The 144179-nt window shown below is 35.6% G+C and overlaps 10 protein-coding genes across 14 annotated transcripts in view; 6 read left to right on the forward strand and 4 right to left on the reverse strand.

The window, feature by feature from the left end:
* Positions 1-3954: 3954 nt before the first annotated feature.
* LOC120327608 (putative enoyl-CoA hydratase/isomerase YngF) lies at positions 3955-7052 on the forward strand. The gene is made up of 2 exons (XM_039393939.2): positions 3955-4084; positions 4597-7052. Exon 2 carries the CDS (start codon positions 5466-5468, stop codon positions 6324-6326), a length of 861 nt encoding a protein of 286 aa, XP_039249873.1. The 5' UTR covers positions 3955-4084; positions 4597-5465; the 3' UTR covers positions 6327-7052.
* Positions 7053-10109: 3057 nt separating this feature from the next.
* Positions 10110-19906, forward strand: LOC120327609 (uncharacterized). 4 transcript variants are annotated; one of them, XM_078114359.1, is made up of 6 exons: positions 12809-12908; positions 13007-15605; positions 15976-16161; positions 17276-17410; positions 17750-17862; positions 18282-19906. In XM_078114359.1, the coding sequence occupies exons 2-6, from the start codon at positions 15548-15550 to the stop codon at positions 18309-18311; spliced, it is 522 nt and encodes a 173-aa protein (XP_077970485.1). In that variant the 5' UTR covers positions 12809-12908; positions 13007-15547; the 3' UTR covers positions 18312-19906. The 4 variants fall into 4 exon arrangements, 3 of the variants coding, with proteins under 3 accessions (XP_077970486.1, XP_077970485.1, XP_077970487.1); XR_013477253.1 differs by lacking the exons at positions 15976-16161; positions 17276-17410; positions 17750-17862; positions 18282-19906 and adding exons at positions 10110-10226; positions 11938-12072; positions 12291-12403 and having other exon boundaries at positions 12804-12908; positions 13007-13411; XM_078114360.1 differs by lacking the exons at positions 12809-12908; positions 15976-16161; positions 17276-17410; positions 17750-17862; positions 18282-19906 and adding exons at positions 10110-10226; positions 11938-12072; positions 12291-12403 and having other exon boundaries at positions 13007-13411.
* A 6344-nt stretch (positions 19907-26250) lies between these two features.
* On the forward strand, positions 26251-29180 carry LOC120328155 (NXPE family member 4-like). The gene is made up of 2 exons (XM_039394572.2): positions 26251-27277; positions 27748-29180. The coding sequence occupies exons 1-2, from the start codon at positions 26295-26297 to the stop codon at positions 28751-28753; spliced, it is 1989 nt and encodes a 662-aa protein (XP_039250506.2). The 5' UTR covers positions 26251-26294; the 3' UTR covers positions 28754-29180.
* A 10626-nt stretch (positions 29181-39806) lies between these two features.
* Positions 39807-42642, forward strand: LOC120328451 (NXPE family member 4-like). Of its 2 annotated transcripts, none has more exons than XM_039394941.2 (3): positions 39807-39911; positions 39984-41002; positions 41383-42642. In XM_039394941.2, the coding sequence occupies exons 2-3, from the start codon at positions 40029-40031 to the stop codon at positions 42383-42385; spliced, it is 1977 nt and encodes a 658-aa protein (XP_039250875.2). In that variant the 5' UTR covers positions 39807-39911; positions 39984-40028; the 3' UTR covers positions 42386-42642. The 2 variants fall into 2 exon arrangements, with proteins under 2 accessions (XP_039250875.2, XP_039250877.2); XM_039394943.2 differs by having other exon boundaries at positions 39823-39911; positions 40108-41002.
* A 6405-nt stretch (positions 42643-49047) lies between these two features.
* Positions 49048-62245, forward strand: LOC120328563 (transmembrane protein 209-like). Its single transcript, XM_039395088.2, has 14 exons — positions 49048-49318; positions 49440-49624; positions 51196-51352; positions 53741-53864; positions 54562-54676; positions 55084-55176; positions 56753-56853; positions 56946-57023; positions 57670-57822; positions 57933-58065; positions 58803-58956; positions 59488-59644; positions 61071-61144; positions 61543-62245. Exons 1-14 carry the CDS (start codon positions 49158-49160, stop codon positions 61616-61618), a joined length of 1761 nt encoding a protein of 586 aa, XP_039251022.1. The 5' UTR covers positions 49048-49157; the 3' UTR covers positions 61619-62245.
* Positions 62246-63453: 1208 nt separating this feature from the next.
* Positions 63454-80518, reverse strand: LOC120328251 (uncharacterized). Its single transcript, XM_039394687.2, has 8 exons — positions 80403-80518; positions 79099-79941; positions 78869-78942; positions 69170-69337; positions 67117-67324; positions 66730-66809; positions 66150-66332; positions 63454-64300 (listed from the first exon to the last, which is right to left on the reverse strand). The coding sequence occupies exons 1-8, from the start codon at positions 80446-80448 to the stop codon at positions 64004-64006; spliced, it is 1899 nt and encodes a 632-aa protein (XP_039250621.2). The 5' UTR covers positions 80449-80518; the 3' UTR covers positions 63454-64003.
* A 5732-nt stretch (positions 80519-86250) lies between these two features.
* Positions 86251-88977, reverse strand: LOC120328052 (uncharacterized). The gene is made up of 4 exons (XM_039394438.2): positions 88771-88977; positions 88298-88416; positions 88020-88097; positions 86251-86986 (listed from the first exon to the last, which is right to left on the reverse strand). The coding sequence occupies exons 1-4, from the start codon at positions 88892-88894 to the stop codon at positions 86882-86884; spliced, it is 426 nt and encodes a 141-aa protein (XP_039250372.2). The 5' UTR covers positions 88895-88977; the 3' UTR covers positions 86251-86881.
* Positions 88978-105872: 16895 nt separating this feature from the next.
* LOC144425021 (interferon-related developmental regulator 2-like) lies at positions 105873-114994 on the forward strand. Its single transcript, XM_078114146.1, has 10 exons — positions 105873-106073; positions 106196-106297; positions 106790-107005; positions 107774-107931; positions 108788-109017; positions 109488-109599; positions 110823-110963; positions 111533-111661; positions 112084-112176; positions 112625-114994. Exons 1-10 carry the CDS (start codon positions 105980-105982, stop codon positions 112706-112708), a joined length of 1359 nt encoding a protein of 452 aa, XP_077970272.1. The 5' UTR covers positions 105873-105979; the 3' UTR covers positions 112709-114994.
* Positions 114995-116061: 1067 nt separating this feature from the next.
* Positions 116062-120177, reverse strand: LOC144425022 (serine/arginine-rich splicing factor 5-like). The gene is made up of 6 exons (XM_078114147.1): positions 119926-120177; positions 118692-118941; positions 117449-117588; positions 117060-117140; positions 116835-116936; positions 116062-116631 (listed from the first exon to the last, which is right to left on the reverse strand). The coding sequence occupies exons 1-6, from the start codon at positions 120141-120143 to the stop codon at positions 116517-116519; spliced, it is 906 nt and encodes a 301-aa protein (XP_077970273.1). The 5' UTR covers positions 120144-120177; the 3' UTR covers positions 116062-116516.
* A 17759-nt stretch (positions 120178-137936) lies between these two features.
* The window catches only part of LOC144425214 (antizyme inhibitor 2-like), a 7565-nt gene continuing 1322 nt past the window's right edge, over positions 137937-144179 (reverse strand). Inside the window, exons 3-11 of the mRNA XM_078114701.1 lie at positions 142328-142501; positions 141958-142130; positions 141564-141698; positions 141105-141264; positions 140709-140847; positions 140087-140199; positions 139528-139651; positions 139083-139170; positions 137937-138949 (exon numbers count right to left, since the gene is read on the reverse strand). Coding sequence (XP_077970827.1) covers positions 138850-138949; positions 139083-139170; positions 139528-139651; positions 140087-140199; positions 140709-140847; positions 141105-141264; positions 141564-141698; positions 141958-142130; positions 142328-142501 — 1206 coding nt within the window. The 3' untranslated portion in view covers positions 137937-138849. The remainder of the gene's footprint in view (positions 138950-139082; positions 139171-139527; positions 139652-140086; positions 140200-140708; positions 140848-141104; positions 141265-141563; positions 141699-141957; positions 142131-142327; positions 142502-144179) is intronic.

Here is a 144179-nt window from a genome sequence, read left to right on the forward strand (position 1 = left end):
TAGCCATCTCGCGAATTCCATATTTTTGAACAAGATGGCTTCATGCTGCCAAACCGAAGGTTTCATTCCCAATTGTTGTGGGACATAATGACAACGAATATGATATTTCTGGGGAGTATATATAAATAATACATAAATACCAAAATATATTGTACAGGTAATAGTCTCATTACCGGAAACTTAGTCATTGCGGGTATTCAATTAATTGCACTCTCACCAAGTTTCTAAGTGATTTCGGTTTCGATTCATCCGCTCTTACCCCAAAGCGACCGACGACTTATCGATCTTTTTTTAGTTTCTAATACACCGATATTAAAACGTTTAATACATTTAAAACAGGTATCTTTTTTTTTATTCAGGTTTTTATAGAATAAAACTATTGCAATAAATAATATTCATCAATAACAGTGATTCATCATAATAAATATACACATTGCATTAGTACAATGATTGTATTGCAAGAATTCTCAAATTTTTGTTATGTTGAGCAATTTTTCTCTTTTTCAATGCTAATTCTTTTTCGTTCTCTCAATTAATTTCAAAAAGTGTATAAACAATGGCCTTCTTTTACCAATTTTACAATTATAAAAATAAAATAGCCCTGCAAGTAGGACGCAATTATAAATCTGGTCAAAAAAATTTCTACAATAGCCTATTAAACATTCCATCTTGGTGAAGGAGAAATTAATACCACTTTTCGTAAACACCCACTGGTTCAACTGTTCTCAGAATATTGATGAATAATAACATTCAAAAAAAGATGATTGTTGTTCTCAACAGATACATTTCAAAAATCACATAAATTTGAAGGCACTTTAAAGCCATATAAAACATAATTTAGGACAATTGCCCTGTGAAATAGTTTAATGTGGAAGGACCGAAGTTTTGTCTCAATGGTGCAAAAATAAACATTAGAATAGCATTTATTCCAATTAATATTGGAATGTGCATTTAAATCAATAGTTCATTTTTTTTTCTACTTTTATTGGTGGGATAAACTGTTTTTCGTTCAACTGACGATATATTTCTTTGTTTCTATTTGCACAATATCACCTTTAAAAGAGTCTACCTCCAAATAATGAAAAGTCACATTACATATATTTTCTAACCAATCATCTGGAATACAACCTATAAGTTTATAGTATTCGGTGTATTCAGATGCACTGTATTCAATGTCATATTTTTCACACAATTCAAAATAAGTGAACAAACGAGAATATCGGTCGAAGACTTATCGATCGAAGGTTGGGAGATCCCCCAAAACAGCGCTATTACTCCATAGTGACACCGTGTGTCCCATCACCACTTAATTAATAACTCGCTAATTATACGGCATAATTCATCGAAAATCAATAGGCTTCTGATCCGAGCTATGATGAACGCACATGCGAAATTTGGAGCAGATTCAACCTCGCTTTCGTGAGATATCGCGTGCATCTAACAGACAGACAGGCAAACAAACAAACAGACAAATACCTATCAACATACTTACCGATCTCTCGATAAGTAATCATTGCCATTAACTAAATGTTTAAACAGTTCAACACCTTCATTATACCATGACTGTATAAAGAATGTCTTCCTTATGATTTATGACTTATAGATCTAGCGGCGTGTATCCTTCGCTCTGACAACAGCGACACCGCGTGTCTCATCATTAATTAATTAATAACTCGCTAGTTATACGACATAATTCATCCAAAATCAATAGGCTTCTGGTCCGAGATATGATGAATGCAGATTCAACCTCGCTTTCGTGAGATATCGCGTAACGTACGAAAGTGTCTAACAGACAAACAAAACAGACGAACAAAAAAATCAAGATCGATAAGTAATAAGTTATAGGTGACGTAACAATTGAAATTTGTGCAGCCATCTATCACTTTATCACGCAGACAAATTTTAAGGAATGACTGTAAACATCGGCGCATTTCCATACCATTTTTTGTCAGGTTGCAATAGACTAGCTTATACTTAGCTATCGATGTTGTTAATGGCAAAATGATGGTTGTGAACAATGAACATACGCGCCAGTTTGTAAAAACTGGGGTCAAGGTGGGACAGAATTTGCTGGACTATGTCTAAAAGTATAAGGTTATTTTGGCCATAATCAGCATGGCAGGTGATGAACTAAAAGGATACAAATACAATGGGTAAAATGTGATTATAGAATTTATTGATCCAATAAAACAACGGAGATATTTTGATGTTCTTGGGGAGGAAATGTGACTTTGCATTTGGTGTAGTTTCAGCAATATCGTTATTTAGTATTATTTATAGTACTAATTAATCAATACTAGTACTATTAGTATAATATTACTCACTTGAAAATATTTGGGAAATATTCAATTCATCCCAGCCGTTTAAGGATTGTCGAAATATAATCCACATTTCCAAAGTAGGAAACAGAAGTGAGCAATGTAAAAAGTCTATTGATGCCAAATGGAAATTTTTTTGAACATCGACTTCTTCTTAGCTATTAGTATTTTTGCGCGGCACCTTGCTAAATGTTTAGAATGAAAATGGGAGTTTTGAACATGTAAACCAGTTTGTAAGCGCCAAACGCAACACCCATAAGATATTACGCAATTGTATATTTCCCATGTCCATTTTGAAGTAGCCTAATCCCGTGAAATTAGAACTCTTATTCCTTGTCTGAACTCAATGTCTATAAATGAAAAAAAAAAATTTCGTGCTCACACCTTTGATAATCAATATATTACAATATCTACCCCTAAGTACCATACTGCCCTAATTTAATTATATTTTACTTTTAATACATTCAATAATAAATGTAATCTGGACTATAACTTGACTTTTATTTGATGGATGAAGTGGTCTACAACCTTCCTGCCGGTCCGCCAAATATATTCCAATACTAAACCCCATTGCTAAATGCAAAGCATTAATGGCCTGCCCATTTATTTTGTGAATTTTAACTTCTATTGATGCGTAAACCAAACTTCGCCACCAGAGGTCCTACGCCCATTTAAAAGAATATCCTGAGCTCATTGACTAGCCATTAAATTACTGCTGTTTTTGTAAAACTTGCCTATGGGATAAAAGCTTTTCGTCGTTATCTTGCATCGAAACCAAACATAGGTTCGCACCGGTCCATAAACTAAAAACCGTTTTCACTACTGGTGTCTAGATAAATAAACGTAAAAAAAACTAAAGAGCACACATACTAGGGGACAATCCAGTCAATGCTGAAATTGTAAACCCGTGTAGCCTATAAACTAACAAATTAAATTGCCAACTATTATTCTGCTATATTCTGTCAAATAATTTTTTTTAATATGTGATTTATCTGAAGTATCTCGCGTTTTCCTACTTTAATATATCACTGTGGTTGTGTGTGTGATTTATTTAATACCTTCAGCTACCACTTCTTTTAGCAAAACCCTCCAACTTAAGGTATGTTCCTAAAGTTTTGTTGCTCTCCTGATTCTATAATCAATTCATGTTTATATCTATTATTTTGTCGTCTGTAATGCTGATTATGGAGCCTAAATATACTTATAACCAAAGTGACTATAGTCACTTTGCTCATAACCATATGTGAACGCCTGCCTGACTCTGAGCAAAATGTGTATCCGAACCGTTTGAAAAAATTCAGTGTTACCGGGTACACTACCGTTCTTCGCATAATAAAGTCGTCTTACTAACTTTCCTTTCCAGGGTGGACTCAATATGATAATCATATTTCAAATTTCTTCTACATTGAATCATAGTTTATCATAACAGATAATACCACGTTTTTCAAAATGCGAATTTTACATGCAATCATAACAAAACTTCGTGATATTCGTGAGTCAAAAAACAGGAAAAGGTTGAACGAAAGTGATCGTCCCATTGCCCTATCAATTGGGTGCGGACAGTTAAAAATAACTACCGGTATGGGTATGATTGTATTGCTAACAGCGGTGTTCCGATACCGCATTCATTTGCCCGGTTGTTGAGTTCATCGCAATTACTGAGTGCCGAATTTGGTGGTGGTTTGAGCAATGTACCGGTAGTCGGATTGCAGCATTGAGCTGCATTCATCGTCCAGCTCTACACTACACAGATATCGACATGAAAGGTAGGTAACAAAACAGGCGCACAATATCCATATCGCAATAGAACAGGTAAACACAGTTCCATAATTAGCACCGTACCATAAGCGTACCGCATCTTCGAATCGTAACTCATTCTTTACAACTCTATGTAAATACCGGTACGTGATATTTAGTTCTAATATTTCAATTCCAAATACTGGAATGTATACGGTTTAGACTAGTCTGGTAACGTTTATTCTGTAGTAGTCCACTCTGCAAATGCCAAAACAGCAAAATCAGAAAATACGGTACCGGTACCACATGTAGCATCATTAAATTCTGAAAACTGACAACCGTTCCGTACCCTAATTTCTCCACATGCTGACATGAAATACATAATTAGCCTACACAATATTCCGTATCGTACTGATATATGATAATTATTAAATTAAAACATCTATGCACTTGATTTTGTGGTTGTAGATTTCAAAACTTGCACCTACTACCGTAATATTTGTTCATCTTGTAGACTACAGTATTTCTGTATTTATTTCAGGGTTTCCCAAACTTTTTTAAGCTGCGGACCCCTGTTTATTAATCTTAGTTTTGACGGACGGTCACGGACCCCCATCATATGTCGTATCAATTTCTGTGCGTAACTAACGAGGAAGAATAATGTTTCATCAACACAAAGGCCATTAATGTGATAATGCTGTAATGACTGAATGAGGTTGCTTTTCACTGCACAATTCATCAATTCTCGGAGCTTGTAGGTCCGACTCTCAGACTCTACCGTTAGCGCCGACCTGAATTTTTTTATCATATCGGTGAGCTGAAATTGCTGCCTAACACATGATGTAGGTCATTTCAAGGGACAATAAAATTGCAATTACCTTTTCTGACAACAATGGATATTTGATTGAAATCGATCATTTAAAGATCGCCTAGACTAACTCTCTTCATATGTTGCAGACCCATGTGCAGTCATCACATTCACATACCCCCAGGGGTCCACGGGCCCCAGTTTGGAATACCCTGATGTAGTTGATTAATTAATTTGATTTTTATACTAAGATAATTAAATTCTCTCTCATTATAGGCTACTATGTTATTTCTACTACTACTTGTCAGTTTTCATGAATATGAGGATGCTATTATATTAATATATTCAGACATGTTTGATTGTTTTTTTCGATTTGACAATGCTGCAATGTGCTTTTGCAATATGATCATTTGAGTTATCAGTGCATAACTATTTTTGCAGCTGATGAGTTTGTTCATTGATTCAATCTAGATAAATTCTGTATTCTTTGCAGAACCAGATCATAATTGATAATAGTTCACATACCACAAACCTTAATTTTTTTTAATTTAAAATTGGTGTAGAATTTGAAACTTAGTTTAAGTTTTGATATTTTTGTCAAAATGCTGACTTCTGTTAAATCTGTATTCCAAAGTCTTCGGTCACATCGAGCAACAATAGCATTATGTCAAAGATGTTTGACGACATCGAGTTCTGAACCTGCTATTGATCCCGTCACATATGATAAAAGAGAAGATGTGACCATTATCGGACTCAACCGTCCTCACTGTAAAAATGCCATGAACTCTATTATGGCCCAGCAGTTGAACATTGTTTTGAAGTCATTTGAAGAAGATCATTCTAGTAATGTTGCTATTTTACATGGAAATGGTACAGACTTCTGTGCAGGATATGACCTAAAAGAAGCGTCTCAAGGAGGGTTAAGTGAAGAAGCAAAAGAAGTGTTGAAAGAGCATGGACCTATGGGAATAACACGTGAAGCATTCAAGAAGCCTGTTATTGCTGCTTTGAGTGGTTATGTCATTGGTGGTGGACTGGAACTAGCATTAGCATGTGATCTTCGAATAGCATCTAGTGATACTATCCTCGGGGGTTTTAACAGAAAGCATGGTGTCCCATTCATAGATGGATGCACAGTTCGGCTACCTGCATTGATTGGTTTATCTCGAGCTCTCGATCTTATACTCACTGGTCGACCAGTCGATGCCAATGAAGCATTTTCAATGGGACTTGTTAATAGGATCTCAGATGGTGATTTAATTAATGAAGCTTTTAGGCTTGCCAAGCAAATTTCTGATCATCCACAGTTTTGTCTTCTCACTGATAGGCATAATACCTATTATTCAACTTACAATGCAAAATCACTCCAAGATGCCCTGAATCATGAATTTGATAATGGCTGGAAAGTTGTTAATGTGGAGAGTGTTAAAGGAGCTCAAAAATTTGTTAATAGGAAAAGATGAATAACACTTCAAATAACATGGGATTTATTGGTTTTGAAAAATTGTCTTCTTTATACCTAAGCATATACTGAAAGTTCAAATTTATTATATCTGTTAGTTATTTTTCACTACGGTTTAATACTATTGCTTCAATTTCCACTTCAACATTAATTATGGTTGGAATACTTTAATATCGAGCTGTAGTAAGTAGTCACATATCTCATACATAGAAATGTTTATAAATAACCAAATAATACTTGATTTTGTGAATATTTCAATGTCATCATTTTCATAACATATAGTACATAACTCAAAAAATTGCAAATTTTTTTTGATGTAGGAAGACCATGAACATTTGCCCAACCACTAATATTCTAAAACCAATGAAGAGTATTTTGTTCCTATACTCAGTGAATATTTTATAACAAAGAACTTCAAAATTTTGTACAGTTTCACTGTGGTCAATGAACTCTGATCACTGGATATTAATTATACTAAATTTTGAAAAGTTGCCGAAACAATATCAATTTCCTGAGATTACATATTTTTGCTGACAATTTACACTAAGCTACTCGTTGAATGAAGGGTAATCGCCTATCAATATAGTTCTTATAAGTTTCATTTCTGTATTTATTTTTGATTTGAGTGTAGAGATAAATCATCAAGCCATGCCATATTTTTGTTGCAGTAAAGTCAATGTGCTATTAAAAAAGTTGCAATAAAAAATTATTTGTTGTTTGAGCTCAATTCATGTTTTGAGTGCAGGTGTGTTCCCACATGAGGTAAATCGCTTTTGGTGGCCCTTAAGTCAGCAGTTAGTTATGGTACCTTGGCATCAAAATTCTTAAGTCAAAAAATTGTTAGAAATTTTCCTCTATTTAGTTAAGGGGTCAGCCACAAAAAGAATTGTGGAGGTTGATACTGTAAATGAATTCGATTTATGATGTCATCTCCGTGATAAGTGAGATATTAATAAAGAATTGTCATTTGTGGCAGCACCGAATGAATGTATCTTAAAAAATATCATAACAAAATAGTTATTCTTGGACGTTGGAAAACCATCAATAGTGATTGTCGAGTTCGCGCGCGAAAAACAAGAATGTATAACTGTTGATTGTAATTCAATAAGAGAGGCGTAAAAGGAGAAATGTGTTATATATATGCTAATTTAAGACTTTCTGTTCAAACTGCAGACTAATCATTTTCATTAATACAAATCACGGCGCATTGAAAAGCAAAATCGAATTTAGAGTTACGAGTTAGAAATCACCTCCGTCTCTTGCTAACAGACAAAAACGATAAATGTGAGAAATCTTTGAGTTATGGTGTGTTTTGTGCGCGCCAACACTGCTTTTCGCATTTAAAAAGGTCAAAGCAGATAAAGTAAGACAGGTAAATAATGTATTCTATGAAAATTTTCAGAGGTTTTAGAAAAAATTATTATTTTGACCATATAGAAATGCCATTATTGCCGATTTTTTCAATAACTAATTCAACTCAAAACAACACTTGAGCGCGTCAATTATAACGATGCATGTAAATACTTATACTGAATAACAATAAAAAGTCAGCTCGATTAACATTAAATTACCACGAGTATAGTTTCACATTTCATGCACCTTTTATCGATGCAACCCGCTAGCTTGTTTTTGTGCATATAAATATTATAAACGATTGTAACGCCCATGACATCCGCGAGATCTACTTTTTACTCAAAATTAATTTTCACGATTTTTATCGTTTTGTTTCTCACTGAAAATTAGCTCATTTATGGAACAATAAAAAGCGAACAGCGCGACATGGTTACTGCTGATTACGCGACGATTTGCAATTATATACGGTACTTGACATAGGACGTGCTAAATGTTCGCCAAACGACGTCTGGCGAAGCGAGGCGAGCTACACGTGTAGCGAATGTGCATTGTGTAACTATGGATTATAATGTATTTGACCTTTTCATTTTAGTGTTTGTTCCATTTCACAAAATAGGTCATTTTATTGTCGCAACACTGATTACTGATTACATGTACTGCCTTTCTCGTATCGACCAATTTGATGACTTATCGTTCCGGCTTGCCGAGAGGGCAGCATAATATCGTGTTTTAATTCACTTCTGATTTACTGTGTTAAGAGTTAAGTGTGTTTCAATTTTATCTGTTTTCGGAATTTTGGATTGTGCATCTTTCAATAATATACAACAACGATTAGCATCGACACTGTGTGCTTATTATCGTCTGATGGAATCCAGATTGGAGTCACATTCCATAACGCGTGTCAAAACAATAACGCGGGAATCGAACTTAAATATATAGGGTTGATAGTCTTTATCCCTAAGACCCATCATCATCTCTTTCTCCCTATACACGAAACTCTGAAATTTATTCAACAGACTTTCGCTGACAATTTTGTGTTAACGCCTTACGGCATCGTGAATTGCACTTTCAGCGCACAATTTTAATTTCAACGTAACCCCTCGTTGGAAGAACCCTGGGTGAGGGCCGCCGTATGTATCCATGCATATGGAACAATTTCTTGGCTTACTATCCCCATAATGGAATGGTAGTAGAGTACCAGTATATTTTATCGATTTCCTCTGCTTGGTATGAATATAGAGGTTCTAGCGTCAGATTCTAGGCAGGTCTACTTAACTGAGAAAAGGACAGAGTTCATGAGCTAAATTTCGTACTTGGCAAAGTAAATTTCTTTTGACCTTGTCCTTGCTCGATAGCACAGTTGGTAAATGCATAGTGGTGGTGCTAGCGTCTGCAACAAATTCTGTAAAATATTTACTTCAAAACAATCAGAACGGATTGCATAATATAATATGGTGTCATTGTGAATGCATTACGAACATGACATTGCAGGACGAGTTCATCATAACAGCATTGCTCTTGTCAAAGCCGCAATGGCAACTCTGGCCCTGATGGAAGCCAAATTACGAAAGGCGCCAAAATATAAATAGTTTTGAAATAGTTTCATTCTTGTTTACATGACATTGAATGGGTGAGTGCAGTCGGGTTCGAGTTGGTGTTCTAGTGCAAAATAGGTGTCCGCATGTCAGTTTCATCAATGATTCATGCTCTAAGTCGAATATATCTCTCTCAAGCGTGGGAAACATGAAGTTCGTATCAGACTCAACACGGTAAATAAATAGCACTCTGCTTATCGTCGGATGATTTTGTCCCTGAGTAAAGAACAAAGTTCGGATCGACAATTGTGAAAGACAAACATACTTTATAACGCTCCCGAAGGCATGTCCCAAAACAATAAGTTGCATAATCTGCATTTTATTAGTCATAAAAAGTATATATATCGAACGCCCGATCCTCGTCATTCATATTGTGCATGCATTAGATATTGAAGTGGAGATAGTAGACTTTCGATGCCCATTGGCTAGCTGTGACCTAGGGGCTCTAAAATAAGTGAGGATTGGTAATTTAATTCCCGTCAGATAATTTACCACATATACTGTATTTAGATTTTTAACTTGTTTTGGCACCATTCATTTCGAAATAATTTTAGATATTTCATATTTATATTCGTGTGGCAACACACCACGCCTAGCCTACTTGGATATTAGAAATAGCCGTAAACGATCAGATTTTATTTGAAAGGCTCGAATGAAAGGATATAGCTAGGGATTTAAAAATTCTGCCGTACATAATCTCTTTTTAAGCCTTCTCTTTACTGCATACATAAACCAAACGCGGAGCCAAAATAATTGCGATGTAAATAATAATAATATATAAAATAAGTGGTATTTAATGGTGTAATATTCCTCATTTCTCTTTTTGTCTAAATCACAGGAATTACGAGCATATATTTTTATTAAAAGACAAAAACATTTATAAACTCAAATAATGAAGAAGACGATAATAGCATTAGCATTATTTGCTATGTTTGCAACTGTGAATAGCATATGTGAGTTGATTTGGAAACTTTATGTTTTTTAACTATTTCTAATTGTAATGTTTGTGGTACGAATTTTCTTGTTCGACTTCAGCTCTCTCTACTCTTTTACTTTTCTGGAATGAAATAGCTTTTAATTGAAGCAAATCAAAATTATTGCATGTGCTTTTGTAGCGAACTATCCTCAAAACATACGTAAAATCATGTGCATGGTGAACCAACCATGTGCAGTCGCATATATGACATTTGGAGTCTTTGGTTTGATTAGAGTCTAATAAATTAGCCTATCATTAGACTATTGAAGTAAAATTTGTAAGTGGTATTCTTAGCTGTGTGTAATTGTGATAAGACCAATTTTTAGGAAACGAAGCACAGTTTTTTAAGCCAGAATGGCTGAAAACAAACAAGCCCCTTCAGCAATTAGGAACACACCAATTTACTTAATTTACTGCAGTATTTCTCATCAACCCAACGGCTTTTTACTCTGATATGGTCGAATCATGATGATGTGCGCTGACCGAAAAGTAGTGTTCCTGCTCAGACAACGTTCCATAAGGTCAACAAAAATAATCAGAACGAGTCCTTCGTCCGGACTCGAGCTATGAAGAAAAACAGTCGATCCAACAGCGGTAATGGATGAGACTAGCCAAGTAGCCAAACATAAACCGACCCGTGTTTATTAGACTAACGCATCGATCTATATATTATGCCACTTTTTAAACATGTTTATCCAAGCTAGTAGGAAAGTTTATGTAGAAAATAATATCGATTATCATTTTTATCTAAACGTAATACGTTGCCAGACATGCGATCAAAGTTTTATTAACCCATCTAAAAAGGTGATTAATCAAATTACAACAAAAAGAATGATTTTTCAGTTAAAACACAATCTTTTATTCAGGGTTGCATATTTAATGGACATCGGTGAGAAATCTTCCTCCGAGAAATCTCCTGCGAGAACAAAAATAAAATGTTCTGAATAACTTGAATTAGGTTAAATGTCTATATATATCTTTGTCAGCCACTAAATTTGTGGGGCTGATTTAATCTCAGCTAATTTTACCACCGTGGTGGTTTTTGGCATGCTTGATCATGGTAGGTATTTTATCAAACATCCTTCTGGGTGAGGCTTTATAAATCAGTCAGCTATGAGTATGTTTTTAAATCTTGTGTAATATAAGCGGATATTTTGGTACTCCTGAAGTATGTGAACTAAGATGGCGGGCACCGGAACGTAGTAATGTGTACCGGGTTAGGCCATAATTTATGGTACAAATACTACAGAAGTCATTTGGCTAGTTCCTGAACTCGTAATAGAACTAAAATAAGGAAAATTTGAATAAAATTATGGCCTAACCCTGACCTGGTACGCATATTACCTTCGATGTCCGCCATCTTGGTTCACATACTTCGGCAGTAACTATATTTTTGGTAAATTATATCTTTTATTCATTACATTAAATGAATTTATAGGAATCTTGAAAAAGAATGTTATAAGTATGTATATATTATAAAAATAGATCAAAAATTGCATTCGGCCCTCTGCTCGATTATCGATAACATGTAATGCGGCTCCAGGAGCCTGTGAGTTTGACAGCAATACACCGACGTGTAGTCAGTCTAAGTATTGATCTTGGAACAACCAGTGTTCTTGCTTTGCGTGCAAATATGTTACCTTGCATTGTTTTTTAATACTTACAAATGTTCAAATGTGTTTCTAAAGTTCTCACGGGAAAATGCGTGATTCAATGCGAGAATGATGACACAACCCTTGGATGTCCTCCCTTTCAGGATATGTTGAAGAAAGGAGGTTTTCCAGGATGGCGCTGCATCTATTGTCTTTCTGGATATGAATGTCGTAAGTACATTGTGACACATTTTGATGTTGATATGGACATCTATGATAGATTTATAGTAACAGCATATATGCTCTATAAATTGTTAACCCCTTTTTCTAAACAAATTTTTTTTATATCTATTTCAATCGGTTCAAATAGTCACCGAACTCAATTTTCAAATTGAAAAAGCATGGCTTTGGTAAACACTTTAAATTATGTATATAACATATGATTATAGGTTTTGATTTGGGATGCTACCTGGCGAAGTGGGATCTCTGCACCGAGTGTGACCCCGAAGTATTGGATGGAGCTGAAGAGTGCGTAAAATGCGTTAAAAAATGCGAAAAAAAGGTAAGAATGTTCTGTTAAGGTTAGTATGTATTCACATCTTGAAGTTTTCACTTTTATGGCCACTCTTCTACGGTATCCAAAGTGCCCGCAGACGAACTGTCAAAAATAAATCTCAAGACTTTGCGGAATCGCCATCAACTATTTCAAGTCTATTATTCTGACATTTTATTAATCGAGAGATAATAACTATAAATTATGCAGATGCAATAGGATGTTCCTGAATAGTTTTTTACATGCTGGGAAAGGGGCCAATATCAGAGAAGCGTTTAGGATTTCTAATTGTCATTTAATATCCTAATTCGAAGAGCGCATATGGGCCAAATCTGATTTTGCGGCAGATTTACAAAATGTGTACGACAAACCATAGACAAAATATATTGAATATATTCTTATTATTCAGGTGTCTTCAGACTAATTGAAAAATATAGCTTGTCGTGGCCATACAAGACGCTGGATATACAAGATAATTATATCACCCCAAATCGCTGATTGACTATGTATTACGGTAATTAAAAATTCTCCATAAAAAAGGAAAGCTAAAAGAAGCGTAAAAGTGACACCAGTTTAAGGCAAATGTAATTTTGTTCAACTTTTTCACTTTAGAGAGAAGAAGATCAAGAAAATGAACACTAAGAAGACGATTTATAATTCTTCTCGACTTGTCTATATCATGTAATCACTATCTGACAAATATGATCGATATATACCCATCATAGTCTTCCTTTGCAATAATACAATAATTCATATTTAATTACGGTAATTGTAATTGCTTTCCTGATTTTTGTTATGTTAATAATTTAGTTTGTCATAAATAAGTAATCGGGCATCATTTAAAGTGTTTTCGAATGCCACGTAAAATTTCATGGAATTTCGGAATTTTTCAAGCATTTATTTCACGAATAAATATATTATGTCATTATTACCACAATCGAGTATGATCTTCAATCGAACTTTACTAACATGTTTTGAAATGTAATAAGCTTAATTATATCTTGTAAAGAACACGTACATTTGTAGTTCAGCGATTCTTATTTTTCCTACAGTACAGATGTTTCGTTGCGTATTGGGCATGGGCAATTTTCAACATTTTCGAAGTCACAAATATTAGTATTTAAAACATGAGTTTGATTTTTCAAAAATTCTGAGGAATTACTTGGGATTGGAGTTCTCAAGCCATAGCATTTGGAACAGTAATGGTTTGTGCCTGACAAAATTGTGGATGGATATCCAGAAAAAAACACGCATAACAAGACATAGAAATACAAATATCACAACATATCCAAATATTTGAAATTGGCTTTTTACATGAAGGACAATGTTCCAGAGAAGCCATTTTAAAACAGTTATATTATATCACCTACTTTGAAGACAGTTTGTTTATTCAATTTTTGAAGATCATCAAGCTTTATTGTACAGTAATTGGAATTCTAGAAGCATCTCTGTGTTTTTAATATGGTTGTTCCCATTTGTAGTCCAAAGTCGTTCATATTGATTGGTTTTCCTTGCCAAACGAGCATTATATATATAGTAGATTATTCCTAAAATCAGTTAACTTTTCATTGATGTACAGAAATTTCATTCCTGAGACTTCAAAGTTTTCAATGCTTGAAATGTTGCATTTTTTTTTTCCAAAAACTCGTTTCTTTTATTTCTGTTTATGAAGCGAACTATGATAGAAGGAGCCTTGTCTTGTCTCTCCACAAGAGTCTGTGAGAAAAAGAGATGTACAGTCTCTTCATTTTTATATTGAGAAGCTGGCCCATTTTCATGCTGATGTCATCAGTGACTCTCCTTCACTGTAGGGAATGCCGTGAAATTCCAAATTTTCTGGTCTTTTCAATTGCGATAAATCCTCAAAATCTTTATCGAATCTGATACCAAATTTTCAAGAGTTTTATGTGAGGCCGATAATTTCTCAAGTTTGTTGTGTAGTTCTGCGGAGTATCTTTTTTTAATTTAGGACTCCGCATTTATGAAGTCCTGACTGGCTTGCACCATTTCAACATTATGTTGTAGCGTAGGGTATTATTTGTAGCCTGCCACTTACTTCTTCCATAAGTTTATCAATCGCACCCATCAGATCTCCGATGTGCTTGAACATAACGTCGAGTCGTTCTGACATTTTTTGGGTATTATTAAGGACAGGTTCATTGATTTGGGGAGATATCGTTTGGTCGTGTTCATTGATGGAGTCCTCCAAAAGATCTTCGATGGTGTCTTCTACCATAGCGTTAAACTTGAATTTCAAACTTTTTGGTATTCTTTGTTCCATTAAATCTAGGGTTTTCTTGAGTTCGTCAAATTTTCTATCCGTTTTATCAAATTATTGCTTGGTGAATTACGGTAATTATTTTAGGTTTAGGTGTATCTGCGAACCTTAATAAACAGCGACTCAACGCGGTAAATAAATAGCACACCGCTGATAATCGGATGATTTTATCCCTGAGCAAAGAATAAAGGTCAAATCGATAATTGTAAAGACAAACATACTTTATAACGCGTCCGAAAGAATGTCCCACAACAATTGGTTGCATAATCTGCATTTTATTAGTTATAAAAAGAATATAGCAGATACCCGATCACCTTCGTCATCCATATTAAGCATGCATTAGGTATTGAAGTGAGTAGAATTTCGATGCCCAAAGGCTAGCTGTGACCTCGGGGCTCCAAAATAAGTGAGGATTGTTAATTTAATTCCCGTCAGATAGTTTACCATATATACATATATATATTAATTGTAAGTTTTAACTTGTTTTGACACCATTCATTTCAGAATAATTTCAGATCCTTCACATTTGAATATGTTCGTATTCAGGTACCGGTAATTAGTAAACACACCAGGCGTAGCCTACTTGGATATTAGAGATAGCCGTAAATATTATATTTCATTTGAAAGGCTCGATTAAAAGGATATAGTTAGGGACTTAAAAATCTTGTCGTACATAATCCCATTCTGAGCCTTATTTTTAATGCATACATAAAATAACCGCCGAGCCAAATCAATTGCGATGTCGCAAATATATATATATAAAATAAGTAGTAGTTTTTCATGGTTTAATATTCCCTGTTTCTCTTTTTTTCTAAGCACAGGAATTACGAGCTAATCTTTTTATTGAGAAACAAGATCCTTTATAAAAGCAAATAATGAAGAAGACTATAGCATTAGTATTATTTGCTATGTTTGCAACTGTGAATTGCATATGTGAGTTGCTGAATTGCTTATTTCTTTTATTATCAATTTTATTTATCGTTACCAACCACACTGTTGATTTGGGAACTTTATGTTTAAATATTTCTAATTGTAATCTTTGTGGTACGAGTTTTCATGTTTGACTTCAACTCTCTGTAGCAAATTATCCTCATAACTTACGTGAAATTATGTGCATGTTGAATCAACCATGCGAAGTGCGTATATGACATTTGGAGTCTGTGGTTCGATTAGCCTATCATTAGAGTATTTGACTATTACAGTAAAATATGTAGTATTCTTAGCTGTTTGTCATTGCGGTAAGACCAATATTTAGGGTCAATTAGCAATTAGGGATATCACCAATTTTCTTAATTTACTTCAGTATACCTCATCAATCCAACGGCTTTTCAACACATTTTTACTCTGATATGCTCGAAGCATGATGATGTACGCTGGTCGAAAAGTACTGCTCCTGCTCGGAAAACGTTCCATAAGGTCAGCAAAAATAATCAGAATGAGTTCCTCGTCCGGACCCAAGCTTTGAAGAAAAACAGTCGTTCCAACAGCGGTAATGGGTGAGACTAGCCAAACTAGGAGTAGCCAAACATAAACCGGCCCAAGTTCAATAGACTAACGCATCGATCCAAATATTATGCCACTTTTTAAACATGTTTATCCAAGATAGTAGGAAAAGCGATGTAGAAAATAATATCGATAACATTTTTATCTCAACGTAATACATTTTCAGGCATGTGATCAAACTTTTAACCCATCCAAAAAGTGATTAATCAAATTCCAACAAAATGATATTTCGGTAAAAACACAATATTTTATAAAAAGAGTAGCATATTTAATGGAGATCGTTGAGAAATCTCCCAGAGCCTATTTTTTACAACTCCTGCGAGAACAAAAAAAAATGTTCTAAATGCGGTAGCTTGATAATGATTCAGGTTAAATGATTATATCTTTGTCAGCCACTAAACTTTTGAGGCTGATTTAATCTCAGCTAATTTTAAGACCGTGGTGGTTTTTGGCATGATTGATCATGGTAGGTATTTTATCAAACATCCTTCTGGGTGAGACTTTGTAAACAAGTCAGCTTTGAGTATGTTTTTAAATCTTTTGTAATATAAGCGGATATTTTGATACTCCTGAAGTATGTGAACTAAGATGGCGGACACCGGAACGTAGTAATGTGTACCGGGTTAGGGTTAGGCCATAATTTAAGGGACAAATACTACAGAAGTCATTTGGCTGATTCCCGAACTCGTAATAGAACTGAAATAAGGAAAATTTGAATAAAATTATAGCCTAACCCTGACCTGGTACGCATATTACGTTCCGATGTCCGCCATCTTGATTCACAAACTTCGGCAATATATAACTATATTTTGGTAAATTATATCTTTTAATTATTACATTAAATGAATTTATAGCAATCTTGAAAAAGAATGCTATAAGTATGTATTATAAAAATAGATCAAAAATTGCATTCGGCCCTCTGCTCGATTATCGATAACATGTAATGCGGCTCCAGGAGCCTGTGAGTTTGGCAGCAATACACCGACGTGTAGTCAGTCTAAGTATCGATCTTGGAACAACCAGTGTTCTTGCTTTGCGTGCAAATATGTTACCTTGCATTGTTTTTTAATACTTACAAATGTTCAAATGTGTTTCTGAAGTTCTCACGGGAAAATGCGTGATTCAATGCGAGAATGATGACACAACCCTTGGATGTCCTCCCTTTCAGGATATGTTGAAGAAAGGAGGTTTTCCAGGATGGCGCTGCATCTATTGTCTTTATGGAAATGGATGTGGTAGGTACATTGTGACACATTTTGATGTTGATATGGAAATCTATGATAGATTCATAGTAACAGCATATTATGCTCTATAAAATGTTAACCCCTTTTTCTAAACAATTTTTTTTTTATCGATCGGTTAAAATAGTCATCGAACTCAATATTCATATTGGAAAAACCATGGCTTTGGTAAACACTTTAAATTATGTATAGATCATATGATTATTTATTGAAGTTTTTTGAAAGTTGCATACATATGCTATGTTACGCATGCTACGACAGATAAACATTCGAAGATGACTCTTTATTGGGAAGGTAACTTGTGCAAAATAAATTTAAATATGACACCAATAGGTCGTAATTTCGGATGCTACTTGGCGAAGTGGGATCTCTGCGACTATTGTGATCCAATCGCATTGGTTGAAATTCCAAATTGCTTAGAATGCGTCAGAAAATGCGAAAAAAAGGTAAGAATGTTCTGTTAAGGTTAGTATGTATTCACATCTTAAAGTTTTCACTTTTTATGGCCACTCTTCTACGGTATCCAAATTGCCCGCAAACGAACTGTCAAAATTAAATCTCAAGACTTCGCGGAATCGCCATCAACTATTTCAAGTCTATTATTCTGACGATGTGTACGACAAACCATAGACAAAATATATTGAATATATTCTAATTATTCAGCAGGTGTCTTTAGCCTAATTGAAAAATATAACTTGTCGTGGCCATAGGTAAACGCTGGATATACAAGATAATTATATCACCCCAAATCGATGATTAACTATGTATTAAATGAAAATTCTCCCTCATAAACGAAAGCCAAACGAAGCGTAAAAGTGACACCAGTTTGAGGCAAATATCATATTGTTCAACTTTTTCACTTTAGAGAAAAGAGGATGAGGAAAATGAACACTAAGAAGACGAATTATAATTCTTCTCGACTTGTCTATATCATGTAATCACTATCTGACAAATATGATCGATATATACCCATCATAGCCTTTCTTTGCAATAATACAATAATTCGGCAATGAGTACTTTCTAGATGTTTGGCCAAGTACTGATAATATCATTGGTTCATATTTGATTGCGGTGATGGTAATTGTTTTTTTGATTTTTTTTATGTTACTAATTTAGTTTGTCATAAATAAGCATTTGGGCATCATTTAATCAAAGTGTTTTCAAATGCCACGTAAAATTTCATGGGTTCCAGAATTTTCAAGCATTTATTTCACGATTGAATATAGTATGTCATTATTAACACAATCGAATATGATCTCAATCAAACTTTACTAACATGTTTTGACATGTACTAAGCTTAATTGAATCTTGTAAAGAACACGTACATTTGTAGTTCAGTGATTCGGATTTTTCCCGTAGTACAGATGTTTTGTATTGGGCTCTGTAGTATGGAGTGTTTTTTTGTTTTGATTTGTAATTTGTAATAGCCAACTGATACAAAATTGAGCAAAAGTAAAATCTGAATTTGTGTTAGAACGGGGCGCTATGTTAACTTTAAACTGCCTTCAGTGATGGCCATTAATGATTGACACCTGCCTTGCAGCTTCTCCAACTACACAGGGATCGTGAAATTTTACAGTTCGATATTTTTGGGGTATAATTATATTACCAAGCTTTTTCATATTTAGTCTGGAATATTGTAGTGTTCGTAAAATGTTTAGGGTTTCGTGATATCGTTACCTTTATCGTAAAATTATAAGAACGAGTATTTAAAGTGGATGCTAGATAGATAGCACTGTTAGTAGAATCTGTTTTAGAATATGTAAAAAGTTTCCACGTCTTTCATTTTATTGTCAGTATATTTAATGGCCGTGTCGGCAGTGATGAGCCTGAAAAATCGTAACAACCGTAACGCACCTAATTCAGGAAAATGTATTATATTTACAACACGAATGTGGATGCTTACAGAAATTTGTGGCCTGTCCTAAGATAGAGCCGAAGAGCTACATTAAGAAGAACATAAAAAAAATTGTCTGAAATATGTTTGGATAAAATGACAAGTATATTCATAGCAATTCAATACAAATGTTATTATCAAGTCAAAAATAACTCGCAGTGTGCTTATCAATATTCAAAAAAAGGATGAAAAATATTTTATTGGTAAGGTATAGGAAGAATTTTCCGGAGCCCAAATGTTGGAGAAACATTCCTTACATGTTACGGCTGTACTAATTATTCGTCTGCTGTGATATAAAAAATAATTATGACGTAACCAAACGTACGGTTGATAAGCAAGTTTACCAGAAAAACTGAACTTTCTATGACATAATTTTATTTCAACATCAGGAACGCACTTGCAATAAAATATTTATCAACCTGAACGGCGTTCCGGCTACAGCTCACCACTGGCGTCGGTGTTCTAATATTTTCAGTTTAAATTTCTAAATTCAAACGCCACGTTTAAGTCGAAAATCCTTCTATAAAGTAAGTAAATACGGTACAAATAAAGTTATGCTTCGTTTTGGAATATTTAAACTGATAGGTAAAATACCAAGTATTTAAAATGAAAACAGAATTCGGACAGAAAAAGATTTCCATCTGTATACTGACAGGGCATTTTGTAAGTTATCTGATATAACATGCCCAGTTTATCTAATATTTATGCTAGATTTAACATTGTCATTATTAAGTCTGAACAAATGTGAACAGAGGAATTTTCTGTGTTTTCGTCAGTAAGCAAACGTTGAAAATCGATTGTAATTGTTTTAACTAATGCAGATACTGAAAAGCGTCTTGATATAAATGACATTTACGTCAAACTTCAGCTAGACATTGAATGAAACGGGATCTATAACAGGTTCAGACTCTTTAGCGCGTCGGCTTAGAGAAAAGTGTTTGATTCTGATTATTTTATATAAGAACGTTAGGCCGACGAGTTGCCTGGTTATGGTCAATATTAAAATTATTATATTGGTCAATTTGACTGAATTTATGAATGATAAGGCTTTATTTGCTAACCATACACCTTTTCGTCTCATTATGAGCAAACCCAGTAAATACCTGTTGAAGCGTATAAAAATACTAAAGATTTATAGTAACTCAATTTTGATTTAAACACAATACTCAAAATCTATATGATTATGGCCATCTAGCCAGAGTGTACCCTGTATTATAAAGTTGTAGGGTATCACCATAAAATATCATTAAAAAACGCTTCTTTTTCAGAATGAGAATAAACCACTTTTATCGTTGTCATTAATAATATATACGAATCTTCAAGTATTCATTGAATTGGTTTACAGAAAGGCAGATTGAGGAAACGTCGTTTGTTTAACACAATGCCTGATTTAGCAAACAGAACAATTCTTCCAGATACGCAAAATTGGGATTACCGAGGTCAAATGAGTGGATTTTTGAGAAATACGGACAACTCACCTATAATACTCAGTATAATTTGCGGAGTTATCTCGCTCACAATTATTTTAGGAATATTCATTGGCACTTTGATGATGTTAAAATTAAAACGCTGGCATGATTCTAGAGACGAAGACCATGGTACACTATCACCTTCCGCTGATGACGCATTGGGATGTCCTGTTTGGTCGAAACACCGCTTTCATTGGCACTATGGTGGTAGGTCGAGAGCAAATAGTCCTGGGGAAGAAAGAAGACTTTCAGAACCGTATGCTCATTCTACAGCTACAACCCATACAACATTTGTCCAATGTCGAATCGATCCACAAACGCCCGGAAGCGAAACAAAGAGCATTGTCGAAAACGAAGATGACAGAAATTGCGTGTCTCAAAATAACCAAGGACTATTCCTATCAAAAGTATCTTTATAACAGTGACCTTGTTCATGAAATATGTAGCCTAAACATGAAGTGTCATGTCGCGAAATGTGAGCTTGTTTTTTTCAACACAGGGGTGCACAACTCAAATGAGAAAAGGGTGCCAAAATTTTCAAAATGATATTGTCGCGTGCCACGCCACGTTGGAATAATTGTTGATATTATAAACGCACTTCCATGAAACACATGACAACAAACAAGAAAGTGTTGCATCACAAACCAAGAACAATGGCGTCTGTTTCAATTCGATAAAGGTGATAGTTGGTAGTCCACGGGTCCACTTATTTTTTGCTACCAGCTTTAGCTATTTAGATATTAACGTCAGTTATTAAGATATAAATAAAACAAATTACTTTTCACCAAAATGTTCGCGTGTCACGTTCTATATCTTATGACGTGCCACATTGGGCACTCATGCCCAGTTTTGTGCAACCCTGCACTGGAGTACAATTAATTTTACTAATAGTAAGAAGTTTGCTATGTTATATCGATGTTTATGGAGTGGATGTTTTAGTCGTGATTTTTGTTCTACTAGCAAGTTAGCGATTATTTTAACCGGTATCAAATGCATCCAAACTGAAAATTTTCTACCTTCCACAATGTTGCTTATTGAATATTCAAATTATTCTTGACGTATGACGTGGCTCATTTTTTGGATCCTGAAAATCATAAGCTCCCGACACGACCGAATTTGGTTGCCTTAAGGCACTAAGTCTGATTTATAGCTGTAAAATTGTATCTAACGGGTATTGTAATGTTACTCAACATTTTACCAATGAGGTTTATATACCCTGGGTTGGCCGGGGTAGTTGTATTTGCCATTTCGTCCCCGATGTTGAAATATAATTTTTTTTTATATATTCATTCATTACCACCAGCTCATGCAAAATCATTGTTTTAAAAAGCAGGCTTGTCCATGGGATGTGGATTCCCATGGAAAACGCATGGGGTGGGATGGGACAAGAAACATTTGTATATCCCATGGGACACGAAAACCGTATGATTTTCGGGGAAATGATGGTAAAACATTTTGTTATGAACTTCGTTTCCATATATTTGAGCATATCTCTCTTGTTAGTTATGAAGAGCCAAATATATTCAGCATTAACAATATACTTCGTGAAGGGGCCGATGGACACATGTATAATAGTTATGAATTTAAAGTTAACAAAGTCTGTAAATTTTGTTGTTTTGTATGTCTATTCGTACATGTAGTCCTGTTTAATAGACGCTAAACCCAAATTTAACAATTATCATTGAATTTTAATCCAATGGGAATCCCATAGGATGGGATGGGACAGGCATAATTGCTATGGGATGGGAATGGGACAAAAAATATGTCCCATGGACAAGCCTGTCAAAAAGTATGTGAATAAATCAAGTATTATGCAAGTAGAATCATGCTGACTTATCCGAGAATATAAAAAAATCAATAACAACTAAAAGCTCTTTGTGAATTGAAAAGCTTGAGCGAACGACGTGTAACAAGAAAAACATCTGCCAAATATCAACGGACGTTGTTACATAGCACTAATATCCATTAAAATAACTTCGCCAAAATACTAATGAATAGTAATATTTTGTTAGGAGATTTATAATTTGAAGGGTTTTTCATCTCGGCTTTACTTAGTAGGATAGCAAACATATTATAATTAGTGAACGAAATATGATGTTACGATTCCCGTGGCCTTGTTAACTTTCAAAAATTAATATTTCATAGGATGTAATATAACTTTCCTTCTGCGAGTTTTGTAATAAATAAACCTCGATTGTTCATATAAGATGAAAATAGATAGTTTATAGCGTTGCGAGAGATTTCGAACTCCTACTGTTATTTGACAGAATTTTTTTGTTCAATCTCGCTCTGCAACCTTACATAATAGGCAATTATCACTAGAAACGTTACACCAGTCACGAGTCTTTTCGAATTTTTGGATGTCAACTTTTCCTAACGATATATAGTTGTCTGAGCCATTTTCTTTCGCTTCCGGCTTTGAAAGGTTCGGCTATTATAATATGATTATATTTTGGATCTCAGACTTTCCAATTTCAAGCACTCAGACAAAGTCACGTCATGGTGGTGATAAATATATGTGATATCATCGTCCTAATAATAATCTGCCAGAATAAAATGCCGTTACACATAAATCGGCTTAGCGGATATTGAATCAATATTATTATCATCCGTTAATCACGTCATTCTCGGCGGAAAATGCTACGTGCGTCAAGATTTGAGAGTCTGTCAAGAAAGCTCAGTCAACCTCATTACTTTTTAGTTCCTGTACAAAAGTTTCACTTCGATTAGAACCATTAATATTGGACGAAAAGTTGCAAACTCAATCATGGAATATCTAACATAGTTTTACACGTGAGGCAATCAACGAACTTGCTTGGACTCACTCTTTTGGCTAACGATAATAACTAATTTATTGACTGTTCAATAGGTTTAAATGTATAATTTATAGAAGAGGGAACTTTTCGAACAAAAATACGGCTTCTGCTTGTGGACTTTGGATTTTGAGTAGATGTGCAATACTACCACTGACGCTGAAAGTGGTTAATTCAATTTGGATGTCAATCAAGTTCGTCAAAGTGACTGAATGAATGAAAAAAACATTCAATTCATTCGAAAAACGAAATACAGGGAATCGTAGCAAAGTCGTATACAATTGTCTGCGAAAGTATAACCTTGTCTGTGAAGGGAATTTCGATGCACTCAGAGGCTTGCCTCAGCAAATCTTTGATTCTACCGCTTTATGATTTTTCTCAGCATTTTAAAGATTTTAATTCGCCGTTGAGTTGGACTGCACTTAACCGAAGGTGCTCTCTCTAATCTCATATATTCCCACGAGACGACTTAACCTTATATGCTTGCGGCAAATTTTACGCGCAACTGCAAACTCCCCGAAGAATTTAAAATGTAATTTTCGTTGCATTTTATGCATTAGTTTACTACGTATGGTGAAATAAAAATGCAAAATTGCAATTTATATAAGACAGTTGGATGCTGCAAAACGTGTCTCTTGGCGTCACTTTCCTTTTCTTCTGTTGATGTAATCAACCAATTACTTGATATTTACGGGCACCCTATCTAATCTAATACAATCTACAATTGAATCCTCAAACTGGGCTACCTAAAGTAATATGAAATGTTTGAAACAGTGATAAAGATAAACAGTGATAAACAGTAAAAAGAGTTAAATGCAATTAAATATAGAAACTATAATATTATAGAATTGGCAAAAACAATATATTACATAGTTTTGAATCATTCTAGCCTAATAATATGAATTACTAAGAGCTTTTACGTGTGACATATGGCTAGGGTATAACAACTGTTTTAGTTATCATCGCATGACATAAAAACTACAAAAAAAAACGAAAACTGTATTATATTCAGGAACTTGATAGTCATTTTTCACTTCCAAGGTTTTTATCGATATTATAAACCAATCGCTTTTATGTGGTCAATCGTGGCCAATTAAATTATCTCCAATTAACCAACCACTATTAGCTATTTTTAAACGTGAAGAAGTTTCCCATATTTCCTGTAATTAAATAAAATTATATTCTTGCGGTTGGTCTAAAATTATGGATAAAAGTATAAAAATATCAATAACTGCGAGATACATTCGGAATAAAAATGAAAACTTTATTTGGGTACTAATAGTGACAAAATTCATTTTTGATTTAATCAGGCTCAGAATAAAAGACCTTAAAGTGACTTTATGTTTGCATCCCCGGATGGCTTTTCCAGTAATCCTGCTAGACAAGGGTATGATTCAGACAGATTGTTACGATCCACCCACGAATATAATGACAGGTCTTAGTACCGCAAATTTAGGCCAACGTCATTCGAATTAGTTGCGCTCTCGTATACTGGAAGAAGAAAAATCATTATTAATTGTTAGCGATGTAAGTGTGGTTATACGGAACTAAAAGGAGCTCGTATACTAAAAGTCGAAATTCCACAAATTGAGAAGATTGATGGCGTCTTGTGGGTCATATAATCAATTGTAGTTAGCTGCAACACGCAATCCGTTGAGAAGTTGACAAAAGAGGAGATCACAAAAAGTATCAGCTTTTATTATGATGCATTATTAACCGAAAACTTCAGAATGTAGCGGGAGACAATAGCAATAGCAACTTCCTCGGGTATAGGCTTCAATAAGGCTGACCTACACTCAACCTAAAATTGTTCAATTAGGCAGATAGATAGCTAAAATAGTGTTCGTTGTTCAAGTTCATCTATCTAATTCGTTCAGAATTCCATCCACCTATTTTAGTTTCTTATGGAGTTGGCAATAATGCAGGAAAGTATAACATTATGTTTGCGTTTCACCTTTATAAGTTTGTTTCATCTAAAATTCAACTCTTATTGAAGTGCGTATCTTATAAGATCAGTATACACATTTACTAAATGGTAGTACACAAATATGTTTTGATTTCTCATTTTCGTAAACCAAATTATAACATCAGCCCAATTTAAACCAAAAAACTCATTATGTATTGCCTTAACATAGGGTCGGTTCGAGGTTTTCAAAAATTTCCAGCCGGTTGTGTGGTGTATATAGTAGACAGCACTATTTTCTCCCAAGTGTATTTCTTTTTACCGTCATTTTCGATTCTTTACCCGTCACTTAAATTCAAAAATAATTTCGCCCATGTTTGACTAGACTCTAGTAGAGCCTTTAGATTCAGACAATTACTCATTTTTTGCCGTAAATCGTCGACGACATCACACCTACGTTCGTTGTTAGACTGAACCGATTGGTAATTAAATCTTGAATATTGCATCACTTAGCCTCCGGCTATGCGTCCGTTTAAAGAAGTATCGACTGTTGACCAAATGTACTACCACTGGAGCAGTTATTAATTTTATTTTATAGTAGTTTTTCTAAGTCAATACCATATATGGAAAATTTCTGGCATTTGTTCGATGTCAAATGTTTATACAGTTTTGTTAAATGCTATATATACATTTATACACTTTGGTGGTAATCTGTATTTGTTTGTTTTAACTTTATTTGTTATGCTTTTAGATTCAGTATCACTTACAACCGGAAATTATATTTGAGTTAACAGTCATGAATAAGGAACAACTTGTGCGCTTATTATTACCACTGAACGCCCTTGTAATAATTTTATTCGTTTATATAAACTCAGACATGGATATGATGCATTCTGAGGAATCAGTCAACGACAAGTACATGCACTTCGAAACAATTTTGTCGGCGAAGGGCATCAGGAGCGTTGAAGACATCGGGTCTTTTAAGAAGAAGAAAAGTAAAAAATTTCATGAAAACGATAATTTTTCTGATCCGTTGAAACATTTGCAAAACGATTCTCCAAAAAAGCATAAAAAATCACAACCTAGCGAATCATTTTTGTCTAAGATAAAAGCAAAATCACGCGTGTCGATAGTAAATGGTGCAGAAGTATCTAAATTCCTAGGAATACGTATCGACGCTAAATTAACAGAAACCAAAACAAAAAAGAAATCGAATGAAGCGAAACATCATGTACCTCGTCTCAGCGATGAAGATTTTAATAAATTCAAACAGCTTCATGTCCGTAATGGGGAATGGATACGATTATTTCCACATATTTTAAAAAGTATTGAAAGCATTGAAGCTCTCGATCACTTTCCAACCTTTGAGGAAACAACATCAGCTGATCATTCCATAGTGACGTGCAGGCAACGTGAAGTCACATTTGGAGAAACTGTAAAACTACACATTCAAGCAAGAGATTACACTAACAAAGAAAAACGTTATGGCGGCGATTACTTTCGTGTGATCCTGCAGAGGCCATCATTTGAAGGTGATGGAGTTAGTTGCACAATCACTGATAATACAGATGGAACGTATGAAGCCGAATGTCCGTTAGTGTGGACTGGGAAGGCTCGTGTTACTGTTACCATGGTTAATCCCAGCGAAGTGACATATATTTCTATGGCAAGGACTAACGCACACTCAGAAGCATATCTGACGATGAAAACATCATTTATTAACTCTAAAGGAGAAACTGAATATGCTATTTGTGATATGGATTTATCGAACAGATTCAAGTGAGTGTTATAGTATATATTCTTGTGTGAGTCTGCACATCCTCAAGTTGAGTTGTGGTATTTTCCCTCATAATTGTTCAAAATTCTTTGTATATTCCCTTTACACATTTGATTAGTTAAGGTATACATTAGGTTATTCTGTTTGCTGTCAAAAGTGCTTCTACTTTAAAACGTTGGAGTGTAGATACTATATGCAAGCTACTACCGGTACCAGAGTGTCCGTTTGTGATACTTAGGCAAATGTAAACCAAATATGTAAATAAACTTTCGATTGCCCTGGTATCACATACATTCAAGACCTATAAAATATGTATATATTGGCTGCGAAATCACCGGATTCTGAATACTAGTCAGCATAGTTCAATGATAATAACTGAAATATATACATACATATGGTAAGTAGTAAAACGCATAATTTGCTTCTTATATCGAGTCGGATCAATTGTTTATTTATTTTTTCTTTTATTTAGAAAATCAGAGATATGCGATCATTCCCACCCAAAGACTGGTGAACCATGGTTTTGCGCCAAACCGCCATCTGGCGAATGCAACCCCATAGCATCTCAAGGACACCGAAAATTTGAGAAAAAAATATTACCTGGAGATAAATATTTTAATCGCAAACTTAATTCTGATAAAGAAATTGGTAAATCTGGATTTACTATATCCATTGCAAAAATAACGACAACTTCAAATGACGATGATAATTCAAAACACGTTCCAAACCAGTTGCCTTGCAGCTATAACAAAAGGGAATTACATGTTCCGTTGAATCCTGCTGAAGCCACAGGATATATTCATCAAGGCAAATGGAAATCTCTGGAATGCAACAACACTGTAACAGATCAAAAGTGGACAACCTGTTTAAATCGCAGTGCCATCCACGTTATGGGCGATTCGACTATTTTGGCCTTTTATCGCGCTATTCTAATAAGGGTACACGGTCGACCTGGGGTGGATCGAATAATAAGTTGGGCGAAACCGCATGAAGGGTTTTCTAATCGTACTGACACAATTCTTCACTTTACGTCACACGGGCATCCTTTTCATGCAGAAGGCCCGCCTGAAGCCCGAATGTACATTTACGATGCGTTGGATAAGATTGTTGATGTCGGACGCCCAACTTATGTTGTTTTCGGCCTTGGGGTACATTTCGGACGGTTACATCCAGATATTTATCTGAAGCGTGTTAAATATATTAAAAGATCAGTGTTACGATTACGGAAGCGAGTCCCAGATGTAAAAATATTTATTTTGGGATTACATTCAAACTGGCCGTGGATTTTTCAACCGTCATCCTTTGTGCCATATCGACACGAAGTGCTGCTTCGAAATGAGTTCCGAAAATCTGAAAATGTTACCTTTGTACCTTTCTGGGATATGTTGGAGATTCTTGGAAATAAAGCTCCACACCCAGATGGAAAAAGTTTTGATCAAGAGCTTGAGCTGTTGTTTTCTTACATGTGCAAAAATTGATTTTTAAATATGCATTTATTTATCGCCTTTTGCCTAATTGTTTTATTTATTTTATCTTAGATAGCGCTTAATACGAGAATTGTACGGGAATAATATCAATTTATGCGGTTGTGTTGATTGATGATGTTAAAAACCAAAATTTAATATCAAAATCCTTACGACCAACGTTTTTCAATTTGAAACGTCTCGAATATTTTATACAATCTTTTACTATTTATTAAAATTTCTTTCAGTTGACATAACATATGTTAGTAGTATGATTATATCATCTCGACAGTCAAGTGGTATCATTGGGTTTTTAAACTCTGGATCTCTAATGAGCTGACGGATCTGAGGACCGTCAAAGATGCCAGACAACCTGGAACGATTTTCCGTCAGTAATCCTGGTAACTGAATAACACCTGCGCAGATATATGGTCGAAGCGAAATTCTGAATACTTTTTTCATAAACAATGATAGATGGAGAGAATTAAAATGCATATATATTATTCAAGAGAGCATACTGAGCATTCACATGACTGCATTTCACAAGTTGCGTGTAGTGTCATACCGAAAAGGTTGAATCGGGTGATAGATACAAAAAGCTGTAACTTACCTAATTTATAACGAGTTTGCTCAGGAAAACGTCAGGTTAATAGGCTTTAAAATGTGTACCAATCGTAATTAGAAAACATTGCATTGCTCAAATATATTGTCCCGAAGGCCAAAACGAAGTTTTTTTTCCTATAAAGCACTTTGCGAACGAAGTAGTATAATTTTTTTCCAGTACCGGTAGTTTACGGTTTTGGGGAACTCCCGATTTCACTGACCAGGTGATTGCTGAAATATGATTGAGGGATCGCCACATGATATGCAATTTTCAATTTTGTAGTCGCCAACACACAAATCTTTGAAGTGTAAAATGAATCCCATAGAACTCACTGAAACTTTAGAAATAAATAAAAGTAATATCCCCCTAACGACAACAACAATCTTGAACCACTGAAAATTTCAAAGTAATTGATTTAGTAGTAGGTAAGGAGAAAAGCGATTTCTCACAACAACAATAACAAGAATACCAACAACAACCTCAATTAAAAAAAAACTATCCAGAGGTCTATTTCTGTTTCAATAATAGCAAGTCGACACAGCCCGGTTCATTTTGTCCAAGATCGATCCACATTAGGTCATTATGCTGGTCTGTTCAGTGGTGTTTTGGCAAGCGACAAATTTCGTTTGCAAAACTAGGTAAAGTGTGTCTAGAAGCTTATCGCGTGTTTTAGTTCAATTTGCATCTTGCTTAATAATAACACTGGCCAACAATTTTTTAGTTTTTAAATGTTGTCTAGATTTTTTTACACCTGATTTAGAGTATTTTGACACTGCCGAATCGTAAAGTACCAACCGTTTATCTCCATCAGCTCAGATTTGTGTGCTGAGCTAATGTGAAAAAAATCATACTGCATGACAAGATTGATTACATATTTTTGTGGCATTATCAGCTCATTTTTGTCATCACACATCATCCTACATCCTTCTAAGTAAGGTTTTCAAGAAACAAAAAATGTTCGTCCACCAATATATATTGATTTCCTAATGAAAACATCGATTACTGTAAGCTAAATGATGGACAGTGATAAGGGTAGGTATACGTAAATTGCATGTTCAGTTACCATCATTCAAACATCAGGGTTCGAACTTCGTTTCTTCGAACTCCTGGAATGCTTAGCGGCAGGGAGGTCTCTATTTAGAGCCTAACAGTAGTCAGTCATCAGGACTGCGACCCCGATACCTGGTCTCCATTTTTTTCATGTTCTGACGGAATCTCTCCCCATACTTGCCACTCACTGAAACCAGGGTCTCGGTAAACCGGTCCATATGTGAAAATAGGTAGTTCATATTGATGCTCATGTTGCATCTCAGGTTTCTGAAAGCAGTCAGCATGTTGTTGACAAGTTATGCAAGTTCATTTTCTTCGTGTAATCCTGAGCACAGTCCCTACTATCTCACATGCACGTGAACCATGGATTGCTGAAGACATATTGGTGGCGGGACTGGAGTTGTCCTATTTTTTACTGTTTTATATCTTATATACATTTCTTGTCAAATAATTGCATATGCATTGGTGTGTGGAGTCTGAGCCCTTATTCGCCCGATAGACAGATCATGTTTCTCGACTCCAACCACCACTGCATATGTTAACTGTGCTGTGGTTAGCAGCGTTCGCTCTGTTTCTCGCTTTGGCTGTCCCAGAGTAAGCGTCGTATTTTGTCGCTCTTATTTCATCTGCTTCAAGCGTGGATTACACACCATTTAATAAAGTCTCTTCGTTTGCATCATGAACTTCGACCTATTTGTGTGGCTTTGCAGCACTGAGCACACGGGATCTTCTGAACTAATTATTAGTGGCGAGCACATATTTCGGTTAAGTCGGACTGCTGCGTATTGTTCTCCCAACAAAAGTTCACCATCTTCAGGTAAACACCAATAAACCCCTTAAGCTGATCATAACCAATTTTCTCCAGCACATACTTCACCGCTTCATACTTCTCTTTTAGTGTGATCGATGGATGCAGGCGATAGGGTTGATAACGTGTCATACATATACTGCCAAGAGTATGTATAACAAATACTGCCAAGTCATATATACCCAACTCAATATACAAATACAACAATTAAGGTGATGTACAAATACTGCCACAAATTCACCCGTTTTGATCTTTCCCACAACTACAGTTGCATTATAATCCCCTCGTTGCATTATTTCTTTTAATTTCGGACGTGAAAAATTGAAAATTGAGATTGAACAGTGCGTATTATATTTTTAAAAAAATTATGCCTTATTTTAGGCAATTGTTAGGGTGAGTTCAAACCAGTTACTATGTTGGCATTGGATGAGAAATAACTTGAACTGAATGAGAAATATCTTAAATGGGCCCGACCAGAATATCATAACTATGGGGAAGCAATGCTAAAATATATTGATATCAAGATCGCGTGTTAGGCCTTAGCTGACCACTGAGTTTGTTAATAAAAGATCGACGGTCAAACGTGATAAAATGACCCATTCTCTTGCATCTTATAAAAGTGTATATATGAATGAAATATGACATTAGCATTTAGATGAAATATCTGGCACCACGTGTGTCTCAAATACAATTTGATAAAATGAAAGATTTGCTAAGCCCTCACGTCCCATAAAGCTTACCAAACTCGGTTTTCAGTGTCTCTATCCTTTTGTTTTCAAATATTTTTCACCGGTGTGTGGCATGCCCAGAGAGTTTTTGCAAAGGCATCTTAGCACAAAAATTCGAGAACCATTGCTTTGCGACATTTAAATTTTCATGTTTTTATTTGCAAGGATAGGTGTCTATAAACCTATTTCAGCATTACTATTGCGTCATTCTCTGTTTCAATGATCTTTGCATAAAAAATGACATTTTCAGTTAGATCGTTTTTTTATTATCTTGACATTAATTTCCCTCTTAACATGGTGTGCCGGCAACCTTATGTATCCTTATGCGCAACCAGCATGTAAAATCTTACCACTGAACGATGCTCATCTCATGACATTTTATTACATCTACTTTACGCTAGTTGCAAGTCGTTTTTCATATTTTCGTCAACGAACATGGCCATCCTATAAAATAATCTTGCGGTGCTTTCTTGATTAATCAATATGTAACGTAAGTAATGATAGTTTGCACCAAACTTTAACCTGATTGGTTAGCCTATACTTTACTGCCAATGGCCAAAGAATAGTTCAAGAGTATGTATAACAAATACTGCCAAGTCATATATACCCAACTCAATATACAAATACAACAATTAAGGTGATGTACAAACACTGCCACGTCATCTGCATATATGGCCTAATCAATATACAAATACAGCCATTATTAAGGTGATGTACAAATACTGCCAGATTATTTCATTAGAATACAATTTATGTATATGCACGAATTATATGCACATTACGGCTTACGGGTCGATCACATAATTAGCGCATTAAAAAGCGTAAAACAATCCAAAGCGTCTAGTGAGCGATAAGTATTAGTATACAGGAGTAACGCTTTACTTACATGTTGATTGGGCACAAAAATACATAAAACTACCAGTGTTCGTAGTACATGATAACTATACAATAGGTACCAAGCTATGATGTCATAACAACGCACAACAGCTGATCGTTGATAATACGAGAAATGTGCTGGCTGAAAATAACTTTTTAGAGAACTATTCTTTGGCTATTCTCAATAAACTGTCCACAAAATTATCAACTTAATTCTTGGTGGAAAATATAAAACATAAAACTGCTGGGGCGCGTATTTTTTTGATAAATGTCCAATAGGCGCCAAATATATGGTGCCATAATACTCCACAACAGCTCATCTCGGATAACATGAAAAATGTGCTGTTCTCTCTTCAGTTCCACTGAGTTGATGCGGTGCATTCGAACACACCCTGGTACACAATCGGGCATTCTATTAAATTCAACGAAATGTGTCGTTAAACATTAGCAACGAGTCGGCATCACCATCTAACCAAATGTGGGACTTCAAATTTAAAGATTTATCAAATTCGAAATTAATGTTCAACCAAAATATTTTAGATATACTTTGAAAAATATCCTTAAATAAATTGATAACAAAAAACTACTTTGGAGACATGCGTGTGAAAGAGTCATCGTAGAATTAATCTTGAATATTTTAGATTCTTATGATTAAATCTGGAATAAATTTATTGTTTTACTATTGGTTTATGCCTAATTTCAATTGAAACTGAGTTCTCTAACTTTAATTCTTGGAAATAACTATTCTTTGTTGAAAAGGCCACAAACATCAAATACGGGTTTTGATCAAAAACTGAAAGTATATGTTTCAATTCCTGCAATGTTCACTGTGTTCAATAAAACAACAAAATCCACATTTATATATTAACAGGTAAAATGTCCAATTTCCACCAAGGGCAAGTAATTTACTCTTTTGAATACCCTGTAGAAAAATATTTTTGAATCTAGAATATATTTTGAAGAAAAGAAGAAAACCTAATATAACACCAAACATAACGAGTTTCTAGGCCTCTGAGCATTTAAATAAAACACTATCGAGTTGTGCGTAGTGGACCATGTCCTTCTGAATCCCGGTCCCATTGTTTCTCACAACCGTCAAACATTTTCAGGCTGCTCCATGTCAAGATTAAAAAGGTACATCCACTCGCCAAACTTTTTTAATATTTCACTGTGGGCTAAAGCTAAAATATGCAAAACAGTCGTTTGTCCTGTAGAAAAAAAATTCTGAAATGGCGGAATTTTTGTTTCAACACCCTAAAATCTTAAATCCAAACCCTAAAATCTTGCTTCGCTCTACACGGCCGCTGTCCGTTTGTGGGGACGTTGCAACGCACCAAAAGGTGGAGTAGTGAAACTTCAAATTGAGTATATAGTATGAATGCGAATGATAATTTTCCACGTGGCCCATGCCCTACCATGGTCCAACTTTTCACAAACTCATCAAATTGAAGTAGGTTGAATTTAACAAATTCACCCGTTTTGATCTTTCCCACAACTACAGATGCATTATAATCCCCTCGTTGCATTATTTCTTTTAATTTCGGACGTGAAAAATTGAAAATTGAGATTGAACAGTGCGTATTATATTTTTAAAAAAATTATGCCTTATTTTAGGCAATTGTTAGGGTGAGTTCAAACCAGTTACTATGTTGGCATTGGATGAGAAATAACTTGAACTGAATGAGAAATACCTTAAATGGGCCCGACCAGAATATCATAAATATGGGGAAGCAATGCTAAAATATATTGATATCAAGATCGCGTGTTAGGCCTTAGCTGACCACTGAGTTTGTTAATAAAAGATCGACGGTCAAACGTGATAAAATGACCCATTCTCTTGCATCTTATAAAAGTGCATATATGAATGAAATATGACATTAGCATTTAGATGAAATATCTGGCACCACGTGTGTCTCAAATACAATTTGATAAAATGAAAGATTTGCTAAGCCCTCACGTCCCATAAAGCTTACCAAACTCGGTTTTCAGTGTCTCTATCCTTTTGTTTTCAAATATTTTTCACCGGTGTGTGGCATGCCCAGAGAGTTTTTGCAAAGGCGTCTTAGCACAAAAATTCGAGAACCATTGCTTTACGACATTTAAATTTTCATGTTTTTATTTGCAAGGATAGGTGTCTATAAACCTATTTCAGCATTACTATTGCGTCATTCTCTGTTTCAATGATCTTTGCATAAAAAATGATATTTTCTGTTAAATCGTTTTTTTATTATCTTGACATTAATTTCCCTCTTAACATGGTGTGCCGGCAAGCTTATGTATCCTTATGCGCAACCAGCATGTAAAATCTTACCACTGAACGATGCTCATCTCATGACATTTTATTACATCTACTTTACGCTAGTTGCAAGTCGTTTTTCATATTTTCGTCAACGAACATGGCCATCCTATAAAATAATCTTGCGATGCTTTCTTGATTAATCAATATGTAACGTAGGTAATGATAGTTTGCACCAAACTTTAACCTGATTGGTTAGCCTATACTTTACTGCCAATGGCCAAAGAATAGTTCACTGAAAAAAGGTTTTCAATGTCGTCTTTGGCAGCAACACATTCCTCATGTTATCACAATCAGCTCAGGGGCTTTATCTTATGACATCATGGATTGCAACCTATGTTATGTATGCGACTGACATACGCATTGTTACCCACAAATAACACGTAGGGACTTGTCACTGAATGATGCTGATATCACAATAATTTATTACATATACTTTACAGTTATTGTAAGAAACTTCCATCAAAATCCGTTTGGGGGTTTTTGAGAGTCATTTTTAACGCACTCATTATATCAATATGACTTCCAAACTGCGACTGCGGCGATATAATATACAGTAAGTGCATGGATATCAAATAAATTGGCGGTGTATATACATAGCTGTATAATATGTATATCGAGTTTATTATAAGTACATATGACATTCGTTGTATATGTACATTACATGAATGGCTTCATATATATATTAAATTTATTGTATATGCATTTGACATTGTATGACATCGCTCAAGTGCCTCCGGTACATAAGGTTGACTATACATATATGACATTGGCTGATTGTGTACATTACTTGAGTGGATGTATACGTATATTGCGTATAGTTAATATGAGCATATTGCAATGAATCTGTATCTGTATATTAATTGGCTGTATATATAGCTCTAATTGTATATCGTGGCTAGTTTGTTTGTTGGTTAGAGCATAGGTTCTCTTAGTGCTCCGTACGGAACCCCGGGGCTCCGCGAGAGAAACCCAGGGGCTCCGCGAGCTATTCGATTACTTTTCAAAATACTGACTAATTTTGTAACTGTTCAAAGAAGCAATAACAGCTTTGATAAAATCTGACAAAAATATAGCCTCGAAATTTGGCAAAGAGGCGCAATTAAAAAATAACATTATTTATAAGCAGGAGCGCAGCCAGGATTTTTGAGAGGGGGTGGTTCAAAATTAGAATCGGAAATTTCCGCGCAACATTCGCGATTTAAAAAACGGATAACGAGATTGCTGTTGCGTAAAATATTTAATCCATGACCTATGCGAGCATTTAACGTGTCTCGTCGTTATAATGTAATTGTGCTCATCGTTACTCACGTTTGATTCGAGATTACTATTAGGATTACTAAAATTGAAGAATACTATTCTAAAAATAACATAAAATATGTGATAAACTGCCAACTATTAATAAATTGGAGTCGTATTTTTGCGATCTTGGGATTTGTCAAACTTGATTTGTTCTTTCGCACTTGAGATTATTTTTAAGCAAGATATCGTCGTTTAAAAATTCACAATGTCTGGGCAAAATACGAAAAATTGAAATTTATTTTATTGCATTCGGCTCGTTCGGTAGTTTCAGAATGAAAAGGTACATCGCGGATGGCGCGCACAATTGATTGCGTGCGGCTCCGCCGGTAGTTTCAAAATGGGAAAAAAAGGTACATCGCGCGCACAATTGACTGTGTTTCGATTTTGCAGTTATTACGATGAAAACCTAACATAACACCAAATTTTGTGATTTTCAATGTCTATAAAAGCGTTTTCAATCAGAGGTGAGTCTGCTGAAACCAAACGTTTGATCTTCCATTTTAAGTTTTAGTTTTAATATTTTAGAATGCCGCTTTTCAATCAAGAAATTTGAGTTGCGGATTTACCTCTTTATTAATTCTTATTTTTAGCATTTCGTCGCCGATGACTATAAAATGATAACATATTTTTTACACTGAACTCATATTTCCCCACGAGAACAAAAAAGCAATTAACGTCGTCGTTGTGTAACAATACATGTATATGCCGAGGGAAATTCTTGATTTAGGGAGAATAAACACTGGCGAAAAGATGTTTAAAGGTTCAAAAACACGCCATGCTGGGGGAAAAAAATCGGCGATTGTAACAAAATGCAATCGCGCACATTATTAGCGCCTTTTAAGTCTTCCAAAAATGTCAAGAGGGAAAAAATTTGACCCCTAATTTATTATGTTTGTCAAGTGTCAAATTTACAGCTTTAGTATAATATATAATTTATGTTTGAAATTTAGATTCATTTATGACTTGTATTAACCCTATTAAAAAGGTTCAGCATTTAAATTGAGTAAAGTACTTTTAACTTGCTCAGGAATATTAACCTGAAAGTAACAATTTTAACATTTATTTTGGGGCTCCGTGAATAATAGTCAACATTTTCAAGGGCTCCGCAACACCAAAAGTTTGAAAACCCCTGGTTTAGAGGACGTTTCCTTCGTTGTCACGCGATGACTTATGGCGACTGTTGCGCCTGCACGATCCCCAGTCTGTCAGACACACTTTAACGCGGCAATATATTTTTTGTCAACGATACGATCGTAATACAATAGAATGATCCAACATGATAATTAAACACTGAATCGTGATCTTATATAGTAAATAAGCATGCACGGAAATGTCCTACTCAAGTGTGTAACAAAGATGAAGTATATTAAAACTGTTTCGTCATTTTGATATGGCTTGGGGCTATTTAACTTAATTATGTCCAGTATCAGAACTTGTTTTGGTTTATAATTTTAATAACTTCGGAATTATCTAGTTTCAATACAATTAATATTAAATACAACAGTCAAAACTTAACAAAATAACAAGATTATCCGTATATATATATACATATGGCATTGGCTGTTCATGCATATCTAGTTGGCGCTATATGTATATTTTCGGCTGTATATGTATACCACGTTACCTACCCCACTCGATACAGATGCAAACTTGTTGTCGTCGTGTAACAGAACACATTGATCGATTGCTGCTGTCAATGAACATTCTCCATTTTTGGGTTCGTACTGTGGCATCCCAAGCTTGAGTAGAAACTGCGCAATATCTGCACAGTACACCCAAGTCCTTTTCTTCAGAGAAAAAACGCAAGTATTTTTTATGCTTATTGCGAAAGGAACTGATGCGAGCACTGTCAGAAATGAAATTTTTTTTCTTTCAATCTGGATGCCAACTGTTCGGCAGAGTCCTTTGGTATACTAAGGTCGCGAACTAGATCCTTCAACTCATTTTAGGAAAATGGATGTGGAGCATCATCTTCAAAAACAACTTCTTCTTTTTTTCTTGTCCTTTAAAATTGGAAGTATCTTCGTCACTAATGTCCGGAAGTTTTCCGAAGATAGGCACTAGAATTTAATCAAAAACAACTGAAGGACGACATGCTGATTGAAGATCAGAATACCTGAGGCTGCCCGGTCCTTCTGTTAATCCCAGTGAAATCAACAGCGCAGAAGTAGCAGTCAGTGACATGGTTTGTCGGCTTCCTCCAAACAATGGGAATTCCAAAGTTTAGACTCCTCTTGCCATTGATTCAACTAGGCAGAGTCTCGGTGCATGCCTTTCACATCACGTGTGTCGCCCAAACTTTATCCTGGTCACCAAGTTTGATACCAAAATAAGCATGGTAAGCACGGCTTATGAAACTTGTAACTAGTTTCCTATTGGGAGCAATGGTGTAGTTTCCACGTATGTAGTGAAGCAGGTCAATTTTATTTCTGCACGATATTCTGAACGAATCTATCTTGTTCACCCGCAAAAACAAAAAAGGTATAAATGGTCAGAATACACATAAAAAGCAAAAGCATCAAAAAGATCCTGTTGCCATGGTAGTAAACAAACATGATTGCTAGATTTCACACGCAACAAATTTAAAAAAATATTAATTAAAGACGGAAAATCAAAAAACACTTTTAAAAGTTAACCCAGTCCATAAGTAAAAAAAAAACGTATTCCACACGGCATTTTACCCCCACCAATTTCTTTTAAAATTCCCCAACTTGCGTACATGAGAACAAAATAATAATAATAGGAAATTAATACGAAAAACTTTTGAGTGGTGCGCCGAACACATGGGGAAAACGTGGAAAATAATTCAAGTATATGCTAGTACACAATTATTCTTATTATTATTATTATTTTCAATTCTTCATTTTCATAAATCAAATTATGACTTGTATCCTGATCCAATACTCTTTTAAGAATATTACCGGGCTTGTGTTTAAACCTAATTTAAACACAAAAAACGCTGTTTCATTATGTACTGCCTCAACTTACTTTTTATTTTGTGGTTTTCAAAGAGTAGTTTTATCGGGTTTAATTCGGTTATGAGCTTGAATATATCGATTTACATTTATAAATTTCCAGGCGGTCGAGTGGTGTATATATAGAGGACAGCACTATTTTCTTCCATGTGTATTTCTCTTTAACATCATTTCTGATTCACGAATATTTGACTTTACCCTCACTCACATTCGATTGTAATTTGGACCATGTTCGACTAAAGCCGTTTGCAGTACGACAATTATTTATTTCTATCGTAAATCGTTGGTGACATCACACCTGTATTTCTAAAAAGTTCGTGGTTAGACTGAACCTGTTATGAATCGAACCTTGAATATTGCGTCGCATAGCCTCCGGCTATACCTCCGAGAAGTATCGACGGTTGACCAAATGTGTTACCACTACAGCAGTCATTAATTTTATTTTAGAGTAATTTTTCTGAGTCAGTACCTTTTATTGAGAATTTCTGGCATTTATTCGATGTCAAATGGTTGTATAGTCTTGTTAATTAAATGGTACGTATACATTTAAATAATTTGGTGATATTCTGTAATTGTTTGCTTCAACTTTATTTGTTATGCGTTTAGATTCAGTAATATTTACAACCGGAAATAATATTGGAGTAAACAGTCATGAATAAGGAACAACTTGTGCGTTTATTATTACCACTGAACGCCCTTGTGATAATTATATTTGTCTATATTAACTTAGACATGAATATGGTGCATTCTGAAGAATTAGTCAACGACAATTACATGCACTTTGAAACAATTTTGTCGGCGAAGGACATCAAAAGCGTTGGAGACATCGAACCTCTTGAAAAAAAGAAAAGCAAAAAGAATTATGAAAAGAATAAGTTTTCTGATCCGTTGAAACATTTGAAAAACGATTCGTCGAAAAATCATATGAAATCACGACCCAGGGAATCACTTATGTCTCAGATAAAATCAAAATCAGGCGAATCGATCGTAAATGATACAGATGTCCCAGGAATACGTATCGACGCTAAATTGTCAGAAACAAAAACAGAAAAGAAATCGAATGAAGTGAAACATCATGTACCTCGTCTTAGCGACGAAGATTTCAATAAATTCAAAAAGTTGCATGTCCGTAGTGGAGAATGGATACGATTGTTTCCACATATTTTAAAATCTATTAAAAGCATCGAAGCTCTCGATCACTTTCCCACCTTTGAGGAAACAACATCAGCCGACCATTCCATGGTGACGTGCAGGCAAAGTGAGATCAAAGTTGGGAAAACTGTAAAACTGCACATTCAGGCAAGAGATTACAATAACAAAGCAAAACATTATGGCGGTGATTACTTTCGTGTGTTCCTGCAGAGGCCATCATTTAAAGGCGACGGAGTTAGTTGCACAATTACTGATAATACAGATGGAACGTATGAAGCCGAATGTCCGTTATTGTGGACTGGGAAGGCTCGCGTTACTGTTACCATGGTAAATCCTAGCGAAGTGGCATATATTTCTATGGTAAGGACAAACGCATACTCAGAAGCATTCCTGACAATGAACACATCATTTATTAACTCTAAAGGAGAAACTGAATATGCTATTTGTGATATGGATTTATCGGACAGATTCAAGTGAGTGTTATAATATATATTCTTGGGTTTAATCGTGTAAATAGTTTTATTTTCGCTCACAATTGTTCTTCGTATATCCCCTGTACATTAATTGGAGCGTTGGACCGTGAATACTGTGCAAACTATTACCGGTAACAGAGTGTCCGTTTTTGAACCAATTATGTAAATAAACTCTTGATTTTCCTAGTATTACATACATTCAAGACCTATAAAATATGTATATATTAGCTTTGGAATCATCAGACTCTGAATACTGGTGAAGATACTACTGGTGTGTTTTGATGCTATTTGATATCAGCATAGTTGAAGTAGTAAAACGCATAATTTGATTGTTATATCAAGTCGGATCAATTGTTTATTTGTTGTTCTTTTTTTTCCAGAAAATCAGAGATATGCGACCATTCCCACCCAAAGACTGGTGAACCATGGTTCTGCGCTAAACCGCCATCTGGTGAATGCAACCCGATAGCATATCAAGGACACCGAAAATTTGAGAAAAACATATTTCCTGGTGATAGATATTTTAATCGCAAACTTAATTCGGAAAAAGTAATAGGCAAATCTGGATTTACTATATCCATTGCAAAAATAACGACAACTTTAAATGATGATGAATTTACAAGCCACGTTCCCAACCAATTGCCGTGCAGCTATACCAAAGAGGATTTACATGTCCCATTGGATCCTGCTGAAGCCACGGGATATATCCATCAGGGCAAATGGAAATCTCTCGAATGCAACAACACCGTAACAGATCAAAGGTGGACAACTTGTTTAAATCGCAGTGCCATCCACGTTATGGGCGATTCGACTATTCTGGCCTTCTATCGCGCTATTGTAAATAAGCTACACGGTCGACATGGGGTGGACAAAAATATAAGTTGGGCGGAACCACAAAAAGGGTTTTCCAATCTTACCGACACAATATTTCACTTTACCTCCCACGGGCATCCTTTTCATGCAGAAGGCCCACCCGAAGCCCGAATGTACATTTACGATGCGTTGGATAAAATTGTTGATGTTGGACGCCCAACTTATGTCGTTTTCGGCCTGGGTGTGCATTTCGGGCGGTTACATCCAGATATTTATCTGAGGCGTCTCAAATATATTAAAATATCAGTGTCACGATTACGGAAGCGAGTCCCAGGCATAAAAATATTTATTTTGGGGTTACATTCAAATTGGCCGTGGATTTTTCAGCCGTGCTTTGTGCCATATCGACATGAAGTGCTGCTTCGCAATGAGTTCCGAAAATCTGAAGACGTTACTTTTGTACCCTTCTGGGATATGTTAGAAATTCTTGGAAATAAAGCTCCACACCCAGCTGGACGAATTATTAATCGAGAACTTGAGCTGTTGTTTTCCTACATGTGCAAAAATTGATTTTTAAATATGCATTTTTTTATCGCCTTTCGCCTAATTTTATTATTATTTATATTACAGATAGCGCTTTTTAGGAAAACTATGCTGAAATAATATTAATTTATGCCCGTTGTGTTGATTGATGGTGTTAAAACCTAAAGTTTAATATCAAATCATTGCGACCAAAGTTTTTCAATTTGAAACTTCTCGAATATTTTTATACCACACAATCTTTTATTTATTGAAATTCCTTCCAATTGACATAACATATTATGTTAGTAGTATGATTATATCATCTCGACAGTCAAGTCAAGTGGCCAGTAACAAGCTAGGACAACCTGGAAACATCTTCTGTCAATAATACTGGTAACTGGATATCTTCCCGCGCAGAGCTGTGGTCAAAGCGAAATTCTGAATTTTTTTTTTTTGGATAAAAAATGATAGATGGAGGGAATGCATATATATTGTCCAAGAGAGCATATTGAGCATTCACATGGCTGCATTTCACAAGTTGCGTGTAGTATCAAACCGAAAAGGTTAAATCGGGTGATTGAGACAAAAAGCCTAATTTTTAACGTGTTTGTTCAGGAAAACGCCAGGTTAATAGGCTCCAAAATGTGTACCTATCGTAATTAGAAAACAAGAGAGCATTGCTCAAACTTATGAGCCCGAAGGCCAAAACGAAGTTTTTCTTTGTTTTTTTACAAAGCGCTCTGCGAAGTAGTATATATAATTTTTTTCCAGTACCGGTATTTACTTTTTCAGGAAACTCGCGACTTCACTGACCACGAGATTGCTGAAATACGATCACGGAATCGCCATACGGTGCGCAATTTTTAATTTTGTAGTCGCCATCACACAAAATTTTGAAGTGTAGAACAAATCTCATACTACCCACTGAAATTTTAGAAATAAATAAAAGTAATAGCCACCTAGCGACAACAACAATCTTGAATCACTGAAAATTTCAAAGTAATTGGTTTAGTAGTTAAAAGGAAAGCGATTTTTCATAACAACAATAACAAGAAGAAAAATATCAACAACAACAACCTCAATTTAACAAAGTTACCCAGAGGTGCATTTCGTGTCCAATAGTAGCAAGTCGACACCAAAGTGAATACAGTACTCTGCGAGACGAGACCGTTTATCTTTAGAAATTTACTAACAAATAATGACTTGTTCCTATTTTCAAAAGTTGCACGTTTTTACTACCATAAATATGTGTTACCATCGCTTCTATATTCTCTGCTTTCTCGGTATCATGGGCCAATGAACGCAGACTTCTGCACAACGTATCAATTAAAATTGGTCAGCTGTAGGTGGATCCCCGTGGTCAAATGAATATCAGATGTACTACTGCTCGCTTTTGCGTTGAGTAGCCTTTCCATAGTCTTTTTCAGTTATTATTACTTGAGTTATTCTAAGAAGGTGTTAAAAAGTATAAGTAAGATATTAAACACTTGTATATCCTTACCATAGATAGCAATTTTAGTTGAGCACTAGCTCATAAAACGCTATTAAATAGGTACGGTGCGGTAACTCCCAAGGTAGGATAGACTTAGTATAATATGTCACAAACAACGATATTTTCTTGCTCTTATGAAAGGTTTATGGTTAATTAGGTGACGATTCTTGACTATTCAGCGGACTCATACTACTATGTGTGCATTATATGCATATGTGCATACGGCGGTGTGGCGCATCGTGCTAAGCGTTGGGAATACGCTCGCCACCGCATATCTAATTACCCTCCGTGGGATCGCAGGTTCGAATCCCATGAGGAGATGATTATGTGCGAGAGGATTGCCGGACTGCTCACCGCCGTAGGGTGGTTCACGTAACCGCTGGGCGGTTACGGCTACCTCTATCATCAAGTCCATGCCTCCGAAAACAAATGACTGGCTAACTAATCCCATACCCGACTTGGACTGGTAACCGGACAAGAGGCCGTGGTCCGCTATATGATTAAGCCGTCTTATCGGCTTTCCTCCCCCCAAGGGGATAAACATGTAAATCCTATCCTATGCTATATTGGCTACGGCATATTTGATTCAGAAAATAATGGCTGTTTCTGTAATGCACGTTTGTGTGAAAGAGGGGAAAATAATCAATTTTACTGATGTCAGTTGGTCTATATTCATAGAACCTGGGAAGCAATGATAAGTTATGCCGGAGTTGGAAGAAAGTAGCATTGGAAGCAATTGAGAGGTGAGAAATCAAGTTGTAGACCGACAGTTGATGTTTCAAAATATAGTATATAGGGCTATAGGCCATAGGACAATTCAGACTGTGATATATCGAGATTCAGTGTAGATAGAGTTTAGCATGCAAACACTGCAGGACTGTAGTACATCAGACAAAATGCATTATGGGTATTAGTCAGTATTTAGTGGTATTTTTACAGTCATGCTGTTCCAAAAATGACTTTCTTCCTCGTTTTAGATACTGTTTTACAAAAAAAAAATGGCAATATTCCAACAATCCAACCTGACGCAGGCTGTAATCCGTGCTGCTATCAGCGCTAAAGCGTAAAGGTATATGAGAAGATAACAGTTGCAAACAGCTTAGATGGGCTATTCATATTAAAATACACTTTTCTGGAATTGAAACTGCCCATCAGACTGATGTTGGAGAACTTCATTGAGTTTTTCAATTCATTTTTTTCTCAACTATGAAGATCTTTTGAGGTTAACAAGGCATTAATAAATAAAGCTGAGGAATTTGTTTGTTCACTGTATGGAGAGGATATGAAAAATGTAAATGATACCAGGGCAATTCTTTTCAAAACTTGCAAACATATGGATTACCGTATACTTTTTCACTCAACATTGATTCACTGAAGAAGCATGTTCTGAGGGCAAATTACTAAGCAGGACTTCATCACTGTTGCGTGAGTGTTGCCTAGAATCAAGGCCAATTATTCTCCCACCTATTGGCCATGAATTGGTTCTTGATGATGGTGTTTTGCGGATGAATTGATGAATCTACTTCCAGCCCCCAAACCAGTTCTTGAATTGGCAAACTACAAGTGTGAAAAAAGGGGGTCAAAATAATTTATGCACGTGTGCCAAAAACAACCTAAATTACACGGATTTTTATATCGACTGCAAAAACCACAGTACATTTATAGAGGAAAATACGATATTCGATGAGGATTTCGGAAGCAATTCAGAGGAAAGTGAATTAGATATTGAAGTTGATTTAATAAATATTCTATTAATATTTTTTCAGACATCTGTTAGTGTCGAAGGTCCTGTTTCTACAAGTAATATTGCCTTTATTTCAAATACACAACCACCAAAACTGAAAAAAAAAAAATTGTAATTTTGCTGTTCACTATGTCATGTACATACGTATTCATCTGATTTCTTGACTTTTTCGGTAGATTTCTCCTAGAAATACCCGATTTATTTGTGTTTTTGTGCTCACGATGTTAATTTGTGACTTCGTTGCTTAAAAATAAATACGTTGGATAGTTTCTATAAAATAAATGCAACCTCTTTATGCTGTGTTGTTGTGAACCTCTGGTTATTGATTTTCTGGGAACCCCCTTATATTCAATTTCGCATCAGGATTTTGAAACAAGCTGTAATACGTTCAGTATGTTCATTTTCATACAAAATTGAAGAGTTTATTTAGTTACCAGATGTGCGCTACGAAACTCATTTCCTGGTCGTTTTTCAAGGCCCTATCCGTGGTAAGGATCTACAAGTGTTTAATATCTTTCTTATACTTTTTACCACCGTCTTGGTTTATTGTCATTGGTATAACATAACTTAACTACTAAAACTAAAAAAGACGATGGAAAGGCTACAAACTGAGATTCATCCGCCCGCCCAGCTGATCAAATTTTAATTTTTACGTCATACAGAAGTCTGCGTTAATTGGTCAATGTTGCCGGAAAAGTAGAGAATATAGGGCAGATCGTTGCGCATATTTTTGCAGTAAAAGCGTCTTGTTCGTAAAACGTGCAATTTTGGAAATGGGAACAAGGTATTACTTGTTACCAAATATACAAGAAACATTTCAGAATTATTTCCAGGTAGTGCCTTATGTGCGCTACTAAACTCATTTTCTAGGCGTTTTCCAGGGCCTCGTCTCACGGTCGACACAGCCCGGTTCATTTTGTCCAAAATCGACCCACGTTAGGTCATATCTAGTTTACTGAATGGATAGGATAGGATAGGATTTGCATATTTATCCCGGGGGGAGAGGAAAGCCGATAAGACGGCTTATCCATATGGCGAACCACGGCCTCTCGTCCGGTTACCATTCCAAGTCGGGTATGGGATTAGTTATATTGTTTGTTTTCGGAAGCATGGACTTGGTGGTGGAGGAAGCCGTAACCGACCAGCGGTTACGTGAACCACCCAACGACGGCGAGGAGTCCAGCAATCCTCTCGCACATAACCATCCCTGCATGGGATTCGAACCTGCGAACCCACGCAGAGTAATTAGAGGTGCGGTGGCGAGTTAACTATGGTCATATGCTAATCTATTCAGGCAGAGACAATGCATAACAATGTTATGTAATATCTATGTTTTTTTTATGTAACTATTGTACATTTATGACTATAATATCTTAAATATTTGATAATATTAAACAACTGAATACTATGTATTTGAAAAAATTGGATGATACTGATGCTAAATTAATGGAACATACAATGATGATGGGGGTTATATTGGATGGTGATGTGTAATGTGATGAACTTTATTGTATTCTTGTATCAACACATATCGAAGAATAAAAAAATAAACATCTATGGTTTAGAGGTGTTTTGGCAAGCGACAAATTTTATTTGCAAAACTTGGTAAAGTGTGTCTAAAAGCTTACCGCGTGTTTTAGCACACTTCAAAATGTTCATTCCAACAGCAGATTTTCAATTCTTATCCGAACTGTTCTCTAACGCGATATCATCAATCAATTATATTCAGACCTCAGACTGGACATTGCAGGCTCTCCGTCTTTTTAATATAGGCTGTCACCCAGATGCAGCTCTCCTCCCACTGAGGGTGGTTCACACGACCGCTGGTCGGTTACGACATCCCCCAACACCAAGTCCATGCTTCTGAAAACAAATGACTGGCTAACTAATCCCGACATAGAATGGTAATCGTACGAGAGACTGTGGTTCGCCATATGATTTAGTTGTTGCACCTGCAAATGCAGCCAGATAGCTGAGTAGTGAGCGCGTTGAGAGAATACCATGACGCATCACTCAAGCGTAACGAGAGAACTGTGTAACATAAATAAACAATGACGAACACAGCGTGAGCAAACTATATTAAGTTAACTATGATACCAGAGCCATTATATAATGGCTCTGATGATACTGCAATTTTTTTCCATTTTCCAATTTTCCATTCCATTTTTTTGCAAGTTCAATTTCCATCGCGCCTAATAATACTAACTTGATGCTGATGCATAACTTTTTCCAATTTTTTGTACACCCGATATCGTTTATTATCAAAGTGTACGTATAACGCGAGACTTAATCAGATATCAGGACATATTAGTATTTAGTGATTGTATGTATGTTTATTCGTCTCGTATTAGTGATACATAGATAAATGAATTCTTCGTTGGAACAACTATGAATAAAATGTATACCATATTAATAATGTACTGTTGGTAATTCTTTCTGATATTATTTTATCTGTTATTTTTCATTTAAAAAATAAAATAAATGAACAATTATTATTATTTGAGACGGGATGCATGCACAAGACCTACTGGCCTAAAACAAAAATGTGCTGCATGCACCTCTTTTGACAAATATAAAAAAAAACATTAGATTAAATAGGCTATGTATAATATGGTCCCTTATATCTATATATAGACAGTGCAAGGTGGGGCGATGGGTGGGTGGGTGGTTGGTGTGGTGAAAGTGGTAAGAGAGGAGTATACAAAACTGTTTATACAGGGGAGTTTATAACACAAGGCGATATATATAAATAGAGACAACACAACACCGAATACACATAAACATAATAATGAAATTAAAATTTAGGCGTGTTTGTCCCTCACTTTGAAATTGTGGCATATGTGAAAAATTGACTCAAAACAATTCATGGTCTCAAATTTTAAATGAACCGACCCGGGAATAAATCTCGACTCTCGAGCAATCATTTGCGCATAATGAGGGCGTGGCACAACCATTTTTGCATACGGTATGTTATTCCTAACTCAGTAACTCCAAGTCACTAACGTTATAAGGCTCTTCGAAGGAGCCAGGCGGGAAAAAAAATGTGCGAAAATGGTTTTGCCACGCAAAATAGAAGACTCAACGTTGTTTAGTGAGCATGCACCTAAATTTTTATGTAACATTATTCATTCCCATTAAAAATAACAATCCATATGAATACCGCGGCCACAAAAAAATTAGAATTCTAGTTTGGGTACTCCTGTAGTGTGTTCCAGGTTAGGGGTTGGGCCATAATTTTCATATTTATAGTTCTAGTATGAGTTCGGGGACTGTCTGTGTCCCTGTTGTCTGTCACACAACTGGATGTAAAGTAGGCGAACAAAATTAGTTACCTCCATATTGGATTGGTAGTTGGTACACACCCAGGCACCCTAGTTTGTACAAGATATTGCCTTGTTCTTCTTTTGATCAGAGTTTCATATCGATTCAAAAGTTGTTATCCGTTTTTTTATCATTTTTATTGCGTACTTTAACTGTTTTTGGTGGACTACAGCTTCTGTTATGAATAGGTTAATACTATTATTAAGTAACTAGATTCTGTTCTTCAGTTCTTTTTCAATTGCTGTGTGCTGAAACTTCTATAGATGTCATTTGACACACCTTTACGGAAGCCGCTGCAACCAGGGCAGATCAGTCCTGTTATAAGCAGCACACTTCGATACAAAAAGTCTCTTTCAGCTTCACGTTTCCAGTGTGTGTGGGGATTGTTGGATGTCTTCATTTTTTTCTTACTGCTTTTTGAAGTGTGAGTATAATAAATAGCTGGTAATTGTGGTTCGAGTTTACATGAGCCTAATGTTTTTTTTCTCTTTCTGCTCTTCAAGATATGAAAATTCTATTTTAAATGATTTTGTTTTCATTTTCAGTAAAACACAATATCTTCAGCTGCAATTTGTTGGAGAGAGCGATGTGTTTCGTTATTTTTTGATTGGAATTTGTGCAAGTTTTGCAGTGAGTGCTGTTGTAAATTTTCTCCAAGCTATACAATCAGTGTCTGTACGTCAACCAATTCTTTCTCCGAAACAAAAGCAACTTCTTGGAATTATGCAAGGTTATTTGTTTATATGACTTATTTAGGGTTAATTAACTCACAGTTAAATTAAAAGTTAAAATGCACTTTAAAGATATCAAAATCTATATATGGGCCATTCCAAGCAAAATTTGAATTCCATCAATTTTTTTTAAAAGTGTAGTGAAAGTAATTTTTTTTATTGATATCAAAAGACATTGGAATTTTTTTGGACTGCATTCATTCCATCAAACAATTTAAAATTTCACCCAGGTTTTTGATGGTTTATAAAAAAATGGCCTGAAATGTATAAATTTTGGTATAATTGACATATTTTGTGATGATTCCTGACACAAAGTGTTTGATTGTGGGGTACAGTTATTTCATATGGAATTGACGCACTGGATTTAAGTTAATAAAGTTTGAATGTTTGCAGTGCTGTAGAACATTTCTTCACCCATTTAACGATTTATTACCAGAATTTTAAGAGATGATAGATGCCGCTATTCCGAAGTGGAAAAATGTCCTGTAGTGTCACGTCCTGTAGTGTCACATACAATATGCACATTATTGGCATGGATTTACAGTGCTACATTAAGTAACTTGAGCAACACATAGAGGGGTAGTTCAGCTACTGCACCAGAAAATATTATGGGCTCCTACTGTACCATCGCAAAAATTTACAGCACAACACAACGTACTGTTAGTGCATGGTGGATTTGCCGTCCTGTAGTGTCACGCTATATTTTAATTATTTTTTTTATCTACTAAGTAAGTTTGGGTGTAACTTTTGTGCAATTTTTTACATATTCGATAAAGCAACTGATTGGACAATGAAACAAAACATGTAGCTGAAAATGTGAAAATATATTGAATTTAACCCTTTCCATGCGATTTTTATTTTTTATTAAATAATCGTATTTGCTACGCCGATTTTATGCATTTGTACCCCCACAACTAATCGATCGACTAACGAAAAACTAATGATCCTCTGCTGCCCACTGACGGCTCGTTGGAAAGCTTATTTAAAGAGCTTGCAATTGGCGATTAAAAAAAAAAGTTTTTTTAAAAGTGGTGGTCTGAGTTTTAATTGCTGTTCTTTCTCGTCTCAAGTTTTTATGTGGTCTACCATATTAGTGGCTCTTTTTATCTATTACGCTGTACTGGTTACTGCAGAATTCCTTTGTATTTTAAAACTTTTTTTACCAAGTTATATCTCTGAATCCTTATATAAATTTTTGTATGTCATTGTCACTTTAGAGTTTAGACAATGTGATGACTGATTATATACCTCTGAAATCAGTGTTTGCAGACGTGCATATAAGCTTGCAAACCGGAAATGTTTTTTTAGGGATTCACATTATGTTCTGAGGAGAGATTTATCTTCCTACGAATCCTACCAACAATTTCATGTGGATTCAACAAAGTAAATCAGATGATTATTTTTATATATTTCTCTTATTTCAATGTTTTGTTGATGTATCGGTAATTGCTGCATTATGATCAATGTTGCTTGCTCATATGTAGGAATAAATTACAACTAGGAATTTTTATGTTGATTCATTGTACTTCCTGTTAATCTCTCACTGTAAGTTTTTTTGTGTTTTTATCAGATGGTACATCAGATTTCAAGACACAGCCTGATGTACAGTCAGTTGGATCTATTCGACAACCATTGAATATTTCTGCTCTGACTTCATCGACTCCAACTCAACAACAACGTCCATCACCAATATCTCATTCACCTCATCTGTCGCCTCTTACTTTGGGGTATTATGTTTTATTAATTAGGCTACTATATATTTGTTATCTATTATCAGTTATCTATTATTGAGATTTGTAAACCATGGTGAACTATTCTCACAGAGTTGCCTTTGCTACCAAGTTACCAACTATCACATATCCAAATCGATCCTTTTTTGAGCGAAAAACCATACAAAATACTTGAATTGCAAATTTGAACTCATAATTTCAAAAACGAATAGCAACTAATATTATTAGATTATGCCATAATGGGCAATTCCATGAAAATAGGGACAAACTAGAAAAAAAATAAAAGTGATCAATCCTGCATAAACAACCAAAATTTTCATAGAATATATCTTGGAGTTTTGTAAACTTGATTTATAACACAAATAAAAATGTGACAGTCAGGGACGGTTAGTGATGCATTGACCCCAATTTTCGGCATCATAATGCATTGAAACAATCTTGGAATTTTAGCCTTAATGACTTATCATGAAAAACCATAAATTATTTGATATGTTGGAGTAGCATCACCATTCCCAATGAAATATTTCAATTTTGTATAATACTCATTCTTGGCATCATTAGCCGCAATATACTGGTTAAAATTTTAATGTAACGAAAGTAACGTTTTTTTGGCCTTTTTTTATTTAGCTAAAAAAATACTGTAAATCTTTATTTAGCAATATACCATCTTCCTATAAACACCTACAAATACAATATGTGCACATTTTTATTTATCATGGTTGTATAAATTTTTCAATATTCAATGTCAAATTGTGTAATGCAAGTAACAATGTAACGTAAGTAACGATAGTAACGCAAGTAACGAAACAAAGAGAAATCAAAATTTAATGATTCAAAAAGGTCTTAACCATGAAATATAATGGTTTTGGATATTGAGTTTTCATTTACCCCGGTTAATTCAAACATTGACCGATCAACCCTACCTTTTGCCATAAGAATAGAACACTTTAAACAGGTAATGAATATCGGAATTGCCATAGTTGAAGATACTTTTGAGATTAATGGCATTTTCGGGAAGATGTTAGTCATTTACTTTGATGTAAAGCAACGGCCAATGGAAATCAACAATATCCACCTAATTTTATAATATTTTACAACCTAAATATATTCTCCATTGACATGGGAAAAAGCAGTTGATTGGTGACAATATCTTGAGATATGGGCCACATCAAAATTCCACTAAAAAGCTTGTGTTCATTTTCGAAACAAGTATCAGTTTTAATGGGTCTTCTATGTGAAAGTAGTCCCTAGTATTTCCATCTCTATGGTGTCTATGTTACAGGTCCAAGGCCATCTCCAACTAGAAACACTATTACTTAAATGCTTGTAATTGGCTTTAAGGTAAATCAGTCTGAAATTTAAAAATTTGCCCAGATGTAACGAAAGTAACGCTGGAAATTCGAATTGCCTATTTTATTTGTAGAATTTATCATCTTGTCAGGGATTTATTATTTAAAAATTTGAACTCACGGAAATTGAATGTCAAATATTGACTTAATATCAAATTTGCCATCAAAACAAAAATCGGACCAGGATTGTAACGTAACGCAAGTAACAGACCATTTTTTCTTCCTACTGAAAATTTTGCTATACAGACAAAAGTTTTTCCCCTAATTTTTTATGGTTTACAACTGCACAATATTCTCTAGTGACATGGCAAAAAGTAGTTAGTTGGTGTTAATATCTTGAGATGGGGAGCATCTCAAAGTTTTACTAAAAAAACATGTGTCCTTTTTCTGTAACGCAAGTAACGGTGTTTCGGGGCATTCCTATGTGAAAGTAGTCCATAGTATCGCCACCTCTATGATGTCTATGTTACAGCCCTAATGCCATCTACAACTAGTAACAATGTGACTTGCATACTTCCAATTCGTTTTAGGTTAAGTCAGTTTGAAATTTAAAAATTTGCTCAGATGTAACGAAAGTAACGCTGGAATTGCCCTAATGTGAAATCGAACTGCAAGTTAGATTGTATGATTAATCCATAGAAACCTAGCTGAAATTCAAACTTGATTCCACTTCCACATTTTCTGTGCAATGAATACTATTGAATTTCTAATCTGATATACTTTTTAATGTATGAAGTGTTTCAACATAAGGTTCTGGTATAGTAGCCACTGTTACGTAAGAAGATACTATTTTTTCAGACTGGGGTTTTACAATTCAAACTGGTGGGCATAGAGTTTGAACCCAAGAACCGAGTGATCCTTAATAAAATAATAATTTGTTGGTTTCTGACTTTGTGTTATAGTTTCTTGCTCATGATATACCGCCATACCGATATATGTTTTGAGATAATACTATTTTTTTAATAGCTTTTACTGGCTTGTAATCATGACATATTATATACTTGACAATGACTTTTACTTGATCAAAATTTTGCAGAAGACCATTGAGCAACTCGCCTACATCTAGTCCAAATATATCTCAGAATGCTGCTCAAAAGTTTTACAAGAGTCAAAATGCATCTTATATTGCTGCACAGCGTCGCTTCTCACCAAATACTCAGGTAAAAGTTTACATGAAATAAATTTCAATTAGTTTTAGACTGGTGTTGTTTTTTATAAACTTCCTGGATTCCAAAGTCCAAAGTAGAAATTGCAAATTCTTCGTAAGTTAAATGGTGATAATCAAAATTTGTGGAGGTATCTAAAAGCATCAAGTTGATTAAGTATTCTCAACAGACAAGATAATAAGACTTGCATACCGCAACATTTTCGTGGTGGTTGAGATTCCTCAGAGTTGGGGGCTGGAGTCAGAGTGGAAATTTCCTGCACCCTAGAGTTGGACTCGGAAGAAGGAATGACTTACAGTTTTGAGCAAAAATTAAAGTAAATTTGCCCACCCTGAATATATATGCATTTCTTATTAGTCTCATTTTTTTCATAATGAAAGACTAAATTGTTGGAAAATCTTATATTCCCATTTTTTTTATCTATTACTCATTCATTTACCACATTTTTATGCAAATTTTTGCTTATTACATTGTATTATTCGCTTGTCATTGTGTGAACAATCTGTGTGAGTACCTCAGTAGTACGGTGGTACAGATTATCCTTCATTACATACTTCAAACATGAATTTGAAATAAATAGAGGTCAAATAAATGATATACTGATTAATTGTGAAATATCAAACTATTTGAATTAACATTTCTAGTTGAAACTGTAAAATACTAACGATAAGCTGAATCAATTTATTTTCAGGGTAGCCCAATTACCAATTTAGGTATGAATCTGGACGGAAGCAGTTACCATGACTCGTCTGGAGGTGGGAGTCCTTTTTTGCGTCACAGAAGATCACCATATAGGAATTCACCATGTAAGTACTGAACGATTAACATGTGAACTTTCAACACGACTATGAACGATACTGCTAAAGTTGTTTTCTGATATACTAAATTTAGTTGCTGAATTTGTTGATCATATTATGATAAACTACAATCGTTGACGTTGTATTTATTCCTGAACCGAAATTACTGTGTATTTGTGTACAGAAATTTTTCACTTTAAGATTGGAGCATCAAAAGTTAGTAGTAGCGTTTACAGAATATAGTCCATCCATTAACTAAATAGCTTATATATGATGAAATGTTAAAATGGTCTGGTAGACAAGACAAGACACCAAAATTAGTAAGAGGTTGATATATATTCCAGCACCTAGAAGGGTAGATAATAGATATGTTGCATTATTCAATTTTATGATCACCATTTTAAATTGTGTTTTAGTGTCTCCTGATGATTTTATGGTTGATCAAAAAACATTGAATATGCATTTGAGATCACATCATCTTGAAAAAGAACAACAAAGACTTCAAATGTGTAAGAATTCTTTTCTGAACTAACAGTTCAAGAGTACACTTGTAACCGGGTTAACAGGGCGGAACATCAGCATTCATCGCATAGTGCAGAATGGCTTAGATCAGGGGTCTGCAACCCATGGCCCGCGGAGTAATATAATCCGGCCCGCGACGCTTTACTAAATTATAGTAACAAAACAACTGTTTTGACGATTATATTCCTTATGTAACAGAACTTATTGTGAGACACGTGTAAACTAAATTATAGTATAATCTAACAAGTATAAAATTCACAAATATTCGTTTAATGGGCTTATAATTTAAATATAATTAGACAAATAGCAACAAAACACAGAAAAGGCAATGCTAAGTGCAAAGGGTTCAATGGCGCCGAAAATATTCAAATAGAGTTTTTTGAGATGCAATGCAATGAGGAAATAAATCTATATTCTATTCGAGAGGTGTATCACTGCTTGATTTTTATTATCATCTGTTTGGTTTTCAACTTTCTAAAAATATATGCGGCCCGCCAATGTTTTGCAACCCATAATTTTGGCCCGCGAGCCACAAAAGGTTGCCGACCCCTGGCTTAGATCAACGTCACCGAACTGGGGGGGAATACCTTTCTAGGGAGGGATTTTGCTTTGTATTACCTGTATTATTGCTAGTACCATATAGCTCTTTACTATTATTACTATAATACTTCGCAATTCCCACATTACTAACTATCATGTTAACCCGAAAATAAGACTGGGTCTTGTTTCAATTTTCTTCCAAAAAATAACACTAGGGCTTATTTTCGGGGGACGTCTTATTTTTTTATTTATCAAAAACAGAATTACATAGTAGAGAATTACGAGATTTTCAAATTTGCATAATATGAAAATTGATATCTATTTACTTATAAATAACACGTTTTTATTCAAAATAACTGCAAAACATAGATTATCAATCATTTAAAACGTGTAGAGAGATTTCTTGCTATCGACTAGGTCAAAATATTTTTTTCGCGGTTTTGACTAGGTCTTATTTTAAGGGGAGGGCTTACCGTAAATTCAAATTCTTTTTAAAATTCAGGCTAGGTCTTACTTTCAGGGAAACGCAGTACCTTAACTCTAAAAAAAATGGGAGTGCGACTTGCGCATGACATTATCTCAGAATCTATGCATAAAATGGAATAAATAAAGTACTTTTTCTATATGGTAAGGGATAATTGAGAGCTCCAAAAAGGCGAATGATGGAATTTTAATGAAAATGGTTCAAAACCACACACAGCTAGGCCATTATGCAGACATCAGTTAGCCTTTGTCTATAGTTTCATACACCTAATGTTCCAGTTTTTAATATCATGGCTCAAAATGGCAGTTTTTTTGAAGAAAAATATTTTAAACGTTCTCAGTACTCGAAATCCTGCCATTTGACATATTTTTTTGATTTATTTATTGTATCAAAATTTTATTGTTTCCATACTTATAGTTGGTAACTGTTCTATTAGTACTATTTTTTCATTCCTGGCCATAGGTATTCATTTCTGTTCGGCTCAAAACTAAAATCTGTGTTCCGACTTTAAATAATTTTATACTCCACTTTTGTCTTAGTATCCTTGGAAAATTCATTCAATAGTTCAGCTGGAAAGTGGGGATTCTCAAAGTCAAGTTTTATGGAAACAAGTCAGGAGTTGTTAAAAAATGTATATCAGGTAAATAAAGATATCAAAGGATCATATTAGTGACGTTTAAAGCTTGTGACAAATTGTTAATCAGACCTAATTTTTTTAAATTATATTCAAAGATGGCGACACCATCGCCTAAGTCAACAACATCTCGGAAAGATGATAAAGATGCAGCAACAAAATATGCGGCATTAGAGGTGAGAATATATTGATCGATTTTGTTTATTCTTTTGTCTCTTCATGTTGTAGATATTCAGTGTTCAGTCAGGACTATGAATTGATATATGATCCCACTTGCCATATCAATTAGCTTTCCTCATAAATGGCTGGCACATAGGATAGGATTTACATATTTGTTCCGGGGAAGAGGAAAGCCGATAAGACGGCTTAATCATATGGTGAACCACGGCCTCTCGTCCGGTTACCAGTCCATTTGGGTATGGGATTAGTTGGCCAGTTATTTGTTTTCAGACGCATGTAGCCATGGACTATTGGTGGATGGAGACCGTAAGGAAACCACCCTACGGTGGTAAGGAGTCCAGCAATCTTCTCGCACACACCTATCCTTGCATGGTATTCGAACCTGCGAACCCAGACAGGGTAATCAGAGGTGCGATGACGAGCGTATTCCTAACGTTTATCACGATACGCCACACCGCTTAGCCATAGAAAGGGTTGAATTTTTTTCGCAGCTACATCAGTTGAGTCTTGAGTGTACTGCCAATCGAGTGTCAGCTCACACAAGCTTGTAATAAATTGAAAATACTATCGTGAAGATAAAAGTTTCGGGCTCTTTCTAGTTAGTTTTTCAATTTCTAAAGTAGGTTGTTTTAATTTACTTAGTATTGGAAGAAGTATGGAATAACTGCAGATGATCTCTCTGAATGGACAGCAAGAACTAGAAGATGGATTTCCGCTACATTATTACTGCAACTTGTTGCTGAAATTCAAAAAATAAACAGCAGTCTCAAAAAGCTTGGGTGTCCTGAGATACAGGTCATTTTTTTTTTCATTTATCCAATTATACATACTGCAATTCAAAATATTCAGAGTAGATCAATGTTTTTGCTACTTGCAGATTTTATTTCTTTATTTTCCTTTCTCAGGTCGGCGAGTCCAGTATCTCCAGTTTAAAACAAATAATTGCATCAAGAGGAGCTCAGATTCCTAATTTAATTCGGCTTCTACCATACTTGGAAGTTACAAGCAATCAAGAATATCTTATATCTAGATTGAAAAGTTAGTATTTAATTATTACCATCTTCTATTTCTGATTATTTTGTTGGCAATGGGTTTAGGTTTGTATTGCAAGGAAATTTATTTTTTATTTTTCTGGTATTCAGTACAGACAAACTTAAATAAGATAAATCTATCAAATCAAGAAACATACTGAATTTACCAATGTCATTTCTCAGAAAATTTATGCCAAGTTTCATGGCACCGAGCTATTGTGCATATACCTTGTTTTGCTTGAGCTCCATACCAATCCTCACTTTCTTATATTGCTCTCATAACCTTGACTGCAGACATTGTATCGTTTATGAAAAATTGCGAGTGTTGGTATTGGAATGGATGGACTTTTGCACAAATGTACATATTCTGTGAAAATTGATTTTAATTTTATTTGTAAAACTGTCATTTTTTATGAGTGATACAATGGTGGTGGTCAGGATTGCAATTGCATGCTGCGGTTTTTATAATTTAAGGAAGTTACTATTGGTATTTAATAATCATTCTACTCAAAACCACATTTTCACATGCGTTAGTCTGTTCTCGCTAACTCTTGTTGTTTATTAATTAATCAAATAATGTACCTTGTCCTTCCTGCTAATGCTCTATCAACATTTTTGACAACCATATCACATTACTCCTATCCCCCACTATGAACATTTTGCAATAAGTACATAGCAATGTCTTGACATTGAGTGGATTTTATTAAGAAATAAAATCTGATTGAATTGTCTTTAATATTACAGGGCTTGCATCAGGTGGGTACATGAGCGAATTCAAGTGGAATTCTGGTGGTGAAGTCAAAGGTCGAAAGTGGGCTGATGACATGCCTACAGATTGTGAGATCATAATGCATGTTTTTTGTGTATACATGGATTCTCATCTTCCTGCTGATCCAAGGTATTTTTACCTCAACATTGCAGGCCTTTTATTCACAGATTTCTTTTCCATCAAAGAGATTTGTAAGAGGATAATAATGAAATTGAGCAAGCGATATTAGCCATATTACCATCATTTTTCATTCTTGTTCATACTTTTAGCTTTTTTAGCTGGCAAGAAGGAATATGAAATAACATATTCTTATCGGTTAAAGCGTTAGACTATTCTGTGTTGGTATCCCAACTTACAGATCTTTAGTTCAGGAACCATGCCCACTACCTCACTCTGGGTGTAATAAATTGGATCGACAATACCGAATCGTGAAGATTCTGGTCCTTCCTAAAATCGTACCTTCTGACATATCATTGTTGATTGTACAGGTCCATGTTGAAGCAAAAACCGTTAATATGCATCATATAAAAAAAAATTATATAATGTCATGTATAATATTTACAACTAGAAACTTGATTGATGACTTGGCGATTCATCGTTGAAACTGTCTTCTTATCAGATGATGTATTTCTTGGTGTTTAAATTGTACTTTTGTTTCAGATTTCCAGATGGGAAAACATTCTCATCAAAGTATTTTGTCAGGGCCCCAGATAAACCCAAACCAGTGACAGATGATGCATTCATAATTCATCAAAGTAAAATAAATCCGCCTGATTTTCGAATTATTGGACATGACTCCGATTATAATGTTCCTCCTGTAAGTTTCATTATCATTTTAGATCAGGGGTCCCCAAACCGCCCCCCGCGGGCCAATTACGGCCCGCGTAACATTTTAAAACGGCCCACCGATCTTAAGTGAAAGAGGTTCAACCGTAAATGAATACTAATACGTTTAAAATTTTATGGTCGTACAACTTTCGTTGTAAACTGCTTGTCTGAGGAAGTCTGACTCTGTTCGGACGAAATGTTACAGAAATACATTTGTGTTAGTATGCAGCTGGACTCTTTCTTTAATTGGATAAAACTTTATGTGTTTACATTTTGGGTTCTAGATACCCCCAATTGTTACGTCATTATCACAGTTGGCAATTGGTATTATAATGACATACGCAGTATTTTAGTTGTCAGTCCTGTATTAAAAAATCCAAAAGATGTCAAAAAACGCAAAACTAGACACTAAAAACAGACGATTTTTGTATTTCTTTATTGAGAATCAAACTTCAGAGATTTGTCTTCTTGGCCAAGAAACTATTCCTAATCTTCGGTCCAGACTGACAGATTATCACTTGAATGCGGTATTGCAAATACAATGTACCAAATTGGAGCCACGGTTTGAACATCTGATTTCGAGCAAACACCAATTACACGTAACATATACAAAAACACACAACTAAAATATGTCGGCATCTCGTTTTTTTTTATATTCATATACATTCGGGTGATTTTTGTGTAACAAAACAAACCATAAGTAGCCATTTATACGAGGCCGTATGAGCAAGTAAATTCATTAGTTGCTATCAGTTGTAAATTGAAATTCCTTGTTAAAAGTTTTGCTTGTTATTCCTCGTCTATTTCATCACCTAACTATTACCAAACTGCGATGCTAGGTGTATCTAAAATCAAGCTTGCAGCCTTTTTTAGTGCCTATATTGCAAGTTTCTCTGAACCCCAGCCGAAAGTAACGTCCCGCCCTTCTGGGCCTTTGGCCGATTCTCTCTCCTGGCCCGCGAATATCTTTTAGCTTCACATTCTGGCCCGCGGTCAATCGAGTTTGGGAACCCCTGTTTTAGATGGATAATTTTTGCCATAGAAGAAATGTGGTAAAATGTATTTCTTGGAAGTTCCTAGATGCCTTATATTATCACCAGTTTATTGGGTAAATATGAGGATTAGAAATGGGGATTGTTGAACAGGCCCAATGAATATTTTTACTACTGCAACTTAGTGTTGTCTCTAACTTCATAGAAGTGAAGACATCTTCAAGCCGAAAATATTAGAATTAGCGTACGAGTATAGTACATACACCATGGACAAAATGTCATTCAAACTGTTTGGAACAGAATAATATTTAAACCTTTTTCCAAAGAATCTAATAGTAATGATATGTATGAATTCTAAATCAATAATGTATTTGAATTCATTCCCTTCATGTGTTGATTCTATCCACGTTTCTATTTTTGCAGGGCAGAAACAACATTTTTCATGCTTTGTTATTGTTTTTACATGATGTTAAAGAAAAGAAAGATGGAATGTTAGGGTAAGCTTTATTTTCATGTTTTTCAGGATGTCTTCAATGGGATTTCATTCTGACTTATTCTGATGATGCTTGCTCTTATTCACTATGACTCTATCTCAAAAACATTTGATTGCATTGCAAACATATTGAACAGTTGTAGAATGGTTTATAGGCTGTATACCTGACATGAGAAAACTACAGCCCGCGAGCCAAATCCGGACCATTGGGTCATTTAATCTGGCCCGCCTGATGCTGGCACAACCAAACTAAAACTTTAAATTAAATTAAATTTAGTTTTGATACGAGGCGAATTTTTTGGCCCCCAGTTCAAAAGCGTTGCCCACCCGGGCTGTAGACTATAGCTTGTGATTTTCTAACTATTTTCCCTTTTTTTAACTAATATCTCATCGTCTATACAGACAAGTCAACTTAGGTGCTTCTGGCATCAATATATTATGGATTCTAGAAGACGAATTTGAGATAAAGAGATATTAGTTGAGAGTTTCAACAATGGCAAAACATTCGCGTCACAGATGATAAGGATTACCATTACTGTTCTGATCATCGGTATGAAGTCATGCAGAGAAACTGTTTTAGGCACTTTGATAAAATGTTTGTTCTCTCTTGATTGATTAAGAATGAAATGGAATTTTATCATATGGTCATAGTTCATAGCATAGGTCAATCAAATGTACTCCACTGGTCTGAAATCCTACTGATTTTGAAAGTAAAAGTGGAATTCAATTTTAGGCTCGCGCAGTATCGTCTTGCAGAATTTTAGCAGGGTGGGCCATTAATAAAATAGTCACCCAAAGAAGGCTGGTTTAGATACCCATACAGATTATTGTATGTATATTGTGATTTTCTTGGGGTTGGAAATATCCGCAGTTGAGCCTTTTGCTGTTTATGACGTGCTTTAGAGAAGTCTTTCACTACCGCGATCAAACTGAACGAAAAGCCAACCTTGAGACTATTTGGCAAAAATACTGTGTACATGGTGCAGGCGCAATTTTTTTTCTCCTGTAATATGTTCGTTGCAAATGAACCACTGCCATTTTAATATGATATTTATATACTTTTCTACTGCTTTCTTCCAAATAAAATTCGTTTACAATCGTAGAATTTGTCAGTCGTGGCAATAAACAAGCTAGCTGTTAAGTGAACCACCGGACGATGGCGAGGAGTCCGGCGAGCGCAGGATAATGGTGCGATGGCAAGCGTAACCCAAACGCCTAGCACAGTGCGTCATACCGCCGAGCCAATGGTCGAGAAGTGGCACGCTTTCTGGGAGATCGTTAGGTTGGAATTAAAGGCTCTGTCGTCATTTGGCACGTCCCAATCGCTTGAAGGGGGTTTCCTACCAGTTTTATAATATGCACAATCGAATTGAGAAAACAAAATCTACCCACAGTTGACAGTTTTACTACCCGAACACCGTTTGGAGAGTACCGTACCACTGCATACGCCTTGTCTTTGTCGTCGGATATCGTCACCCGCTTGGTTAATGTGACGAGCTATCTTAGACCAGCGATGTCCGTTCGCAGTAAAATTTATTGCTACACCCCTACGTATCTCCGATAAACAAACTTTCTTGTTTATTGTACCATCGTGACGCAATATTACACCAAATTCACTCGACCGAAGCATATTAAAAGCTTGATGCTACAGAAACGAGGGACCTGGTATGTCTAGTCTAGAACGACAAGAGAGGGCGAAATTTAAGGCGAATTGTATTTTTGTTCAAGTAAACGACAGAGCCGTTTGCCTAATATTTCATAAATCCTTTTCGACCTTCATGTACATTTCGAGGTCACATCACACGAGCCAAGCTACTAGCGCCGGCAAGCGATTTGAAGGAGCAACAAAATTCTATTCCTAGTCCAACCTACGACTAAGATCCAGCACTCCTATTGGTTTGAACCTTTTTACTTCTGGACATTGCCTCATTTAAATGTATATGACTGACCAACATGGGACAGCATCAAAGATTCCAGGCGACAATGAAAAAATTATGGAAATGACTTTCACAATCAGGTTTGGCTATACCCGGAAAAATAAACTTCTATGCTGGCTATATCTTATTACTGCTTAAAACCACTCGCTATTCTTTCACTAAATTAAACTGTAGATCGTAGTGTATAAAATATTATTATGTGTGCGGCCCGTGGCAAAACTGAAATGTAATTTGCGGCCCTGGACGGCATTGGGACGTGGCTGTCCTAGACCATATTCAAATGCAAAGCTCAAATTCATCACTTCGGTCTTCATATTGTTAGTCTGACCATATTGAAGCTTTCCTTTCGTGTTGATCAGCACGCTTTACAAACATATCAAGTTTCATGAAATCTTTTATTTTCAATTTTTGGCAACATGCAATTTGTGACGACCCAGTATCAAAGCACACATGAGGTTTATTGTGCCTAAAAGGAATAACCCCGCGCTGTGGCCATAGCATCACACAAGTAAAAATGTTAGTAAAAACTACAAAACACACTATGTACATGGGTTAGTGAGAAATTACAAAAAATACTCGTCCACAAAGAAATTTGGCATAAACGAAAAGCGTAGAGGTAGCAGTCCGAGGTAAAAATGTTGCTTGCAATCGCAAAAGTATGGACGCTCTTGTTTGCCAGTAAGGCTTATGAAAATTACTAAAGTTATGTACAAATTATTCGATACACTTTGTCCATTCATTCTCTTGAAACTATAATTATTTGAGGCAAGTAGTCAAAAATATCAAACCATTATGATGCGTAGATGCATTATACAGAATTAATTATGATGAAACTGCACTTGATGACCATAAACGATTCATGTTTGTCAGTAAAAATGTTAGGCCTATGTGGTAGTTTTCTTTACTAAATGTCACAATGACGACGATCAAAATTTTGTGTCCTGTAGTTGTACGCCATTCGATGGATCCCTGTCCTGAGGTACCGAAGACGTATCGAGCTCGTACGGCGCGATGGCGGTCTCGTATTCGGTGACCGCCGCGGTTTCGGTTGTTTTACCGAATGTCGTCATCTCCGGAGTCGGAGGCAACGGAGCCTGCTTCTTCTTCGGCGGACCCTGTTCTTCACCGTTGATGTCCATTGCAGGATTGTCATGCCCGGATATGGTGACCACTTCCGTACAGCAAAGTTCGTCTGTAGTCGGTAAAGAGATTCCTTTGTGTGTCTGTAAGTCAAATAATATGATATGTTTCTGCTACTGAAATTCTAGTCAGCTTAATCAGTCAACCACAATTGCTGAGTTCGTGGCTCGTGGGTATACAGCAGAAAATTATATTGTGAATAATGTCGATACGTAAAGAAGGTAAACCGGTGACAAGACGATTTTTATTTGACTGCGCCATATCATAGATATTTAGCCTACGTGTCAAATAGCTAAGAATAATCTGATATGAGTGTCGAATGATGATTTAGAAATCAAATCTAATTTATCAAATAGGTTTGAACGGATCTATGGTGACCAACGGCCGAACCAGATAAGTCAATCAATATCCGACTCAGTGCACAGACACAAAAATCGATTCATTTTTTTCAGATTCTATTAAACATCGATCGCATTAAAAGCCGTGCGTACCTTCCGTGACTATTTATTTCCCGCGAGACAAACTGGGGGTGGAAAACAAAATATAAAAAGTAATGAGGACATTGGAAACCACCCAGCCACAAAGAAACCAGTATGGAATAGAGAAGGGAGGGTTCGATGTCTAGCAACCTATAAATTATGCAAGGTCCCTAGGGTGTGGACCGTTCAGGATTGGTGACAACGCAAGATTCAACATTGCGCAACATGGAGGAAAGGATTGAAATGCACAGCTCTAAACGATCTCGTGGGCAACTGCAGGCCAATGAAATGAATATTCGCAGGCCTAGTCGCTAATTTCAATAAAAATGAATAGCAATTGCAACTGTATATTCGTGTTGTGCGGCGGAGTATGATTTCAAATTTACCTTTACAGAATTTGATTGTCTTTTCTGGCTACAACCGGAATTTCGGAACAGGCGTGAGCGCACTGAAGCCTGGCTTCATTTTTGAATTTGAGACACATAAAACGCTCAAAAGTCCGTGAACCTCACACTATGGGTCGTAAAATTCTATTTCATATTTAAACAAATAAAACATAGCTAATTTTGTTCACACGTCAAACAAATGGAATTAGTGCCGATCCTTAAATCCGGATTCGACTAAGAGGAATTGAAAATAAGAGGGCAGTTCGTCGATTAATCTCGTTAAATTTCAAATTAGATTTTTCATGCCTATCAGCTGCGGCTCACCGCTAAAATGAAAATGGAAATTCGTTTTTCTGTTCCCAGCACTCAAATTATCTCATGTCGTCCATGCTTTGCCGAGTGTTATTTTAACACCAAATTTTACGGAGGTTATCACTTCGGCAAGTGTAATCTGGAGATAAATAACAACTTCGAAATAACCAAGCATTTGGAAGCTGAACCTCAGTCACAAGATCACATTTGGCCCAAAGGTATAATCACTACCAGTCCATAAAAGATCAGAAAATCAAAATAAATCGCTACAGCGTGTTTAGAAACAGCGAAATTCGCCCATTCTCCAATAATAAAAAGACATATCGCTGTTTAACGCTATGGTATTTACTTTTACTTTGCCTAATAAGCGCATTTTGCTTTAGGATCAAGTAGTGCTCGCGTGTGGAAGACTATTTTTCACAAGAATGTCCCAATGATGAAGCGGAAATTAAATTTTGTAGGTAAATTGCTCCGTAAAAGCGCGAGCTTTCACTTTACCGAATATTGATTCGTTATATTCAAATTGGAATTGAATGAAAACAACCAATAGTGTAATGTTTTTCTTCAATATAATTCGTACGATTTCACTGATGTACAGGCCCATTGAACATTACCGTTAAAAGCGAAACGGGCATTGACCCTAGCAACACTACTTTTATTTTCTAAGCCAGATATTGTGTGACGGTATATACATCAAAGTCTCCTACGATGACACTTTAGAGCAAATAAGTATTATATTTTTCATCAATGTTCACCTTCAACTCAACGCTTTTTCCTCTTCTCCAGCAGTACCAGGTCAAAACAGCCGATCCGATGATCAACAAAATAACGAGAACAGCAAGAGTGATCCATAGATACAGATACTCTGTGAAGAGCGAATTACAGTCTGGCCAGGGAAGGCCGTTAGTAACCGATTCCTCGACAGCCTCGTATATACTCTGTAGAATAAAAATCCATATTTACTCATATTCTACGCTAAAAAGGCAATGGTTTGCTGCCTTGTTTGAGTAGACCTCTGATTTCCATTTAATTCACATATAAAGTACACGTATATATAAAGAAGTAGGTGCTAGCCTTAAGTCAAATATTTTTAGTAGCCCATATGAATATGATCGAGCCGCTAGATTGTTTTATATTTTCCCAAATTTCTCGTGATTTTATGTGGATAAATAGTTCACCCGAAGTTATGCTATTTCTCCAAACACGTGACAATGAGTAAGACCTCTTTGACAAAGCCAGTGCTCACTGTTCAGCTACGATCTTACCGGTACCGTAATATACGATTGAACATTGGACTTTTGTGTTCATATATTTGAGAATACACTGTGGTTTTACCTTTGAAACATTTAATTTAATTGCTTGAATGACGCCAAGTTTCATGAGAGACCGTGCAGTTTCATCTGTTTCGTTCGACACTGTAAATATGAAACAGGTAGGTTAGACTTGTAGTGGGACACACATAACGAGGTAAACAATATAAATTCCGAAAACATTTTTTGCTAATATATATTTACAATGTGATACCAACTTCTGACCTGCTCGCCTAATGGTATCAGTAGAAATAATATAAAAGAGAATCCAACAATAGTTAGTATTTGATTAAAATCTACGTCACAGAATCGTACACTCGTTACACGCATATCATAAGTAATTGGGCATAAGCTTTTTGATGTCAACCAATTCCTGGCAGCAACTTATTATCACTAACGAGGACTCTATTACCTTTAATTCGTTTTTCCATATCTACTATCTTTCCATTTCGAAGAAACACATATATCTGCAAAGTGTCGTCTTCTAAATCTTTGGGTGATGGCTTGACATAAGCTAAATCTTCTCCTGAGAATGTGATATTGAGATCCACTGTGGACGTAAGACATTGAGCGATACCACGTCGGAATTCGGCGTCGGCCTCTGCGAACCATCTTTCCACCTGTCGTCAAAAATATTAATGCTGTTCAGTGGACACTACAAAATATGTACGTGGTTAATGTTTATAAAGGATAATGTCCCAGTTTGGCAAGGCTTTTATATCTTTTTACGCCAAGACGCAGAACAGAATTGCCTTTTCTGCCAATCGAACGAGCACAACCGATTGGCGAGGTGGAAGAGGAAAGCTGTCGACCTCGCAAATTAGTTAAGAGTCGCCACCCTCGTAACTAGAATGGTGAGTTATGCTAAACAGAGTAAATAAAACAGAGAATGACTGGGTCGTTTTTTTCATATTGATTTTTCTTTAGTTAATTTCAACCAGAAAAAAGCGCGTTGTTCCCTCATTATTATAGATCGGGGCCCTATCAAATGAATCGAATTCCTAATTTGTTGGTAACCTTCAAGTTGGATGTAGGAAAATTTCCAAATAAATGACTCTGGCTTGGATTATCGACTACCAAGACCGCAAATCAACGTTGATTTGGGTACCACGTAGAAATCTAGTTAAATATTCTATGGGAAAATATTTAGAAAAATACGTCATCTGGTAGACGTATGGGATTTTGAAAAGAAACATAATCCTGTCTATACCAATGGCCGCATGCGGATTGTTTAGTTCAAGTTTAAAGTTGGTTAGTTCGCGCTTTGACCATGCTTGGCTTTTGATAATTTGAATACGTAATAGTATCCCAGCGCGACGTCGAAGATCTATTAAGCGATAGGTGATATGGCTGAAGTAATGGTTCCAACCATTTGCAGATTTCCGCATAAAATATTGATGGTATTTTCGACAAGTAAAGGATTCGCAAAAGAGAAATCGATATCACGTGTTTTTTATCAGGTTCGACCTTTGCGATGCGATGTATTTCGTTTCCTTCGACTGGAACACTATAAAACTTTGTTTTCAGATTTTGAAATTTATTTAACGTTTTTAAGATTTCGAGCAGAGAATATCCAATGTTTAGTTTTGGTAACTGTAACAGGCGTTTTCATATTGCGAATGCAACACAACCTGGTAGTGTTTTTTGTTAACGTCTTCTGTTTGGAAAACTGGCTGCTTGAAGAATGGCGAGATTTTTGGAAAGCCACTTCAAGCACTTGGACCAAACGCCACATACAACAAATTGATGCAAAAGTATGGTTAAAGAGAAAAACAAAAGCGCACCACTGAACCTCAAACTTTTTATTATTCAATCCGGAAAACTAAGTCATGCTTTCAGAACTTCGGAATCAAAATCTTTCAATATGATCCATGGGCTTGGATCAGAAATGCCATATATATATATATATATATGTCATATACGACATGTATGCTCAGTAGTTCATAATAAATTATCAACAATAAGACGATTTTAAAGGATTAATACTTGATAAATGATACTTGATAAAAACAAGCCAATGACACAAGCCAATCAAGTAAATGGCAATCGCTTTTTCCGGAAATAATTTACGGTTCAGGTCCTAATATAACGTCCACAACTTTTGTGTGCAATAATAAGCATCGTAGTACGCCATCTGAACATTGGTTAGGAAGAAGAGAGGATATTCTTCCGGTTAGATAAGCCCGACCTTTATAAAAAAATTTATTCTAGATTTTCATCCAGATACGGCCATTTCTTTTGAAGGGCGCGTCAAAAGTATTTCAATATATGCAGAATAATTTATTTTCAATCTGATTGGAATTGTGAATAGTGAATCTTCTCACAAAAACAGCGCACACATTTTAAAGAAGAGACTGGAAATGGAATCTACGCCATGGTATGTTTATAAGCAAAGCAAAACTTTAAATGAATTAAAAACACGAAAATATTCTGAATGTTAAACCAAAAGATAAACTATGTCGTACCGTCAAATTTTTTCCTGTTACTTGTAAACTGATCACAGTTTTTCTCTCTTTTTCGGTCATCCAATCACAATCTTTAGCCTTTTCAGTAAGCTTTTCATTTCTTGAGGCCGCAGCATGGTTAGCTTGGGTGTTGTCTTGGATCGTAGTTGTGTTTGGCGTCGTTCCAAGCTGAAATGATATAACTAGTTTATTATATTGATACGACCTTTCCAGTTTCCATAAATATCTCTGTTACTTGTTTTGTAAACCGAGGATCGAAAATCACACATAAGAGCAAATTTTACATGTGGGTGTTAACCACTATGATTGCGCAGGCATTCATCAAATAAATTCATAAATTCTTTTATGAATTGTCTATCCATGAGATGAAGTGTTAGCGCAATATAAAATCGACCTTTTCCGAAAACAGAGTCTAAAAATTCATCACCCTCGAATATTGGTTGTGACAAAATAAATGTGTGATGACACGCCTGCTCGGTTTTGGCGCCATTTTTATGCAACACGTGTCAGTAAACATACAACAAAGTGAAAGTGAAACAAAAGTATAATTACAATTATTTATTCAGGAGAATAAATGTTCACATATATCCTTATATAACATTCCGCAGAAAATGAATGAAATATCGCATTTATCATATCTGTTACATTTGACAATAAGTGGTTTATGGGTGGCTCAAAAAGTAAACACCTGAAATCATTAAGAGAGTGCAGGTATAAACCCAGTCAATTACCGCGAACAACCACACTCTAGCGATCAACCATGTCGTTTTGTTCAATGAATGAACTGAGTATCTTGCCAACGAATGTTGTAACTATCTTTCACATGAATATATTTGGATCAGTCGCAAAACTTCAATGAATCCAACTTATTTGAGTTGAGAATATTTTGAAGCATTCTATTGCAAATTTATCGAAATTGTTGACCGGATATTGGGTTCCTCGCGTATGTAAGAAAGCGAAACTTATTGTCTATTACCACATTTGAAAAAAAAAATTCATTTCTTGCCATGAATATTGCATGCAGTCTTAATTACGAACACCATTCGAATTTCCACGGAAACTTATAACTAACTAACTAACGCCTTTACAGTATAGATATCGATTTTTCATTTTATATTAATAGTTTTGGTGAAATAAGCTATCGCAACTTTAACAAAAGTTTTCTTTCGTAAATTATACAAATTAACTTTGATCTATCTATCGCTAAGAAAGTTATTGAACCAAAATAAATTCACAAAAGTATACTAGACATCATTGTGCTGGAAACTATACTGAAAAGTATCCTTCGATTAAAATCATGTTACATTACAACTTGTCTCTATACCACGTTGCTAAAAACACAAAGAAATATATAGAACAAACTACACATATTGAAAATAAAATTGATTCACTAAAACTTTTTTTATATTTAATTGAGATGGCGTTTTTCTTAGTAACAATGGGATACGTGCACCGCGCCACTGTTGCAAGTCCAAATAATGAAACCAGCATTTCCATAAACATCTGAATTTGTGTTGAATTTATTGAATTTTATCACTGTCTCACCATATTGTTTGACTTTAGTCTTACCAGTGATGGTGAAATTTGTAATATGCAAATTCGCATTTGTTGGTTGAAAACCAAAGTGACAAATGAATTAAATGATTTATGTGGGAGAATGGCCATCCAAGTCGGTGACATCGCAATTTTTATTAAATGGAAGCTCACATATTAAAGCTCTTAAATGGAAGCTTTGTCGCGAACACTATTTATGTGGTGGAAAAAAATCTTTAACCTGTTTCTCATAGTAACCTCATATTAAAGATTTCAGGGGGCTCCCGAAGTATGCGAACCAAGATGGCGGACATCGGAATGTAATATGTGTACTAGGTTAGGGTTAGGCCATAATTTTAGGTATAAATACTACGGGAGGCTCTTGGCTAGTCTTCGAACTGATAATAGGACTAAAATAAAGAAAATTGGAAAAAATTATCGCCTAACCCGAACCTGTTACCCATGTTACGTTCCGATGTCCGCCATCTTGGTTCGCATACTTCGGGAGCACCGATTTCAGTGTTCTAGCTTTTCAATTAAATAATGTATTTTTTTTAATATAATTATGGTAAGACACAAGTATACGCAAAAAGAAAAACTTTGTTAGGTTTATCAACGCTTAAAACGAATAAAAAAATAAAGTCGGGCCAAAAGTTGGAACATAACTATTAGACGTGACTTTGGACGTGATGTTTACTTACATAATTGCAACGTGTATATGCGATAACTTATTAATTTTTTCGTCACATACAGATAACAGGCGATAACGATAACTGGCTGTAGTTAAAGTACAGGGACTTTCTAGAATCGCCCCCTCACTAATTAGATACTTTAACATACCATGCTGCAGGGTATAACGAAGCATGTGCCACTTGGTAAATTATTAAACGACGCCAGTTTGATTAGTTGCTGGGTATCTGCCCCCCATGTTGGATTCATGAACAAATTCCATCCAACATCAAATTTTATATTGATTTCGAAAAAGGCCTAATCAACAACGAAAAATATTTCGAAAGCGTTTCAATATCGCTGTGAAGACGTAAATTTATATTCATTGCATTAAATGTATCATTTTAAGGATTCAGTTATTATAAAATCGAGGAATTGGAATGTATTTGGTAGCAAATTATTGATGTGGATTTCAAATATTTTATGATGAAAACTATTCAAATAGAAATAATCAAATTTGATCGAGGAGAAGAGCAGAGCTTTGGGGTTTAATTTCAGGCTTACGATTGCGGGACTTATAAAACATAAGCCCGCTTTTACTAGTTTACAAGCACGCACATTTTAAACACATTTTCAACATCCGATGTCCACAAGAGACTCATTGTTTAGTGTGTTCGAGACGGCGTTTTGAGAAAATCCTTTTACTAAAGCAGGAATAAACGACCAGAAGTCGCAATTTGGACATTTTACATTGAGCAATTGTCCATATGTTGGAAACGTTGGGTTCTTTCATGCTTTCAGAATAAGATTCCCTGCTTCGTCAGCACTCATTGATAAAGGATGTGGTACAGGAAAATCGTGTACTGAAATTTTATACAACAATTTCAATTGTTAATTTACATAAGACGTTCGAAAGAGCATGAATATAAAAAGCATATTCGCACATTTTCGATGCTCTGTGCATTTCCATTGTTGTTGTTTCGTTTATAAAATGGATGTTATATGCAATTTAAACAAAATTAATGCAAGCCTAATAGTTTTCTGCTTTGCCTGAGAGAGATCCAAATATAAAACTTGCAACACCAGAATAATTCACTGTCAAAATTATTAATGAATTGTTTGTGAGACTTTGTGGACACCACGCATTTATTCATCTCTGCATATCATGTCTATACTTGCCAGAAGGATGCCGTCATTACCCACCACGACACCAAAATAGAATAACATCGATACAACGTGAGCGATAAAAATATTTGCCAAACGCTCAAGAAGTTTCACTGGCTGTTGATTTTTTATCACATGACAAACACGAACCGTGACATCACGGAGTAGTTTTTAAATTGTCCTCATACAACTTATATAGTGACCAATGATCAGAGGTCACAAATGTTAAAATATGCATATATGTACCATGGTTTAACGGAGCTTTCTAACTTTGCCCATAATCCATGATGTATTCGAACCACATGTTTGTTCATGCTTGTTGTGTCGCTCAATTTAATCGATTGATAAATCAAACACACTAGGGGGTTTCTTTAAAAAGCATGTGTGATGTGCTAATCGAAAAGTAAATAAAACAGAATATTTCAAAGTTTTGAAACATAGCTCGTGAAAATTTCATTCGCAATTTGCCGCCTAATAAATCAATGATAAATATATACTCATATTCGGAATGACTATCACACAGCATTTTGTTATTGTCACCTAAATCAAAACACACCCTTCTAGCGGGAAAAATATGATAAAAAATCAAATATCGTTTTTCTTTTTTATTTCCAAAAATTATATACTCAGCATAATGACTACAATGGTGATATTACAAAAAACGTTGTCTATTAAATAACCGAAGCGCAACTGTCTGGCTGCCGTCGAATTCTACAGCATTACCCAAATAATAAAGATGTTTATACTAAACCAATCGATCTTTCGACCAATATTTCATGTTTACTGTAGTCAAATCCAATTTGAATAGACCATGTTTGACCAAGACATCCAGATATACTCATGATGTATTTATATATGTATAGTGGTGTAATTAGCAATGTGGCACACGCAAAAATATATAAAGCATCCATATTTTTTAAGTCTACGATCATAATTAAGTTATGGTCGATCAGTACTATCCATTTAATGACATCTGTTTGATGGGCTTCTCAAATTGAAGACGAAGGACATAACCAGTCAACCGTTTAATGACGGTGTGGCTTAGGCATCTGCCAAATGCGAGTATATTATTATAACTTTAAAGCGATTTAAATTTCTCCCCGGAGAGTGATTAGCATGATTGACGTTGCGTTTAGCTTTCATTTTTCTAATGTGCGATGAAACAATGAATGGAATTTCTTGAAGAATGGCTTGTATACCGGCTTCGCGAGTGTGACTAAACGAGCAACAACTGACACAACAGTAGCTGATACCAGCAGTCAATGTAATTTAGTCTCGCCAAGGGTTTGACATTCGTGATTTTATTGGCGTCGCAGTGTCGCATTTAGATAAACATGCGTCATTATAACTTAGCTTCAGTATTCACTTCATTTATTACTATGTCAAACATGCCTTGCGTTTAAGTGGCCGTCTGGAGATATGGGTGAAAAGTTACACCCGGTCTTGGTCTTGACTTTGTAGAAACTATAAGGTTATTAAATGTCGCAACACGAAACGTGTCAAACCCAATTATTTCTTTGAGCAGTCAAATCCCTTATCGCAACATATGTGTTTTTCCTGTGCTTCGATCCTATGTGTATATTTTGTTGAAGTTTGCCACAATGCTATTCTGTTTGGGGGTGTTTTGAAGATAGTGCCACATTATGTCTTCGACACCATGTCAATCCGCTTGTATATAATCCGCGGCATTCAGATCTTTTGATCGTAGCAACGCGGCACAGTGGATCGTCATGGTGCCAAATTCATCCGATAGCATGTTAACAAGAACGAAAACGAACATACAAATACTACTATTCAACACGAGAAAATTTAGGTACGTCCGCCTAGGAGTAAATTCGAGAAGTAAAACAATCTTATGAGTTGATTGGTCACCCAGCAAATACACCATTACAGGGGCAAAGTCCGCGCGCTCTTATATTTGTAAACGACGCAATAGAGTAAAATGGACTGATTTTTAGGAATCGAATAATATCGTAAAATCTATGTTACAATTCAAAATTTAATACCAAGCGAATGCACAATAAAACTTTATAACGCTGGCTACAAAATATGAATTGATCAATAAAGTGAAGGTAAACGTTACAAAATTGTTTTATGTAGTCAGCCCTAGATTAAGCCCTTTGTTTTCAATGCAATAAACGCGAATCTGCTTTTTTTCAAAGATAATTACCCTTGATAAATTTGTTATTTTGAAAACCCCCTTCGAATTGGGGAGGGCAGAAGCCATATCAACAAATATCCGAAAACTGAATAAAACCAGAAATGTTGCAATTATGGCTACTATAGGCCAAAAAATCTAACTTTTAAAAAATTTCGTCGTCAATCTGATTATCACCTATTTAGTATTCAACGAATAAATGCACGAAAACCCGGCATCGTGGAAAATCGGCATCTGCTAAGCAATGGGCTACGTAGTCAAAATTGACTATCAATTGGACCCGGTTGTACCTTGTTTTTACCGTCGCTGAGCAACTGCTAACCCTGGTCGAACGGATCGTTATATCGAACCGATTCTGCCAAACGGCTAACGCCTCGTCGGTATAATAATGGAGGATATCGAAAAAGAAACTATATACAGCGAAGAGCAAAATGACGACAGCTGATAGGCAACGCGTTTGCCATATGTTCGGAAGGATTTTCAAGTACAGTTACCATGTGTCCGTTTGTCACCGCGCAACGCAAAAGTGACAATTATGCCAGGTTTTGAAATTAACTAAACAGTATTTTATGAATTAATATATTTTCACCGTTTCACGTTTGTGACCGTAAGCGATTCATAGCGGAAAGCCGATGGCAATTACTGAAATTGGCCAGCACAAATTCAAATATCATTTCGATTGTTCACGCTCTTATTGTGCTCATTTTTTATTAAAAAATGGGCATACACACGAGCATCGACGCTTGTCGGTGCCATCTAAAATAGATTGTGAAATTAGGTGTTTTTAATACCAATTTAGCGACAGGGATCGAGTGAACAATGGACTGTGTGCTACAGCATTCAAATATGTATTTTTTCCTGGTGTTCGAACCCTTAACATTTATTGGCAAATACTAGTCGTTGTAATAATTTTCTAAATAAATCCTATCGACCATTTACAGCAATCGGAATTCGTGTTAAAATCGGAAATCTACATTTTGTTCATTCTTATAACGAATATCTGTCCTGTCAGGGGAATTCTGGTCTTGAAAATTGCCATGCGTTGGCTCGTTTTCATTATATAGTATCTGCGTAGCAGCGAATACCTATACGAAACTGCTGCATTCAAATATTATATTCACAATGAATATAGCCCGCTGTCATTTCTGAAGACAAATAGCCACACAAACACCGGGAATTCAGCGAAATTCGATAAACCATTTTTATTTCCTACAATGGATTTTCATGAATCAGAAAAAATGCACACACAAAAGCGTTAACCGCCAAAGGGAAACGTGAACTCAATGGTTTTACACGAACGACAAACGTATATCAATTTTTATTTTGGAGGGAATGAATACACGAGTATAATGTTGAAACATACTTATTTCTACTTCGTTGCATCAAATATCAATGCGGGCTTCTATGAATTTGGTGGCTTCCTCACATGCGGGAAGTCGGTCGCATTTGAACGCGGAACAATCACGCACCCGCACAATTGTTCTTCCATTTGTGCATGTGTGTATTCCCCAAGTGACAAAATCAGAGAATGAACAGTGGCAGGATGTGTGGTGGCTTTCACTGGTCGAAACAACTATTTGGTTATTTAAATGTAAAACGATTGTATATTTCAATGTAATACAAACCATAAATTAGCGTGTTTAACTAATATAATCTGTGGTGGCGCGTAACTGGAATAAGGTATGGAGAATGCTTGCTTGTCACCGGAGTACAGGCGCTTCAAATCAATCTGACCGACTTCTATTCGGATCGACGTAAAATTGCGTAATTGAGTAATTTGATTCGGACCAGAACCTTAGCGTAAATTCCCCTACTTTACATATTATTATTGCATCTTCCGATATCATGCTGTCAAATTTTCCCACTCGTTTTAATACATTTCAATAGCGCGTCATTGACAATTAGTTAGATGTGGGATGGGTACATGGCACCAATCCCCATTTGCATGACCTACCCTGTGTCGTGCATCGAACATTTTATCTATATCAATCACTTCATTCAATTTTCCCTAATTATATCGTTTTTGTCTTACATAAAATAAGTTTTGACGAAAAACTGAGAATGGAATTGATTAGTTTGTTAATACACAAGCATTAAACTAAATATTTGCGAAGCTTGGTTACTCGGTTTAAATATAGTAACCGAGTTATCCCAAGACCACTCAGTAACCCAGCATGCATTGTACAAAACAGTAAATAATAGGCACTACCACCTGTCATCTATAATTTTACACAAAATTCAATTCCTGATTGAACAAACTGTTCTCTCTCGAGTATTGGCCAAAGATGGTCAGTCCCTCAGGCTATCATGAATTTTCAATAGCTTATATCGCTGTATAAATAATCTTATATATAGCAGGAAAGTAATTTACAATCAATATTTCGAAAACTGTTTCAACTTAAACATAAAGAAAAGTAGCATAGTTATATTGTAGTCGGATGGCATTATCTGACCGTTATGCGACAATTCGGTACTTTTGACTGAAACACCGTGGTCTTATGTTTGATTCGACATACCCCAACTGTATTATTTTTAATACATTGTTATTTTCATATGTTGATTTGAAGAAATTGTACTGAATTTTTTAAAAAATTTAAAAAAGTAAAAGATAGATTATATCATCAATTACTTATTTTTTCAAATTTTCATGCAAATTAAAGGTTGGTGGCGTACAAATCAAGCCAAGCAACTGCATCTACAATAGCTAGAGCAAAGGCAAAGTAGAAATAATTCCTTTGCCGTCTACAGCGAATTTTGTGATTTTGATTCTGAAAAATTGCATATTATTTTAAACCTAACCAAATTTATTTTTTGGGCTATATCACGTACTATGATGTAAAACAGGAAATCTGAAAGGCGTCGGTCGTTTGGCGCGGCATAAAACGCCAGCTGGTACGCGCATATTATACGAAATCAATTACTTTCGTCTAAACAAATTTTGTTGCGTATAATATTGACAATTTCGCCGACAAGTCGGAAAGTGATTTTGCGTGAACAATGAAATCATAATAATATTCAATTTTCAGTTTAATATGCTCAACGGAGTGATTTGAAATATATAAATATTCGATAAAATGTCTCAAAGCGTTAATGTACCCGCGACAATGTCATTGTTGTTATGGAAAATGACTACGAAGTATAACAGTTTAATTAAAATATACACTTACCATGTGACCAGTGGTATATTGCCATCATTTTCTTTTGCGCCAAACGCTTACGTTCTTTAACACACTCGGCAGAAGGTAGAAGACATGTGACCAGGCGCAGTGAATCGGACAACGGTGACAAGCCCGTACCCGAAGCCAAATTTATATCCCTCAAATTACGTTGAATAGGGGAAAGTCTATTGTGGAACGAGAGAATTCTCACTATCTTTTATTCTCTCGTTTTATCTTGCTTTCTCTTCCCAGATCAGTTTCGCTTCCCAGTTATCACGTATTCATACGACATCCGAGCAATATCCCGCAAAAATAAATTCTTTCGATTTATACTCTTATTTCCATTTAGGGCCACGTTGACATGCGAAATGATTTCTCTTGCCTTGCTTTTGAATAAGACTTCAGCATAATCAGAAGGAATATGCCCGCAAAACGACGCTAATTGAATGGCGCGCATATAGAAGTCGACCGATGCGACATTAGATTTATACTATCTCTTCATAAAGTTAACGACAAAGACCCGGAGAGATGTGTTAACGTCGCTCTCCCTCTGAGATCATCGGGTCCTCACGGGCGAACTGGATGCCGCTCACTTTTAGAGACACGCCGAATGCCATGTCCTACTCTGTGTATTTGGAGCAAAATCGCTTCTTCCAAATCGAAAATTAGAAATATTCTAGAACAGATGACAACTTGACAAATATACTAATTGACCTGACAAGGAGAACACCAATCGGCGCCCCAGAAGTATGTGCATCAGATGACGCACAACCTGATAACCCTAACCTGGTACACATACTATGTTCAGGTTGTGCGTCATCTTGGTGAACTTACCTCGGGAGCACCCACCAATCCTATGTTTCAATTTTTGAAACATTCGAGGAAATATCTATGACATAATTCTATCAGATACCTGGAGATTTTAATCGATTGCCAAGGCTATTCAGACAACATTGGTATCTTTTGTAGCTTACACAGTCTATGCAATCATCTTTTAAAATATATAATTCTACTTACTCTACGTAATTCTGGCATCTTTGTGTAGCTTCCGGTTTGGTTTTCTGTATTTGAATTGTTTTCCGGCGTAACCCCTATGAATAAAAAATTACTTTCAGGGCATTGACGCCTTACTCGAAATTTATTTATGACTATACTCGACAATTTGAAGAACCAACAAAACTGCATGAAACAATACAAAAATACTGACAAGATGAAATATTTTGAATGTAAAATTAACTGGTTATTACCTGGCATGTTTCGATTATGCAGATTTTCCGAATTTGTGGTATTTGCCGTAGGTAATGCAGTAAATGAGAGTTTCTCCACTTCGAGCAAACGCAAATTTATGTTCCCAGACGTTGTATTAGAAGGTGAAGTTGTAACCTCATTCATTCCAATGCGAAGCAAATCATTTTTACCGGTTGTTTCATTTGTCGGGGAGACTGTAGTTAGCGTAGATTCAGGTTCAACCACACGTAGAAGTTTTTCAACTGCAGTTTTCGTGACTGGTGTTGTCAATGCAATAGCGCCCTCTGTTGTTTCAACATCACGTGCGATGCGCAAAAGCATGTTTGATGTAGTGGCATTCGTCGACGGTGTGGTTTTAACTTCATTTTTCCTTCGTAATTGCAAAATCGTATTTTCTGTAGTTGCATTTCTTTTCGGGGCTGTTGTGAAACTTGCAGGCGCCATCGCTCGAAGAAGTGAATTTCTGGTAGTCAAGTTTGATGTTGCAGCCGTCGTAATACTATTCTCTCCTATAAGACGCAAGAGAGAATTTTTTGATGTCGAGTTCAATGGTGATCCGGTAAATTCCTCAACTCTCAAGTTTCGAATCAGCACATTTTGGGCAGTGGAAACATTCATCGGTGAAGTTGCTTGTAAGATCCGGAGTAAAGCATTGTTTGCAGTTACGTTTGGTGGAGCGTACGTAGTAAGTTGTTCCTGTCTCATCTCCCGGAGAAGAGCATTTTTTGTTGTCACATTTGAGGGTATGGTGAGATCGAAATATGGTTCCAATGGAGGGACCGTCATGACATCACCTGCAGATGAGCCACAAACGGAAGCTATCAGCGCCGCCAGCAACAAATCTGAGGTGAAAATATAACCAATTAAAATCATGATAGGCAAACACCAGCCATGTTTTGATGAAAATAAATTATTGTTTTTGCTTGTTGTGGCAAGAAAATTCGATTCAAATCATTTAGGAATCCCCGAAGTGAAAATCTTGAAGTTCATGTTTTCCCTATTGAAACCGCACACATTTTGTCACAGTTATGGGATTCAATTAGTTTCCAATTAAATAATTGAGTATTTAAGGAACCCACAAATGGTGCACATTTAGTCTAAAGGCAATTTCTAGTCTAAAGGCTATCTCGAAAATACATTTGATAAATTCCGTTTACACATGAACGTTAACTCGGCTCTATACTGAACTCATTCGGCCAAATAATACATGATTGAATTTCAACTTATTTGAAAGATATACACAAACCTTTCTGAATTCTCATTTCGATATAAACATGTACTGACAAGTCAAAATTGTACTCACATTTTTTCTCAACCCTTCCAGCGACGACGACTTGGAATTTTCCCATTGCTTTTTGTGAGAAATCCAATTGTGACTTGATTTATCACTAAGATTTACTGTAGTAAGGTAGGTAGTAGCTTGTACAAAAAAGTTTACAAAAGTTAGCGGCGGTAATGGCAAACTAACAGAACTGAAAAACTACGTTATCTATATCTCTAGGACCTGTTTTCACTACATACCTATCTGCTTACTATCATAAAACAGTGGATCTATGTTTATATTCATTTACCATCTTTCATATGAAGATCATCGCAAAATAGTGCGGGCAAGACGCGAGTTAGATACGGCTCATGTGTGACATGAGCGGTTTCTGAATTCGTATCATGCCGTAATCTACTGTCTTTCAGCGGTGAAATATAACATTAACCAGAAAGCGATACTGCTAAAAAAAGTGATCAATTCTACCTGCCTACCTTCGACTGATTATGGAGAATTGCTTTAGATAACTCAAGTTGATTCTAATATATTTCAAGTTATTCTAAATAACTTCAACATTACGCCATATTCGAAAATTTGTGGAATATCCCACTTGTTTCTCATTGGGCATATATGTATCTCGTATTTCAGATAAAGTTATTTTACGTTCAGTTTCAATATCCATAAACAACTCACAATCCAATGGTTTGAATATATAAAATATCATCCAACTTTATACAGTATCTTTTTCCTTTATGTCTCATGAGGAATTACTTCTAACAACCGCATGTTCAAACCTCCCCAAAATTATCGTTGAATGACCAACTGAGCCACAAACAGCGTCGATATCAAAATCTGCCAATTTTATTTCGTTTGTACGAGAAGCAAACGATAATCCAACTTCTTACGCAAATTAGGGTTAATCCTGAATCGAAAACACTAATCGTTTTATTTCATATTAATATTTTGATCCCACCAAGATTTTTTCAGTCATTAAAGCGCACATGACAGGAAATCTAAAAAGGAATTTCCATTTATTTCATTTTGTAAATAAAATATTTTTCAATTAAACTACTGTACATTGTAAAGAATTCAGCTCCGTTGAGACTCGTAGATTCAAAACTAGTCATCGATTTGAATTAGAAAACAACAGTAATTATGTAAAATTATTTGACAAAAATTACATTCAAGTCACGATATGAGACAATTGTTTCATGGTTTGAGGATAGTATTTTTGTCATTTCTTCTTTTCTGGATGAGCCATCAAACTGAAGCGTCGTTAATTAGCAGATAAACTTGATATCAACTGTGTGCTTTCGAGCTAAATTGGTCTATCGTTTGTTATACATAATAATGAATATTATTAGCCGTATATACCGCAATGCGAATATCCAAAAATCAATATCGACAATTATGATGTATTGATTTAAGACGATTGATTGCGTTAACTGTTAATACTGTTCCCATAAATTCCCACAACAATACAATCATGCAATAAATCTACTCAGATTTCGTCAATTCGCAGACGCATTTATAAACGTGGAAGAATCAGAATGCCATGGAAAGCTTAACATAATCATATTTGTATAAACCACCCATTAGTGACGTCAAAATGCAAGAGGGTTTGGACGAAGGTGAAACATGGCTGGAGATAATGACGTCTTCATAGCGTTTTACAGACTTCTCGACCCACAGCCTTTTCTTTTACAAATACATGTGGATTTGTAGGACATAGTTAGGATTAGGGTTGTACCGATGCTGGCAGGCAATGTTCCCTCTAATTTTTGTAATATGTTTCCGCAGAAATTTTGGTGTGTGCGAACTTTTTTAAAAAAGGACTAATATTTGTGCAAAAACCAATGAAGAAATTCTGGCGTTCTAACCGGGTAATAAGCGGGCTTATTAAGAAAATTTTGGTTATTCAATAAGTTTTTCTATAGATTGTAAATGCCTCAGTGAAGGCTATATGTTGTCAGTAGATAACAATGAACATACATGGAAACTATTGAATGAAATTGATTGTAACAGATTGTTTTATTTGAATTCAAATAAAGGGTGAAAAAAGAACATTGTTACATTACATCGAAATACGTCTGTGCGCAGTAAATCTATGCGTGTGCGCAGCCTCTGAAAGTTGAATGTAGAGGGAACACTGCTGGCAGGTTAACGGTATTTCTCGTCACTGTGGTGCATATGCCCAGATTTCAGAAATTTATTTGTACGGTATTATTTGTGAACAACTTATGGCGACTGAAAATTAAACTCAAACAGTCACATGCCACCTCGCCATCCGAGAAGTCCGTGGGCCACAACGTCTGTATACATTCCATGGCGAAGCATGAAAAATTCTACGGCGTGCTCCGATTTTATACAGGTGGTTAAGATTTAACCTACTCAAAATTTGGCTTCGTATATATATATTTCACAATGTAGGCTACAGAAAAAACACCGCCTTCGCCTTAAATTAGAATTTTTCATATAAATCTAGCATTATCTCATAAGACGCATCCTTACATAAATTCGTAACGATAGATTAAAATGAGGCATTGTATTTTTTACGCTATTTTATGTCCAATCTTCTTATATGTTATGAGAGAATTGTTGCATCTTCAAAAATACCACTACGCTCAAAAAAGGCCTCAAATATTTATTGTATTTCAGGATTTGCGTTAACTGACTAATGACAAAAACGGATAATAATAATATATAGGATAGGGTGGTTCAAATATGAATCATTCAATATGCGCTTCATATATGTAAAAAATTCTCAATTTTTGGAATATACGTCTTCAAATAAATTAAAAAATATAAGTAAAGGAGATTGCTTAATCGCAACAATACCTTTCCCCTTCCACTAATGTTGTTACTGAAACACTCTAGAATTCGTAACGGCATGAGCGTGTTCTCAAATTCAATTGTTTGAAATTTTTGTTATGACAGGATACGGTACCTTATTTTCTAACTGGTGTAAATAAATATATGTATTTCGCGAATAGCATAACCTAAATCTTCTTTATTTCAATAATCATTGGCGAATATATTAATACGCAAGATCTTGAACTCATGTGTCCTTTCTTTCTTTATTCAATTCCACACTTTCTTTTTTGTATATCACTGGCGCTACATTCCATATATAGTTGTGATCTACCTTTGGCAAAACTCCATTAGCTCAAACCAAAGTCACTTTGGCTTAAACAAATTTTGATTATCAATTGGAATCGTTTACGTCCCGAACTTTCCAACAAATTTGCTAAAATTCCCGAAAAACATAATAAAACGGAATATGAGTGGTCAATTGTACTATGCCAGGCGCAAATAATGATTGGACTAATAACTGGCATATCGATATATCATATATATATATTGGCAAAATACCACGTATATGGCCATGGAGCGTTCTACCAAATTTCCAGAAAAAGAGTCGGACTTATAGGCATAATAAAAATATGAAATTCATCAAAGATTCAGCTTCATTGTGTTTACGTAACTGCGCTTCTAACAAAACTCCACAATTCACTGATACTAAAACACTGGGCTAGATTCTGCTTTGTCGTTTCTGCGACACTTTCTCTCATGCGAAAACTTTCATCTATCTTTTTGACGCGACAAACACAAAACACCTAAATTTTCGTGACCCACTTATTTCAGATTTCTTGACCCACTTTCGAATATCGCTGTCGTGTGATTTTTTCTTCACATGGTGATCGTTTATTGTATTGTGTTTACATAATTTGTATCGCTAGATTGAAAACTGCTGGAAATTTCGCAATGTGATACCGATCCGATAGGTATTAACATGACGCATTTATCCTTTGTGTAGATTCCACGTCAAACCGTTTCAACGTAACTCCAGCAAACCACGATGCCGAATAGATAGAATAAAGCACATAGATAAAATTTAAAATTTTATGTGAAATCTATAAAAATGTTATAGACATATGGTACGATTGTGAGATTACAAAATATTGTTTGTTGAAATAAATACCACACCAACTCAGCTTTACTGAGTATTAATTGAAGTATAAATAAATATATATATATATATCATTTTTCTCAGAGTGAGAAAGAAATATACACCTGCTACATAATTGAAAGTACCGTACTCCAAATTGGTCAAAGTTATGGTTTGGATAAAATAGGTTGTGATGTCTATCTATACCCCATCAGTGTGGCGTGGTTATTCAATTATGTATGTCTTGTGCCATGTGGACGTTGATGATTAGTTTTTTTCCCGCGAGCAATAAAACACGGAGTTATTATGCGGTCCGTGCTGATGATAATTGAGGGGAGAGTCCGTAAACCAAATTTCCGACTACCCTGCCAAAATTATGCTCGGTTGCTTTTGTAAACTATACTGTATTGATGTGGTCACTGAAATTGAAACAGTTAATTGTTCGCACGATTTACCTTATCATTTCATGTCCACGGAATTCTGGTGTCAAATCACTTTTTTTATTGTACTAAAATAAAATGCATATCTTTCTGGGATTCGATCGCACATCTTTCAAGTTTTCTAACGGTTATATCTAAAACAATATGAATGGCTGGCAGCAGAGCGAAGTCAGTGTGACAAGAACAGCCCAAATTTGACGATCTACCAACATCGCAAAAATACGGTTCCATTACATTTGAACCCACCTGCATACTTGCACCTATGGCAAATCTTTTTGTGTTCCACGGATATTTGAACCCATACTAACCCTAACCCATGAATTTTAGCACCCGCGTATAGATTGAACCCGCGGATATACACATTGGTTAAAATGTACGGTCACCCAAAAATACGTTTACCACGCATTCTTATGTCCGCGGATTGCAGTGTGATTTTAGAGTAGTAGGGCTTTTATTTCGTCGTGCAATCGCGAGTTATACCATGCACAACTAATATGGCATAATATCCAATGGCTGAATGATGGATTGAATAGTTTGCGAAACAGACGAATAAATTATCAAAAACCGTCGTCTGGCTGGGGCCCTTCTTCGACAACATGAATGAATACCCATAGGACTGCTCAGCACCGATGGATGTGGCCTACCGTCGCTCTCCCGCTATCAGTCTGGGTCGAGCGTCATTGTAGACAGCTAGGCGTTTGTTTCCTATGGATGCAGCTGACATGCTTCCATATCTCGGGAAGATTTTGTGCATCAATTTTTTTTAAATATCTCTTGAATAATTGCTGAATTAAACATGAATAATGCGTGTTCGGTAATCAAGTCACACGGAACGTATTGTGCGGATACTATAAACTGCTTAAACGAGCGTCGTCTATATGGCTATTTCCTCATTTCCAGAAAACTTCTCCCTATATTGAACCACATCAATATTTCTGAAGATCAATGTGAGAGCGTTTACGCGAATTGACGCGCTCAAACTGGTATACATCGTCAGATTCGCTATTTGTGCCCAGAATATTCCAGTAATACCGACAGATAATTTCGAAGACCTAGTCTTATCTCGTTTTTCATAACGCGATTAAACCAAAATACAAACGAAAAAACGATCGCTGTGTCACCCAATAGTACTTACATTTTGGACGTAACCCAAAGCTAGCAAATAGGATACAATTTACATATTTATCCCGGGGGAGAGGAGAGGCGATAAGACGGCTCAATCATGTGGCCAACCACGGCCCCTCACCCGGTTACCGGTTCATGCCGGGTATGGGATTAGTTAGCCAGTTAATGTATTTCCTTTGGGAAGCATGGACTTGATATAACACTAGGAGTTGCGAAAACTCGTCAATCGTGCTGAAAAATGCATCTTGCACAGTCCTCTTCTTGTTGATTAGGGCTAGGCAATATTTCAGAAATAAACAATTCCTCTATTTTGTCAAAAATAAAACCCCAATCACTCCGATACCACTACATGTCAAAATAGAGCAAACGAAACAACTACCAAATACCAATTTGTATTAACTACCAAGTACCAATTTGAAATATACAGCCAATGAGCCAAGCATGGCACAATGATAAGGTGACCGACGAAGATGCACCCCAACATTGGGCCATGCTGAGCGAAGGACAACCTGACTGGAAGTAGAACAATATGAACAGTGAATATAGCAATAAAATGATTGCATAAACAATTTCAAAAACACAAAAAAATAAATAAACAAGAACTTTAAACAATAAAAAAACAGCAAAAATATGCAAGAAATCAAAGCTAACAAAATAGGTAAAAAGGTTTATAATGTAAATTGTATTAGTAGTAGCAATAGAGCAAAAGAGTATGTATTATTTCTGAGTCAGTATTGAGTTACAGATTCTGGTAGTCCATATTGGTTGGGTGGAAATAGATGTAACTCAATAATGTAGAATTTGCAAATAAACAAACAATACAGATGTTAGCCTCATGGCAAGATCTTCGAGGTGAAGTTTTCAAACCTTATTATCTGAGATACACTTGTGCTGCATGTGCTTCCATGTCATGTGTGTACTTTGGATATGTCTTCCTTCATACAAATTACTTATCAAACAGTATTCATAGTTTAGAATTCTTGATGAACACTATAACATGCTGACCTTCAGTTGGAAGCTTCTTGAAATAAAACACCAACAGCACTATTGAAATCTGATAGTTCTTGTTCGAGAACACCTACTCTGCCCAATATTTCATTCAAGTATTCAAGCTGAAAATTATATTAAAAATTTAAGTTGCACAAAATGTACACATGCACTCCTTCAATTCCAACTAATCCAAAGCATAGATAGATAGGATTTACATATTTATCCCGAGGAAGAGGAATGGCGATACGATGGCTTAATCATATGGCGAACCACGGTCTCTCGTCCAGTTACAAGTCAAAGTCGGGTATGAGATTAGTAACTTGTTTTCAGCAGCATGGACTTAACATGTTTTATTCTTTCAATTAAATATTGTAAGTTTGAATGAGTGCGTTATTCGACTATTTTCGCTCTGAACATGGCCCTATAATGGCCGCCACTGGTATCTAACAATATACAAGAAGCTGCTGTTGTATGGAGGGACCAAAAACTTTCCAGTTCGGCATTTCCTACCTAATTTATTACACCCTGAATGAGGTGGGACATGGAATTCGAATCTGAAAGGTGTAACCAGCATTCCAACACATTTAGGTCAAATTTTGTTGGCATGGTCGATTACGCTTCTCAGATTCAAAAATCCTGTTGCTCAAAGATTCAAAAAATGATAATGAGTTTACATAGTGGTATTTATTATCTAGTATAAAAAAATTATAATTGCTAAACATGTAAAAAAAGCTTAAATTACTATATGAAGCCACACTGCACAGACTTTTAAGCGTGGAAGAACGATGAGAGATTGAAATTTTGTTGAACCTGTGGACTGTTGGTAATTAATATAACAACTCAGACCTAACGCTTGACACACAGTTATACTTTTATTCAAGAGATGTATTTTCAAATTTTGAAGTCAAAAGTTACAGTAATAAAATTTTTGCAAAGAAAACAGGTAGTATTCAAGATTTTCTAATAATTTCGATCAGACAGAAATCCAAGATGAAGTTGGTATTAACATTTTGAATCCTCAACAATTTTAGACAGATTATTAATCTAGTTTAAATTATGTGAATGTGATAAGAACGTATACTCAAAAATACAAAACCGTGTGGATATCTCTTATGATAGTACAGATTTATACAATACAATAACAAATGAAAATACCTTTATTGAAACTTTTTCATTTGTTTTTTCATATCTCGCTACAAGTCTTTGTTCAATTTGACCACAAATTTCATCGACCTGTAATGTTTTCATATTTTGAAATGATATATAAAGTTAGTAATTTGAATATTATAAAAAGCAAGTTAAAAAATAAATGAACAGAAATGTAAAAAATTTTCAAGATGCTATATGAATATAATGTTGCAATTTGGAATGACTAGAAACTTTTCACCTAATTATTTACTATTAATCAATTTTACTTTTATGAAGAAACCCACCATTTCATTCATTTTCAAGCGAAATTCTTCGACTACACGTTTGTCTCCTTCTCTCTTTTCGTCGAGCTCTGCTAAAATTTCATTCACATCTTTCATATAATGGTCATGAGTTGTCATATCTGAAAATGGTAATAAAAGGTTAATAAAATTCTGTTGATATATTCGGCTTGGTTGTGTTTAATGATATCCCATGGGAACGATATGGTATTGGACAATAATACTTCTATTCTGTGATAACTTTATAAATCTTAACAAATTAGTATATATCAATATCTTTCGAATATATTTTCATTTCTGTGGTCATTAATATCGAAAGAATGGATGCAAAATTTGGGGAAAGACTACATAGCAATACCATCACAAACTTTCTATCATCTAAATTGAAACAATGAACTAAAAAAACACAAGAAACTGGAGGCCAATTAAAGTAATAAGCCCAGTACCATCATGGTATTTTTCAATCAATCAATCACCTTTTCCTGAGAGCTCTTCGCCGTTGTCTCCGCCCGCATGCACAATATTTGCTGTCAGCTTTGAGTTTTCTGCAGTCATCATCGTGGAATCAGGAATATCTACTTTATCATCCTGCATTTCCATTATCTGATTATACTGCTCGTATTACACACGAACTTTACACCTACAAATGCTGTTGCACAATCAGATCATACAGTCCAAGATGACCTAGGTAAAGCTAGCGGCCACTTCCAGCGGACAGTTACCAATTTTTCCAAATTTGAACCCGCCATGTTCCACGACAGTTGTCGCGAATTCACTTAATTGCGGCTACATGGATGCAAAAAATTAGGTGATTCTCCCTTTTAGAAACTGACGACAGACCTGAAACATAATAAAAAACAAAAATGATTGAAACAAGACATTTTTTCCTCGATAAAATGAATTATTGCTCAGAAGCTCATTTATCGACAAAATCTAAAATTTAACTGAGTTGAAGCGTAATTTATGCAAGAAATAATTTTTTCTCATCCAATTCATTAATACAATATATTTGGTGGAAAAATATAAAATACATATTAAAATTTAAAAAAAATCCACCGTGCGGAAAGTAGGGAAATTCCCCTCAATTGAAGAAAAAAATATAAGAAAATTGTCAATTTGACTCAGTTAAAGCGTAATTTAGGTGAGAAGGAATTTTTTCTCATCCAATTCATTAATGCAGTGTGTTTGGTGGACAAATATAAAATAGATATCGAAATTTTAAAAAAATCCACCATGCGGAAAGTAGGGAAATTCCCCTCAATTTAATGGAAATTTTTAAGAAATCGTCTATTTACCTTAGTTAAAAAATAATTTATGCAAGAAAGAATATTTTCTCATCCAATTCATTAATACAGTGTATTTGGTGGACAAATATAAAATACATATTGTAATTTAAAAAAAATCCACCGTGCGGAAAGTAGGGAAATTCCCCCCAATTTGATAAAAATATTTGAGAAATCGTCTATTTAACTCAGTTAAAGCGTAATTTATTCAAGAAAGAAAATTTTCTCATTCAATTCATTTATACGGTGTATTTGGTGGACAAATATGAAAAACATATTAAAATTAAAAAAAAATCCACCGTGCGGAAAGTAGGGAAATTCCCCTCAATTTAATGAAAATATTTAAGAAATCGTCTATCCAACTCAGTTAAAAAATAATTTATGCAAGAAAGAATATTTTCTCATCCAATTCATTAATACAGTGTATTTGGTGGAGAAATATAAAATACATATTGAAATTTGAAAAAAAATCCACCGTGCGGAAAGTAGGGAAATTCCCCTCAATTGAAGAAAAAAATATAAGAAATCGTCAATTTGACTCAGTTAAAGCGTGATTTAGGTAAGAAGGAGCTTTTCTCATCAAATTCATTAATGCAGTGTTTTTGGTGGAAAAATATAAAATACATATTATAATTTAAAAAAATCCACCGTGCGGAAAGTAGGGAAATCCCCCCAATTGAAGAAAAAAATATAAGAAATCGGCAATTTAACTCAATTAAAGCGTAATTTAGGTAAGAAGGAATTTTTTCTCATCCAATTCAGTAATGCAGTGTGTTTGGTGGACAAATATAAAATACATATTAAAATTTAAAAAATCCACCTTGCGGAAAGTAGGGAAATTCCCCCCAATTTGATGAAAATATTTGAGAAATCGTCTATTTAACTCAGTTAAAGCGTAATTTATCCAAGAAAGAATATTTTCTCATCCAATTCATTAATACGGTGTATTTGGTGGACGAATATAAAATACATATTAAAATTTAAAAAAAATCCACCGTGCGGAAAGTAGGGAAATTCCCCCCAATTTGATGAAAATATTTGAGAAATCGTCTATTTAACTCAGTTAAAGCGTAATTTATCCAAGAAAGAATATTTTCTCATCCAGTTCATTAATACAGTGTATTTGATGGTGATATATAAAACGAATATTAAATTTTAAAAATATTTCACCGTGCGGAAAGTTGGGAAATTCCCCTAACTTATGTTAAAATCAACGGAATCGTAAATTTATATAAATTAAAGCGAAATCTTGTCATATTTATTGATCATTCCCATTCTCCTCCATAACTAAATATTATTTTTGAAGTTTTATCATGTTCTTATTCCATTTTATTGGTTTACACTACAACCTCGTAACACCCCCTCTCACTCCATCTCAGTAGTAACTTATGCTGGTATCTTTGGGTCACCTTCGGTGAACGTGCAGCCTTAACCCAGTACATCAGCAGCCTAAATCAGAATAGTATTGTCAACCTTAACAGATGAGGTGGCGTCATCAAGATTAGTAACGATTTGACACTTATGGCGCTTCATTTGTTATGTCGAATATGTATGTCGCCGAACCGTTTAATGCTGTTGTTAAAAAATATCTCAGAATTTGAAAAACTGTGAAACTGTATTAAAGAGCTAAAGGAAGTATGGCACACCGTACTAAGACGTTGGAAGAAACGACGATACGATCGATAGCAGCCGCTACGATCACTGTAAACGTATGAAGAAACTTTCAATTCCCAAATGAAGTTTTCACATGAATCGATCAACAAATCGTTTTTTATTCGCCAATCACAAAAAAATGGAAGCAAAAAATATCACGAAAAACTTGTATACAGTAGAAACTCTCCGTACGAAAGGCTCTGGATACGAAAAATCCAACAATTCTTTTCCGAAAACTTGCATAGTGATATTTGTTCATTTTAGATTAATTTAATGCAGGGATGTTCAATACAAACCTAATATTTGAATATTGCGACCTTCGAATATCGTTTTTTTGGTGTTTTTGAGAATACCGAATATGACGCACATTTCCTAGCGCCGTCAAACTTTCGATTTAAAAAAAAATATTCACAGCCATTCCATTTTTTATCGCAATTGAAATCAGCCGTGCGCGTCGTGACACTAAGTTATGGCGCCGTGGGTAGCGCCGACTCAAATCAAGTAAAAACCGACTTAAAAAATAAAACAAGTTTTCAGGTCTTAATTCTCCATCAGTGGCGGACGGTAATTTGGGAATCAATCATTTGATTATGACGATGGTAAACAAAGGTACATAAGCATACCGTTCTTAGTTTTTATTCGTTATTACTATGTTCTTCCTTCTTTCGGTATGTTCTTTGTTTATTTATTATGCTGTAATCTAATTCTAACATGTAGTTGTTGGATTTTAAGCATTAATATAATTTATACGAAAATGATGTCCGAGTTTTACGTGGACTTAAAACGGATTAGGGCATTTACAGGTAAAACGCCTTATGTAATACGACGGGTCTTCGGAACGAATTAATTTCGTGGGTAGCGCTTCTACTGTATATTCATGGCTCTGTACTCAATGGACAGGTTAACGGGAAATGGCCATTTGATCTACTTGTTAGTGTCAAGTGGCAACCCTTTGAAACTTATTTTTACATCAAATGCGTTTTAATGCCAACCGGCCTCGTATGCTGGACATTTCCAAAGTACGTCCAATATCTCCGCAATATCTCCGTTGTAGCATCCAGCATGAAACCAGCGTGGACACACATCACAGCCAATCTTTAAAAAAAGTCAAAATAACATGAATATAAAATTATATATTGCATGTTTATTGAACATCTATTAGGTTACTTACCCATTCTGCTTCTCCCGTCTCCCCACAAAAACTGCAGTACGTCTCCACGCAGTCTGTCAGAAATGTATTTTTTAACTGCGTAATGTTTAGATAATTATCTAAATATCAAATATTCATTTCGTCATACCGGAATTCTGAATCACCCAACTGGCAATTTTCGCCCTTTCATCGATTGGTGAAACAACATGGATGCTTTTAGTTTCCAGCATCATCCAAGCGAACTGCAATCGAATATATGCCAAAGAACCAATAGACAAAATAAGTTGTTTCAAAATAACGCAAAATAGTGTGAAGAAAATCATGAGAATGTTGTTTGGTATATGAAAATAAATTAATCAATTCTTATGGAACAATTTCTTGTGAATAAATTGACAAAGAACATATACTGATGTATGGATAATTAAATTTGTATGACTTCCTATATACCTTTATCACGTAAATTCCACAATCCCTCTGAATGGGATGTTCAGTAACCGTTGGTGTCCAGTTTTCGCATTCTTTTCGTAAATTCATCCAGTTTCTGTGTGTTGTAACGTGTGTAAATTCAGTTTTACTAATATACTTTTCATGTAACTTCATTTTTAAAAATCAATACTTTTCATTCAATTTCAATGTCATTCACAATTGTCAATGTCATTCCAATTGTAAATACAGTTTGTTACTGGTACAATGTGATTATGTAGTTCATATATTACTTGTAAGAACAGGACACGTTTTTACGAAAACAGCCGAATACTTTCAACAAGAGAAATAGAATATTAAAAATAAAGGACTGGATAACTGTAAAGAAGATAATTTAAAAAAATCCACTCCAGGATTTGAAAGCGATCTGGCAACAGTGAAGTAAAGGTGTATTGAGTTTCTACTTTAGCTTGTAGTTGAAATGGCTAACGATAAGATGTATTTCAGGAATTGAACTCACTTATAATTTTTACATGCGTGGGTGGTCTCTTCAATTGAACTTCCATACGGATTCAGAAAGTAGAAATTAATTCTCGTTGTGTCAATGAATTGCAAAGATATTTTGTTCGAATCAAAATGAAGAATCAAATACAAAAAGGCAATATGTAATTTTGCCACAACAATTTCTTATTTATTGAATATTATTAAAATTTCAAAACAAAACTTCATCCTCAGCAAAAGAACCCAGTGATTTCCATTTATCCTGCACGCAGAAACAATCACGCTATAGTTTCCTAAATTTAACTGTAAAACAAATGAGATGATATAAGTATGATATTAAAGTGTTGTAGGAAAGATGAATATGGACTTTTTAGATAAAAAAACAATGTCGATTTTTCCAACCCTAATTTTGTTTATACCAATGGTTTTCGATCATAGTTCCGCAAGTATATTCCAGCAGTTTTACATTCAAATCCGAGGTGTTCGGCGTCAAATTGTTTTTTTCATATTTTTGTAACAAAAGTAATCATGAAATCAACTTATACATATCAATTACACCGGGGTTCTCGAGCCTCGGATATATTTATTGGTTGTTTCCTATCCGCCTGAAAAATTAAAAACATCAAAGATTGAAAGATTGACTTACATCAGTCATTAGATGGTGATGCATGTTGGTGAAAAACACAACCAGCAATATAACTATCCATAACGTAAACATCACGGCGATTCTTTGTCATCAGTTGAAAGGAGTAAATAATAGTCTGAACAGTTACAAACGAATTATAAAAATTATTTAATTGCTTGTGATTGAATAAATTATACTTTTATATCCCATTTGGAATCATGTAGAGGTAGAATTGTTACTGAGTTGTCTGTCGGGAACAGTAGCAGTGAGACGGTCATTTATTCCCTGCGCTCCCAAAAGCGTACAATCTAGATTCTAAATCTGAACCTATCCTGGTACACCTTTTATATTCAGGTTGTGCGTCATCTTTGTGTCCATATTTCGAGAGTACCGAATTTCCCTACTTTCCGCATGGTGGATTTTTTTTAACTTTTAATATGTATTTTATATTTGTCCACCAAACACACTGCATTAATGAATTGGATGAGAAAAAATTCCTTCTTACCTAAATTACGCTTTAACTGAGTCAAATTGACGATTTCTTATATATATTTTTTAATTGAGGGGGAATTCCCTACTTTCCGCACGGTGGATTTTTTTTAAATTTTAATATGTATTTTATATTTGTCCACCAAACACACTGCATTAATGAATTGGATGAGAAAAAATTCCTTCTTATCTAAATCACGGTTTAATTGAGTTAAATTGCCAATTTCTTATATTTTTTTCTTCAATTGGGGGGAATTTCCCTACTTTCCGCACGGTGGATTTTTTTTAAATTATAATATGTATTTTATATTTGTCCACCAAAAACACTGCATTAATGAATTGGATGAGAAAAAACTCCTTCTTACTTAAATTACGCTTTAACTGAGTCAAATTGACGATTTCTTATACTTTTTTCTTCAATTGAGGGAAATTTCCCTACTTTCCGCACGGTGGATTTTTTTCAAATTTTAATATGTATTTTATATTTGTCCACCGAATACACTGTATCAATGAATTGGATGAGAAAATATTCTTTCTTGCATAAATTATTTTTTAACTGAGTTGAATAGACGATTTCTTAAATATTTTCATTAAATTGAGGGGAATTTCCCTACTTTCCGCACGGTGGATTTTTTTAAAATTTCAATATGTATTTTATATTTGTCCACCAAACACACAGCATTAATGAATTGGATGAGAAAAAATTCCTTCTTACCTAAATTACGCTTTAATTGAGTTGAATTGCCGATATCTTATATTTTTTTCTTCAATTGGGGGGAATTTCCCTACTTTCCGCACGGTGGATTTTTTCAAAATTATAATATGTATTTTATATTTGTCCACCAAAAACACTGCAATAATGAATTGGATGAGAAAAAACTCCTTCTTACCTAAATTACGCTTTAACTGAGTCAAATTGACGATTTCTTATATTTTTTTCTTCAATTGAGGGGAATTTCCCTACTTTCCGCACGGTGGATTTTTTTTCAAATTTTAATATGTATTTTATATTTGTCCACCAAATACACTGTATTAATGAATTGGATGAGAAAATATTATTTCTTGCATAAATTACGCTTTAACTCAGTTGAATTTTAGATTTTGTCGATAAATGAGCTTCTGAGCAATAATTCATTTTATCGAGGAAAAAAAGGGGTTGTTTCAATCATTTTTGTTTTTTATTATGTTTCAGGTCTGTCGTCAGTTTCAAAAAGGGAGAATCACCTAATTTTTTGCATCCATGTAGCCGCAATTAAGTGAATTCGCGACAACTGTCGTGGAACATGGCGGGTTCAAATTTGGAAAAATTGGTAACTGTCCGCTGTAAGTGGCCGCTAGCTTTACCTAGGTCCAAGATGTGGGGTGTCAAGTGCAGTTTTAGGTATTCTGTGGCGTCTGCAGCTGCCGCAAAACCATGGCGGTATTACCATACCATGGCCGCTATTGCCAAACCTATGGCGACTAACTTTTTAGCTGCCAAAAACCAATGACGAGCTGCCGTTACCGCGACAGCAAATTGAAAACCAATAGCAGGTAAAATTTTGCTGGGATGTAGCAATACCAGTATAAAGAATATGTCACCGTGCCGTATCATAAACCTGCAAACGTGAAGATATCATCAGTATGTAGCCAATAACATTAAGCGAAGTTGAGGTAGCAGACAGCGGTTGCGCCAGCGATGTGTCACTAGTCACTACCGGCACCGGGCTATAAAGATGCATTTGAGAAGCAGAAAGAAAGTACAGTATAAAAATACGGCGTGCTGTAGCCTTGGAGACGACCGTATCATTGTACGGTAGTGGTTCCCAAACTGATTACAAGAGCCATTGGGTGTGAAGATATATTTGAATTACAGTTTTAAGAAATTTATCCGTTTTACCTTATCATTTCTGCAATGACTCTTAATGATGACATGAGATCAATAACAAAAAAACGTCATTTTGTTCCTGCAACCAATAGAGCGCATTTGTTAAATAATGGTGCGCCCCGCGGTTTCACCCAGTTATTGATATTTGGCCCGCCTGCGAAAAAGGCTGCACACCCTTGATTTAGGTGATTAGCTACTGTTTTACGTAGTAAACAAACAAAGCTAAAAAGTCAGCAACAAACATAAAAACTTGTTTCGGGCGTTGCTTCTTGTGGTTGGAATTTATTGAGTTTTTACTATAAAATTTGTAATCCTGATCATTGGTGAATGATGGTCATTCATTAAATTAACATAGATCTGACACCAGTTGCTAACCCAAAGTCTTAAGTATGCATGCTTTTTCCGTGAAATACATTGAATCAGGCCTCTCTCTGTGTCAAGTTCAAATGCCATGTTTCAATCCTCAATATTATTGCCGGTAGGCCTACCATGTAGAATTCAAATTTCTTTAAATATAATTCTTTTGTTTTAAGTCAATCCTTATAAACTGTTCCTGACTTTTACCATTTGTTTCCAAGCCCACTAATCGAGTTATTATAGTGTCATCGCAGAGACGTCGACACGTCCATCCCGCACCGAACATGTCTTTGGTATATATACTGTTTATTTATTAGGCAGATTAAGTAGACCAACAGTTCCCCAGCCAAGGGCCCGTAGCTTCTAAGGGGGTCACAGAGCCTTTGGAGGGGCCACAACGCAAAACTGATTTCCATTTTTCCTAGTTTCATTGCTTGATAAGTTTATTTCGCGTTTTCACGTTGTTGAGAATGGATTGTTTAAACATAATGGATTTGTAATCTACCAGTCACAATAACACTATAAATACCGTACCACTGGATTGATAATGGCATGGCAGTGTGGCTCATCGTGCTAAGCGTTAGAAATACGCTCGCCACCGCACCTCTGCAGGGATGGTTATGTGTGAGAGGATTGCTGGACTCCTCGCCGCCGTAGGGTGGTTAGATAGATAGATAGTTTATTTCGAAAACTCCATAACAAACCTAAATTAAAAATGGAGAATTCTGGAGGGCAAGCAAAACCTACAAAAAAGTTTAAAACATGAAGTATCTCATGTGCCTGCCCACCAGCACGCACACAAAAACACAAGCCCAATTAAATGAGGCTTGGGCCAAACTTAACAAACAAAATACACGATAGTAATAAACTTTCGGGCTGTTGTACTCACGTAACCGCTCACGTAACCGCTGGTCGGTTACGGCTTCCTCCGCCACCAAGTCCATGCTTCCGAAAACAAATAACCAACTAATCCCATACCCGACATGAAATGGTAACCGAATAAGAGGCCGTGGTTCGCCATATGGTTAAGCGGTATTATCGGCTTTCCTCTCCATCAGAATAAATATGTAAATCCTATCTTATAAATAGGGGGCTGTGAGCCATAAAATGTTGGAACCACTGTTATATATAGGCTATAGAGGCACGCTAACATTTTTTACGAATTTAAAATATAAAGCCAAAATATGTATATATTCCCATGGGCGAGTGTTTATCGCAATAGCTTCCATTCTATTTACTGCCTTGATGGCTTTCGCCACAAAAATAAAAAATGGCCGCTAATATTCTTGGCTAATAAGTGTTTCAGATGAATTTTACGATACATCTTCAGCATATGAGAGCTTTTTTAAGGAGTGTGATGAAGTCACGGTCATCATAGCAGGAGCCTAAACAATTGAAAATGCTACGAAATGACCCGCTTCCTGGAAATATGGATTTATTTAATTGAAGACTGAATTCTGTATTCCTGATTGACTGCACAATCTATCTTCTCTATCAGCAGCCCTTTCATCACCTCGTCTCTGTAGCGCAGCGGTTCCCAATCACCGTGCCGCGGCACATTAGTGTGCCGCGAAATGATTTTGGTGTGCCGCGAAATGATTTTGGTGCCGCGAAAAGATTTCATTTTTGAATTTATTTCAAGTGATTCCAATCCCTTGAATTCCGCAAGAACTACCCCATGGCTCTTGCTAACAAACAGAAACGACAACTTTGAGGTGTCGTATTTGGGTATTGTTTAAATTAAGTAATATTGGTAGCTTAAAATTGGGACAGGTAATTTACAAACGGGGGAGAAAGATCAAAGCCGGCGCAAAAGATAAATATCGGGATGAAATCCCGAATCCACTCCTTATTAGCTGTCTTTAACATATGTCGCCGATATGAGCGCATAGTTCTCCCAGGAATATGAAGCCAAACTTCGACCTTCGCCGTTGTGTAATAATTAGTCCTTGTAAAAACAGAAGAGGACCTAATAAAACCTTCATTAAATTTAGTAAATTGCAATACTTCACGAAAGCGTGGTAGAATTGACGATTATTTCATATCTCGAACACAAAAACGTTTACCACTTTCGAATAGTTTCTGCGGTCTGAAAAGTCGAATAGGCGTTTCGACATAGTAATACTATGATCATTGCCATCAATATATGCTCGGTCCTTGCACGAAATTCATAACGTGAAAAGATACGTCCAGCGGTTTATAACAACTTTAAACCAATTTAGTGTTTTTATCGATAATAATTATTAATTGTTGTGATGAAATACAGTTTGTTTGCCATTTTCATTTCTCTAGCAAGTGGGGACAATAACACTATTGAATGATTTTGGCAATGGGAGAAACATTGAATTGTAACAAAAAAAAATTAGGTTGTGCAAAATTGAGAATACCTGTGATACAATATGGGCGTAACGTGGAATGGCGAGCAAAACCGAAGCGCATGATGATCGACCGTGCGTTTGAAGACGACGTATTACCTGTGCGGCCACGCAACTTTTACAATAATGCGAGGTGCTCCGAAGGCGCTCTCGTGTACATTATTGTAAGAAAACAGTTATAATATCGGTAACAATTAAACATTTGTTCGCGCTCGACTATCGGAAATGTTAATTTTGTAAAGTGGAAAATATTGACGAAATTATTTGGCACAACAGGCATAACAGTCTTACTGACATTCACCATTATTCTATTTATACCTGTTACTGAATAAAGGTTATGTTAGATTTACATGAACAAAATTCCCTTTATCTAATCCTCTTTGTTTATTATTATTTTATAGCAAAATGGCTTTATGAGTAGAAAATGTTCATGTTTTGTGATAGGTGTGCCGCGAATATTTAAAGTGCTCAATAGTGTGCCGCGATATATAAAAAAAAGGTTGGGAACTACTGCTGTAGCGTCAATAAACCTAAACCACGCACTCCGAACGATATATTCAAAAGTAAAAAAAGATATTCTACGTTAAGCGAGAAATTATCAACATCGAAATCACAAGCTAACTAGGTCAAGTCTAAAGTTGAAACTGGAGTAAATAAAAATGTTATTTACAAATATTATTATGTTTCTTGTAACTGCACGATTTGTTGCCCGCACCACCCAATTTATTGCCTAATCTGACAGCCAGCGCCCGCTCCTACAGTTACCAAATCTTGATACAGATCGTTTGATTTCCCCCGCCACGTCAGATTTCATCACTGCACCTCAGGACTCTAACCAGTCTGTAGAATTTCTGGCAGATAGATAATGTGCGTTAAAATTGCGCGTTTTAAAGCACCGATTCAATTTAGGGCTGACAAAAGGCCAACAAACCCATGAGTGGCCTACAAGTCGTAATATGCGGGTTTTCTTCCTCAAGCAGAAAGTAATCGCCGCTGGCCATATTTTTTTCGCATTAAACCCGTTTTATTAGCAGCGCTTGCAGCAGCCAGCTACAATGCCTCGTTGATGGGTGTCGTCGTCGATATTTGGTTTAATATACCTCCGGAATATTTATACAGCCCCGAATTTAAACGCTTATTGGCCTTTTTACCTAACTTGTCGGAATTCGACTTGCTTATTGGTCTTGCAAACCATCCACCGCCAGCTTGCCAAGAAGAACAAGAAGCATTTTTCTTTATAAAGATCCTTGCATATTCCGCACCAGTAGGCCTAACCTTCTTTGGTGATTCCAATAAAAGTATATTTGCTTGCTGTAGTACATCGCAATTTGTCACTTCGCTCCGCTTCTACAGATTTTTTTTATTGATAGAAAATGTCCAAATATATTTATATCGCTAGATTGAGATATATTGGATAGTCTGGGTAAAATGGGGACATTGATAACGATTGTCGTACTAGTTCTTTTCTAGATAATGGTGGCGATTTGGCAATAAGAGACTCAAATGGGCTCAGATTCAATTGATTCTTCTAATGATTACCCGCACTAGCACGCAGTTCAAAATCGATGCATGGACGACAGCATATCAAAAAATATACACCTTCGGTGTTTGCTTTATATACTCTCCGAACATCGTCCATGTAATTATTTTCAGATACTGATCTTTACTGTGGTACATATATATATATATATATATATGTTAAACTAGGCTCATATGAAACTATTGAATATACGCGCCAATATACGAATTCTCTTCTTAGTAGCCTCGCAGATTTTCTCATCATTCCATAAACATTTGTTCGCAATTAGAGCAGGGCATTTTTTAAATACCTAGTGGTTTCAGAATTGAATCGAATATTTCTCGAATCAAATCTCGACTTTTTGAAAGATTGGTAATTGAATGCGACTTCTTTATTGAATTACCGAAAACATACACTCCATCATTCAGACAGTTGGTTTTGTGTTCACACAGAATAAGAAACATGTTTCATCAATAAATCACTCGCAATGACCGACCTAGATTTTTAGTGAACAAAAAAGTTGGCGACGATTCCGAATTTTCGTTTGACCGATTCCAAAAATTTACTATTCGATTTAAAATGCCCAACCCTATTCCAATTTCACAAAGTTAAAAATCAAGTGCATAGCAAGATTTATTATCGCCATAATATATATATATATATTTTTATTTTTCCAACTCACAATTTGCTTTCAAGCATAAACTCCAAAAGTTTTATGCAATTCCACCCACTTCACATTTTGTCAAACTTTCAAACTAAAACATAAGTCCGACTTGCCGTTTTGAATACAACTTGGAGTGTTCTGCAAGATAAGACATTAAATTGTCATCAAAACAGCTTTAAAATAGCGGATTGGGAAAGGGCCATTTCTCAAGTTGCGTGTAACATGTATCCAGGGGGGTGTCTAGGGGACAAGATGCGGAAAGTGACGTAACAATGCTCTCTTTTCGCATCCGCTCAGACACTTTTCTCACTCAGACAGATTTTCAAGCGTGGTCGTAAACATTACCTCGTTTTCGCATTTTCAAACTCTGTTCGTTCCCCAAAATTACTACTGCTAAATATTGCCATCCCATAATTACATGATGTTTTCTTTCAACAACATTTACACATAAGGCAATTACTCAATTACCAAAGTAATGTAAAGCAAACTATTCCATCATTGTTCCAGAACAATAACTACCAACCACGGCCTTATTTTTTATTTTCATCAATAATTTATTTTTTCGTACGAAATTTTGTATTCAAACATGCTCAATTTCCGATCTGCATTAAAAAAATTTTGACTTAGGCTACTCGTTTCTAAACTTGCCAAGACAATCTTAAACTATGGAGGTTCACAAAATGCGCGTGCTACATGTTGTTGTCAACGAACGCGCAGTTCGATAGGTTAGTGCAGCGTTTCCCAAACTGTGTTCCGCGAGCGTCTTTCGAGTGTTCCGTGGAGAAGGAATCAAAAATATCGCCATTGCGATCTAGGGATCGTGAAGTTGTCGCCAAACTGACCGTTCAATATCGCGTTATCGTCGGCCTAAAGCGGACTAACTGAGGTAGAGTAGTGGCATTTTCGTGACCGTCGGTGTAGCTTTTTGACTGTTAAGTTTACATAGACTTACCATACGTCCCGTTTTAGGCAGGACAATCCCACTTTTTAACGTTTTGTCCCAGCGTCCGGACCGGTCAGCCAAAAGTCCCGCTTTGGCGTTCACCTAATCAGCATGATACATGAACATTACCAATTAGCATGTTCTCGATACTGTTGTTGCTGTGTGGCGTACCGGTGGCAGCATACTTACTGAAGGTGGATGCGTGGTTTTGTTTGTTTCGTTGTTTTTCGCTAACATTATTAGCGGTTAATTGCTACAATTTGTTACGTGTGAGCCCCAGACGCCAAAAGGGCGCTTAACGTAAAGTCCTTTCTATTTATTGAATTGAAACCGATTTTTAGACAGACACCGCATGCACTCTCGATGACAATATAGTCAATGAATACAGCCGGGATGGTTTTAAATGTGTGCCTAATGTAAAATCGGTAAATTTGAAGTTGAAAAAACACAGCTATGGCCTTTGGAGGCGTCCCGCTTTGAGGTCACAAAAATATGGTAACCCCAAGTTTACAGCAATCTTTTTGGTTTTGTTATAAGCAAACAAGTAGGTCTAAAGAATAAAGGCAAAAGGTCAACTCTTCTTCCTCCGTCTCTGCCTGGTTTTACTATGAAATGCTGAAAAATTACTCATGTTCGCTAAATTCAATTCAGCAGATAAATAAACTGCAGCTCGTGAAATTGCAGCGAGTACTTTTATCTCCATTAGAGATAACATTGGAGGCAAACACTACGTGATGGAAAGTAAACGACATAGACAGGTAAAAAATTGTGAATTGGTGAATTTATTGATTCATATACACAGCATTTAAATTAGGAAATAATAAAAAAATTAAAATAAATGCAATATGTAAAATATTCAATCATATTTCAGGTATGTTTAACCGTAGTATATATTTACGGTTTACCACAATTCTGTTAGTTTTCGAGGCGCATTTGGCAACTCGTCACGGCGAACCCATTGGGAACCGCTACATTACACCGTTTTTCTTTATCAATTTTAGCTTTCCATTTTTTGGTGTTCCGTGAGGCGAGATAAAAAGTCTAAGTGTTCCGTGGCCGAAATAGTTTGGGAAACGCTGGGTTAGTGGGTAAGTGGGCCAACCAATCACAACAAATGTATTTGTTGTTGAGGAACAACAAAACTAACGAAAAGGTTAACTGAATTTTCTTGCTATCGACCGTCAAAAAAGCAGGAAATCACTGCTCTACGAAGTGTGGGACTAGTCGACTAGGCTCACTGACTAGATGCGAGCATTAAATGTCCAGCTTCTCCACAGACCGGCCAAAAGTATGGATATTACAAAGGAAAATTTAAAAACAGTAAACGTCCGAATTTACCCACTGAAAATTGCAAAATTATCTCTATGTTGGTAATTACAGATTCATTATTTAATGCAGGGGTGCACAACTTTTTTTCTGCAGACGGCCACATTACGTTTTTATAAAGGGTCCACGGCCGCCAGTGAAATCGAGGTCTTTTATAAGTCATATTTATTTCAAAAATTGGCTTTTTATTGATATATCTCATTGGCGTGCGTAATAAAAGTGCCCGGGGTGACAAAATATATTTACCGAATCGAAAATTTTCATTGAATACGAGATATTCGGATAGTTTAATCTACAGTCTGAAGAGAAGCCGGAGCACCGGTCGACACTTACTTCAATTACTGTTGTTATTGGCGCAGCGAGGGGGCCAGCCCAAATCTCCGCGTCTTTTTTAACATTTTCGGGAGATCTAAAAAGTTGCCAATAACGAGAATGTTTTCTCAGGGCTAATGTTATTCAAGTCACTGATTGTTCAGGTCAGCTTAGCGTGGTTACTTAGGCCGTCAACATCGATATATATTATGTCGGTGAATTATCTCAAAATATAATTATCTCGTTATTATGCGATCATTGGCAAAGAGACGCTTAATATATTTAAAATGGTGTATCTGCAACTGACAATAAGGGAGATTCAAAACTAAATGTAATTGGACAAATTTCCCACGTATACCAATGTCTACTGATTGCCCTGCTATTTTCCAGTAAAAAATTACAGTTACCTCCGCGGGCCGCACAATTTTCCCCTGCTGGCCGCATTTGGCCCGCGGGCCGCACTTTGCACACCCCTGACTTAAATGCTATTATTGGGATTCGCATTTCGTCACAGGCACCGTCACATGACTTCAAATTGTTTTTCACCGCTTTCGCTCATCAGAATTTATTTACAGTTTTACAAGTAAGCTTTGCCCGTGAATTTTACTTTTTTGTGTTTATGTACATGCTGTTTAATGTTTCAGTATAATTGCAGTGATGAGTTTTCCAATTGTGTGTGTGTGTGTGGGGGGGGGGGGGGGGGGGGGGGAGGTTAATAGGCACAAACGCCTTCAGCGTTCGTTAAAAACCTATCTCTAGGTTTTGCCCATTTTCCCGATCTTTTCGTCGCCCATGTCTGTGTTTTTTATTTGTGTTCTGTGTTGTAGACGAAAGATCAAAATAAAATTGTTGTTGTTTGTTGTTGATGTGCGACATGCACCTCTAACAAGTATAACTCTAGGTTAGGACCGGTGCGTTATAGAAGGATAACAGACATGAAATATACAAATAAAATTTTAGTACAATACACAAGACAAAGATGAACGGCATCAAAACAGAAGACATCAATTTTAACCACAAGCCTTCCGCTGACCGGTGGCTGTTCGATTACGCAAACGACTGAAGCAGACAGATTTGTGTGTTTGTTGTCTCACATCGACGTGAGTTGCGTAGGTATGACGTAATGCTCACACGTGCCCTTCCCGTGAGGAGCCGTAAACAACGATATGCGAGACAAAAACAGCTGGCGAGTGAGTGGCGGGTCGATGGTTGACTGGGCAACTGCCCTTAAACAAAAAATGATGCTAAGTTTATATCTCAGATATCTAACAGACTTCAGCACTTGTTGACTTTTAGTCTTGTCGTGCGAGCAGCTGATTGCTTGCGAGTTATAATTAAGACATACATAACTTACAGTCAGATTTACTTCAAACAGACAGAACAGCAGTAAGACGTCAAAAGTGAAAAATCATTTTTTTCAAGAGAAGGTGGCTTTAATCTGTCCCTAGACTAATTGACTAAGCACTGAAGTAGTAGTACCGGTACAGGAGTTGATTTAGTAGTCAGCCACCTTCCAGCCTTCAGACCTTCAAATTTAGTCTAAAATTAAATACTACGTACTACAGTGAACTATGATATATTCGGATATTCCAATGCTAAGGACTCTCAAACCCATTCTGGAATTGGCGAGGTCTTAACTGTCTTTGAATTACATACTTCTTGACTTCAGGACTTAAAAAAGTTCCCACTGGCGCTGACTATTAATGTTCACTTATTACAGTATTAGGGAAGATTTTCTTACCTTTCAACAAAATATGTTACGTGAATTTTTCAGAATGCATAGGGATATTCGAAAACGTTAAATAAAGTTTGGAAATACTGCTGTTTGAAATATTTGTAATATAATATTTCAGTATTTTGAATGAACAAAATTAATTTTAGGTAAAATCATGTTAAATATTAAAATAGTTATTTATATAAGTTGGTCAGCTTGTCAGTAATCTTATCTGCTTGTTGTATATGCCATTATTACAGTATTAACCTTCCTTTTAGATGTAGATGAATCTAAGATAATACACCTTGGCAATACAGCAATATGCTTCACTAATTTGCCACATAACAAATAGGAACAATAATGCCACTCATACTCTTTTTATATTTCACAGTAATTACACTGTATTTAATGTCGTGTTGAACAAATATCGCGTCTGAATTGATATATTTTTAACGTATTATATACATGTCGATCAAACCTCAAAATGCCGAAATCCAAAAGAAGAGGGAAGGGTAAAGGGCATTCCGCTGATTCTAATGATCACAGGCATGGAGCACTCACAAATGGATTTTCAAAAGGTATGTTCTACTGTGAATTGTTGATTTACAGTGATATTCAAATGCAATATAATACCTGAATACTGAATAAATTTTTTCAATATTTTCATTGTTAACATTTAAAACAGTTTCATTTTATTCAGGTTCAGATCATCAATCGCATGATGATGACACAAGAAGTGAAGTTAGCAGTGCTGTCAGTGTTTGTAGTGAGCCACCTTCTGACAGAAGTACTGGAAGTTTGGGTAAGCATATATATGCCAGGTACTTAATGGTTTTATCTTAGGGATTTGTCTCATCACTGCATCATGCTAAGCTAACGGAACACATTGATTTGTATTTCATTAAGATGATCTCCTCACCAACATGGATTCTAGGCTTTTTTTCTATGATGCTTGTTCACTCTGTTTGCTCTTAACATGGCACTGATATTTTAGGAGATACTGAAAACTGGAATTTTTCCAGTTCGTCATTGTCTACCCTATTTATTACAATTTCGTGGTGGGTATGGGACGTGTAACCTGCAATGCTAATACAGCTGAGTCTAATAGTTTTGCCGCAAAGCCATTATTTATGAGAGTTTTTCATAGCTAAACATTTGCATAGTTTGATAACATCTTACTTCAAAGTTGGATGCATGTGTTATTTTAAGTCCAGGGAGAAATTATGTCATTTAGGGATGTTGCGGCTTCATTCCTACTTCTTCGCTTAGTCTTGAGTTTTCTTTATTTATTAAGTTGGTGCAGAAGAGAATGAAGATACAACAGAAGTAATAGAAGAAGTGGAAGACAAAGTGAAAGATGCTATTGACGGATTGACTGAAAAAAGTGCAAAACATAGACAAGATTGTCTCAAGTCTATTATTAAAGCTTTCTCAACATGTGATATGGAAGAATTATTAGAAAATAATAAAGATACACTCGCTGATGCTCTGGAAAGATGTTTAAAAAGAGGTATGTATTCAATGAGTACCAAGGGTAGCTGAAAAGACGTTACTCCTGTAGTAGTGTGTATTGGCCACAATTTTATTCTGATTTTCAGTATTTTAGTTCTATTATAAGTTTGGGGACCGTGTTAGCCAAGTGAATATACCTCCTGCCCATAGGTTTCAGTCCCTTTTACACAACTTGGTGTAAAGTAGGTACACAAAATTAGTTACCTCCATATTGGTACACAAACTTGTGGAGCGCCAAAAGACTACTGATAAGGGATCTCGTACACCAGTGTTTGAATATACCGGATATAACAAACTGTTTTAAAAATAGAGCACATATAATAGTGCAATATTATCATTACCTGTGGCATCTCAATGAGTTCTTCGGGTTCAGATCATGCTGCTGCTACTAGTATTAGACTTCGGGTTGAACCAATTGTCACACTGTCAAATATCCTGCATCTGTTGTTGATTTGTAATTGTTTCTTTCAGCTACTATGTGTATGCATCTGGAAGGTTTTGCATCGACTGGTAACTAATACAGAGAGCTTCCAGCTATCATTATGTTATCATTCTTTTTCCCCATAATATATTGTACCATATATGCTAATCAAAAAAATAATAAATCTCCATCTATTTCTAACTTTCACTAAATTTATATTTTCCTAACTGAAGTATTTTAAGTTCCTCTGCTGTGAGAAGTCAAATTGTGATATTTAGACATGTATTTCTATTTGTGTTTGGTACCCTCAACAATTTTCTGCATTTCTGTTTGAAAATTTAACAGGAAAAGCAGAAGAGCAATCTTTAGCTGCCATATTGGTTGCGTTACTCAGTATTCAACTCGGGTCTGATGAAAACAGTGAAGTAATTTTTAGAAATTTCAAATCTGTGCTTGTACCATTGATATCAGACCAATCTGGCAGTCTGAAGGCAAGAGCAAAGGTTAGTTTTCAATTCATTATAGTTGCGGAATTTATGTTGTTATACCAGTAATTGGAAAGGAAGTACATGGATTGTTGTTATGGAAACTATGGGAAACTCTTAAAAAATAGCTTTTCTTTGCAACTAATGTTAGCAATTACTCGTATGTTTAGAATATTCCTAATCAATATGATATCTCATCATCAGGCTATATATCACCCTTCTCCATGTTTTCACCTGATTAATTATAATTCATATATTAATACATATATATGCCTATATATTAAGCAAGGTTTCATGTGAGACTGACAAATTAAATTTTTTTATCCTGAGGCCATCAATTATCAGGAGAAATCCTCGTGTAATATTGCCATATAATGGCCTATAGCATTTTGACTTACCGGTAAGTAGGTTTGTACCACATATGAAAGATATCTGTTCTATTCCATTCACTCCAGTCCTCCAACTAACACAAAAAATTTGTGTACTTCTAGAATATTCTGAGCAAAAAAGATTGTCCAATTGTTTACTTGCAATACTGCAATTTGCTAATGAAGTTCATAGTAGTTGGTTTTAGTTTGCAATTGTGAGAACCCCCATTTTTTACAAGGTTCCATTGCTATTCCCTAGCCAAAATGTGTGTACTTTGTATTGTAAATATGTTTGTAACAGATTAGTTTGAAATTTTAGAATTCTGGCTTGAAATTGATTCAGCTGTCAAAATTTAGAAATAGAAACATTTTGCAACAAAATCAGGACATAATTAGGTCATTTATAAATTCATTTAAAATAACAATATAGTTTTTCTTAAAAATTTGGAAAGATAATATGTTTTTTTGAATCCTTGGTATATTCAAATTGGTATTTATATTTCCAGTGTTGTGAAGCTCTTGGCGTCTACAGCTTTGTTGCAGCTGAGGGAATGCCAGACATATTGGAATGTATGAAAGTATTTGAAACAATATTCAAAAATTCATTTGTCAAAGGTGACGGTACGTTGCCAATTGTTAGTCCTGCATTGGCAGAATTACACCACAGTGCATTGTCAGCATGGAGCTTACTTTTGTCCATATGTCCTTGGTCTGTTGTATCAGAATTCGTGAAAAGGTAAATTTAATAATCAGTGTAATAGGCCTACTACTAGTTGTAGTAATTTGGTCACTGAAACCAAAATCAAAATAGGTCTGTTATTAAGACTTCTCTCAGACTGATTTAGGTTTGTGCCAGGATTACGTAGTTCTAAAAGTAATAATAGTTTAACCCAAATAGGCAAATCACTTGCACCTTGGGCTATTTTCACTTTGTTTTTTATTTCAAATCCAAAATAACAAAATCAGTTTCAAACTGTTCATTCAATTATCGAATTTGAAGGTAAACCTATAAAACTAAATATTTTTGAATGACTTATTAATTTTAGTTCTAATTTAATTCAAATTTTTAATCAATGTATTTTCTCCTTGATGGTATTATTTTTTCATCAATCTGAGTGGCACTTCAAGGATTTAGAAAATTGGTTGAATTGAAGATGATTCATACATATACCTTTAGAATATATTCAACCTTTTTATATTTTTCAGTCATCTTCCTCGATTACCAGATCTTCTTCAAAGTTCTGATGTTGCAGTTCGTATCACTGCCGGTGAAACAATTGTTTTAATGTATGAAATACTCTACAATGAAGATGCAGAGGTGAGTTTGCCTGTTGTCTAACTTAATTTACAAATTGTTAATAAGCAATCACAAGTGTGTGTACCAAAATGGAGGTAACTAATTTTGTTCGCCTACTTTACATCGAGTCGTGTAAAGGGCCTGAAGGCCTATTTCTTAACCCTAACCTGGTACCAACACTTTAAATAAACCCAGATTTTTAATAAACAATCAGAAGAATTGGTTTGTTCAATCTGACTGTGAAAATAGTGATTGTAGAAAATGCTAATTGTCATCTAGTTGCCACTTTATGAAACATATCATGTACCCACAGCTTGATGGATTTTTAGAGCAATATTTCTTAACCCTTCGCGGTACAAAGCAGTAGAACAGCGGGTAGGAGATACATGATATCAAGTTATGTACATTTTACGCATCAACACTTTATTCGGTGCTCCAGAAGTATGTGCACCAAGATGGCGGACACTGTAACGTAGTATGTGTACCAGGTTAGGGTTAGGTCATAATTTTATTCCAATTTTCCTTATTTTAGTTATATTACACGTTCGGGGACTAGCCAAGTGACTCCACAGTATTTGTACCTGGAATTATGGCCCAACCCTAACTTGGTACACATACTACGTCCCGGTGTCCGCCATCTCGGTGCACATACTTCTGGAGTACCCTTTATTCTCCCCACATGCGGACCACCAAACTTAAAACTAGGCTGCACATAACAGCAGCGACAAATATATAATTTTTTAATGCGTTTCAAGACCTGATCACTAGAATATATTTTCCTATGCACATCAAATCGAAATTCTGTGACATACAGGTGGTGGACATATTGTAGTTCAGTTGTATAATCAGATATTTATTGTTTTACAATAAGAGGTTGTTTCTTTAATTCTGTATATATTGGGGATCCACTTAACGAGTATGTTTACACAATGCTCTTGTGTTGTGAATGCTTTGGATAAATAATTGAGATTTATATCATCTATGTGTTTTTATGAACGATTAATGAGGAACTTTTAACAAAACTGCCTCACCCTGGTTGTTATGCAGGGTGTCTATAAAGGTCTCTGTACAATTTAAAAAATTTATCATTTGAAAATGAGACTTGATGGACACCCTGTATATTTTTTATTGTTTCCTGATCAGAATATATGCATCTCTATGTGTATGATGTATCTGATTTGTGCTACATATAATTTGGGATTTTGTCCCAGTATACTATTAGTAATTTTCCCTCTTTTCTCTAGCAAATGGCATCAGACATCATAGATGAAAATATGTTATGTGAGAGATTAAAAAGTTTAGCAACAGACAGCAGTAAATACAGAGCCAAAAAAGATAGGAGACAACAACGTTCAAGTTTTCGTGACATATTGAGAACGGTTGAGGTAAGAGAGAATTCATATTTCGTACATGGTATTTTATACATACTTTTGCTGGTAATTGTTAATTTCTTTATATAAATGAGTTTCTCAATGCATTTGTACACTTGAATGTAAAAAATACCTATCCGATTTCGTGGCAACTTGAATTTGTACAGAATTGGATTGCAAAGAAAGTATGAAACAACTGTATTTGTTTTATTGGCTTTTCTTACCCCTAGGATAAATATAAAATCTTTAATTTTGAAGGAGGCTAATCAATGCCCTGGTCCAGGTGTGGCCAACCTATTTTTGACCGAGATTAACTGAAATTTCTGCAATACAATGCGATCGGCTGATCGATGAAGTTCATGCAAAAAATGAAAGAGTACTAATAATTCTTGAATCGCTAAGTGTTTATCCAATATATATATCATTAAAATGGATGTTCTGATGTTACTGCCACTGTTGCGAATAAAAGTTTTAGAATTCCAGAGTGGACAAAAACTTTAGGATGATGAAGAAATTGAGGGCAAAATTTCCCTTTCATTGTTATGCTTTATGATGAAATTTTTTAAATGAGTATGTCATTTAAGGATGGCATTGCTCCAGAAGACAGCATAAAATTTGCAACAGAGGTTCTTGTCATTGATTCATGGACAAGAAAACGTCAGTACGAAGCGCTAAGAGATATTATTGGGACAGGAATGAATTTTCATTTGAGAGTAAGTCAGTTGCACTTTTTCTATTGTAAAGTTGCGCCTAAGCATGATAAGTTAAGGTCAATTTGTTGCGGCACAAAGTTCCCTCCGCCTGAGTTCTATTTCTGTAACAGGTTTTTAAAAGCTTATTCATCCAAATACACTCAGCAAATGATAATTTTTTTGTCATTCATATTGTTATGAATCTTCAATTTTAAATGGAATTTTTCTCTAATTGTGATAAGTATATATTATCAGTGCACCTTTACAGGCTTTTTATGATAGATAGATAGATTTCAAAAATATTTCACAATCCCCTTCACAAATTTCTGAGGAACCTAGGAATATTTGAAAGCTCTAAGGGTTCTAGTAACAGCAAATTATATACAGCATGAATATTTATCTTACTACTAACTAATTTGCTGAGACATTTCTTTTTTTTTTAGGCAAATGAATTCCTACGAGACATATTCGACCTTGGTCCAATGTTAGTACAATCGAATACCAATACAAAATCAAAAAGAACTCACTTTGAAAGGGTAAGAACAGTTACTTCAGCACTTTATGTTTTATTTCTCAATAAGTATTTTGATTATTTAATAAAAAATATAGCAATTAGGGCAAAAATATTTTCAAGGTAAGGTTTCATAGCCAGCTATATACAGAGTGACCTAACAAACAGAACCCAGGTCCTTTAGAACAAATTCGAGAGAGAACTTTTGTACAAAACCTCCCAGATTATTGAAACTGTTGGGTACAATCATACACAAACAGAAGTCTAAGCATTATATAAAGTTTCTTCATTTTTATGGAAGTAATGTGTTTATATCAACGGACATAAATGCACATTCAAATAGATTCAGTGAACAATCTAAGTAATATATATATCATAAACCATAGAGCAACAAATCTCGTCAATTTTGAAGTATATTTAAAAGATAAATAACAAGCACCCATCGTTTATTTATACTATTTTGATTTTTCCAGCATTTATTCAATCAAGCTGCTTTCAAAGCAAGAACAAAAGTTAGAGGAAAATTGAGAGATAAAAGAACAGCATTTAGGACTTGACAAATGTGAAACATAAAAAGGCACAACAAAATATCATTTAAATTCAAAATAATTTTATCATCCATTAGATAATTTATTTATTCCAACTGCTGTATTACTCAGTAGGCTGAAAATACTCTTCGGTTCTTTGCCTAATTGCTCTGAGAACGATATAACATTTTTAATGAAGAATGGCAAATTAAACTAAGATGAGATAATTTAGAAAGAACTAAATAGGCCTCTATTGCTTATGTAATTTATTATTCACACGACCCGTCCCGATTTTTTGACCCATCAAAATGATATGGCCTCACATCTCCATCTGGATCATACGTCATCAATTAGCTATGCTTAATGTAATTTCCAGTCAACTGAGTAAATCTGTAATAGGCTGCTCTATCAGCTGCACTTCATAGTGAATTTTAAACTCTAGAATAATTTTATCTCGAAATGAAAGAAAAAGATGGGAATTGAACATTCCTGAAAAAGTTTAAAATCCAATGATGAGATTTACAAGTGATCATGTAATATTTGTTCACGTTTTTGTTTGGTTCATGAACCATGTCTAATGTAAATTTTCGTCTGTTAGAGATGTACAATTGAATTGATTTCATAAATGTTAAATAGATCAGGTAATGCAACAGTCGTGTAATTCTGACAAAATATAGCTCTTATGTTGAAATGAAAAAAAAATTCTGCAGAGTTGTTTACAGCTCCGTTCAAAATATTGCAACCTCCCGCAGTTACATAATAAATAATAATGGAAAACAAATTTTGATGTGTTTAGTAAAAATATTATACAGAAGTTTTGTTCATTCTTGAACTTCAAATTAAACATGTTGACCTTAAACTGCCTACTGTTTTTCATTCTCTAGGTTTTATCACATTTTAGATTAGATTGTTTCTCATAAATATAGACCAAATATTATAGCTTTATTTTGTCATTGTTATTTCTATTAACAGCTAACGTTTTGTCCAAAGGTCTAATTAATTAAAGTAATGGAAAATTTAAAAAATCTGCAGTAAACTACTTTTTGGATTGACTCTTGTCAATAGACGTTTCACTGACCTGTGACCCCAGAAAAATTCTTCCTATACTTTAACATTGCGAAATTTTTTGATGTATATTTTGTGAGTTGGCATTCACAAACTAGTTTAGATGTTCATACCCATCATTTCGATTCAGAATATTCAATTGGCTGCCATTTGAAAAGTACTGATGAGTGATGCCTGATTTTAGCCTAGTGTGTCACAACTTTTTCGGGACTATTGTTACTGCGACTAAACTAAATTGAGTTGTTTGATTTATATCTAATCTAAATTTTGGAAACAACTAAAAACTGACAAATAGCTTGTAAAACTGAAAACAAGCTAATGTTCGTTGAAAAAGGTGAACTGAAAAAAGTGTATGTGTTTTGTCTAAATTTCAATTATTACATTATCTCAACATTTTACTGATTGGCCAATGTTATGGGAACAAGAAACTGCAAGAAATTATCTATTTTACCAGCATGGTGATGCTAGCTTTTCAATGAAAATAATTGATCTTATCATGTACCTCTTGGTTTTTCACTCATTCTACCAGTGACTTATCTTTAGTGAACACATTACCTCCACAAATTTTAGTTAAACAATGAAACTACCCAATACCATGGTATTTTCGTCTTTGAGTAATTATCTACTGTGTCATATGTAGCTGAAGTAATTTATTTTTCTTTGTATAAACTAACTTGCGGATAGCATGAAAATATTCAACCTACTTTTACTCTGTAAATCATTTGATGGTGTCTGGTATTAGGTGTTGTCATGGTTCCGAATTCTGGTGTCTGCAGTATTTCATTCTATGCATGATCACAAAAGTTAGTTGTCTTTTCTTTTAATCGTACCTGAACTCTCCCGGCCTGAGTGATGGAAATTTCTGCTCTTGTGCTCTGATGAATGAGGGGAATTGGTGTAATGTTTCTCAAAAACAATTTTTGTGAATTTGAATTCGTTTGATATGACCAATCAAATTGAAGTATTATTGGACAGAAGGTAACTGCTTACTGTTACTGTATTAAATGTTGTATTTTGCTTTGATATGATGTTTATCTATTAGTGATAAATATATAGGACTTGTGATAAATTTGCCCTTGCACACTGGCATTGAAATCTGTTCATATCTCAATATTATTAAAATGTTTTCTGGTTTAATTTTCTTATATCTGAGAAGTTCCCCTAAGATGGCGTAGAATATTTTTGATCTTGTTGTGGTGTATTTTATGCGTAGATGGATTAGTTTTTGATGAATAAGAAATGTATTGGTTATCTTGGTTTCTAGTTGTAACAGGGAAGGAACATGCGAGGTTGGCTATTCAATGGCCTGATTGAGAGTTCAGATTGTTGTTGCAGTGCAATCATTTGATTAACTGCCTTTAGTCCCAAGACTAATTAATGATGCTTACACCAAGCTTCTTTTCACAATTTAATTAATGACTGCATTTGACCATATCCTATGCCAAGTAAAAACTGAATAGATTTGAAACCAGTTCATATGTATCCCCACAAAAATTAGTTAATGCCTTGCTAATGAGTAATAGCTCCTGGAATTGGAGGTCACAGGATGTGCTACTTCTTTACAAACCAGCTACGGCACTTCGGGTTGAGGTTGTGATTCAAGCAGGGTGGTATGTATTCTGCAAGCTAGTATAGGATTTGCATATTTATTCTGGAGATTGGAAAGATGATAAGACGACTTGATCATATGGCCTCTTGTCCGGTTGCCAGTCGATGTTGGTTATGGAATTAGATAGCCAGTTGTTTGTTTTCGAAGCATGACTTGGTGGAAGAGGGAGCAGTAACCGACCAGTGATTATGTGAACAACCCTGTGGTGTCGAGGAGTCCAGCAATCCTCTCGCACATAACTATTCCCGCATGGGATTCGAACTGCGAACTCCCGCAGCGTAGTCAGAGCCGCCACCAATGTAGATGAACTTGCACCAAGGTGAAAAAATTATGAGAAAGCAATGAAATATACCCATCAAGTAGGATACCATTTACCAAAGTGATGACAGAAATATAAAAACTAATGAATACCCATTGGCCAGGTACAGGTTGAGTTAAATCCAAAGAAAGAAGCACTTTCTAACCAGGGAACATAAACAAGTCTCTGCGGCCTCATAAATGATGACATCTAAGATTTGACAAACCATGTTAAATTTATTTGCTTTTACCATTGCTAACTACAAAACCACCTATGAACATCACTCCAAATTTAACTTTAACTTTACCATTTCTGGTCCAAATATATAAAAATCTGGATCCCGGATAAAACCTGCCCATTCTAAGTCTACAAGACCTGGTAACAGCCGTGTGTGAAAGTTTGACATCACAATCAGCAATATTTACAATGTTTATTTTATAAAACCAAGCAGATTGCTTTTCACAAAACACTTTGTTGACCAAGCAGTGAAGTGAAAAATTCCTGAAACATTTATAATGACACCGGAATTCCAATTTTAAAAATATGTCTGTCGTATTTTAAAAATGGGGCATGAACATGATCACCGTCATCCAATCCCACAACGCAATGAAATTACGAACAACAATTGGCAACAAACAGCCAAGGGAGCGGAGAAATATTTGTTGATATAAACTAGCAGTAACTAATAGGTGTACTTTTCAATAGTTTATGCATCAATCACCATAACATCGATTTTCCCTATTATTTAAGGCAGTCACTAATGAACGCTACCAACACCACAATTTGTATACAAGGTGGTAGGTACTATTTGCAGACGAAATGTTTGAAATACAATGCGATTATGATTCTTCTGTTTCAATAAAAGTTCAGTCATCACCACCATTTGCATGCTCGTATGATGCAGATCGTGATCTTGAACGGGACCGCTGTGGACTGCGAGAGCGAGCTGGTGATCCATCTTTACGCGGTGGAGTTCTGCTCCTATGTCAATAAAATATGCACAAGATTACTTTTCGTGAAAATATCCCATCATTGGGTTTTAAAAAAACCTCATAATTTCTGTAGAACTTGATAACAACGACTCATAACACAAAAATGCTTCTTACACTTCCATCAAGATTTTAACAGCTTCAACAGACATTTCAATATCCATTATATTATATACAGTTAATTGTTTGTCTCACCTTGACCTGGATGAAAACCTAGACCTGGATCTACTTCTGGATGCAGATTTTGATCGAGTGCGTCTTCTTGGTGATCGAGATCTACTTCTCCGAGGTGGGCTTCTGCATAAGCATGAACCAATCAGAAAAAAAAAATTATTTCTATGCATCCACAAAACCAACATAATTTGTGTCAAAAACAAAACAGTGCACAAAAGATATTTTCTGATGAGAAATATAACATACCTTGGCGATCTAGATCTGCTTCTGCGTGATCGGGAGCGAGAGCGAGAATTTCTCCACTTATATTCACGAAGCTTGATACGACTGTATTGAAGAAAATACAGACATATTGTTAGATAACTAATATCTAGCTTCTAAGCTATATGAATTATCATGGAACGCACTTGTATAGTACCAGATCATGATGATGCACTTTATAATTTGCTGATTCGCAAAGAATAGCTGATCAGTTGACCATCCATGAAAACAGTGTAAACTGTATTTTGAGAGCTATGCTAAACTCTTTCTCCACAACTAAACAACCTAGAGTTTCCATTCAATATTATGTAGATGAAAACAACAAAATAAAAAAAACATAAGTTCATATGGAAACTAGATATTGGTATGCATACCGTCCATTTATTTCAGTATCATCAAGTTTATCAATACAATTTTTCATTTCTTTGTAAGTAGCAAATTCCACCGTCGCTTCGTTTCTTCGCTCTTTGTGTGCATCAGCATATGTCACTTCACCTGCTTGTCTTAGGTAGTCCTGGTAAAAAATATAAAAAAATGGAATTTCAAAAGAGAATAACAAATAAATCTTCCAAGTTTGAAACATCAGTGTGTACTTTTTGCAGTTTATGTCATCTTGCTATTCTCTGTTAAGTCAAATCAAGCGAATGGCAACAGTATTGGCAACAGTACAGTATACAGTATGATCCTGCCTGCTACCATGTTCTTTGGAATATTAAAATTTGTCTGTAGTAGTTAAGCACTTATTACAAATTATGATTCTATAAATCAACAAATAACCCAATATGCGTAGACAGACATTTTAACTCCCTGAAACTTGAAATTAACTATTCATTCGCAGTACATAATATATACAGCATAGCTTCTTTGTTGATGCATCTAAAAAGGAATGACTTTAAATGTCAGTTAGGTGAAAACTTAGTGACGCGAGGGCCAAAAATAACAGAAGTCAGCATAGACAGATTTCTGGTAAAATTTGATTTTGGCACATCAATCAAATCAGATATAAGTAAAGATAAACGAGCAGATTAATCATTTTACCGAAAGAACAATTGGTCTGATATGCCTGGTATTCAGGGCTGCGGAGTCAGAGTTTGGAATGCATTATTTAATATTGGAATGGAGGCATATTTTAACTCCTGGAGGCAAAGAGTAGAAATTTTGAATTCTTGGGAGTCGTAAGTGGATTTTTCAGAGTTTTATTACCGACCAAAACATTAAGAGTACTATGCACACAATTAAAGAAAGCTTCCACATGCCAAAGCACTGGTGGTTAAGATTAGGATTTTTTCAGAGTTGGGGAGCTGGAGTCGAAATTTCCTTCAATCTCATATGGGAGTCAGTGTTTGAGTAAAATTTTTGTGAGGAGTCATTTTTGAATGACTCATAGTTGGTGTATATATTGATGACTTATAGTTGGGTTTATATATTTCTAGACTCCACAGCCCTGCTAAAAGACATCCATGTCAGTTGTCTATATTAGTGCTGTTGTAATCACCTTTTCAAACTTTTAATGTAAGGCTAGCAGTAAACATCTCGCTTCAAAAGGACTCAAAAATGAACTCATCATTAGAACATCATAAGAAAGAAATGCATCATCGTCATCATGACATCAAAAACCTTAAGATCCTGCCAGCTGACTCTTGTAGATAGATTCTCAACGATGACTCTCCATTCGGTGCGGGTCGGTGGACCGTACTTGTCGAATGCTCTGCTTTGAAAGTATGAAACACGTTTTTGTTGACTGCCGCTGTATCCATAACTGTTTCTTCCACCATATCCGCCGCCTCCTCCTCCTCCTCTGCTGCTGTATCCTCCTCCGCTTCCACCACTGCGCTCCCTGCTGTCATACCCTCCTCGAGGGTTTCCCCTGGCGATTCATAGTAAAGTAGGAAGTCATCACAAGCCTCAATTACATCTTATAAGAAATAGAAACTTCAAACATCACTTCTCATCCACATCATTCGTCTCAATAGAGGCAGGTGGATTTTCTAGCAATACCAAAATAGTTGGGTGAATTAGTCATTCTTTTGAAAATTGGGACAGGACTTTATAGAGCCTAATTATGCTCGAGTAATAACAGAATGTTGGATTAACAAATTGTTTCCGGGGGAACAGAGTTTTAGAAAATAATTTCAGCAACCACCAAACTTCATGGGTATTTCAGGAATATTAACCAAGTAAATTTTGTAAACTATCGAATACTATCAATTCAAATACTAGAGAAATCTTAACATTGAGAAATACACGAACTGCAGTAAGTTTTTTCACACAACCAAGTAAAGTGTTGCAATAACAAACCATAAAAGAATGTTCAATTGGTCCTGTGTTGATCTTCAACTGCATAAATCAGCGTTTCTCAAACTGTGTGCCGCGGAGCTTTTCGGAATTTTAGAAAATAAGCTGTTCGTATTACACATAGGCATGCAAGCAACGAGCAAGCTTGTTAGACTTGAGTATTCATGATTAATTAAATTGATAATATTATTGCATTTGCCTTGTCATTGTTTAGGGCCATCTTTGTTTTTTCACAAGTGTGTCGCACGATTTCTTTTTATTTGCTTAGTGCGCCGCGAGCAAAAAAAGTTTGAGAACCACTGGAATAAATACTCCAACACAGTTAATTACACAAATAACTACTTGGGAAGTTACCCTGTAGAATAACAGACAACTGCTAAATTAGTAAATGCATTAAAATTGACTATAACTGTATAATGCAGTACATTCAAGGCATAAATTTTTACGGTTACAAATCCATAAAATAAAAACCATATCTAATTGTGTTGAAATATATAAATTCCAGTATTAGAATTATATTGACAATACAGCAATATTAAACTTGTTAAGTACCAACCTTGCATGTTCTATTCTTACTCTTTCCCCACATATTTCTTTATTGTCCAAATCATGAACAGCATCTTCAGCATCACGTTCATCTTCGAATTCCACGAATCCATAACCGTTCTTCAGATTTATATCGCGTATACGTCCATAACCTTCGAAAAAACGCTCAACGTCTTCTTCTCGAGCACGAGTACTAAGTCTACCAACATATACACGATGAACGGCCATGATTTAATAAAAAAACTTATCTAAAACAGAGAAATACTTTGTGTTAGTAAAGGAATCCATTTCTCCTGGGACATGAAATTTTGGGGTCTCATGTAGTTTTGTACCTAACATACTTCTAGTGGGCGTAGCATAACAATTTTTTCACATGTCAATCTTAACCCCCACCCTGCCACCTGACTACGCCATGCAAAAATTATGTCACGGGGACGTAATAGAGCCCTTCAAACTATACAAACTGCCATCCAAGACGTGCAGACGAGCACCCGAAATCGAACAGCTATTTCTCTCGTCGCAACGATCCCAATAGGGAGAGATCGATGACGTTAGTCAGTTCTTTATCGTCGGCGACGATGCCATTACGGGCAATCGTAAATATATTTCAGTATTTGGCAGGTTTTATGTTCTATGACGCGATTTTTTCAACTTGTACATTTTTATTTTGTGTGATATAAAATTAAACGCTTTTTCTTGCAGCTTCTATTTCAAATTCGTCTCAATATGTGTCACATTACTCTTGTTGCTTGATTGTTAGTTACAACAAGTTAAAGTAATCTGTCAACCTTTTTATGCCATGAGAGTTGTTTCGATTTAGTGACAGTATGGTCCTTCCAACCTCCTATCAATTCCGTTGTTAGTCAATTATTCTTCTTTTACTTATTGCTGTATTGAATGTTGTTGCTTGTGTTTGATTTGTTGGCTAATGACTGGATGATGAATAAACTTCTATCTATCTATCTTCCTGCATTATGGCATGATTTTTTACATCTAATGTATTTGTTATTGTTTTATTCATGTGCCCGTTTACAGTTTCACTGTTGATTTCCATATATTATAGTCTTATTTATCGATTTGTTTTTGATTTCATAAAACCATTGAATAGCTAAAAACCAGGCCACAGAAATACAATTGTTTACAATTCTGTGTTCGTTCAAACGCCCTCCTTAATTATTGAAATCAATTTTACATCTTTTTATCTCTCTGATCTGATCGCATTTTCATGGACCGTAGGGTACCGTATCAGGTTTTACAATGTCAGTTTTTGAACTGGGGGATTCCACAAATTTCAGATACTCAGATTGCCGTAATTTACAGATCAAAAGGCGCACTTTAAGCCTTTTTTAAAATAACTGATAATTTATTCAAATCAAGAATTATATTGTACGGCCTGACGGTTGTCTATAAATACAGAAATAAGCGGCGAATACAGCCATCTCACTCTCAGCGTGGCAGGGTATTGCAAACTATCAACCTTACAAGCGGGACAAAACAGCGCCACAAACATGTCGCGCATGCGCAAATTAAAAGTTGCTGATCGACTGAACTCTGACCCCGCGCGTCACCGCGCTGTGAGAAGAAACCATAGAAATATATAAATAGAGTGCGCTTCTCTCTCGTTTCCGCGGGATCATTTGAAGGCTCTCTCGTTTTGACGATAGACTTCTTCTCATGGGATTTGACAGAAATCAATGATTTGCGTCGATTTTTCTCGCATATTCTCCCGATCTTGATTCGTTTCTCATTATGTATCAAACGCTAGTATATCCCAGCTAGGGTTGCCAACTATGAAAAGTCTCAATAAAGGACATATATTAACGTCATCATTTATTTTGTAACTTGCAGGAAAGAACAATATAAAACAATTTTAGCCTTAATGATACCATAATTTAGTGTGCGAACATTAGTATGAAGAAAATGTTTTTCTTCAAAGTTGCAATCTGCACTTAAACAAGAGAGCAATGCTGAAATATATGGACACGCAGAACAATTCCCCAAAAATCATATGCGGTGACCAACGACTAACATACCGGCGGTGACTTACCAGTACCTGTATCGGGGTACCGTGACGGTACAGGGACTGTCATAGATATTTTAGGTCCTGTGACAATTGAAACATCAGTTGAAATATCTCGTGATATGAGTCAATTATGTACCGTATTATCGGATCAGGTACCGAACCACAGTCAAATATTTCACATAAAAACGTTACTAAATAACATGCGTCAACTTAACACCAGCCAAATCGGGGTACAATTTTTGGTACAGTGACTGTCATAGCCGTTTAGGGCTGATGGACAATTCGACTACACGGACAACTCACCAGGCCTAGGGTGGTGTAGCCAGTCTGCGGACAATTTCATTCAAACCGCTATAAAACAAAAACCAATATATCTAACCCGTTAATTTTTTCACCGTGGGTGCATTGGCGGCATTTATTCTACACGCTAAACCTCGTATTAACTTTCTACGACAAAGGGTTAAAGCTATACAAATCCCCAAAGTACGGCACTCGAAAGACGTATTTGCGACCGAACGACCAGTGTGCGACCACGGATTTCAAGCCTTGATCATCGTTTCTGCTGCGTCGAGACTATGGCATACGCAGCCATACAGCAATCAAACAGACAAAACACGGTGGTCGCAAATTGGTTGACAATCTGGGTCTCATGTACTTTTTTACCTGAATAACTTCTAGTGGGCGTGGCGTAACAATTTTTGGATATATGATTCCTGACCCCTACCTGATGACGTCATCCAAAATTTACGTCACTGCGACGTCACAATAACGAAATACAGCTTGCCAAAGTATAGCGACGGTCACCCGTAATGGCGCCTACGAGTATGTCAACAAACTCAATACGTCAGCGACCTCTCTCTTATCGGGGTCGTTGTACAGAGCTCAAAAATAAACAAGAATCACAAGCGACTAAATCGTCGCCAAGGAACGTTCACGATATCCCATTCTGACCAATTTCTGTCCAGCAATAGCTCATGTATCGTACTACAATCTAAAATAGAGCGTGATACGATACAACTCTAACCAAGGCTTTAGACAAGCAGAAAATACATGTTATTTTACGCAATGGTTGAAGTTGGGTACCACACACATAAAGACTTATTATTTTATGTCCAGCAATAGCTCATGTATTGTGCTACGATCTATTAATAGGGTGATATACGATACCGCTCTGAGCTAGGCTTTAGACAAACAGAAAGAACATTTAATTCACGCAATGATTGAGGTTAGGTGCCGCAGACATAAAGACTTGTTATTTAATATCCAGAGACTGATCATGTATTGGGCCACATTTTATTAATAGGACGTGGAACGCTTTCACTCTATGCAAGGCTTTAGACAAGCAGAAACCGACATATTAATTTGCCTTAGCGCAATGGATGTAGTTTCTTACCTCGATAACTTATACTTATCTTAGCGTAACAATTTTTGCATATATCATTCCTGACCCTCACCTGACTTCGTCATCCAAAAATTACGTCAATGCGATGTCACAATAACGAAATCGAGCTTGCCCAATAATAGCGACCAGAATGCAATCGTGATAAATACGCCTGTGTGTCCGGTATGGGTGTAGTTTCGTACCTCAATAACTTCTAGTTAACTTAGCGTAACAATTTTTGCACGTAATATTCCTGACCCTCACCTGATTTAATCATCAAAAAATTACGTCAATACGACGTCACAATAACGAAATAGAGCTTGCCTAATAATAGCGACCATAATGCAATCGTGATAAATACGTCTGTGTGTCCGCTATGGATGTAGTTTCTTACCTCAATAACTTCTAGTTAACTTAGCGTAACAATTTTTGCATATAATATTCATGACCTTCACCTGACTTCGTCATCCAAAAATTACGTCACTGCAACGTCACAATAACGAAATAGAGCTTGCTCAATAATAGCGACGATTACTATTAATGACACCTATGGACGTAGTTTCTTACCTCAATAACTTATACTTATCTTAGCGTAACAATTATTGCATATAATATTCCTGACCCTCACCTGACTTCATGTTCCAAAAATTACGTCAATGCGACTTCACAATAATGAAATAGAGCTTGCCTAATAATAGCGACCATAATGCAATCGTGATAAATACGTCTGTGTGTCCGCTATGGATGTAGTTTCTTACCTCAATAACTTCTAGTTAACTTAGCGTAACAATTTTTGCATATAATATTCATAACCTTCACCTGACTTCGTCATCCAAAAATTACGTCACTGCAACGTCACAATAACGAAATAGAGCTTGCTCAATAATAGCGACGATTACTATTAATGCCACCTATGGATGTAGTTTCTTACCTCAATAACTTATATTTATCTTAGCGTAACAATTATTGCATATAATATTCCTGACCCTCACCTGACTTCATGTTCCAAAAATTACGTCAGTGCGACTTCACAATAATAAATAGAGCTTGCCTAATAATAGCGACCATAATGCAATCGTGATAAATACGTCTGTGTGTCCGCTATGGATGTAGTTTCTTACCTCAATAACTTCTAGTTAACTTAGCGTAACAATTTTTGCATATATCATTCCTGACCCTCACCTGACTTCGTCATCCAAAAATTACGCCACTGCAACGTCACAATCACGAAATAACGCTTGCCCAATAATAGCGACGATTACTAGTAATGACACCGATGGATGTAGTTTCTTACCTCAATAACTTCTAGTTAACTTAGCGTAACAATTTTTGCATATAATATTCCTGACCCTGCCCTGACTTCGTCATCCAAAAATTACGTCAATGCGAATTCACAATAACGAAATAGAGCTTGCCTAATAATAGCGATCATAATGCAATCGTGATAAATACGCCTGTGTGTCCGCTATAGGTGTAGTTTCGTACCTCAATAACTTCTATTAGGCTTAGCGTAACAATTTTTGTATATAATATTCCTGACCCTCACCCGACTTCGTCATCCAAAAATTACGTCACTGCAACGTCACAATAACGAAATAGAGCTTGCCCAATAATAGCGACGTTATTCGTAATGGCACCTATGGATGTAGTTTCTTACCTCAATAACTTCTAGTTAACTTAGCGTAACAGTTTTCGCATATAATATTCCTGACCCCGCCCTGACTTCGTCATCAAAAAATTACGTCAATGCGAATTCACAATAACGAAATAGAGCTTGCCTAATAATAGCGACCATAATGCAATCGTGTTAAATACGCCTGTCTGTCCGCTATGGGTGTAGTTTCATACCTCAATACCTTCTATTAGGCTTAGCGTAACAATTTTTGTATATATGATTCCTGACCCTCACCTGACTTCGTCATCCAAAAATTACGTCACTGCATCCTCCCAATCACGAACTAGAGCTTGCCTAATAATAGCGACGATAATAAAGCCGTAATAATGGCGCTTGCGAGTACGCTATGAGTGTATTTTTGTACCACACAACTAAAGCCTTGTTATTTGATGTCCTTCCGTACGTCATGTATTCGTCCTACCTTTATTCATAAGACGTTAAACAATGTTAAGATCCTTCAAATGTTAATACCCCTACAATGTTTCCAGACCTTTTTCATCTTGCGGTTCACTAACAGCGAAATATTAAGAAAAATGTTTTCTGTTCTCATACCGATCTTTGAACACTCGCTCGCTAAAATTGGTTAACAGAAATTTGACATAGTGGAGGAAGTGGTATAGTATTTGATCTCAAAGTAATTCAGGGGAAATGTGAAAAAGGATGAAAGAAGACCATATTTATAGGCTCTTCAATTTTCTAACTGTTGAAATTTGGAATGGATTCGACTTCAAGCGCAATCGATAATTAAGCATTCGTTCACAATCCTGAGTTAAATTCCAGGATGCATCTCTCATCTATCTGTCGTTACGTTTTAAATAGAACTTATAATCATATTGGATGATTGTAATGAGCAATGAGCTCAATAGGTAAATTATATGAGTAATTGTCAATTTCGTTTTTAATGTTTATGAAATGATCTATTCAATCTCCTCAGCACAGAAGCATCTTCTGACAAACTTCCGAAAAAAGAAAACTTTAAATACAATGATAGCAACGGCTATGTATAGGAACCCAATATGTCTAAACGTTTGTCCTTCGGTAGAACGTGGGTGTTCTATAAAATTATAGCGCGTTTCAAAATTGAAATAGGCACCAAACAAAGCCAAATTTTAATCAGAACAAGTAACATGCCTATGTCATAGTCGCGCAGAGAAAGGGGAGTAAAATGGAAATCACAAATACAGCACACATTAAAGTAGTGCATAATTATTCACACGTCTGTCTCAAATATTTTCATTGTCCTTTTTGAGAATCTGAGTACCCTGTGTCAAAAGTCTTCCGAATCCGACTATAGGGATAGAATGTCAAGATCCGTAAAATATTTGCCTTTGTATATGTGGCACTACACTCATTGGGGGACCGTAAATTAATATGCCTGTTTCTCATTATCCAAAGTCCATCCAAAGTCTTAGTCCGGCAGATAAGGGGACCTTTTTGGCCCAAGTTTGATTTCAGACATAAAGTTTTTTTTATTTGTGAGTATTCATCTTGGGGTCATTGCCCATCATTTCTACATGGGTGTGGAGTTTGCAGCCTTGAGCACTTTTTTTACGGCTCGATATTTGTATTAGTGTTTTTTGTCAAACCTGTGCATCATAATGACGCACAACCTGAACCATAACCTGTTACAATACTATGTTCAGGTTGTGCGCAATCTTGGTGCACAAACTACGCAAGCACCAAATTTACTAGGAAATAAAATCGATACCTTCTAGGTATTTGTTGAGCCCAGCTTTGGGTCGCGACCCATATACAGTATATGGAAATACTGTCGAAACATACGCGTAAAATAAAGAGTACTATTTCAAAATACCCGTTTTTTGTTGCAATTAACAGTACAAGCCTGCTAATGTAGTCGCCAGTGGTTCAAGTGGATATACACCCGGTGGAGAACAGTCAATTATTTGTTGGCGAGAATTGTTATGCAGCGGGATGATCACGACGACGCAGTGAAAGATAATGATATCACGAGAACAAGAATGAGAAAATTGCTACATTTTATAGAATATCCCTGGGAAAGAATGTAGTTCATTCTTATGTTCCATGCCAATGCTTTTCATTGGCTACTACCACTTTAACTACTACTTTAACTACCAAAGACTCTCACACTTTTGCTTCTTCTCTTCTATAAAAATACATTGTTATTATATATTCGCATTTCCATCTGTTTGTTCGTGCTCCCAGATAACCGATCAGCGCCTCCAAGGAGGACGGGGTCCCCTTTCATGAAACCCTGTCATAAACTAAAAGAGGCGATCGTGCTTCTCTTGCCTGTTGTCATGCTGTCCCTGGAATTCAGCTACAACAAAAATTTCACGAAAACGGATTTTTAAATTTTATGATTTTAATAATATTCTCAACAATGAATGATATACGGGTGGTAAAATGCCAAGTTATTCCAACAACATGATCATGTTTTGAAATTTACAACCAATATTTTGTATGTAACTTTGTTTGACAGAGCCCCAAGAGCTCCAACTACAAATATCAAAAATGTGAGGCTAAAATAGTCACACTACAACATTGTCAAATGTGCTGTATTTACGATAGATAACAGGTTTACCAAAAAGAATTACATGCAAAATGGTAAAATAAAGATCAATTCAGCAATATCTACTTGGTGATATTCATCTGTTGATGATTTTATGTGTTTGTTTCGGAAGTTTAATAACAGAAGTAATTGTGGTTGTTGGGGATGTTTTAAAAAAGGTTGCATGGAAACAAGTTTTCACAAAATGTCAAGGTTTAATAGTAGTAGAGAAGTAGAAAAAATAATCCCATGTTTGTTTTTTCATTTCATAACCACGCCACAGAACTTCCCCGATAAGTATACGCAGCAATTGCGAGAGGCAGAAATGCTAAGATGGGATTTCATCGCATTACAAACCAATATTAGCAATTCTTATATATATTCGCGCATTCCCAGCTGAACAGCGTGAAAAAGATTGTACCCATCTACACACTTTAAGAACTATGTCAGATGAGCGTCATATTATCGAATATCAGTAAAGGAATAGTGCAAAGGGAAAAGACATATAAGGCGGAACTTTCAGTAGTATGCAATCAAATAATCTTATTGTAGAATATATATTTAAAAACATTTCGTCACGCCAACTGCAGTCCGAAACTTTTTGTCTCTGGCTGAGCTTAGATACCAATTGGCACTCATGTAAACTGGCAAGACTGTAAGAGGCACGCGATGGAGCAGATACTAAGAGTATCCATCCCCCAGCTGTCATTTGAGTGGGTACTGCTGTTTTTATTGCAGATGTCACTGATCTTTTTGTATTAAAGATTTACTGGCATCACCGATTTAAGGATGTTGGAAACCAACCCGCAATATTACAAAACTTACTTTCAACACGCGGTTTGAATGAATGAAAAAGCTGAAACTAGTATTCTTTAGAACAGCATACAAATTCTATGGAATGAAATCATACACAAAAGCTCGTCAAAAACCTATAGCTCAATAATCAAATGGAATTTGATGCATGTGCGCAAAAATGTGCGCGTTACCACGTACAACCGAAGCACGCAGGAATATGCGTGTGATGTACTAGTATTCAAAACGTTTGACTCAACTATGTTGGCATAACAGGTGCACATCTCGGTTTCGCATACGCATACCTTCTATCTCCACAAGGATATATTAATTTTGCCAAAGTCAATGCAGCACTGAAAGGTTGCGGTTCTTCCAAAAGAAAACACGTTACACATCTTCAGATACCAGTGGATGGTATTACATGGCCTTGTTCGGAGTGAAAGACGAGGTCAAATATTTCAATCCAATTCAACTAATAAAATATTTCCCAAGTTCCTAAGCTTAAACTAGGAAAATGAAATGCCAGATGTAGTTTGAAGAGCGCAATAGAAAGTGGCTAGATGCTGTCGATGGATCTTGGCTTGTATTAGTGAAATAAACTACCATTTATTCTACTAAAATTGAATTTCTGACATTGTAAGGAGATTCAATGTTACTATGTATGCAAATCATGTAGTTATGAAATAATTGTTTTTAACAAAAAGGCGCTCTTGGAGTATTTGTACCAAGATGGCGCACAACCTGAACACTGTATGGTTACCAGGTTAGGGTTCAGCCGCCTTCAGAATGTGCGTCATCTTGGACCGAATACTTTAAATCCACTTGTAAAAAAAAATTGCTCAACATTACTCCACACCCACCTGGGTATCATTATATATGTCATATACATTATATCTAAACAATAAAAAAAAACTTTATGTCCCAAAACAATAAGGCCCGATTCTGCCGGACTATCTTATCCAAAATGTATAGTTTACAAAAAACAAATTAAAATATAAACCTCACTGATAAATGGTGGCACAATACAAAATACACCCATATAATGTGCACGTAAATTAATATGTCCGTTTTTGCTTGTCTAAAGCCCTGCTTAGAGTGATATCGCGTAACGCCATATTAATATTGTAGCCCAATACATGATCTATGGCTGGACATAATATAACAAGTCCCTCCTTATGTGTGTGTGGTAGGGAGGCCGCTGCCCTCACTGAGTTTGTTAACGTAGTCGCAGACGCCATTACGGGTGATCAGCTCTATTTTGTTACTGTGACGTCGCATTGGCGTAATTTTTTGATGACGAAGTCAGGTGAGGGTCAGGAATATTATATGCAAAAATTGTTACGCTAAGTTAACTATAGGTAATTGAGGTACAAAACTACATCCATAGGTGTCATTACGAATATCGTCGCTATTATTGGGCAAGCTCTATTTCGTTATTGTGAATTCGCATTGACGTAATTTTTTGATGACGAAATCAGGTGAGGGTCATCAGGATTATTATATGCGAAAACTGTTACGCTAAGTTAACTAGAAGTTATTGAGGTACGAAACTACATCCATAGGTGTCATTACTAGTGATCGTCGCTATTATTGGGCAAGCGTTATTTCGTGATTGTGACGTTGCAGTGACGTAATTTTTGGATGACGAAGTCAGGTGAGGGTCAGGAATGGTATATGCAAAAATTGTTACGCTAAGTTAACTAGAAGTTATTGAGGTAAGAAACTACACCCATAGCGGACACACAGGCGTATTTATCACGATTGCATTATGGTCGCTATTATTGGGCAAGCTCTATTTCGTTATTGTGAATTCGCATTGACGTAATTTTTTGATGACGAAGTCAGGGCGGGGTCAGGAATATTATATGCGAAAACTGTTACGCTAAGTTAACTAGAAGTTATTGAGGTAAGAAACTACATCCATAGGTGCCATTACGAATAACGTCGCTATTATTGGGCAAGCTCTATTTCGTTATTGTGACGTTGCAGTGACGTAATTTTTGGATGACGAAGTCGGGTGAGGGTCAGGAATATTATATACAAAAATTGTTACGCTAAGCCTAATAGAAGTTATTGAGGTACGAAACTACACCTATAGCGGACACACAGGCGTATTTATCACGATTGCATTATGATCGCTATTATTAGGCAAGCTCTATTTCGTTATTGTGAATTCGCATTGACGTAATTTTTGGATGACGAAGTCAGGACAGGGTCAGGAATATTATATGCAAAAATTGTTACGCTAAGTTAACTAGAAGTTATTGAGGTAAGAAACTACATCCATCGGTGTCATTACTAGTAATCGTCGCTATTATTGGGCAAGCGTTATTTCGTGATTGTGACGTTGCAGTGGCGTAATTTTTGGATGACGAAGTCAGGTGAGGGTCAGGAATGATATATGCAAAAATTGTTACGCTAAGTTAACTAGAAGTTATTGAGGTAAGAAACTACACCCATAGCGGACACACAGGCGTATTTATCACGATTGCATTATGGTCGCTATTATTGGGCAAGCTCTATTTCGTTATTGTGAATTCGCATTGACGTAATTTTTTGATGACGAAGTCAGGGCGGGGTCAGGAATATTATATGCGAAAACTGTTACGCTAAGTTAACTAGAAGTTATTGAGGTAAGAAACTACATCCATAGGTGCCATTACGAATAACGTCGCTATTATTGGGCAAGCTCTATTTCGTTATTGTGACGTTGCAGTGACGTAATTTTTGGATGACGAAGTCGGGTGAGGGTCAGGAATATTATATACAAAAATTGTTACGCTAAGCCTAATAGAAGTTATTGAGGTACGAAACTACACCTATAGCGGACACACAGGCGTATTTATCACGATTGCATTATGGTCGCTATTATTAGGCAAGCTCTATTTCGTTATTGTGAATTCGCATTGACGTAATTTTTGGATGACGAAGTCAGGACAGGGTCAGGAATATTATATGCAAAAATTGTTACGCTAAGTTAACTAGAAGTTATTGAGGTAAGAAACTACATCCATCGGTGTCATTACTAGTAATCGTCGCTATTATTGGGCAAGCGTTATTTCGTGATTGTGACGTTGCAGTGGCGTAATTTTTGGATGACGAAGTCAGGTGAGGGTCAGGAATGATATATGCAAAAATTGTTACGCTAAGTTAACTAGAAGTTATTGAGGTAAGAAACTACATCCATAGCGGACACACAGACGTATTTATCACGATTGCATTATGGTCGCTATTATTAGGCAAGCTCTATTTCATTATTGTGGAGTCGCACTGACGTAATTTTTGGAACATGAAGTCAGGTGAGGGTCAGGAATATTATATGCAATAATTGTTACGCTAAGATAAATATAAGTTATTGAGGTAAGAAACTACATCCATAGGTGGCATTAATAGTAATCGTCGCTATTATTGAGCAAGCTCTATTTCGTTATTGTGACGTTGCAGTGACGTAATTTTTGGATGACGAAGTCAGGTGAAGGTCATGAATATTATATGCAAAAATTGTTACGCTAAGTTAACTAGAAGTTATTGAGGTAAGAAACTACATCCATAGCGGACACACAGACGTATTTATCACGATTGCATTATGGTCGCTATTATTAGGCAAGCTCTATTTCATTATTGTGAAGTCGCATTGACGTAATTTTTGGAACATGAAGTCAGGTGAGGGTCAGGAATATTATATGCAATAATTGTTACGCTAAGATAAGTATAAGTTATTGAGGTAAGAAACTACGTCCATAGGTGTCATTAATAGTAATCGTCGCTATTATTGAGCAAGCTCTATTTCGTTATTGTGACGTTGCAGTGACGTAATTTTTGGATGACGAAGTCAGGTGAAGGTCATGAATATTATATGCAAAAATTGTTACGCTAAGTTAACTAGAAGTTATTGAGGTAAGAAACTACATCCATAGCGGACACACAGACGTATTTATCACGATTGCATTATGGTCGCTATTATTAGGCAAGCTCTATTTCATTATTGTGAAGTCGCATTGACGTAATTTTTGGAACATGAAGTCAGGTGAGGGTCAGGAATATTATATGCAATAATTGTTACGCTAAGATAAGTATAAGTTATTGAGGTAAGAAACTACGTCCATAGGTGTCATTAATAGTAATCGTCGCTATTATTGAGCAAGCTCTATTTCGTTATTGTGACGTTGCAGTGACGTAATTTTTGGATGACGAAGTCAGGTGAAGGTCATGAATATTATATGCAAAAATTTTTACGCTAAGTTAACTAGAAGTTATTGAGGTAAGAAACTACATCCATAGCGGACACACAGACGTATTTATCACGATTGCATTATGGTCGCTATTATTAGGCAAGCTCTATTTCATTATTGTGAAGTCGCATTGACGTAATTTTTGGAACATGAAGTCAGGTGAGGGTCAGGAATATTATATGCAATAATTGTTACGCTAAGATAAGTATAAGTTATTGAGGTAAGAAAATACGTCCATAGGTGTCATTAATAGTAATCGTCGCTATTATTGAGCAAGCTCTATTTCGTTATTGTGACGTTGCAGTGACGTAATTTTTGGATGACGAAGTCAGGTGAAGGTCATGAATATTATATGCAAAAATTTTTACGCTATGTTAACTAGAAGTTATTGAGGTAAGAAACTACATCCATAGCGGACACACAGACGTATTTATCACGATTGCATTATGGTCGCTATTATTAGGCAAGCTCTATTTCGTTATTGTGACGTCGTATTGACGTAATTTTTTGATGATTAAATCAGGTGAGGGTCAGGAATATTACGTGCAAAAATTGTTACGCTAAGTTAACCAGAAGTTATTGAGGTACGAAACTACACCCATACCGGACACACAGGCGTATTTATCACGATTGCATTCTGGTCGCTATTATTGGGCAAGCTCGATTTCGTTATTGTGACATCGCATTGACGTAATTTTTGGATGACGAAGTCAGGTGAGGGTCAGGAATGATATATGCAAAAATTGTTACGCTAAGATAAGTATAAGTTATCGAGGTAAGAAACTACATCCATTGCGCTAAGGCAAATTAATATGTCGGTTTCTGCTTGTCTAAAGCCTTGCATAGAGTGAAAGCGTTCCACGTCCTATTAATAAAATGTGGCCCAATACATGATCAGTCTCTGGATATTAAATAACAAGTCTTTATGTCTGCGGCACCTAACCTCAATCATTGCGTGAATTAAATGTTCTTTCTGTTTGTCTAAAGCCTAGCTCAGAGCGGTATCGTATATCACCCTATTAATAGATCGTAGCACAATACATGAGCTATTGCTGGACATAAAATAATAAGTCTTTATGTGTGTGGTACCCAACTTCAACCATTGCGTAAAATAACATGTATTTTCTGCTTGTCTAAAGCCTTGGTTAGAGTTGTATCGTATAACGCTCTATTTTAGATTGTAGCACGATACATGAGCTATTGCTGGACAGAAATTGGTCAGAATGGGATATCGTGAACGTTCCTTGGCGACAATTTAGTCGCTTGTGATTCTTGTTTATTTTTGAGCTCTGTACAACGACCCCGATAAGAGAGAGGTCGCTGACGTATTGAGTTTGTTGACATCCTCGTAGGCGCCATTACGGGTGACCGTCGCTATACTTTGGCAAGCTGTATTTCGTTATTGTGACGTCGCAGTGACGTAAATTTTGGATGACGTCATCAGGTAGGGGTCAGGAATCATATATTCAAAAATTGTTACGCCACGCCCACTAGAAGTTATTCAGGTAAGAAAGTACATGAGACCCCTCCTCCTTCAAATGTAGAAACGCGAAACTTTCAAATATGGTGTAAAGAAACACAACTCTACCCACCTGTCAAGTTTCATCTTTTTATTTCTCATATTTGTATGGATTTTCAAGCTTTTGACAGCTACGAGTTAGTTCAGTGTCACCGCGCTGTGTTACGGTACCAGAACTTCTCTATCTTTAGAAGGTCCTGTCTTGTGACAGCGTGAATTGAAATTGCAAGATGGTCCGTTGGACACAAAATGGCGTCCGATAACCGCAGAACGTTTAGTGACGTCATGGCAAACAAAAACAAATCTTACAGAGCTAACAGAAATATTTGAAATAAATAAAAGTAATAGCCTTCTGGAGAAAAATTTCATCTTCAACCACTGAAAATTTCAAAGCAATTAGTCCAGTAATCAAAGAGAAAAGCGACTTTTTAAAAACGTGTCAAAGAACAAGAACAACAACAACATAATATTGAAAAGATCGTTATGTCCACTACGTGTCCAACAAGAAACGGGGCTCCCGAAGTATGCGAACCAAGATGGCGGACATCGGAATGTAATATGTGTACTAGGTTAGGGTTGGGCCATAATTTTAGGTATAAATACTACGGGAGGCTCTTGGCTAGTCTTCGAACTGATAATAGGACTAAAATAAGGAAAATTGGAAAAAAAATTATCGTCTAACCCTAACCTGTTACCCATGTTACGTTCCGATGTCCGCCATCTTGGTTCGCATACTTCGGGAGCACCCAACAAACTCTTTTCCAGTCAAGTTGTAAATTGGCCATAGTGTTTTTCAAACAAGTAAACATTCCATCCGCACTTTCATCTGCATTCTCGAAGAAATCAATAATAGTGTGCCGTGTGCCAAAGTAAGTGTGCCATGTCCCAAGCTAAAATACTGAACACAGACTGGAAACATTTTTATGTTTTTGTGATTTGAATCATCAGTTTGAATGCCAAAAAATAACGGAGAATCATGTTGTTTCAAATCGTCCATAATCACTGCTAATGCCTTCTCACCTAGCACATTTGTGACGATTGCCTGGTATTTGGTTCGACCACAGGATACTTTGGCAGCAACTTTTGAATCCTTGTATATTTTTGAATTCAGTTTCAATCCACAATTCAGCGGGTTACATGAATGACTATGTTTAAGTGCGTGATATATTTAAGCTATTTCTGAAGCAACTACAATATCCTCTTTCCCTGAATTTTTTTCAGCAAAAATTCATCCATTACAGAAGATGAGGCAAAATCCATGGTTCTCATTTTGTGACAGGCTGATTTTGCATATTGTGCTACTGCTGAAGCACCCATGTATGTAATAGTAAAAACACTTTCAAAAGTGATACATTTTGCCTTTTGTGGATTACTAGTTTCTCTCAACCAATCATAGTCATTTTTCCAGTCTTTATTAAATGAACACACACGCTTCCTTATCTTTATTGGGGGTTCCATGATTTCCATTAAAAAATTAGTATTGAAATACTGAACAAAGCATTCAATGAAGTTAATAAAAATGAACGTAAATTTAATTTTTAATTAAAAGACGATTTTACTTTAATTACATTTAGCTGAAACTCAACTGAGAATTATCACTCAGTAAATTCCATACATTTATATCTGTTACTTCCGCCAGAAATAATTTGGAATTAATCAAAATTTGTTCTTCTTTTTTCGACGCCTCTTATGTAGTCTCGCCGAGAACATACCTCGAGCGTCTAGAAGTCACGTTTAGGAACATTCCAAACTCCTACTTCCCAACACCTATAGGAAGCTGTCGATGAACATTAAACAATGCGTTAAATAACTTACACAGCTCTACAGCAAAATATCAGCTTCATAGCGAGCGTATTTATATCTCGTCGGTTTTAGTTCTAGATAATTCGATAACATACTATGATTACACAGACATTTACAAAAACAGCATTATTGGATTGTGGACGCCATAGAGACCAATTATACGTAGAATTTTCAGTTATTGAACTAGAATATACTTTTGGAGTGTTGCCACTTGCCATCGGAAAATTAATGTAAAAGATTTGAAATGTTAATAAATTGGTATTTCTCTGGCTATTTGAGCCGGACCAAAGCGAAATTAAAAAGAATACTTAAAAGCTTGCAAATACATAAACGGAGGCGATTGAAGAACGGAACAATATCAAACATAGTTCTATAAAAATCGGGCAATACAACGTTGAAAAAAAAAGGACAATTATCATCTTAAAAAGGACAAGGACAAAAATCTCAAATAAAGAATTGTCCTTTGAAATAAAGGGCGGTTGGCAACCCTAATCCCAGCCCACCCATACGGTGCTAATTTTGGCAGTTTTATAATTTTGCGAAAGTCGTGGGTCAATAATATGGCCAACGTATCAGTCAAAAGCGAACAAAAACGACCACAAAACATTAGCCAAGATGGCTTATCGGAATCGCTTCCCCATTTACCTGCATTTGGCCTTATTTTATCGCCTTGAGTATTTTGCGTAGCGATCTTAATATCATTGCGTGGCCTGGTTTCGCAGTACCCGAGTGGTACATATAAATAGAACTAAAGAGCGCTCCATAAGTGCGTGTACCAATATGAAGGGAGCTAATATTGTTCGCCTACTCTACACCAAGTTGTGTAAAGGGACAGAAACCCATGGGCACAGAATCTATTCACCTGGCTAACACACACACATTTCTCGAATTCGTAATAGAACTAGAATAAGGAAAGTCGGAATGAGGTTATGGCCTAACCCCAATCTGGTACACAGACTACGAGAGTACTAACTAAACCGCCCCTCGCCCTCTGCCGGAGACCTAGGTGAAATTTTCTCCGTGGAGGTTATTGCATTTTATGATATAAGGCAAAAACAATTGTTTCCACATATATATCTATTGTAGGGTGGTCCAAACCCAGCCTCGCAAGCCACATGTGGCCCGCCGCTTCATTATGCCGCGTGGCCCGAGTCGCAACCGGAGAGTAATCAAAAAATCGCATTTCGTGTTGTTTTGTCATAAAATTAACCAGAATTTTTTTTTGACCTATTGTTACATCACTAATGTCACTGAAGTAACTAGTGTTATGACTCGCTGAGGCAACTAGCGAAGTTGAATGATGTGCTTGGCAGTCTAAATTGTTATCTGGCTTTCTATCGTTTTGGTCGGGAATATATGCTAACACTTTTGACGTCATAGGAAACTAAGAATCGAATGCTGATTTTATTAGCTTCGGTTGACTATGCCTGATAACTAAATGTTATGGCCCAACAATGTGATTCATGCCGGGTGATTTTTGCAACCAGCCTAAACAGTATTACAAAAAATGCTGCCTATATATATATCAGAAAATTTAGTAATTACCATTCTGTACCTCACATATGGTAATCAATCAATCTGCAGTCAATTTGTAAACATGAGTTTAAAAAGAAAGCTGAAGAATTCAAACAGATTTTAACTGTATGTGGGATGGAAAATACGACAATGCTTGCTTAAATATGCGTTGGTCCCAATCGACTTTTTATACCCCTTTTATAATATGACATGAATAGTTAATCAAACACGCTAGTACATTTCCCAATATATCTTTAAAAAGCTTATTTTTGTCGCTTTCCACTAAAACGCGCCCAAATTACGTGGCGTAAATGCGTCCGACCAAATGCCGGTAAGAGGAGAGAAATTCCGAGAAAAAGTTTCTCACTTTTAACGCTGTGGTCAACACGTGATTGATATGCGAGAGAAAGAGTTTTCTTTTGGACGAGTTTTACGTCACCTTCAAAATAAAACAAGAGTGGGATTTTGAAGTGAAGTGATATTCGTTTTATCGAAGAGCATTTGATCGCGTGCTGTCTGGTATCTTTGTTTGTTTATTATGAGCTGGAGAACGTTGCTCGCGCTTTCAAAATACTTCGTTTTCAACTAGCAACAGATTCTTTGTTTATTTTCAAGCTTTGAAATATTCATACAAATAAAATTGACCTTGTAGCGAAATAAAAATTATACATAAAAAAAATATGATGACGTCACCGTAATTGAGAACACTCGGATCAAGCATGGATAATTTAAACTCAAACATTTTGAGTTTTGAAATTGGTTTTGTTCACATGCAGACCACTATGAAATACTATTGATCCCCCAAAATACATTTAATTTAGCCATAATCCCAAATTATGACACAGGGCACCCCTTTATGACCAGGTCGATCCTGTAGAGTTAATATGTCGCATGTTGTGTCGGTGACTAAAGAATTGAATTTTAAACGGCACAAAAGCAGACTCAATCATGAAAATAAACAAATCTCAGGTTAACTAACACTACTTCTCAGTTTACGGTTCTGATAATATTCATCGTCGCACCACGTTTTCGAAGTTGCTGCTGTAGTAAACACTAAAATATGTCAAAAATAGATCTGTCAACAGGAGCGAAACAGGATTCATATTTTCATTCGAGTTTTCATTTCGAATCAAGACGTATTCGGATTCGGAAAATTATGACTCCATTCACTCTGGTAGCCGAGATTCGCTAACGATGCCAGACGATTTTTGCTGTAATTTAATATATTTGTAAAGACCGGTCCACGAATGAGCGTAAGGCTTTGTAAATTTCTTTTATATTAACGTTACGATATCATAACTGATTTAACTGGATACCATTACAAAATTTTTATCATCATCTTCCATTCTAAGAATAACATAAAAGAATAAATATGTTAAGTTAAGTGTATCAAATGTCTAATATCCGTGTAATCATTTACATTAGATACGATATGAAGACACTTTAAATCGTACACAGGTATGTTTATGATTTCAGAACTTTTTCACTTTCTTTATTAGGCGTCCATTTTTCAAAAATGAAGCAAGACGACTTTTTCTTTTGTTGTAATTGTTGAAATAGCAACCTAAAAAAAATTAGAAAAATTTGATTTAATGATGCTAGTGATAAAATAATTAGGATTCCGACCAGCATATACCTCTGGTATCGATAATAATAATGATGAAAATTACATCACTTATATATAGATAGAAACTTACAAATCATTGTTGGAAATTACGTTATAGAATGAATTTGTTTCGAATCCACAAAATCTGGTACTGCATGCAAAAGAGTACACTCCCATATCTGAACATAAACAAATTTAAGTATTGCTAAAAAGTAGATTTATCATTCTTGGTAAACCATTAAAAATATTAAGATGGTATTAAATCACTTCAATGTTCAATTAAGCAAGTTTTAAATTTAAAGGAAGGCTATTTGAAAAGTTTTTGTGGACAAATGAGGCTGCATTTAAAATCATATTATATTTTGTGTTCATAAGATATTTAAAAAGATTTATAGGTTTTACTAACAAAATTGGATATGAGTGAACCCAGAGAGATTCTTGCAATATCAAATCAATGATAAAAGACCAATAGTATATAGCTGGAAAGACTTGTATCCAAGCATATATTATCTTACTATATATTTCCTTCAACTCACTTCTCCAAAATATCCAATCGCCAATGTCAAGTTCAGGAAGAATGATATTATCTATCACTTTGTCTATACAGTTCATAACTGGCCCCCATAGTTTGGAATTAGCTGTTGATCTCTTTTCGATTGACTGTAAAAATAACTTACCAGTAAGATTGTACGTAATTTTTTAAACCCCTTTTTTTACTTTCGAGTCGAGTAATTTGGAAGGGTAATTTGGAATTTTAAGGAATTATTCAGAAGTTTTTTCCTGATCCCGTCCTGGACGTGCAATGTTCGCATCTCAATGTGCCTTTGTCACGTCAGATTGTAGCAAGTTGTGTGATTAGAAGAGACGCAATAACGATTCTTCGCTGTGAATGTTGTAGACTAAAATGCTTAGCTAGTACAGGTTTGGCGTTTTAAAGTTGGATTGGAAGATGCAATAAACTGTAGGCTACTATTATAGTACTGTATGCTGTACTGTACCAGTATGCATCCCAGTACATTTTGTATTTGGAAATATAAAAACTATAGTTTTTTTTTCAATTTAAAACACCAGAAAGCTATAACGTACAATGTTTACCTCAGACATGAAGAAGTATTTTAGCTCCTTAGGTAATGCAAACAGGGATAGGAATGCTCCAAATGTCCCCTCGTTCAAATAGTAGTGGAATGGTGTTTCGGTTCCCTCAAACTCTAAACAAAGTACCATTTTCAATTAATACTCCTTATCCCATTAACGACAAAATTCAAAACCAGGAGGAATAAGTGATTGATCCCAACGATCACAGCTGGGAAAGCTGGGTATATTGTTATCTTGTGTGGGATCGCAATTATTTAAAAGTTGACAACACATATACAACAACCACTTCTTTTCAAATATGGTGATTGTTGTATGCAGTTGCAGCGTGCTGAAATTTGTGACTGAATAAACTGATGTATTTTGGAAATACAAGATTGATCAAAGCTCAAGAACTTTATCCTTTAATTTTCTTGACTCAGGTGAACAGTTGAAACTATGAAACTATGACTTGAAACTATCAGACAAAGAAAGACACAAAGGTCACAATAAAACATAGACTAAGAAAGACTCAAATAGGTCCTCGCTTGTTTTTTATTATTGAAAAACACAAGGCAACAATAATAGGAACTAAAAAATAAAGGGGAAACAATTACTAATTTTGTTCATATATTAAAGGATTTACTTCTCTTTCCTATCACGTTCGTTGCCAATGTAAAAGAAGTTTCAGAGAAAAATCCACCTGGCTCAGAGATTATTTCCAAGTCAGGATATTTTGACGTAGGAAACAATTTTTCAAGAGTGAAATTGATTGAAGAAACTGTCTAAATATTAAAAAATTCATATTCTTCAATTAAATAATGTACCACTTTCAATTTTTTCCAAATTTTTACAGATAATTACGTGTATAACTAATCAAAGCTTTTGATAGTAACTTAATAAAATAGTGAATAAAAAAAATAGTAACTTAATAAAATATTTCATAAATGGCCTGTATTTTGAATATGAATTCGTGAACATAAAATGAAAACATACATAATGCCTCATTAATTCGATAACGCCTAACTTTTATGAACCATACCTGACGAAGGTTAGAATTAGTTGCCCTGAGTCCACCACCAATGTTGAGCACTTTCAAAGGCACGCCATTTCTTTCAGAAGAATCGAATAATTTCTTGGCATATGTCAATGCTTGTTGATACCGACCTGATTCATCAGCTGTACCCACTCCAATGTGGAAACTGAAAAATGATAAACCGCACTTCACAATGATTTTGTGATTTTAACATCCTCGTATGCAAAATAATTCTTCGACTGGTCTGGTATACAAAATTTACAGAGTGAAAGTGTTCTCCATTTGTTCAAATTTTTTTTAATGATCAGTTAATAAAAAAACAGAACAGATAAAAAAAATTGTAGAATCTCTTACTTAGAATTTGGATATTAGTTTGGATATAATTTTCTCTAATGTCCCTAATAACTTTAAATGATTTTCCAATCGCGAGTTTCCTGTTTTCTATTATTCCATGCAATTACTAACTTCACGCCAACAACATTCATATCCAATCCTTTGGCCATAAGCATAAGTTTACGGGCCTGGGAAATGGTGGCTCCATATTTTGAACTATATACTTTCTCTTTTCCATCCTCTTCGATAAATATTCTCAAGAGCAATCTGAAATATTTGCATGGGGCATTAGGATTTCAAGTTTTTTATGAACATTTCATTTTTTCAATGGTTGTTAAAAAAAAATGCTTTAAATTAGGTCTCAAGATTTTTATTATGAATACTGCGAGTTTGATACGAATTTCGGCAACCTATAATTGTTCACGAAACCCATTCACAACGCCTATCGTTGAAAATATTTAACAGTATATCACAGCTTGTCATTCTTGTTTATACGTATTATTTATATATATATACTTATTTTTACCTTGACGTTGGATAATAGTTTTTCAACTTTCTCAGTTCGTGTTCATTATCAAAAACGAATAGGCTAACTCCGTGTTCCTTTGCAGTTTTCAAATGTGATATTTGCTTACAAGGGTTTGATACCATAATTTTTTCAGGCTTTACGCCGAGCCTTTTAACTTGGTTCAATTCTTTCTGCAACATATGTCAAAGAGCTATATCAAGGAAATTGTTTCCTATTTCTTCGCTTCGGATAAGCCAAGAATATTATCAAAATAGAGACAATAATTACATGTAATATAGTAAATTTTTTTAGTTGGATCATCATTAAGGTATTTGTGATTTTTTTTATTGTATTCGTAATAATTTGAATTTTTTTAAATATTGTTTACCTGACTTCCGCAATAGAAACCTGATCCTAATTCCATCAATGCACTCAATAAAGGATCATATGCAGCAGATTTTAAAGCATAGAAAGGTTTAACACGAGGTAGTAGACTATTGTAAAGGTTGTACAAGTTTGTTAGCTCTCCCAAGTTGAAAATATAGAAACTATCGTCAGGGTTCTAAAAACATTTAGTTATCAGAATGAAATGGATATATAGGTTTTTTGTTTCTTTTTTTTTCCAATATCTTCGCTTTTTTGTCAGTTTTTAATTTGTCGTTTTGTATTTTCTATGCAATGAAGTTTTTCTTAGCGGAATTTTGATAAAAATCTTCATTCTGCTTACTTTGTAATAAATTGGAATGCTCGCATGGGTTTAACCCAGTGATTCTCAAACTAGGGTTTGAGAGCCGCATGAGGCTCTCAACAACCTTTCCTGCGGCTCTAGTTAATGCTTTAAAAATTGATTACTTTCAAAAAAAAAAAAAATTCATTGAAAACTAATCATTGACTTGAAATAAAAATGTGGAAGTCTATTAGTTTGTCGAATTGATTCTCCCGTGTTTATTTGCGTAGCTTTGACTAATCTACAAGATGCAATAGCGACGCAACAGTAAGCGTTTTCGCGGCTCTCGCACACTTTTCACTTGGAAAGATTTTGGACATGGCTGTAATCATTGGCTTGCTTTCGTAGATTTTCAGTTTTCGTCGCATTTCCGAATATTATGTATAAATCAAAGATTATTTTAATTTCTGGAGCATTTTAATTTTGTTCCAGTAATCGAAAATAGTCCCGAAATATCTGGCGATCATCTCAAGCAGCTACTGCACTTTGCATCCTCCACGATTACGACCCGCTTTGACAAACCTATTAGAAATCAAAGCCAAATTAAATGGCTGTTAGTCTAGGCTAGGGTGTTTTTTTACTGGTTAACAGTTAATTTCATCATAATCGCTGAATGTCTTTGTCACCGCGATCGTTTCGGCGGCGATATCCTAAAGTTGGTATTCTAAATTCCCGCCCTTTCTCGTCTTTTGCAAGAATAAGGGGTCGCCGGAAATCGAAGTTTCATATATCTAGTATACCCTTGCGTTCACATCAGCGACAGCTGTTAAATACATTTAAGGGCTGATTTCAAAACCAAATTACTTTTATTCTGAGTTTTTTCTTCTGCCTTGGATTTAATCTTCCTTATCACCGCTTGTAAATTAACCGTGCCTGTTTAAAGTGAAAGGTAACCGACATGCAGATATTAACTAAAATGATAATTGAGTTTCTCATGCTTTTCTATGGTGTTCGTGTTACTTTAGTATTAGATAGATAAACCTAGCAAATTTACGATTGCGTGAATCCTGAATGTTGATTAAAATAGCGATTAAATAAATTGACAATAAAGACATTTCTGCCTAATAGAGAGTCAGACGCTAATTATAACTAATTCTATCAAGTTTTAACGTTTTTTTTTCAACAAAACAACACCCCGATGGTTATTATAGCTAAAATATTTACTGAGTTATGCTCAATTTTCTTTAGGGAATTTGCAAATTCAGCACTTCACTTAATGACTTTGATTATGTCATGCCTTGAGGCTTAATTATTAGGTTCCATTACATTTGAACCCATGACAATTGCACCTGCATACTATTGCACCCATTGTTTTTTTTTTGTTTTACGGATATTTGAACCCATGGGTTTCAACACCCGCATATAGATTGAACCCGCGAATATACACATGGGTTCAAATGTACAGCCACCTAATTATTACTGCCCAAATGCTTCAAAATTTAACAATTGTAATCATTTTCGATGATAATAGACGCAACAATTCGTGAACGAGTCAGTGTGCATTGTTACAACG

This window comes from Styela clava, chromosome 7 (assembly GCF_964204865.1).
Source record: "Styela clava chromosome 7, kaStyClav1.hap1.2, whole genome shotgun sequence".
Classification (NCBI taxonomy): Eukaryota; Metazoa; Chordata; class Ascidiacea; order Stolidobranchia; family Styelidae; genus Styela; species Styela clava.

Coding starts and splice junctions, on each gene's coding strand:
- LOC120327608 (XM_039393939.2), top strand. CDS start 5,466: ATGCTGACTTCTGTTAAATCTGTATTCCAAAGTCTTCGGTCACATCGA.
- LOC120327609 (XM_078114359.1), top strand. CDS start 15,548: ATGAAGAAGACTATAGCATTAGTATTATTTGCTATGTTTGCAACTGTG. Junction 17,411..17,749: donor TCTTTATGGAAATGGATGTG/GTAGGTACATTG, acceptor TGACACCAATAG/GTCGTAATTTCGGATGCTAC. Junction 17,863..18,281: donor TCAGAAAATGCGAAAAAAAG/GTAAGAATGTTC, acceptor TTTTCACTTTAG/AGAAAAGAGGATGAGGAAAA.
- LOC120328155 (XM_039394572.2), top strand. CDS start 26,295: ATGAATAAGGAACAACTTGTGCGCTTATTATTACCACTGAACGCCCTT. Junction 27,278..27,747: donor GATTTATCGAACAGATTCAA/GTGAGTGTTATA, acceptor TCTTTTATTTAG/AAAATCAGAGATATGCGATC.
- LOC120328451 (XM_039394941.2), top strand. CDS start 40,029: ATGAATAAGGAACAACTTGTGCGTTTATTATTACCACTGAACGCCCTT. Junction 41,003..41,382: donor GATTTATCGGACAGATTCAA/GTGAGTGTTATA, acceptor TTTTTTTTCCAG/AAAATCAGAGATATGCGACC.
- LOC120328563 (XM_039395088.2), top strand. CDS start 49,158: ATGTCATTTGACACACCTTTACGGAAGCCGCTGCAACCAGGGCAGATC. Junction 49,625..51,195: donor ACTTCTTGGAATTATGCAAG/GTTATTTGTTTA, acceptor TGTTTTTATCAG/ATGGTACATCAGATTTCAAG. Junction 54,677..55,083: donor ACCATATAGGAATTCACCAT/GTAAGTACTGAA, acceptor ATTGTGTTTTAG/TGTCTCCTGATGATTTTATG.
- LOC120328251 (XM_039394687.2), bottom strand. CDS start 80,448: ATGGGAAAATTCCAAGTCGTCGTCGCTGGAAGGGTTGAGAAAAAAT. Junction 78,943..79,098: donor GCATAATCGAAACATGCCAG/GTAATAACCAGT, acceptor TTTTATTCATAG/GGGTTACGCCGGAAAACAAT. Junction 66,810..67,116: donor TATGGAAAAACGAATTAAAG/GTAATAGAGTCC, acceptor TCATATTTACAG/TGTCGAACGAAACAGATGAA.
- LOC120328052 (XM_039394438.2), bottom strand. CDS start 88,894: ATGGAAATGCAGGATGATAAAGTAGATATTCCTGATTCCACGATGATG. Junction 88,098..88,297: donor GCTTGAAAATGAATGAAATG/GTGGGTTTCTTC, acceptor AAAACATTACAG/GTCGATGAAATTTGTGGTCA. Junction 86,987..88,019: donor ATGAAAAAGTTTCAATAAAG/GTATTTTCATTT, acceptor TATAATTTTCAG/CTTGAATACTTGAATGAAAT.
- LOC144425021 (XM_078114146.1), top strand. CDS start 105,980: ATGCCGAAATCCAAAAGAAGAGGGAAGGGTAAAGGGCATTCCGCTGAT. Junction 109,018..109,487: donor GTATCAGAATTCGTGAAAAG/GTAAATTTAATA, acceptor TATATTTTTCAG/TCATCTTCCTCGATTACCAG. Junction 110,964..111,532: donor ACATATTGAGAACGGTTGAG/GTAAGAGAGAAT, acceptor ATGTCATTTAAG/GATGGCATTGCTCCAGAAGA.
- LOC144425022 (XM_078114147.1), bottom strand. CDS start 120,143: ATGGCCGTTCATCGTGTATATGTTGGTAGACTTAGTACTCGTGCTCGA. Junction 118,942..119,925: donor GTAAGAATAGAACATGCAAG/GTTGGTACTTAA, acceptor ATGAATCGCCAG/GGGAAACCCTCGAGGAGGGT. Junction 116,937..117,059: donor AGCAGATCTAGATCGCCAAG/GTATGTTATATT, acceptor ATGCTTATGCAG/AAGCCCACCTCGGAGAAGTA.